The following is a 144179-nucleotide window of genomic DNA, read 5'->3' as shown; positions in this document are numbered from 1 at the left end:
CTCCAGGCAGTGGAATTTTCCTGGAGCCAAAACAAAGAAGTCAGATATCAATGCAGTCTTCTAAAATGTATGAGGTATGAGAAACTGGAGAAAAGGCTCCAAGTTGAGGACCCCTGAGCAGGACATCCTTAATTGGCAGGTGGTTTTTGTTAACTTGTAAGAACAGCCAAGACAGAAGGAAGCTGGCTGGGCTGCAGAGAATCAGCTGCATGATTCAGAGGAGGACTTTAGTGGAGGAAGGAACATCCTGAACCCTTTAATGGATGCCTAAAGCCAAAAAGGAAGAATGGTGAAGCAACCAAGCAGAACAGTGTTTGATTTGGCCTGAAGCTGTGTTTTCCTTGTATGAGCTAAAGTGTTGGAGTAGTGGTTCATGGCTCCCAGAAAGCAGGTGTATCTCTTTGCCCTCAGTTATCTCAGGTTCTAAACAGTGCAAAGTGCTGAGAAGCCAGGGTGGCCAGCATTGCTCCAGGGCTCCAGGCTGACTGGATTGTATCTCCTATTCTTATGGAGAGGTGGCATATGGAGAGCTTCAGCATTGTGCCACAGGGGCTAGAGGAGGATGTTGAAGAATTTCATGAGACCAAATTCTGTGAGCCCCAGGCAAGCAGCTTAATAAGGTATCCAGCCCTGGAGAGTCCAACAGGGCTGTGTAGGCTTCTTTCCTTTTTATTTTTTTCTATTTTTTTTTTTATTCTTTAATATCTAAATCAACTCTCCCATGTCTATTCAATGAAATACTTTCTCTGAATCAGTACTGATTAACATCAAAATGAACTGAGGTTCACAAAATATCTTCCTTTCCGTGTTCCTTCAGATGTATCCAAAAGTTATTAAGGTTAACAGGCTTCTCATTACTTTGGTGTATTATGGCCCTATTTCTTTCAGTGGATTGGATTTCTGGTACTAGTAGTGTTTGGAAACAGGACCAAAGTAGGAAATAATCTACTTTAAGTATATGTGGAAACTTCTTTGCAGGGGTAGAAACAATGTGGAGGGAAATGTTTTGTTCACCCCATCAATGTGTTCCAAGAAAAAAAAAAATCACTGAGGTAACTATAACTTTTAAAAATTCTCTAGAAAAAAACGAGCTTAAAGGAAAAACCTTGAGTTGATGGAGAAGGAACTTTTGGCTGGGGGTGAGAAAAAACAGTAGTATGAGGTTTTGTTTGTTTGTTTTTGTTTAATGCTTTTCCTTTCCTTAATTCCAGGAAGACAGAAATTCTCTTTTGGAATTGCTCATAGTTTAGACTCAGTAATTCCCTTCAAGGCAACCCCTCTTAGCATTTAATGTTGCAAAAAATAGATGTGTGAACACATCCAGAAGAAAAAGTACTTCTCACCTCCTGGCTGCCCTTCAGCTAACAGAATTTTGTTTGTTAACCTCTGAAGCACATATTTTCATCTCAGGTTTGGAGTCAGCTCCAAAAAAGAATTTGCACACATGGAGAAACTGTATTCAAGTAGGTAACTTGCATTTACTACTAATGAACTCAGATCTCTCAGTAGCTAGCAGTGAAGCACATATCTACAGAATGTGTAATACTGCATGTTACACTGACAGCAGCTATTCTCCTGGATACTGCTGACTGGAGATGTTTCTTAGATTATGGCAAAGACTACTATAGCAAATAGGACTCAAGTTCTGACAGAGACTCTCCCCTCATTGTCTCGGTTCAAGGTGTTGTCCTCCATCTTTCATGTAGGTTTAATTGTTTGATGTGTCTGACTGTGGACACCAGACATTAATTTTCTTAGATTCTTCCTAATGTGAGAGGTAAAAGAAAAAAACAACTGATAATTTAAATAATTCCAGTTACACTGACAGTTCATTACAAGAGCTCTTGCTGTGGACAGCCCAATTCACATAGAAGTCTATCCAGATTCTCTTGCTCTGAGAATGGAGGGTGACCCAGAGATATTTAATTACACTTAAAAAAACACATATTGGTAAAGTATGATGTAAGTAATACCTTTTGTACATGTATAGGAGGCTCAGTTGATATCTGGGTGTATAGGGAAGCCCTCTATTCTTTCCTTCAATATAGTTCTTAAAGTACTGATGACCCAACTGAAAAGTCCATACGTAAAACAAGAATGTATTTAGAGATCAAGAGAAGGCCGTATAGTGGTCTTCCAGTAATAAAAAGGGGCCTACAAGTAAGATGAAAAAGATCCTTCTTTATCAGAGAGTGTAATAATAGGACAAAGTAATGGTTTTTAAAAAGATGGCTAGAAAAGAGGGTAGATTTGGATTGGCCATAAGGAAGAAATTCTTTACTCTGAGGGTGGTGAGGCACTGGCACAGGTTGCTCAGACAAGTTGTGGAAGCCCCAACCCTGGAGGTGCTCAAGGCCAGGCTGGATGGAGCTCTGAGCAACCTGGTCTGGTGGGAGGTATCCCTCCTGATGTCAGGAGGTTGGAACTGGGTGATCTTTAGAGTCCCTTTCAATCCAAACAGTTCTGTGATTCTATGATCATCTGCCATCATCTTGCTTTTCTCAGTGAATTCACAGTATGTTAATGAGATCACAGCTTCACTTCCTTGTACCTTATTTTCCCTCCCATCTGTTTATTTTTGGTCCATTGCTGCAAAATATTTGTGTGCAGGCAGGTATAGTTCCTCCTCAGTGCCCAGCAAAGAGACTCTCTGTTCTTAACTGGTGTTTCTAGGCTCCTCTCCTATGCAAATAATGCTGAGTAGATTTCATAACAGACATGTTTTGCATATAATTTTCTTCCAGAACTCTTCCATGAGTTACTTTGTTCAGGCTCATTTTTGTACCGTCTTTGGAAGAGAGTGCTAAAGAAGGACATTATTACAGTTTTCAGCCCTTCAGAGGGTGCGTAGAGAGGATAGAGGAATCTCTTCTTTGAGTTAGACAGCAATAAGGTGAAAGGCAATGGGTGCAAACTCCAAGTGATGTTCTGAAATCTTACGGGTAATCAAGCACTGCAACAGAGACACAGAATTGGTGTGCCTCTACACTTGATATTAAAAATTCAGCTGGTCAAGAGAAGAGATTTAGATTGGATGTTAGGAGGAAATTCTTTACTATGAGGGTGGTGAAGCACTGCAACAGGTTGCCCAGAGAAGTTGTGGATGTCAAGAAGCTGTTCAAGGCCAGGAAGGATGGGGCTTTGAGAAACCTGGTCTGGTGAGAGGTGTCCTTCCTCTCGTCAGGGTGTTGGAACTGGATGATCTTTAAGGTCCCTTCCAATCCAAGCTATTCCATGATTCTGTGAAGTTCTGGAGCAAATTGACCTATTTAGCCATGGTTTGAGCAGGGTATTGAATCACCAGATGACCTCTTCCAACACAAATTATTCTATCATTCCATGTCTAATTATTAACTAACATATTTAGGCTGTTAAAATATTATAGAATGTAATGATATATATATAAAAAAATGAAAACAGACTGTACAAATGAATAAATAAACAGCCTTTTTTTGCTATATTGACATTAATGAAGTTTCTTCTAAGGCTGAATTATTCCAACCTGATTTTCTAAAAAATGCAGTCTGATAAGACTAAGTATAATTTTTCTACCAGCATATCTAGGATAGCTCTTCCACAATCTCATTTTTTTCCAATTAGAAATGTAGAGGTATTCGTTCTTTTTAACTTGATTAGCATCAAGTTTCATAATAGAACACTATGAAGCCAGTCCAACCATTAAACCAAAGAGAGCCCTTTTTCTTGACATCTGTGGTTTGAAAATTAAATCTTCTTGGTTGCTGTTCCTCAGTGGCTGTTGAACATCTTTGAATTTTATTTTATTTTATTTTATTTTATTTGCCTCACTTTCTTAAAATGTATTCAGAATAGAAATGTCCACAGTAAATTAGAATTTTTGCCATAATTTTTCATGTGCCTGTCTTTCACTTGGAAAAGATAGTGTAAATGGAAGATTGTCCCTGAAATGATGGGGAAGTGCAGGGTTTTAAAGACACAGAACACGTCTGCTATCTTCTCTTTTATGTCTTTGCTGATTTTGCTCTCTCTGGTTAATTTTCATATAACCTGTACTTCAAAGATATGAAATATGCTAATTAATTAACTTTATGCTTTAATTCTTGAAATAGAAACTGAGCCATCATTGTCTTTGAAAATGATTCTCCCTGTATTTAGAATGACAAAATACTAAATGATGTTTTTGGATCTTCATGGTGAAATTGAATTTTCACAGGATGACATTGCTAGATAATTTTCCAAAACATTTTTTTTCTTTTTCTTTTTTTTTTTTTTTTTCCCAAATTGTGGCATAACAAGCCCTCAACTTGTATACACTGTGAAATTGTTTTGGATGTTGCAAACTTTCTAGTCATGACTTTTTTGTCTTTAATGGGAAAGAACTGGGATATTATAGTTATTGGAGATCTTGTTAAAGCTTGTGGAAATCAGAGGAAGGACACTGACTGACCTGAGGGCTTCTTGAGAAAGAACAACAACGCTAGTTTTGAATTTCTTATCTTTGTGTTTAATTTCCTTTTAATCCAGAATTTCCTGAAAGTCAATATGAATAAACTATTCAAATGTTGCTTCAGTCTTAAAGATTTGTTTTTACACCTCTCTTTGAGCAGAAGAACAGACAACTTCATCAATCAGAAAGAAAAGAGAAAAAAAAAGTAAGAAATGCATGGCATTCCATCAGAGGAACAGGGAGGTTAACATTCATAAACTGCATGAAGCTGACCACCTGGTTTCCTGAGATATCTTCTTTTATCATTTGATAGGAACTGTGCAAAATGAAACTAGATTCCTCCCAACAATTCCACGGAAAGACAGTAGTATAGCTGTAGAGAGTTCATAGAAGAAGAATAAGCAGGCTATAGCCCCAGACAGACCAAATTGCTGAACAGATCCCTGGAGAACAGCTTTTTCATTCAAGCAAGCTAGAGGAAGGAATTTTTATACAAAAACCAATTTACTTTGCTGGTATCTGTTTTGTTTATTAATACCACCAAAGACACAAGTGCTTCATTTCTCCCAGCCCAGGTTTCTTTTCAGCCTGACCTTCTGTCACATGACTTGAATAGTGTAGTATATGCAATGTGTTACCATGGAAATGATAGTGATGATGGCATGTGTTCAGCATAGTCAAATTTGAACCTAATGAGAGCAGATGTGACTTTGAGCTTTCATCCCTAAAGAACAGACCTGGTTATATCATCATGTCTTTTCTGAGGAATTGTGGAGAAAGCCCTTAAACACAACTCTCTGATTGTATTAGCTGTGAACACCAATACGAATGCATGCAAATAATAATTTCTGCTTGCTGCGAACATCTTTTTATGAAGTCAAACACACCCACAGCAGAAAAGCTGTGAAAGAGGACAAGCCATGAGGAAAACAAGAACTCTTAACCATCTGCAGTTCCCATTGCTGATGTGCATTATCTTCCCCAAACATAAGCAGATTCCTGTGCGTCACTATGCGTTATCAGTTTCGGTCTCTACACTTTCCTAGGAAAATAAGTACTTCCAGTTGCTGCAGACCAGTGTGACATGCTATGCAAAGCTGCATAGCACCATGAATAAATTATGGCTGTCACCAACTCCTCTTTCTGAAAAAGACTTACAAAAATAAATTAACACTACCCTTGAGCACTGCTGAGTGAACATCTCATATGTGACTTTGCTAACTAAAAGAATCAGACCTTCATTTCATCATGGTGAAGCCTACACAAGCAATGCATTCTCCGTGTGAGAGAAAAGCCATTGTGCTAAACAACCACAGAAAGAGAAAAGGTCATAACTCAAGAAAGGAGTATTCAAACCAAATTTTTTAAGCCAGCTCTAGCCCTGGTAACTTGGAGCAGGAGCAAGAACTCAGACCAAGATCAGCAGAGAAGTCTAAGGCTCCTCTATAATTAGTTTACATAGTGCCTTCTCTGTAGCCTGCTAGGAAGAGACCAAACCTCTGTGACTCTTCCCCACCCTCAGGGTGTTGTCAGATGGGGATGCCTGAAATTAAATAGCTGTGAATTCCATCCATCACTGTGTGTGAATTGTGTTATATTGCAAGTATTATGGCTTTATCTCTAGGTTTATAAAAATGAAGGCCAACTTTGGCTTCAGCAGCAGTACTTAAAACAAAAACAACAACAACAACAAAAACCCACTACATACAGACAGTGGCATATGTAGCTGCAAATTGAGGTGGAATAAATCATCCTACCCTTTTGCATGGAGTCCTGCTGTCTGCACCTCTATTTTTCTTCCTTGTTGAGGTTTCTAAAAGTCTTGATTCTAACCCAGAAGGTCAGGTGAAAATATTTGCTGCTGTTTCTCTAAGAACTTGCTACAGAAACTCCCCAATGGACCTCCAAGCTGTGGACAGCCACCACCCCGAGGTTATGTAAGAAACCAGATTAATTCTCTTGGTATCACAATACTGGATCAACACTAATTAGGGCAAACCTGGAACTTGCTCATCAAAAGCTAAGTCAAAAACCTTCCATCCATGTTTATAGACAGAGGAAAGAGACAAGGAAAATAGGGAGGAGGAAGAGATCATTGTCTACTCCCTGTTATCCCTATGTGGCTGAATATGTACCCTATTCAAATGTTATGGATGACTCAAAAGGCAGTTGAAGCCCACCTTGTCCTTCAAAGAATCTGCTGCTGCTTCTCCTAGTCTCCCTGCAGCTCCTTTCCCCTCTTTCTTTCTTGAGAAATTCCTTATAAGCTTAAATCAAATTATAAGTTTAAATCAACTCCAATTTCCAGACTTCAGACTTAAACTTCAAAACAGGGCTCAGCAGTGAGGGAGGGCAGAGAAGCCTCAGTTTCCCTTTGAAACCTTGTCCCTAGTACTTGCAGTTCCCACTGCTCTACACCATCTGGGGAAAGCTCTTGTGACACTGCTGTAAGCCCTTGAAGACCCCTCCCAGCATCTCCCTGAGCATCCAGAAGGGAAGAACTGCACCATCTCCAGCCAACAGCCAGGCCATGAAGCTCTCACTGTACTCAGGTGGGACTGACAGGGCATGATCCTGCAGGACAAATGAGTCAGACAACTGGAGTGCTAAGGACAGAAGGCAAGACCTTTGGGAAAGGTTGTATGTCAGCATGCTGGGGAGCTCACCATCACCCTTCTGTAGCGCTGGCTAACACCAACATGACGACATCTTCCCTGCGCTCTTAGTATTACACCAGTCAGGTGGGTTGTCCTATACAGTACAGGTCAACCATGCTCTTTGCCTGGTTTTCACATCCCAACGTCTTGGTGGGAGCTGAAGTGTGATAGATGATGAATGCAGCTTGCAGCCATAAGACTGCAACAGGCTGAGCATATCACCAGCTACAGCTGAAATGTTAGCTGGAAGCTGGGTGAAAGGAATCTGTTTAACAGGTGTGCTAGGAGTCTGGCACGGAGACTTGGGCTGGGGCCAGTACCACTGAATGTCTGCTGTGTTGATTCACTGGCAGGCTAGAGTTACAGCAGGGTGGAGGGAACCGAACGCAAATGTCCCTTCATCTGCAGAAGCTTCTCACTTGCTAGAAAATTCCATCAGTGTTCCTGAATCGTCTACTGTCCAGGAGCTGTGACTCTCTTTTTCTCTTGGTTTTATTTTTTATTTTTTCCAAGAACTCATGCAGGTGTCCTTTGCCAGGGGTTGTTCTTCTGCAGTCCCTGTTTAAAACCAGAAAACACAGATCAGCAGGGATAAACTGTCCTGACTATTGGCTAATTCAGTGCAGCCATCAAAATCTTTTACATATGACTACAACAAGTAATGGACAGATCAGTGTCTGTTTGTTCCTCAGAGTAGGTATTTATGCAGCAGATCTGGCTCTGTTCACTAGTCACTCTCAGGATTTCCAGAACTACCTTAATTGTAGCTAGGAAATTACTCCAATTTCTATATTGTCATTCCAAAGCTGCCAGCTCAGCCTTCTCACCACACTACAAAAAGATAATGACTGGAAGAGATGTGATATGTTTGATGGCCATCCCTAATGTGTGAATGCCTGACTGAAAGCCAGAAGGCTTCCTTGAGTCCCATTGACTTCACTGGAAATTATGGGTGCACAGGACCAGGTGACAAAAAAGCCTGGAGATGTTTCCTTTGGTCTATTGTTTTCAAATATGATTTTACCAATTATTAAACAAGAGCTTGACTTTATACCTCAAATCAGGAGGAGCTTTGCTTCTAATCTCAGTGGGCTTTTTGAAAGAGCATTTAAAATTTCTGTACTCCATCCACCAATTACAACTGCAGCAGAAACTTTTAACAAAGTTCTAACACTACCAAAGAGAAATAGAGAAGATAGAAAAGCATGAGTTTGCTGTATAATGGTCCAGTTGCCTCCAGAAAGAAGCAGCACAGGAAGTTCCCCTTGTCTGCACAAATTCAGCTGAAGATGACATTGCATGAAATCTGCTGGACCAGAGACATAATCTGTTCAATGTTATGTGATCTGACTCTCTCTCATCATTAATATCCTACTTCTTGATTGATCTCATAGAGTCACTAAGAGTAGCAGAATCTGTCCAAGAGTTGTTAAAATTAAATAGAAATTTTCAGCACCTGTACACAAGAACAAACAGAATTAGAAACATAGGTTATACAGGTAAATGATCCTAAACGAGCCTCATTTCTTAATTCTTTGAAACAGCAAGCATGCAATCAGGTCAGGGAAAATTGCTAACCTGAAACAATAATTATGATTTGCCTTTTGTGATTTAGCAATTAATTAGCATATGACTAGTGAACATTAGGCTTATGCAAGATTGCAAATCTGTAGTCCCAACCCCAGCTGGAGGCTCTGTTAGACTATACTACTGACATAAGTCTTAATAAGTAGATTGGTAATCTCTGTTATGAGCTTCTCTCCTGTTCAGAGGGTAGGAAACATCCCATTTCTCTAGGTCTGAAGCAGGATTAATTGATTGGTCTCATATGAACCTGAAAACCATTAAGAGCACGAAGGATGAAAAGCAATTCAAACTGCTTTATTACCATTTTCTAGTAAAGTACCAGTTTAGACTCTGGACCTACTGTGAAGCAGCAGGTTTCCAGATATTGACTGTGCTGGCATGTGCTTCTGGAAAAGAGGAAACGACTGATTCCTAAAAGCAGAAACATCTGCTCAAGTCATGAACACACTTTCTGGCTGAGGCCAAACAGTGGGATTGCTAAAGAAGTCCATGTGCTGCCAGCCACTCTGGCTGGAATCACAGCAAAATGGGTGGTGAACAATGAGCCACACTAGCTCCTCCCTCACACTCAACACAGCATTAGATAAAAAAAAAAAATGGTGTTATGGGGCTTACCTTAGTCCTTTCCGGGATGGCTTTTATGAGTAAGGCAAGCAGTGTCATGTTTTCCCCTGGTGTGGATGGAGAAGCAGAAATGTTTCTGCAGGAGACTCATGAATTTCAGAGAAGCAAAACTGTCCTCCTGGGTGCCAGTCTGGTATCCACATATAAACATCAAGATACTTTTAGTAGTCTAGCACCACCAACAAGAAAATACAAATGAGAGATATGAATACTATTGCAATTTCATTCTGGAGGTCTTAACAGGAAACCTCTCCCTTTTTCACCTATGTAAGAAGGAAAACTTCAGTCAAATCAAATGAATGACAGCAAATTCTTAAAGAAAGTTGGTGGTAAAATTCAACTCTGTATCAATGACTAGTGTGTAAATTTATATTCTGCAAAAGCAGACTATGGGTTCAATTTTGATCTGTGATTAACTTTCCCAGGGAAGTCATCAGTTACTGACTGCAAGCATTTGCTGAAATCTTTGCAGAATGAGGACCATAGGGTTGAATGTAGCCCACACAGAAAAAAAAAAAAAGGTGCATTGTCAATCTGTGGGACATGTTTTGCAGTTCCTAGTGCACCTTCCATTACAAATTATTTACTCTTGTTCTCTGCTTCACAGTATTATATGGACATTTCCTGCTTCATAACTGCAGCCTTTGGTCCTGAAATGAGCCCTGTAAGTGAGACCTACAGTAAGGGGCTCTTTCTTCTTCCGGTCTCCAGCATTCATGAAACCGCTTCTCCATCCGCACTTCAGCAATGCACTCAAGCGTGTGCTTAACATTAAGGTCATGCAGGACTTATGTATGTGATTAAAATTAAGCATGCATTTAAATGCTGCATGGAACTGAGACCTCAGTGAGGATGGCTGTTGGATCAACCTGCTATGACCTTTGCTGAGCTGATTATAACTCAGCCTTTGTAGCACTCTGTTTTTCCCCAAAAGTCATAGTTTATTCAACGTGTTTTGCATCAGAAATTTAAATGGTCCTTTTTTTTTTTTTTTTCTTTTTCCTTTTTTTTTCTAAAACACTATGCAAATTAATATTTATTTTTCTAGCTCTGTAAATATTTGAGATGATGGGATAGATTTCCTACATTGCCCCACCACCAAACAAATTCTGTAACACCTTTTGTACACCAAGTATAAAAATACTTTGCATACTTCTAAAGTTCAAGCAAAGATAAATTTTTATTTATTTATTTATTTATTTTAAATTCAAGTTTCCACAAACCAAGATTAAGAGGAGAAAGAAGAAGTTGGATTTGTGTCTGCATCTGAACAAAGAAGAACGGCTAATCACCCACACCACAAAGACTCTTGCATTGTCTGCTTTTTGGCCATTGTAAAATTCAGAGGCAGATCTGCCTCACTTTCTCTTTGGAAGAGCATTCCTTTCTTGCTAAGAGCTCAGAGATGACTCTGAATAAACCTGTAGAATTGAGAAGCAGAAGGAGATTTTTAATTTTTGTTCTGCAGATTCAGATCTATGGATTATGCCAGTATATTACCCTAAAGAAAAATAAAACAAAACAACAACAATAACAACAACAAAAAACATGAGATCATCTGCATCGCTGCTGTAAACAGATTAGCCCATGTCATGTGAAAACTCCTTGTCACACAGCTGGGGTTTAACATACAAGGACTACCCCTCTGCCATGTGGCCCTGCATGTCCATTCACCCTAATGTTATAACTGGAAAATATTTTAATAGTGCTTTTCCAATTTACCTATCACCCATATTATGAACAGAGACAGTTGATCTTGCTTCTGATTTTTAATCCTTCCCCCTTTCTGTCCAGAAGGACTGCTTAACCTAAAACCTTAATCCTTAAGCTTGGAAAGTCTGTAGTCACTTGCCTTCATAACCATGTTAGCTTTATCACTGCATCATCAGAAGTACTATTTTTTTTAACAAAAAAGTCGATGTGCTAAGCCTCTCCTCCAGCATTGCAGCCTTCTGATATTTTAGCCCGAGATGACAGTGTCTTTGACCAGCTTCATGGCTGGGGCACTATTTAATTTTAGATTATATTAATTCATCCCCAGATAGCTGGGAAATCTTGGCTAATCAAGAACAAAAAGGCTACTAAACATTTCATATATTACCTTTATGGAAAAGAGACAGAGCTTTTTCCTTTAAAAGACAACCAAAAACTGGGATGAAAGCCCAGTATTGTAAAGTCAATGAAATCTTCGTCACTGAGATCAGTATACCATAATTTTAACTCAGATATTTTTTTCATTTCTGGGGTGTTTGTAGCTTTGGCTCTACTCTGCTTCTACAGGCTTTACAATAAGTTCAACCCATTTTCTAACAAGAAGACATTTATATAGTTGAGTGTCTGTATGATGTTTCCCTCCTCTATCCCTGAGAACGGATAATAACCTCACCCTTTATTAGATATGGGAAAAGCACAGAAAAGAGATGCTAAAGAACAAAATTCAGTATTTCTGCCACTAATGGAGGACTTTTTTTCTTCATTAATGCAAGTATCTTGAAGACTCACGAGAGCTTTAACATCCTTTTCCTCTGGCTCAGACTTCGGCTCTTATATCCTTTTACCATTCCATCCAACTATGTCTCCACTTACAAATTTACAAATCATTTACAAATCATTTTTTGGTCTTTCCATTCTACCTCTCACCAACTTAAACCTCTCCAGGAATGATTCTTTTAAAGATATACAGAACTTCTACAATACGTGAGATGCCTCTATTTATACGTGATTTACAAAATACATTGCTCACATTTTTATACTTGACTATAAAACTAGGTAATAGGAGATTAAATCAAGCAGGAAGCACAGGGATATACTTCTTTAGTTCAATAGCATTCATGTCAATGAAAAGACAAAATCTCTCTTATTCTAAACGTTTATGTTCCAAAAGTTAAACATGCCTATAATATAACTGTTCATAATTTTCTTTTTTACTCATGAAAAATAAAATCATACACAATATATTGTACTTGCTTTGTAAAATGTTAACTTTACCTTAAAAAAAAAGAGAGCTAACAAAGACTGACAAGTTTAGACTGAAGTGATTACTTCACATGAAGAATTTCTTCCTGTACAATTTCCATTTTTTTTTTTTTTTTAATTAAAAAGGTATAGGAGAAAATGATGGTCTAGTAAATTAATATCTGACAATATATTTATCAAAAATGAATGAATAAGGACCTAATCGCCCTATCTTGGGGTTTCTGAGAGAGATGCAAAGTAGCTAGATCCTTGATCCTCAACATCTAGAGCTTACTGCCCAACCAGTAGAGAAGGTATGCAAATATAGCGTTTGTTACACAATATTTCTGGAAATGCAAATTATCATATATGCTGACATAAATGTCTAGATACCTGCAGTGGACAATGCACTCCATCAACCACTGCAATTAACACAGTTCTGCTGAAGAAAATGTTGCCACATGATGCGTGCTGACCAAGGATGTGGGAACATAAAATCTGTGCACCCCTATTAACAGCAGTACTGTTCATGTGCCCACAACAAACATAAGTCGATCATTTTTCCATCATAAGAATACCTCAAATTCCTCCTCTGAAAGGATGCCTGCTTTATTAGCTGCCTGGTAAAATAAAAACATGAGGTTCTTCCTGATGAACAGTATCTTGGCCTTAACCAGAAGTACAAAATGACATCTTCTTCAATTTTAAGAGCTTACAAAAGAGAAATTTCATCTAAAACTTGACATGCTCCCTGACAAATAAATAGCAAGACATCAGAAAATCTGTTTAACTTCTGTGGAAAACCTGAGGCCTACTTTGGCTTAGCTTAATGTACTGATGAGTTTTGAATGTAAGTTTTATTCCTAACAGAGAAAATCATTTTGTGGAGATGCTGCAGTGACGAGATTCTGGAATTTAATCCATTTCCTTTTTATTTTCTTTATTAATATTATTTATTTTAGCAGCATCAGGCATGAATAAGACCCCATCTTGTTTGACCATTCACCACAACACTCAAGAAAAAAATAAATACACAATTACCTAGGGTAAGGTATGTAAGATTTGTCACATTAGGTCAGAGTAATCCTGTCTCTTCCAGTAGCCAATAGTAGATTCTTGAGGAATGAATATGATGCCAGAACAGCTCCAGTGACATCTTTCTCTGGTACAGTTAAGCAGACTCTGAATAATAATAATAATAATAATAATAATAATAATAATAATAATAATAATAATAATAATAATAATAATAATAATAATAATAATGGATAAGCCTCTACAAAACTGTATATACTACTACATACTGAGAGAATTAAGTTGTATAGTTGTCTGTGTCCATATACATAATGTCATGCATGATTGTCTAGAAGGGGCTTCCAGTCAACTTATTCCAGCCTCACACTTTGAACAACAGCTGGCTTACAGGACAGTAAATCCAACAAAACATATCTGACCTGCTGTACCCCAGAACAGAGCTTTCAAGCCAAAGTCTTTGAATATGGTGTCAGAGAATAACACCTAGTCAAGACGTTCACTTTTACTTGAACACAGCTCAGATTTGCAGCCTTGCCCAGACTGATTTTATTGATCTCAGAAAGACTGAACAACACCCCACCACTCCACCCCTCCCAAATAAACTTGGTTGGGAATGAGATAAAACATACATGCTAGCAACAGAAGCAAAAACCACACAGGATCAGGCTACTCACTGTGCTGTGGAAGATTTAAACACAGAGGAATCTGAGGGCCTCTGGGGGAGTTAACACTGTGAGGATGATAGTCACTCTTAAACCCGAGTGTTACTAATACTCAACCCTGTAAACTATTTGGCCAAAATAGAACAGGCAATCCCTTCATTTCTGTAGAACAATCCACACTATATTGAGCTTGGATTGAGGAGCCTGGAGCCTGCCAAAACTTTGACTTTATCAAATGTTCTTTAGTAGCCCAGCCAAAATCAACTTACTTTAACTAGCTGAAGAGCTTTCTGTTCTTTTCTGTTTGGGGTTCATATAGCATACTCATCACTTGGGCCTCTGCGTGTTTCCAGTAGGTCTATTGCATGTCTGTTCTCATATCCTCTTTCAATGGGTTATTTGGGATAGCAGGTACACTGCTTGCACCGTTGTACGTGTTTGCATGCATATAGCTTTCACATACACGTATGCTTGTGGCTATCTATTTGCATGAGACAAAGAAATTTCAAAGAAATACAGTTTCCTTTTTAAACAGCATTGTCGTTTGCAATTGTCCTAATAAGGCCATTTCTTAGCATGGGTGCAAGCCCAGAAGAGGTGCTGTGTTCTTTTCAGCAAGTGTTGTGGTGTGAAGATCCATTTTGCAGACGGAATGAGGGACATTTGTAACCTTGGAAAGCATTGAAAAAGCAGATTGGCACCCCACAGGACATTGTTCTCCAGACAAACAAAGAGGGAACCTTTCTAAACTGAAGAATTGATGGATTCTTCTATAAAAGAGTGAAGTACAAGTGCTTCTAGTAAGAAATGCAGGTCTTTCTCAAATGGTTTAGAAGGATGGCAAGAAGGAGCTAATCTTCTGGAAAGAACCATCTGAAAATACAAACAGAACTCCAACAAGTGAATGTGACAGGCAGCCCATAAGCTTTCTTTATCCTGCTGCCTTCTGTTCTGAAGTGTTTGATGGCATGTCTCAGCAGATGAGACAAGAAACAGCATCATGGAGGAGGGAGGGGAAGCAGCCTGCCTCTGCTTGTGGCAGCCCTTGTAGCTGAAAGAGCAAGCCAGTGGCTGTACTGTGGAGGAGGAGGCAGATGCTGCTAAGGATGATGGGGCTGTGGGGCTACATCCAAAGTAAAACATCACTCAGTGTGAGAAAGAGTAGATGCATCAGCCCTCAAGGTTTGAGTCAAACCCCATTGAGGTTGATGGAAAGCTTTCCATTCATGTGAGTGGAATAAATGAATGATTCATGACATACATTGTTTAGGTGATAGTGAGTGAGCAGTTCCCTAAGACAGGAATGAATTAGAAAGGTGAAGGCTCATAATGTATATGAAGTCTTTTTTAGATACAGTTCACACAACAGGAAGCCTTTGATCTTCAAGATAAATATTACCCTGCCTTCAGCAATGTTGAGTACACGCACAATCCAGCAGATATGTACCCTGCAAACTCTAGTCTCTGTTATTATTTTGGTTTCACTTGAGCAACAAAAGGAGACCAACAAAATAGCGGGGCTGAAAAATGCTGGGTGGAAGAAGGACAGAAGCACAGGTCAGGACACTATTTCATTTATGAAACATTGCTCCCCTGGCTTCTGGAATAATCAGATTGGCCTAGGATTCATTTTTCCATTTTTCCCCTCTATATTGGGCAATTCAATACCCAGAAAGCATCCTGTAACCAATCCAACAAACAGCTAAAAGACAGACTTGTAGGTACTTGCACGTGTGGGATTCATCAGGACCTCTTGTATGTCAGATGTAGCAACAAATACTGATTCTTTGCAGACCTGAGCAGAAAACAATGCAACTGCATTAGCAGAGCAAGGATGGTTTGTGCCTCTCATTGCTACACGTAGTAAAAGTAAAGTGCTTACAGCTGTCAGAGGTAGCATAATTAGTGATTATTCCTTTCCTTCTTCATTCATTTACACAGCCAAGTCCACCTATGCCTTAAATTGGGTACAGACACTGTTTTCCTGCTAACTGCATGTTTCCTCAGGCAACATTGGCATTGAAAGGTTCAGTTCAGCTTTTGTGTTGTTGCACCCTTATTACAAGTCTACTTAACTGTGGTCATTCAAACTTTGATTTGCTCACCTTCTTGTTTTACTCCTCTAATTATTTTGAATATACTGGTAAGCAACCTAGGTTTGAAAACACTTGAGAAACGTTAGCTCAGTAAGTATTAGTCTTCGGTATCTGCTATGCCTACACACATTTTAAAGATGCTCACTTCAATTTTATACTGAAGTTGTTTACATATTTGCAATACAAATACTCCTATCAAATTTACCATGATAAATGAAATACAAATTTCACTTGAATTATTCTGTAAAGCTTAATTACGGAGGTTGTAGTTTTCCCAAATTCATACACTAGTGAATGAATATTTGATAAACCCAAATGTTAATAACTTTTAAAATACTATGGCAAAAGTGGTGTGAAAATATCCATTCGATATTTTACACTCTTTAAATCCCCATCTCTGTATTCACTGAATTTCTATTAAAAACGACGATGTTTCAGTGCAGCAGTTCTTCTAATTAAACCTTTGTTGGAGGAAATAATTAATAAAAATATATTAAATATATATATATATATTTAAATATATATATATTTAAATTTATATATATATAAAACATATATATATATTTAAATATATATATATATATTTAAATTGGATCACCTGGAATTATTTTATCACCTACTGCTAGATACACACATAGACGCATACAATAATTAGTTAGATGACTTTTGAGTTAACAGTTTCTGTTGGAAAACACAGTTTTACCAAAATGCCATAATATGATTTTGGTTATTTTTAATCAGAAAATGAATCATTGAAATTAAACGTGTTGAACTATTCAGAAGAATTTTTGACTGCCTGTTCTGAATCAATCAAAATCTAGTTTCAAAATATCCAAACTTTCATGAAGTCAAAAGTGTATTTCCCAGCCAACTTTATTTAACATTTATTAAACACACCCATTTATGAAAGGAAATCTAAAATAAGAAGTGCCCAAATTCACTGGTGGCCTTTCGTGGTGTGCTTTTTAAGCCTTTAGAATAGGCTTAATTGGGTTTCATTGCATGGCTGAAGTGACCCAATATACTTATTGTTCTCAGGAAGATCAATTGAAAGCCATTGCGTCTTGTTCTTTCTGAGGAAAGGAGAAAATACAGAATGATTTATGTTCCCAAGACCACAAAGAACAGAACCATTCTGCCAGTAGTAGGGAATGGGACTAATTGGACTTCTATCCTCACCTGCAAGAATACTACTTAATAAGCCAAAGAAAGTAATTAACAGTATTCAAGTTTAAGCCTTTTCTACCTTTCATATACACTTTTGAGATATGAAAAGGTTAGATTGACCTCTAGACATACCGTTCCTCATCTTTATAGCATTTGGTTTCAACCCTTTGTTCCAGGTCAGTTCTTTCGTTTGCAAGGCCTTTCCCACCCTGATCTCAACCTTGAATACTCACTGGAGAAAAATGAGCTGCCAAAGAAGGTTGGTAATGAAGGATGAAAGAGACAGTCGGAAGTAGGGATATATTCCTTCCTTGAATTCAAAGGAGAGTAAGTGGGTCCCTGATAGGTTATGGGCTAGTCAGACCTGTATAAAACAGATCCTTATGAAGGACAAGTGAAGGCTGCTGGTTTGTGTGGTCCCCAAAGGACAGATACAAATGAGAGGGAAAAGACGTAGGTGGCAAGCTTGAGCCTGATGGCAGTCAGTGGTGGATTTTAGGAGGCCTTGGATATGAAGCATATACCCTAACAATAACATAGCTTTGCATTAGTTCATAGAAATAAGCCTGAAATTATGAGGAAAATAGCCTGGATTGTGATCTTTGTGAGGTGTTGATTTTTATTTTTTTCTCTCAGTGATGGGGCAAGCTTGCAGGCTATGAGTTACTGCACAGTAACTCATGAGTTCATATGAGTTATTACCTGAGACCATTTGAGCAGTGGTTTTCTTTTGTGCTGATGAATTTTACATAGCAAGAGGAAGAACAACTGTTATGCAGTAGAACTCGTATGTCTATTGCAGTCTTCTTTTTATAACACATGACTACAATGCAAAAAAATTCTCCATTATGCTTACTAATGTTATTCTGGCTGGGACTCCAAGAAAACAAAGAAAGAAACAAACAAACAAAGGGAACAAAAGGAATATGGTGTGAGGCTAACTAATACTGAGAATTACACTAAGCCAATAAAAAGGGGTATCCACCTACCTTGTGATGTGTACTTGCATTTAGGTGGTCTTCATAGGACACATTGGTCTGTATTACAGCAAATCCATTAGTATTTTGGCATTTTCTTCATATAATTTAATAACTTGATGTGGAAAATAACTAAAAGCAAAAACAGTAAGAGGCAGAAAGCCATGAAATAAAGTGTTCAGAAGGAAGAATGGCATATTTGCCTGTCTTTTTTAAAGAGGTAAGTTGATGAAATCAGTGTCTGGCGCTTACACTATGAAAAGGATTGAAGACGAATGATGGAATTTATTGATTTCATTAGGAAACATTAGAGACACTGGAGTGTATTGGTGCTTTTGTATCTCAGGAGCAGGGACTGCTGCATCCATCTATGTGAAAGCTAACAAGGATGAAAAATAATAGACCCATTCGACTACAGGCGTGCATTCTGGCCTCAAGCTGCCCATTGCTTGGTTTGTTCACATTTGAACAAGGTTAGATATCCATGGACAGAAGAACAGAGGAGGATTTTGAGCTTGGCAAAAACAGAAGCATCCTGGTGGTAGGATGTGTGTGGCTTGGCTGGAGAGTCTTGGCTGATTGGCAAAAGATCTGGAATCAGATGGGTTCCAGGGCTGAAATGGCAGAAAGCCTTGAATGAAATGAAAACGTTTGGCATGCTTCATAATCTAGGAGTGGAATAAGACTCAGAAATGTGTTCCAAGGTTTCTGCAACAGGGGCCATGGGTCAGACAAGAAGATTAGACTAAGGTCTTGTCTACACAGGAAATGGACTGGTTATATTGAAATAATGATACTGCTATAGCTTGGCTGGTTAGTTTCCCAGTGTAAACAAGTCCTTAGTAAGGCAAAGAAATCATTATGAGACAGGAAGACACAAGTTTGTCTGGTCTTATCAATCAGAATAGAGTATGGCTGACTTTGAGCTGGTTATTCCAAATATGGCTTTCAGTCCTGCTTGTTAGGGTAGACCAAGGTAAACAACATCTGACAGATAGACATGTTAGCTAGGAAACTAGAGCCCTTCTGGCCAGTGAACACTGAGGCAAGAGCTGCACATTTCACAGGAATGGCAGTGGCCATCTCCTACAACTCATACTTGCCTTGACTGCATTCTTAAATCCTCACATACAAGAGACAAAGAACAAATGAAGAGTTTAACATAAGGGAAGAGGAAGATGTTTGAATGAACTTGTAGAATACTAAAGCATTGTGAATTGGCATTTGGTCAGGGCAATTATGTAATGTTTGATGGAAGAAAAACCTGATTCACACCAGCCCTCTAATCTAGGAAGTGTAAGACCAGGTGTGAGAAAGACATTTAGAACTCCATGACTCCTCACCAGCAAACCACACCTGAGTTGGTACACCAAAGGACCCTTGTTGCCATGAAATTACATGGCAGCTTGATTTTCACATTAAAGTTTCTGAAATCTGTGATTAGCTAGCTATGAAGGCAATTAATTATTCAGTACATTAATCTTAGGGACAACTAAGTAGGTAGGCAAACCAATTAATTTATTGGAGTCCCTTTTTTTTTTTTTTCTTTTTTTTCTTTTTTTCTTTTTCTAGTATGCCATGGGTTCTTGCACTGGCAATTCCCATCTGAAGCTTGGAAGTTGTCAAGAGGGAAAATAGATATCATCACAGCTCTAGACTTTCTCACCTGGAGGGCACAAGAAACACTTTGAAATTAGGGAATAAAAACTTCAGATTGTTTCTACTGAAATGATCAAAAGAGAAACAGTTCAAAATGTGGGGACAGCTCTAAAGCTGATGATTAAGTTAGAAGGTGAAGAATGACAATTTAAGAACATATTGAGATGAATGAGAAGGTTCAAGTCTCTTGGAGCTATTGCTCCAGGCTCTTTGCAGGCTCAGAAGAAGTACCTGAATCAGCTGGTGTTTGAGTTACATTTATCAGAATTTCCTTTGCAGCCACAAAAATTAGGAACAAGTTACGCAACACGCAGACTTTGGCCTTGGAGCACAACTGGGCATCAGGCCTTCCACAGGCAACAGCACCTGCAGCACAAATAACAATCTGAGAACAGTACAGACAAGCAGCCACAATAATGATAAGCCAGTCTAAAGTCAGGGAGCAATTTTCAATGCAAATTTGACTGAATTATACCTAACTAACTGCAGCACAGGCTGTTTATGATCCCTATATGCATAATCCACCTACTTGTCTCTCTGAACAGCTACAAAGTTGCTGTTGCCCTCAACTTTTTGTATACAACACATGAATTCTGACTGTTTTCCCTGAAGATGTTAATTTGCTTATGGCTTCATTTTTATTTTTTATTTTGTCACACCTTTCGTGTGATTACTTTTGCTACAGTCACTGCATTGCTTTCCCTTGATACCCTCCATGTCCACTTCTACTTGTCCCAAATACTTCAGCTTGTCATTCCATCTACACCTCAGAGCTCTTCTAAATCTCCTTCACTGGTTGTTACTTACAATCATGTCAAAACTTCTATTTTCTTTTTAAGGAACATCTATTTAACATCTTTGTCAGTGACATGGACAGTGGGATTGAGTGCAGCAAGTTTACCAATGACACTGAAATCTGTGGTGTGGTCAACAATCTGGAAAAAAGGATGCCTTCCAGAGGAACCTGGACAGGCTTGAGAGGTGGGCCTGTGTGAACCTCATGAGGTTCAACAAGGCCAGTGGCAAGATTCTACATCTGGGCTGGGGCAATCCCTATGCAAAAATACTGTTGAATTAGGCACTATACATATGTCATAACAACCTCTTGTATTTGGCCATTTAAAATCAGAGCCTTCTTGCTTCACTGGTGATATTTCTTTTGTTTTCTCTTCCAAGGCTTTCATTAAATTACACTGTCCACAAGATTTTTTCTCTTGTTACGTATTTTTGTGTGTGTGTTTGTATGTGAAGATTTCAAAAATGACATCAAAAATCATGCTAACATAATATAACTAACATATCTGTTAAATCTCTGCTCAATCATATTGCTTCTCATTACATTCCATGTCAAGTTTTGATGCTCGGCATGTTTTACTATTAAAATAGTAAGTACCAGCTTGATTGCAGTAATATCTTTTGTAAGACTATACGGGAAAGAGTACCACCCACTTGCAGTTGTCAGATTTTCAGATAAATTAGTTCATTACTGAGGAAATGATGGCTTTTTTTTTTTTTTTTTTTTTTTTTTCCTGCCATCTTCTTTTGAAATTAATTCAAATATTAATATATTGATTGGACAGGTGACATTTACATAGAGACTGATATGTATAAATAATTGTTACCTTTCTGAAGATAGAATAGGTTGCCGAAATGTTTTTGTAATTATAGGTGGGGATTTTTTTCCAAGTGTACTGATACTATTTATGGACTTCCTTTTGTGTTTTTTCTTTTTCTTTTCACTTTTTTTTTTTTTTTTTTTTTTTTTTTAAATCTGTGTGTGTGTCGTGTGTGTGTCCTACATTCTCCCTATTCAAAGGATCCACCCAGTCACCTTCAAGTCTGAAATGTAGACTGGGTTTCCATAAAGAAGTTTGAAAATTCTGATACTGAAATGGTGCTGCCAAAAAGGAAGCAAAACATACCCAGCCATTTCCACACATTAATGTAGAAACTTTAATATTGGAAGATTCAAGACAAATTAAAATGGCTATGGGTTGTGAAATCTATTTTGAAGTCTACAGTATAGCACATTTTCCTACATATGCAGTTAACTTTCATAATGACTGCCCACCTCTGACCAGACCAGTATTTAATTTAGTGAGTGGCATCCCTGCCCATGGCAGAATTAGATGATCTTTAAGGTCCCTTCCAACCCAAACCATTCTGTGATTCTATGATTAGTGTGCAACATTGTAAACATGAATTCATATTACAAATGGTGTCTCTTCAGTTCTAGAGAACACAACACCTAGCTGGAAAGAAGAAAACTGGAAACAATTTCTACTTTATAAATGAAGCATACTAGTACAGGTGCAACATTACTGGAAAAGAACTGCTGCTTTGAAATACAGCATGTTGAAATAAATGAATGCAGAGAGAAACTCAGCAAAAGACTATACTTTAAAATGTAGGAAGTCAAGATGGGCATTAGGAAACTGGGTAACTCTAGGAAGATCAAAGGACACAAGAAATATGAATTTAAAGAACAGAATATTGCCCTATGAGACATCATAGTATCAGAAGTATCATAGTGAAAGTATCAATGGAAAAGAACGTCTGATTTCAAGAAATGGCACCTACAAAGTATTGAAAGTAATTGGTAAAGATTAACCCAATTAGATGTAAGAATGAGCCAGGCAAAAGGTTTGAATTAGCAGTATATCCACTGGAGTCAATGAAGCCAGCCAAATTACATCAGTTGAGGATTTGGCTGACCAAGTGGAGACATGGAATGGGGAAAAAAAAAAAAAAGTGCCGTAAATACACGGGGGTAGAACAAATTAAATCTTATAACAGAGAGAAATGGACAGCAGATGGATAAGGAAGACTTTCATATTCTGTTAGTTCCTAACTTTAGGTCGTGAAAGAAGTCTTTTTTTTTTCTTTTTTTTTTTCTTTTCTAAAACATCTCCAGTTTTACAGTAGCAGTGACAAGATCTCAGATAGGAATGGTGTGCCCAAAACAAATGATGTGATTAGTAGAATAAGGTAGAATTTTGGCATGCGCTTCAGCAGTGTGCAATTTTCTGCAATGTGCATCCCAATGCTCATAGGGAAAATGAATTGGAATTGACCCATATGTACAATTGGGACTTCAGCAAAAGCAGAGGAAGAAACAACTTCGTTAACAAATAAACTGTAAGCTGAAGCAATTCAAAAGTAGGAGATAAAATGCATTGTTTCCTTTTTATATCTTCAAAGACATGCAAGATGGGAAATCATCTATGCCTGTAATGCTTCCATGGGAAATGAAAATACCTACTGGACTTGCTTCAAAAAATGAAACTTGGGCTAAATTTGTAATGTATCAATAAAAATGTCATCAAACTGCATATACCAGACAGATTATTCAGCAGTACCAGGCACTTCCCCACAAAGACAGAGATGGCCTTGCTCAATTTTATGGTGGGTCTAGAAAAATTAGATATCAGAAATACTGTCTTGGAAGTGGAACTCAAATCTATTGAAGGTTATATATTATACAGGTTGAATAGGACATATGGAATAAAAATTGACTGGCATTTGAGAGCTTAAGTTTTAAAAATAGTGGAGTGCTAGAAAGAGAGATCAAGAGATGGAAGTGTTGCATTTAGATCTTAAAAAAAGAGAAAGGAAAAACAGGCATTTTTCCAGCATATGCAAGTAAGAATAGCTTTGTATTGAATTGCAAACACCTAGTAAAATATACAGGGTGAGGTGGATTGAAAAATGACCAGTAAACATAGCCAGAGACCATTTATATCTGACCAATAAACTCAAACTATTTCACAGATCTCTCAGTATCTATCTCTTCTGAAGACAAAATCAAGCTGTTTCTCTCTTGAAGACTTCTTACCAGCAAGTGTAATATCATGTTGGGATATGATATTGCTATACTAATCACCAAGTGGTCATCACAATCCGGAAGGTCTGATGTTGTAAAGTGACTGTGGTTTCAATCTCATTGATTCCATCTAAAACTATGCAGAAGTTAAGTGAAATCCAGCTGTGTGATTGGAATAACTGAATTCTTAAAAGTTAATTTGCATTTATAGCGAAGAATATTTTGCATCTAAACATTTCAAATGTGCCAAGTGAAATGAACTAAACTTTATGGTCATTGTTTAGAGAGTAAGAAATGAAGTCAGGATGTGTCTTTAGTTACTCAGAAAACCCTTGTCACAGTAATTATGGATTTCCCCCCAAATCAGTTTGTTGCCTGTATTCTGGTGACAGCTAAAACACCCTTTTGATTGACTGTATTTTATCCATCTATTAAATCACGTTTATCATTTAAAGGAGAATACACACTGACGTAGTACTTAGTAGAGGTCTGGGGCCATTTGTAGTTCATGTTTCAGTTACTAAGGATGTGCTCTGTTTGGTTCCAACCCAGTTAATTTTAACGCTTATGGAATTTTTTCATTAAATCTGCTGGGAATTTGACTGGTCTCTAAACACAAGGTTTTCTGCTGCCTGCGCTTTTCAAACATGTTCTGAGGTTGGGGAATCGATGATATGTAGTACTTACCAAATCCACTCTGAAGTTTACTTTAGCCTTCCAGCACTGCATGCCCATTACTCTTGACCCATGCCTAAATTAAAAGGTTCTGAAGCAGGATTTGTTCTCTTCATGAACTGACTTATTGGCACCTGGTCTTGGTGTAGAGTTTCTGAGGAAATTTGAGGGTACAAAAAATAACCATGAGTTTATCCAAAACATCTGACAACTGAAGATTCAGTTTCCTCGAGGGAGCAAAAATTTTATTTCTAGCAATTTCAAGCTATACATCTATCAAATAATAAAGTGACTTCCAATACCCAGCTGATACAAGACCTCATGAGCATTCTTCCCTTAAGCTTCCCACCAACATAAAGGTCTACCTTTCTATGGGTCTGCAATGTGTACTATATTCTGATTTGGCCCTGCAGATAATAGTGATCTTATAATGGAGAGCTTGCTTCTGGAGATTTCAGTCTGAGCACTGCCAGAAATAAAATGCTTCAAATTTTATTAGCAGGCTGAAAGTTTAGGTTTTAATAGAAGACTCTTCTGAAGGGTTCTTGAGAGCTTGGATTTGGATTATTTGCATGTAAACCCTCTTGAATGCACTGTCCTCACAAAGATTGTTTGCTAAAAGAAAATTTGATGAGTAGATATCTCTTGTCTTTCATAGATCAGAGTAGGATTTCTCTGCTTCCAACCAACCAGTTTCTCCTCAAAGTCCTTCACAATAACGAAACCCTTGGAGGCTAAAGAAATAAGTAAGTTGCCAGGGTAAAGGTCAGAACAGCACATTTCTAATCTTCTTAGATAGGAGAGTGAAATTCTCTCAATAGCTGCAGAACATAATATTCTAGAGAGAGTGATATTCAGTTCTCTAGTGAGCTGATACAATGCTTACCTCTTGCATAAAGACTGAGAAACCTTGCCCTGGTAGGATAAAATAGCCATGAAGAAGTGAAGAATAAATAGGAAGTTCACTCAAGCTTGTTGCAGGAAAAGGAAGAAAATCTTCCAAATCTAGGAAGAAAAAAAAAAGGTCACTTTCAGTTCTGTGAGTGGACATGAACAACAGTGCTTCACTGTTGATTATGTATAGAGAAGTGTCCTTTCAGAGTCTTATTTTCCACATTGCTTTCCTAGTGTCTCCAGCTCACTAAGGCCATGCTCACTGTCCATGCTAAATGTATTAGAGTTTTTCCGTCCTGAGGACTTAATTTAAGCCTATGGGGAAATGTTAAAAAAAACTAATAATAAAAATAAAAAATGAAAAGATAAATAAAAATGGGAAGGCAGAACAGCACCATCTTGAGCTTCTTGTGGTCTGCTCACCCCTCTGCTTGTGGCCTTCCATCTGCGGGGCTCACTCTGCAGCCTCCACGGACTTCCAGTGGCTGCAGAAGTGGGACATGGATTTCTGGCAGAGCAATGGGGCAATGCAACTCTGAATTGCACACCAGTGAAGACCTGGCCTGGGGATAAAGATCTGGGCCCAGGCTGGTCAGCTTTTCTGGGTCAGAAAAGGTGTACACAGTCCAAGAGGCTGGAAACGGTTTTCTCCTTTCTTTCCCCTGGCCTCATGGTGGAGCATCATCTGCCAACCTCAGGTCGGGGGAGGACAGGGGGACCTACTTGTTTTATTTCTATTAATTAATTTATTTATTTTTTAGCCCAGAGCACCTCTTCCTGTGACCTCTGCCAAGGCGGCGGTGGGACACAAGCTCTGTGAATCCGGAGGCAGGCTGACATTCCTGCTCAGCCCCCCCGCCCGGGGTCGGTGCCGGCTTTTCCCCCGTCCCCTCCCCGCTGCCGCGCTGCCCGGCACGGGAGGCACCGGCGCCTTTGTCTGCACCCTCATCTCCTCCGGCGTCCCCAGATGCCAGCACCGGCGGAGGTGCAAACTATCTGCATTCCCCTTAATGGGACTGTTAACTCGCCGGGGTAATTAGGGACAGGGGGGTGTCAGCGCGGTTAACCTCTTTATCGCTGGGCACGGCACCGGGACGAGTCGGGGGGGCTGCCCCGCTGCTCGAGCCTCCCCTGCACGCCCCCTCCTCTCCCCGCGGGGGTCCTGCGCCCCCCTGGACTTGCCCTCCCCACCTCCACGGGAGCCGGCAGCCCGTCCCCGTTTGAAACCAGTCGTGCGTGGACACGGGGGGGCTCCCCCCTCTCTTTTCTCCGGCGGCCGCCTTTTGGTGGGCTCCCGCAGCCCAGCGTGTCCACCTCGCCGCCCGCTTCCCCCGCCAGCGCTCGCAGCCCGGAGGGGAAGGCAGAAAGTCTGCGGGACGAAGTTATGGACCACCAGACCCCTGGAGAGAAGTCCCCCGCCCCGGGCACCCCGGCACTGCCCTCCAGCGCCGGGATTTTTCCAGCAGCCCTGACCTTCATCCCCCCGAGATCCCCACCCGCGCAGGTGGCCCCTCGTGGGTGCCCAGAACCATGCTGCGGGGGAGAGTGCAGGGTAGTGCTCCATGTCTACATCCGTGAAGACACTATTTTATTTTATTTTATTTTATTTTATTTTATTTTATTTTATTTTATTTTATTTTATTTTATTTTATTTTATTTTTTAATTTTATTTTATTTTTATTTTTAATTTATTATTTTATTTTATTTTTATTCTCCCAGGTGTGATGCCCACTGTTCCCAAGAACCTTCATTTTGAAACGGAATTGTTGCTTCCCTGGAGGGTGGCTGGTCAGAAGTCAGGTGTTTTGGGGTTTGTGGTTGTAGGGTTGTTCTGTTTTCCTTTTTTTTTTTTTCTTTTTTTCTTTTTTAATTTAAAATACAATGCTGAGAGACAAAGAGGTAAATTATCTGCCTCGGCGTTGATGGTACGTCAAAGATTGCAAAGCCCAGGCGCTCTCTTCCTGCGAAGAGGATGATTTATAGAAAATTGCAGGCAGAACACATGCACATTCTGGCAGCCTTAAAGACAGTCCCTCCCTTTTCCTTAATGTTCTTTTATCAGCTTCTTAGGAGGTGTCCGCTTCATTTGTCTGCATGAAACCAGTAGTCTTAGTAGGAATCCCCAGTTCTGATGTTTTTTCCCCTTTTCCTTAAGAAGGATTCTCTAAATCCAACAGTGCTCCTTCTGCCCAGATATTATCCTTCCTCCTATTTCTCACAGCACTTGTTTGGGGCGAGGGGGAGAGCGGGGGGGAGCGGAAAGAGGAGAGAGGAGGAGGGAGAAGATCTTTCTCCTGTTTAGTGATTAACTTGCACGGCTCAAAGAGAAGATTTAATAGGAGAGATCCTGCCTGTGTGCTTTGTACTTACGGCACTCTTGCGGATGGGAAGACCGGAGAGTGCATGGGTTTAATGTTTGACTAGTACCTGGGCGACCGATTTTTGTTATTTTATTTTATTGCTATCGTTAGAGTTTCTGCATTTGGTCTTCAGCTAAGCTGGGAGAGTTCAGACAATGAAGTCCTAGCATGCCTGACCTCTCCCAGAGCCAGTAAAATCTGGACTCCTTTAAGAAGATCATCTCAGATTCAGCACTCACACAAAACTTCCTCGGAGACGGGGAGAGATCTCCCCCTTCACCCGAACCGGAGCTCTGTGGTTCTAGTCTCTCTTCCACCCATGCAAACTGTAGCGCTTGAGGGCTCGAGAAATCCCAGTGATGTTCCAATACCAGCCATGCCCTTGTGCTCAAATTGATTTTCCCTCACTCCCGTGCATTGATTTTATGAGTCTGCACATAACCCCTAATCCCCCCACTCCCCCCACCCCCAGTGTTAGGCATAACCCTAGAAAGAATCTGACCTGTTGTTGTAGAAAGAGTGGAGGGCTGGGGGGGAGGGGGGTCGAGCAAAAGAAGTAGCTAAGCACAATGCTTAATAGAACGAGGCTAAATATAAATGCAGACTACAGCAGCTTTGTCTTTCCTTGCTTGCCTTCATCACCAAGATACCTTTCTTTGTGAGCCTTGATCGTTTCTTTCCTCGGTTTAAATAATCAGTCACAAAAGAACAGACAACTAGGTATTGGAAGGCATAAAAGTTATTTTAAGTAGGATTATTTATTTTATTTTGCAGCCAAAAACGTTTCACCAATGTAGGAAGTGATTTTGGTGCTCGGTAGTACAAGCTCTCTTTTCTCCTAAATGCTTGTGAGAAATAAAAAACCTGGAGATGACTGTCTTTATTTCCGGGAGTAGACTTCAAAATACGTGCCAGAAATGGACAATTTGAGTCTCCTTTCTCCACATCAAATGCGAGCTGGAAGGGGGATTAAAAACCAACCACGTGGTAGATCTGGTTTTATACTTTGCAACCTCCAGCTCCATTTATGTTCTTTACCCTGCTCAGGGAAGATTAGCCTCTAGATGGATGTGTCTGAGGGATCACCTCAGGGGCAGATCTGCATGCAGAAACCGGTTTTTGCCATGGCTGGAAGACAGCTATGACCTAGCAGAGTGCTCCATCTGAGCGGCTCCCCCAGCATCGCAGGAGCTGCTGAGAGCTCCTGTGCAGGAAGCTTTGTGAAGGCAACAGCTTGGAAGGGGAAGCTCTTCAGATCTTTCCCCCTTCTTCTCCTCCTCCCTGGCCCGTGAGTGATTCAGTGTCCCAAACCTTAACTTTTTGTTACCACCTTCCTCCTCTTAATCTCCTTCATCTTCAACACCTCCTCCTCTATCACTACCATCTTCTCCTCCATCTGTCTGCCTCCTGGATCTCTCTCTTGTTTGCTTGCTTTCCCCCCTCCTCTTCCACCTCCCTCCTTCTCTTTCTTCTTGCCTTTTCCTCCTCTCTTTTCTTCTCTTTTCTTTCTCTTTTTCCTCCTCTTCCCCTACACGTTGTTGTTGTTGTTAGAAAGGATTCTTGCACCCCCTGGTGCTCTTGCGTTTTGTGTGGTAGGAGAGGAGATTGTCTTCTTTCTCTCTCTCCCTCTGGTTGCTCATTATTCAGAGAGAGACACAGAGGGTGAGTGAGAGAGAGAGAGAGAGACGGATATCTCAGGTCATCTGCAGCTGCAGCAAACCAGTGAAGGAGAGAGAGAGAGGGAGAGAGAGAGAGGGGGGGAAAAGCAGGGAAAGATGGCGATCCTCCATTGCTGAGACCTGGCAAGGAGCACATGAGACTCACAAAACAACTTCCACAACAATAACAAGAAGAAGAGCTAGGCAGAGAGGAAGAGGAGAGGAGACAGCAGCAAGAGCAGCAGTGCCGGGACGCTCCTGTAAGTTCTTGCAATTAAAACCCATCTCCGGTTTGGCATTGGAGAGATCATCTCTCATGTGTATATATATATCTTTTTGTTTGGTCTTCTCTGTCTTTCTTTCTTTCCACCACCTTCCTCTGAAATCCATTCATTCGGCCAACGGAGGAAGGAGGAAGAAAGAAAGGAAGAAAAAAAAAAAAAAGAGAAGAGAGGGAGCGAGAGCGGGGTGTTTTGTTTGAGAGAAGTCTCTTGCATGGAGGAGGAGAAGAGGAGGAGGTGCTGGTGGTGGTGGTGGTGGTGGTGGTGGGAGGAGGAGGAAGGCGGTTAATTAATTTTTTGTTGTTGTATTAAAGGGGGGGGGGGGGTATGGGGAGATAAGTGAGATATCAGTCGAGCTTTCGGGGTGGGGGTGCCCGTGTGGATATGTGTGTGTGTGCGAGGTCTGGATGGTGCTGTGCGTGTGGACTTGGATCAGAGACGGGAGAGACACGGAGGAGAGAAAAGCTCCGTGCTGGCACGACCCAGGCAATCGGGTGACCTCTTTCTTCCTTTCTTTCTTTCTCTCTCTCTCTCTTTCTTCCTTCCTTTCTTTCTTTCTCTCTCTCCCTCTCTCTCTCCCCCTCTTCCTCTCTTGCTCTTTCTCCTCGTCCCCTCTCGCTGCCCTCTCTCTCGCCGCCGGCGAGGCTGGTCCCTCACCCCGCCGCTGGTGCCCCCGCCGCCGCGCTCCTCCACTTGGGATGCGGGGGTCCCCGGCGGCGCCGGGGCTGGGGGGCTGGTGGTGCCCGCAGGAGGTTGCTTGGAGGAGGACAGCGTTCAGCTGGAGAGCAGGAGCCATTACACACGCTTCTGCTCTCCTTTGAGAGAAAGAGAGCGAGAAGGGAAGAAAGGAAAGGGAAGGAGCCCACTTCTTCTTGCTCACTTCTCCAATGTCCCTACCTTTAAACCAGGCAAGGGAGAAGGAGCTTTCTCCCCTGCCCCTTTCTCCACCACCCGGAGCAGCTTTCTCCCTATCTCTCCCCCTCTTTCCCTTTCTTTATCTCCCTGTCCTCCATTTGCAAGCTGTCTGCTTTGGTTCCAGTCCAGGCTCCACAACACAAAGCTTCTCCTCGCTCTCGCACACATGCACACACAGTCTACAGGCTCTTTATGTCTTCTGGAGTAACCTTCTTCTCTCCCCCCCCCCCCCCCCCCGCGTCCTCTTAGCATTGTGGTTTCTATTCTCCACACAGAGAGATCCTCCTGGAGCTTCATGTAGTTGTGATCTGATAGGATTTCTCCCCGCCTCACATCCCTCTTTTGGGGGAGAAAAGGGAAAAGTTTCATTCGTTTTTCTGGTGTTTGGAAGGAGAAAGACCTTCAAGTTTGAGTGCTTTCTGCTGCTGCTTTTGTGTGTGTCTGTGGGGGTCTGTTTGTCTCATGAAGCTGCTTGCATGTCTAAGAGGAAGTGACTAGTTTGGCAGAGAGCTGTGATCTGAGTCAGGTAAGCCATGTCATGTTCTCTAGCTCCACCAGAAAATGGAGGAGAGAGAGAGTAGACAAAGCTGAGATGGGAAGTGCTCCTAACATCGTGGATGTGTCTCCATGTTTTGAAGCTTTGCTGGCAGAAGCTGGCTTAATCATGATTTTTTCCCCTAGGGTTTCTTCAGTTTTTCAATGTACAACATTGTGATGGGTCTTCTCTCTGACTTCATGCTATCAGGAAATGAGGATTGGAGGAAATTGCTCAGATTCTCCTTCACACAGAGAAACACATCCTCAGGCTTTTTTGCTCTTATGCTTTCATGTGGAGGTCACCTTTCTAGACATTTTTCTTTGGTTAAAGACCACAGAATTTAGGAGGTTGATCAGTTGACCAAAGAATAGTGTATATATGCTTATATTTATAGATTTTTGAAAGCATTTGGAGGTAAGTGCGCAGAGATTGAGGCTGCTCAGGTTCTTCCAGAGAATGTCATGAAATGTCATTTTTTTTTCTAGGTGATGCTGTTGATGCCTGATTTATGGGATTTTTAACTTCTGATTTTCAAGAGCGTTCCTTCTTTTGGATTTATTTTATATTAAGATGGAATATTTCTCCCCACTCACTAGGTTGCATTAAAACGATACTGGCAAGCTTTTAGTAGGTTCCTCAGAGCATCATAAAATACACAATTTCTCTTGGAAAAGAAGCAGTTTTCACAGCTGTCTTTTTTGGTGTCTTTAAACTTTTTTTTTTTTTTTTTTTTTTTCCCTGAAAACTAATGGCAACATTGTTATGATTTTAATGTAATTATGGAAACCTAAGATCTTTAAAGAGAGATAGCAGTTGAAAAGGAATTTGTGTGATTTTTTTTAGCCCACCTTTTAATATGAAATCAGTTTTAGTAGTCTCAAACCAGGCCTCACTCTTTTCCCACCAATCTTGATTTGCACATCAGATGCGTAGTAGATGCAGTTCCTCAAAAAATTCAAACTACATGCTGAAATGCATGAGGTGGATACCAGGATGCAGTACTACTGAGTTTGAACGCACAGCTCCATAGAAAGGTAGCATTCATATGTAGATTATTTTGAAGCATTTAAGAAGGAATGTGTTATATATGGGAGGTATATGCTATAGAATAGGAGACCAGTGAATCTGAATCAAAACACACTCCCACGTGGGCACCAAGAATAGAAAGATTTGATGACTGTAATCACTAAAGATGAACTTGGGATCCAGCTACTGCAAGGTTAAAATCAATGTCCTTGTTTCATTATTCCACAGGAAAAAATTGTGTAGTATATACTCTAATATTATTGGAAAGTATACTGCATTATCAGCTGTGCATTTTGTTAGTTCAGGTTGCTGATAATGTCACACAAAGTACTGAGATACCGTGGTTATCTCCACCCTTCTGAAATGAAGCACTTTCAGAGGTGGACTATGCAACATACCATTTCATGTATGCTTCACCTTACATTTTGACAAAATAAGAAGGGAGGTTAACTGTCTTTTTTTTCTCTTTTTTTCTTTTTTCCTTGATGTGATGTTCATTGATGCACTTTACAATTTCTGTACAGGTCTAAATCAGCAGCCACTGAAGATAATAGCAAAGTCCTCACTGACCTCTGCTGGTTGGGTCAGATCCTATGTATCCATTCTCTCTATTCAGAATATTGTCTCCATAGGTATCTGATCGTGTTTCATAGTTCAAAATCATGAATTTCCTCTTACTTCTTGAGAAGTCAACTCTGTTTACACTACAATGTGACCTGCAGATACATTGTTCATAAATGTGGCACATGCAATACAAGAACAAGGTTGAGATTTAAGCTGTGGATCTTGATGGGAGGGCATCTTGCCCCTCTCCTGTGGTGACAGACACCCTAGGAAAAAGAACATTTTTGCATTGGTTTGTATTGGAGAGTGGTGTTATTTATGTGTGTTTTCTTTACTATGAGACTGAAATTATCTTTAGAGAAGAATATTCTCATTAATGATGTTCCTTATTTTAGTCTGCCCAGACTGATTTTAACCTTACTGTTAGAAGACTAGCTGAGTGACTTTTATTTTTCAAAACAAAAAAGCAAAAAATGAAACAAAAGGCTTTCAGGGGATCTAGAATAATAATTCTAATTCAAGAGATAGTGGTGACCAGTATGTTTCTTGTCATCAGACACAAATTTCTTCATTCAGATATTGGGCTTCAATTGCTTTTGACTTATGAGCACACACAGTTTGTCCATGGTGCAAGATCTATCAGAAACTGCATTCATAGCTTATTGTTCAGTATATAAACTAGCTTTTCTTAATCACTTTTCTCAACCCCACCAAACAAAACCTAAGGACCACTGCTTTAAAAATATTTCAACAAATAGTTGATTTCCTTATGCATTTTTATTAGGTTAAAAATGAACTACATTCTGGAGAAACTTAAAACATCATGTTTAGAATTTCTTTCCATTGGTTTTAAAAATAATTTTGATACAGGAGGAAAACTAAAAATGTGTTGTATATGCCCAGGCAGTGAGGAATATGAGTACACAGTTGGATGCTGGAAATGGAAAGTAGTATAACTGCAAACACAAGTGGAAAAAAGATGGTCATTTTAATTTAGTAAAATTTATAATAAATTTTATAGTGTTGTGAACTTTGATTTAAAGGAGAATTGTCTCTTTTGAAGACATGAGTAATTAAAGAGTTGATAAGTATTGGAGAAGAACTGCTTTCAACATAGATGTCTGGACAGCTGGCAGGTGTTACACTGGGCCCCAAAGAATGGACAAGTTTAATTTTAGTCTTAGAAAGGAAATGTGAAGAACTAAAATCTTATAATAGTACAGGTTACCATTTGAGGAAGGTTACTTCAGAAAAGCCCAAAGATGCCTCCTGAAATTTGGAATTCCAAGAAACAAGTGTAAATGAGTTTTTTTTCTGTGAGTTTTCCTATGATTCCAAACAACATGTGGAGTTACAGTATAAATTGAGATTGCTCTATTTTTGCTATAACACTTTCTCTGCATGTTGTTGTGGATAATTACTTAAACTGAGCAGAAGAACACTACTTTGAGCTTCATAATAGGGCAATGTGAGTAAATGAAGTAGGAAACTGCAGAAAAAGGACTTATATCTGCGAAATTATTGAAAAGCTATGTAGTATTCATTTACTCACATTACCCTATTATGAAGCTAACACTAACCAAACGTAGCAACAAAACCTGTAGAGCAATAATTATCAAAAAAGAAAAAATCCTCACCAAAAAACACCACAACAAAAAATGAACTGAAATACTGAAAAGAATGTTTGGAAGAAGCACAATGGTAGAGGAAGAGAGATACTCTTCTGACAGATCAGGAAAGGTCCATGAAGACCCATGTCATCTTTGAATCATTTCAGGTACTATGTTTCCCTATATTTTGTACTTTGGTATATTTTCAATGTACTGTAGCAGAAAATAATATAAATGCTCTTTTTTTTCCTTAATCTTTGTTTTGAACTGAAATCATGTCTTTCATGAACTTGTTCCAGAGGAAAAAGGTCTGCTGTTACTATCAGCTGTATGATTTGCTTAACACTTGAAGGATGTGATCAAGTATGAAGTTCTAATTGCTGGCTTTAGTAAAATGTTTAACTTCATCAAGCTAAATGCTTGCTATCTTTTCAAAGAGTTGCTTCCATCTAGAGTGCTAACTAATCGAGCAGTCTTGAAAGGGCTTGTTTAATGGAAATCTTTCAGGTAGCATTAAGATATAATATGGGCCCACAGCACATGAGCAGCTGTCAATGAAGTATTAATTGAGGAGGGGATGAGGAGAACTGCCACCTTGCTCTTCAGGGAGTGAAAGCGAGGGCAATTTAGAAGAGAAGAAAGGAGAATGATAAGAATTAAAGTTGCATAAAGATCTGCTAAACTGCAGAAACTTAAGTTCCTCAGAGACAGGAACTCAAAATTTTTAATGAAAGAGGTCCTGGAGAAGGTGGTGTGGTGTAAGTCTTCAGCTGCTGGCAGAGACACAGTTAACATGTAAACGGTTGAACTTCAGCATGGCACTTCTCCAAATGAGTTGACTGTTGAAAATAAAATGTTCCAGAAGAACTGGGAGAACAGGAAAGAAGTTAAAATAGCATGGCTTGTATGCCAGTGCTGAAAGAAGAAAAGGGGGGAGGAAGGGAGATAGCTCAACTTATGATAATTATCTTGTTGGTTGTAGTGAAAAGGCTCTAGCAGAAGTTTCCAAATGAGGGGACTAGATTTAATGCAATCTTAATTTATGTCCTGAGTTCTGGAAGTATTAGTCTACTTTCAGCATGTGTTTGGGAAGTTGAACACATGCGTAAATAAAAAGTCATATGAGATTGTTTTGGGGTTTGTTCCATTTTGTTCTTTTAACTTTGGAAACAATACCAAAGATCTAAAGTCTGACACTTATCTCTTGAGTTTTATGAAGCTGTGCCAGATGTTGCAGTACAAACACAAGTCTGGAGAGTTTTGAAAGAGGGGATGAGATGGGGAAAGGGAAATCTTTATTTAGGGAAATCTTTAATTTCTGGTGTCTGATATTTGAAATATGCAGGCTTATGTACAACTTTGTGTTTTATTTTTATTTATTTTATTTTATTTATTTATTTTTTCTCTGTGTTCTCTTCATCTCTTACTGGTTCAATGTCATGGTACAGTTGCTTTGTTCAGCTTGAGTCAGTATCTGTTACAGCAGTCATCTCAAAATATCCTTGCTTAATAAAACTGATTAAAGGAGCTTTACTTTAAGCAGTGTTTGGAAAAAAACCTTTCCTCCACTATTGGTTGTGATTGGTTTGTAGTCATTTTTTGATACATAATGATTATCAGAACATCAGTCCCAGATTTAGCCGTACTACTATACCTTTCATTTCCTCTTGATCTTCACCTCATTGTTTTTGGCTAGGTGTTGTTGTTGTTGTTGTTATTATTATTATTATTATTATTTTGTATATAATGATAGACCTCCATAGCTGCTGTCCGTAGGGAATACAGTGGGTTTTTGGCTGGGGCTAGAAACCGTTTTGTGGGTAGAAGATCGTAGGATCTCTCAAGAAAAACAATCAGTTTGGTAATTTAAAGAAGATGGAAACGAGACATCTGAGGATGTGCAGTCATTGTTCTTGAGTGGAGTCAAACACAGTCGCTTTAAGAATACATTTAATAATGTCAGCATAAGGAGCTGTAGGCACAGCGTCAATGTCATGAGTGATTAGGAAGGACTTACTGAGAGCTTATCAGGGCAGCAATCATTGCAAGGCCACTGTGTTGAGGACAAATAATTCTGAGAGAACACTGGACTATGGTTAGTTTTTCACTAGTTAAATTAAGAATTTAGTTGAAGTGTGTAGCTTGTTTTTTTTTTTGTGTGGTGGAAGATAAGAAAAAAATCTAATTGGGAATGTGCAGAAAATTGAAGTTATTCTACACCTGTGGGAGAGAAGAAGCTAGATGCTTGTACTGTATGCCAGGAAGATGCAATTAATAACTTGCTGTTCATTCACATAATGGGTGGTTAGCAGCACTGGACAGTGTATTTGAAGCACTTTTTTTTACAGGTATAGCCTCTGTGATGACCTGAAGATTAAGAAGGGGGATGTTCAGCACTGGCATTACTGTTGCTATTAAAAAGCTCTGGAAAGGGGCCTGAGAACCCCAGCTGCTGTTGTGGTGGAGGAAGTCAGGCCTTCAAAGGATACAAGGATTAGAGTGTCAGGAAAAGTAAATGGTAGCATCAGCACAAGTAGAAAATAGGCATAGCTATTCAGCAAACAGAAAAGTAGGCTAAGGCATGCCATAATTATGTGTAGTGGAAACTTGCTGCTAATAGAGCAATTGCGTGGGGTAGAGAGGCAGGAGAATGATTTTTCAAGACAAAACAAAGCAGACATTGCAGAGAATGATATAGGAAGACTGAGGATTCAGTGTGCTTGTGATAATGTGAAAGAGAAGACTTTGTTTTGAAAGATGCTAAAAATGGAATCTTCTGATGTACATGTGGTCACTGTTTCCGTGGCCTTGTAGGACAATAGGGGCTTCTTTGCACTGCCCGAATGAGCAAACTCTTCCTTCCCGCTTGCAGCTCTTAAGGTTCAAATAGTGCTGCTTCAGGGTGGTAGCAGTAGTTGTGGAAAGAAGGCATCACAGGATATTCTTTTTGGGAAGAAGATGGGTCATACTGTATTGGTCTGTTGTCATGCAAATATTTCAAAATCTGATAGCTACTTATCACAAGAGCCAGGCAAATTCATCCCTCTCAAACATTATCCCTAAATATTTCATTGCTGTCAAAGAAAAGAGCAGAATGGGTGAATGTGACACCCACGACCTGTTTTCCAGCAGCCTATACTTTGAGTTTCTCCTGATTTATCAAATAAACAGAGTAGCCAAGGTAAGACTACATGTGCTGGAAAATATGCGTACAGCATGAGTTTGATATTCTGGGAGGTGCATTCTTCACCAACTTGGTTGACTTGGTGAAGATTTAAATAAATGTCTAACTGAGAAAGGGATCATTAATAAAGGGTCTGAATGCCAGAATGTGGTCTAAAGGCCAGAATTCAGCTGTGTGATGATAATATTTTTTTTTCCTGTCTTCTTCCCTCTTAATGATGTTAAATTGACAGCTCACATTGTTCCATATTTCCTATGTCAGGTTTTGCAGAAATTTTAGATGGATTCGTGAAGGTGTTTTTTGACATAGGCCCTTCCCTTCCCTTCCCTTCCCTTCCCTTCCCTTCCCTTCCCTTCCCTTCCCTTCCCTTCCCTTCCCTTCCCTTCCCTTCCCTTCCCTTCCCTTCCCTTCCCTTCCCTTCCCTTCCCTTCCCTTCCCTTCCCTTCCCTTCCCTTCCCTTCCCTTCCCTTCCCTTCCCTTCCCTTCCCTTCCCTTCCCTTCCCTTCCCTTCCCTTCCCTTCCCTTCCCTTCCCTTCCCTTCCCTTCCCTTCCCTTCCCTTCCCTTCCCTTCCCTTCCCTTCCCTTCCCTTCCCTTCCCTTCCCTTCCCTTCCCTTCCCTTCCCTTCCCTTCCCTTCCCTTCCCTTCCCTTCCCTTCCCTTCCCTTCCCTTCCCTTCCCTTCCCTTCCCTTCCCTTCCCTTCCCTTAGTGGCCAACTCTCTAAATCTTGGTCTTAATTATTTGAATTCCTTAAACCATCCATTCCTCTTTTCAGTGAAATAGCCATAAATAGAATATAATGGAGATATTGGAAATTAAGACCTTGGTACTAGATTTTTTGCACTCAGTCAAAACAAAACCGTGTGTATGTAGGAAAATAAAAAGTTCCTTTTGGGAGTGGTTCTGTTGTGTGAGATTGGACCAGATCTCTTCTGTTTGCAAACACTTGGAGATGGCAACTGGAGATATCTGAGACTTTTCTTTTTTTTCTCAGGTATGTTACTACTTGTGGTGAGTATGGAAGAGGCTAACTATGTATACAGCATCTACTTAGCTTTAGTTATTAATGCATTAAAATCTGGGAAGGAATGGCCATGAGGACTCATCATGTTTCCTATGTTGTGTGACAAATGGTACTGTCAGAAACATAAATAAATGTCAATAAATCATTTCAAATTTGTTCATATCTCTTTATTTGATTGGAAGCTCTGATCATACATTTCAGTTTTTATCTTCCTTGGCTGCATCTAGGTGGCTTTGGCTGCAAGATATAGGACCTCCAGCACTGATAGGCCCTGAAACTGTGCTTCTAGCATGCCCAGCTGAATAACTTGTCGAGTGTAAAAATGTTAACAAATGGATGATGGAAAACTGAGCATAGCCAGGCAGCTCTCAACCTTGTTAATTAACTTCCTTACTGCTGAATTTTGTCTGCCTTCTCGCATGGCTGTAGCTTGCAGCCTTGCAAGAAAGGGTTTGGATTCCTGGCCAGGAGCGCATCCTGAAAGTTGAATTCATGTAACTTGAAGTCAGTCTGGACTGGTTCTTTTTGGTCTAAATGACCTTTTATCTTTGGTGGGGGAGGGCAGTGGGGAGAAAGCATATCAGCTTTCAACTATGTCAGGTCATATAGAGGTCAAGTTCTCTTGTCTGTGATCAAGCATATGGTGTAAAACAGCCCTGAGCATGATAGCACCAGGGCCTGGGGAGAGGAGGACCTTATCGGGCCTTCAGGAGGTAAATATGACCGAAGGCCATTGTGTGAATCAGCATGTATGGTGGATCTTCACTCAGGAGTTGCAGGAGTCATGTTTTTAACCCTTTGGTGGTTCCGGCTCCTGGCGTGTTTCCATTCTGCTAGGTTGAGAAGAAGCTGTTGCTTCTCAAGAGCATGCAGATTTCTCTTGCCAAGGTGATATGTGCACATAACAGACTTCTTAAACCCCTGATTCCAAGGGCATAACTGTATTATTCACTGAAGCTGCTGAAAAAAATGAGTCAATATATTCTGGGTCTCCCAGCTGCATGAATAAATGAGTAAATCTGAATTATTTTAAAATGATCAGATTACAGAGCTGATAAACTACAAAGATTTTTCCATTCAACTCCCTCTTCACAAATGCACTGCTCTCCTTCTACGGTGGAGCAGGAGGGAATACAAGATTTTCAGTGTGTTGTGCTCCCAAGGAACCACACAAAACTGCTAAGGTCCCTCTCAGAAAATGTCTTTGAGACCAAAAGCCTTGAGTCAGAAGTTGCTTGGCAGGATAACAGGCAGGTTGACCAAAGGTTGCATGTGGTGTTCTCTTGCAAAACTAACATGAAATCCTCATTGCCCTCCATGTTGCTTCACTGCTTCCACAGGTTCACCCATGCTACTTCAGTGGTGTATAGGAATATAATTTGCTTGCTGGTGTTATGGTCTTATCTCTGAAGATATTTATTTTAAGAATTCATGTCTACATAGGTTTGTTAATACTGTACTGTAATATCAGATGGGCTGCTGAGACCTCAAGAGGGTGAGCAATCTATTTTTAGTGTGTTTGAAGGGTAGATGATGTTTCAGGTTGTGGAATGACTTTCTGGGGGGCCTGTTACCATACACTGAAGTTTTGTATGACATGGCAGTGGAGGGCAGTCATATGATGATGAGGTAGTAACTTAAATGGGACATAAAAAAAAATCCTGCTCATTGGGGAAATTTTAAAGATATATGGAGCTAAAATGCTATACAGTCTATTCTTATGCTTGTTTTCTTGATATGCTGAAGATATCTAATCCTCTTTACAGGTGAAATAAGCAGCCTGCTTATGAGCTGAAGGCAATACCTGCTGATCTGTTGACATCCATATTGGAGGGTTATTCGTGTCTAAGTACGAATTTTAATAATGAATGACCAAAAGACTGTTTAGTTGCCCGAGTGGTGCAAAGAAGATGTCTGATGATCTCCTTCCACATCAGAAGTTAGTCACATGTGGGAAGCTGGACACTAGTAGTGCTGTCCTATTTACACATATTTGAGATCCCAGCCTTACAGAGACTGGAACTCTAGGTTGAGAAATCTGCCTCTTAAAAATGTCTGCTTGCAGCAATCTGAATAGTGACTCCAGCCTTGCTTTGGAAGCACTGCACTGTAGTGGTAGCCATGGAGAACTTATTTTAATGATTTATTATTGTTAGATTTTAAGTGAATTGGCTTCCTATTTGAAGGCACTAAAACTGCAACTTCTACAAGATTCTTCTTACATTCCTGGGATTTTGTTTTGTGTGCAGACATGTATGTGTTACTTATTTAATAAATCCTCACTACCACTGTTATGAACATTAACAAAAGTTTTTTTTTTTTAATAGGTCAGACCTCATCTCCCATTGTATTTTGTTGTTACTGCAGTGCATTTGTCAGATAATACAAGATGAGGGCTGAAGCCCTTATCCTGTAAAAGCTTATTCATTTGAATAGTCCCTGTGATCTGATTTTGAGTTTGATTGCAGCTACTCCTGTTGAGTACGCATTTGAAGATCAAATCCTTAACTACATGGACTAATTCTTTAGGAGTTTTCAGGGAGGTGTTTGGAAATTGCATCTTAAAAAGAAGATGCCCTCAGCTTTCAACAGCTACCACCTACATACATGAGATGTTCATTTGTGGTTGCATGTGATGGCATGGTTGTAGCTGGTTTGCAACAGCCAATGGGAACTAATGCTGTAGATAATTCTTTCGCTTTCATTCATGTGCTCCTTTTCTTTCATTCTCACTCTTTGTATTTTGACAGGGGGAGCATGTGTGTTACAAATACTCAAGTTTGACTTCAACTAATGCTGGCATGTCCCTTAAGTATGATTTTATATGAGTTTGGGGATGTTCAACTGGGAACATTCATGTTTCTCTGTTGCCTCTAGATGATCTTCAAGCATTTTGGAGCCACATCACAAACTGGTGTTTTTGGAAGCCATGTCTTTTCACACTTTTTTGCCATTAAGAGAATGGTTTGAATAGACACTAGCATGGTAACTGCCTTCTCAAGACAGAGGTGCTTTGGATCAGGGAAATGTAACATAGACCCTTTTACAATGATAGGAGTGTGTAAATTTGCATATTTGTATATAATAGAAGTTGCTATCCATGTGTTCATGCTACTATGGTACTTCATCTGGCAGATCATTTAAATATTTACTCCAAAAGATCTTGTTCTCTGTTGGTGTGAAGCAGCACTTCCAGTTATTTTTAGGTCATTTTCATCTTAGCAACCCTGTTGGAGATAAACCAGACACAAGTGCTATAAACTGTCCCCGCGTTTTGGTAGAAATTAATAAAATAAAGTTTAATGGTTTGGTCCCAAGGGGAGAACAGACCATCTGGTTAACAGAAGGTTCAGCCAAGTAATACAGTACTGAGAGTACCACAAACCAACCCAGAATATCTGGTAACGTGTCCAGTTGCTGCATGTATTAAGCACTGAAATGGTGCTTTCAGATCTGCAGAGCCAGCAGTTCTGTTACCACTGCTGTGACGCAGGAGATAATTCTGTTGGGCAAGCATCAGCATGGGGGTGGATCTACAGTACAGGATGTGTAATGTCAACATGAAGCATGGGAGCTGGCAGTAAGAAGGAAAGCAGCCATTTCATGCCAGCGCAGGAAGCCTAAGTAGTTTTTTTCCCTCTGCATCTTGTCCTTTTATGCTGCTTTCATACTTGATATTAAACAATTACCTTTTGCTTTGTCATCTGAAAACTTCAGCCCAGCAGGATTGCATTTCTTTTTGAAATTCTTTTTTTTTTCTTCTTTTCTTTTTTATTTTTTTTTCTATTATTATTATTACTTTTTTTTTTTTTTTTTTTTTTTCTTTACAAGTGAAGTGCCCTCCAAAAACATGTCTGATGGATTTTAAAAGGGGTTGGGGGGAGGCTGAAGGGCTAAGCAGATCTGGAGAAAGAGAAGAGTTCAGTCATGTGAAAGTTCTGAGCTTCAGCTGAAGTTTCATTGTAGATCCTTTTGGCTTTAGTGCAGAGACAATTTGTTCAAAAGCTGTAACCATTTAAGAACATTGTACTACAGCTGTGAAATGCAGAAAGGTACAAAATACTGCAAGTGATACTGTATAGTCTTTGAAACTGTAATTACTAAGAAACTATAGAAAGCTATTGTAATTGTTTCTGCTTTTTTTTTTTTTTAAGCAGGAATGTCCTGTTAGATTTTTTTTTTTTTCCCTATGTGGTTAAAGCTAGTGCCAAATTACTTTGACACCATTTTTTTTTTAAAGTACCAAATACCGTTACATGAATATAAATCTCTGGGGAAAAACAAAACAAAACAAACAACAACAAAAACAAATAAACAGCAACAAAAATATTCTAAATAAGCTTATCAGACATTCTGTGAACTTTTGAAACTTAAAAAATTTAGTGATTTGTCTTCTGTGAGCTCAGTCATGGATAGGTCTCCTGTTTTTGTTTGTTCTTGTTTGCTTTTGTTGTTGTCATTTTAATGTCCCCAGTGTTTGGAGACATCTTCTCGTAACTGCAGCCTGGGAAGCTCTAGAATAGCAGAACTTGCTTCCTGATGGGCATGGCAGAGCTCTACTTCATAATCAGAGCTCTTATGATTTCTCTTGCTTGTTCAGCAGGATTTTCAAAGAATGATTTTACAGCTTCTCTTGAATGAATCCTTGTCTTAGATGCTGCTCTGTGGTAGCCCTGCAAAGGTATGACTTTCTTCATATGTTCCTAAGAACTGGAGTGGGAGTGTGGTAGTAGTCAACCCACAGGTATGTTTTCCCAGTTGTAATTTGGTGATGGGAGGAGGGGATGCATATAAAACATGTCTGTATGTGAAGACTGTTTGTTCTGTTCTGCAATAACTTCATCCTTACACAGTCTTCCTTGCTCCATTGGCCCTATTCAGCAGAATTTTGGGTTAAAACTATGGAGGAGTAGCACTTCTCCATAGTATACTTGGAAATAAATATCACTGAAAAATGACGTGAAACTTGAACACCGTCTCAGGCAGAACTGTTTCTTGGTTACATAGATAACTCCATGTGTGGTAGCTGTTTGAGCATCAGAAGTATCAAGGATACAGTCTAATCAATAGGCTTCTTCTAAGGTATAGTTGCTGTGTACATATAATTCCTCTTGCAGGTTTTATTTTCTAGAAGTGGAAATGTTATGGCTTTTTCAGTGTGTTGAACAGTTTCTAGTGTACACTGGAGAGAATGTTCATCAGAAGTGTTTCTTCATATGCAAATGAATAATGCTTCTAAATTTTGTCTGCACCTTTTCTCGTTCAAACTAGAACATCTCTATACTGCAAAGAAAATACAGGGTCCTTCACTTTTTCATACCCAAAAAGGTGCTACTTGCTGAAGATAGTTTATTATAAATAACTACTAAGATGATAATCTCACCACAGCATGCTTGGCAGTCTTCCATTGAGTTAGCCTGTTTCAGCAAGGAGCTGTCGCTTAAGATACAAAGCAATCTGCAGGGACATATGATCACACACACTGACTGTTTTCTCTGTCATCATGGATGCCTCATCATTTCCTGTGTCTGATAACTAGGAACTGGAATTGTTATCTGGTTCTACCAAGCTCTAGTACCAGAAAGATGAACTTGAGTTCCCATCTCCAATGTCAGGTGACAGAGAAGTTCTCAGTTCTGAAAACACTGGTATGAGAACATTTGTAGGACATGGCTTTGTTGTTGTTGTTGTTGCCACAAGTGTAGACATCAAACTCTTGTTTTGTAGAAGTTCACAGCACATTTTCCTATTAGAAGTGGTGGTGAAACATGCCTACAACTAGCAATGAAAATGTAGAGAGAGTTGTTTTTTTTTGTTGTTGTTTTGATTTATTGGGGGTAAGTAATGACTTTGAGATCTTAGAATTTTTGTTTGTTTGTAAATATTCAAATGAAGGACTACAGTAAGAAGACATAAGAGACTATCTATTATTTTCCGAGAGTATAATAATAATAATAATAATAATATCTTTATAGGTTCAGTGTCAAGATTTGATTGTAGTCACACAGCTTGATGGTGGCTTATTTTTATTTTAAAAATTGATACTTTGTGGTACGTCGCTGTTGACTTAAGTTGTTGCAACAGTTATTTGATGGATATCATTGACTGTTCTATGCAAAACAAGTAGAGTGATGGCAAATTTTGTGTTTTTATTTGTTTAGAAACAATTTGATTGGGCCACCTCTACTGCTCTGTTAACAGTACAGCATGAATCAGAACTTTGTCTAATCTCTGCATTATTTATGGATTTTATTCCTTGACACCCGATGCTTTTCAGAGGCCTAAAAACTTACATTTCAAGCCTATGTGTCTTTGATAGTTTAAAAATATAGAAAGTGATCTTCAGTTGAAGCAATTGGTAAGGTTGAGATGGAACAAATGAAGGTACTAACCATGATAATTTTTTTTTTCTCTGATTTGACAGACCATGTTAAATACTGTTTGTTTCTCTAAAAGAACAAGGGAAAACCAGAACATGAAATATTTAGTGAGACACTGAGTTGCAAGCCTTAATAACAGTCCTTTTTTGCAAGCCAGACAAGTGACTCTCATCTGGGAAGTAATTTGCCCTCCTCTGGTAGGAAAGCATGGAAGAAGGCAGAGAGATGTAAGGTTCTTTATCTACTCATGGTATCCCACCCCACAAGCTCTACAAAGGCAAATTCATCTGTTCTTTCCTGAAATTGTGGGAGTAGATTAATGATGGGATGGGTTCTGCTCACTGATAAGATGAAGAAAGCATTGGAACTGGTTCCTGATGTCCAGTGACCCATGTATGCTTAAAGAGTGTTCTTCATCTCAACATCTGACCTAGATAGATGCCTTTGTACTTACTGATGGCTGTTCTGAATGTGTCATGTCTAGGAGCTGCCTAACTTGGATGACCTTGTGGCTTTAAAGAAAATCCTGTGGAACAGTTAGTTGCAACCTTACTGAAGGACACATTCTGAAGAGCTAGCTCATTAAGCAAGCTCTGAAGGGTGTGCTCTGCAGAGCAGCTTCCTGTTATTTGGTTAATGGTTGACCTAGTTCTATTGCCATATGCTTCCTGGAACGCATTCTAATATAAAATATGTGTTAAAGCAAGACTGGGATAATAAAAGGAAAGTCAAAGCCTTTATGAAACAGAAATCATACAATGCTGTTGGATTTTGGAGGATATTGTACTTACTAAAAATGGCAATATCTTCATGGAACTGTATTGATTCTGATTGCAAACTCAGCAGTGTTAATCAGACCCATTTATGTATTTTTTTTTGAGTCTGGCCTTGTACAGAAGGCTTGTATCAGTAATTCTCTGTGCTCTGTGTGTGAAGCTGAAGATCAGGAGTGAAGCACTCAGTGATGTTATAGCTGTGAGGAAAGATTAGATTAGATTTGGTTAAAGGCAGGATGACTTTTTCCCCTGTGGTAGGGTTTTGTTTTATTTTGTTCATTGCAAACCATGGATTAGCATTTTTTCTCCCCCCATGTTTAAATCCTGGCTAGAAGCTAGAAAGGGGTATTCAAGCTTTTACCTGGCCTCAGACACCACACAGCATACATATTTGCATGTAGGCAAAAAATACAAGAGATTTGCAGGTACTAGATAAAGTTAAACCTCCAACTTGAATGAGTGCTTTCTGACAGACTGAAGTTCTGAAGAACCTACAGGCTGTGTTTTCTGGTTAATATGATTTTCTGACCTAGGGAAAAAAAGCCTGTGTGATAGCAACAGTTTCATAAGTAGCATGCATTATGGTAAAATAGGGGGAAGGGAAAATTAAAGCCATGCTTTGTAACCTTTTGAGAGCTCATGACTATATCAATAGATGCGGTGATTTATTATTCTTTGTCAGTGTGGGAAACCGAACTGCTTACCAGACATACTGCTTTGAATATTCATCTAACTTGGCAGTAGCTAACACGTGTCTCTTCAGTTAAAGATAGCTTGCAAGTGGTCCAGGTGTGAATTCTAGGTGAAGGTATGTCATGACAGTGGTGAGGTTGCTGGGACCAGCCCAATATGTCTGTGTGGGAAGAAATAAGGTGTCAGAACCTGTAAAAGCAGCTGTTGTTTATCAGCATGGGGAGTATGTAATCTGCAGAGAAGTAGTGGGATGTCTTGGGTTTTGTAATCAACTTTTACCCCTATAAATCCTTCAACTTGCTGAGGCCCTTCATGTGAGCCTTATGACTCTTTACTTATTTGGTATATGCATATGAATATTTTGGCTTATTTGTATCCTTATTTGTTTAGGATACATGTAGTGACAGTGTTGCACAGATTCTCCTTCTTTCTTTGTGCATAACACTCAGTGGTATTTTTGTAGATCTCCTGGATCTTGGGGAAAACAAACCACAACATTTTTAGGTGGACACAATGTGGTGTGTGAGATGTAATCATATTGGTCATGAAAAAAATATCTGCTCTGGGGACTGACACAAGCACAGCTATTTGTGCAACCTGATCAGAACAAAGGATAATGCTTCTGCTGCAAGATCAGACAGATCTGATGCTTCAGCAGGCTGAGCAAATGAATGGAGGAAGGGCTCCTCTTATCCATTGTCTCAAAGATGCAAGCTTACAGGGAAGAAAGGGAGGTTGAATAGAGCTTCTGAAGGAATATGCTGCTTTGTGTTCTGTGGGAAGAGAGCAAGCAGGATTTCTGGAAGTTCTCTGTGTTGGCAGGCTGACAAGCTTGTAATAGGAAAGTGTGGCAATGGGCTACTGGTATTGAACAAGTACTTTCTCTTCTGTAGCTTGCTTAGAAAGTCCTAACTGTTATTAGAAGGCAGAAGAAATATACCATGCTTGCAATATGGGACCAAACCTACCTTGAAGGGAGCTCAGTGCATGCAGAAGACCAATTTACCTGCCAGTAAAGAATGATTTAAGACTTTCTTTGCATGAACAAAATTTCAGAGTTTTTTCTTCCCTTCCTCCCTTCCTCCCTCCTTCCCTTCCTCCCTCCCCTTTCTCATTCTCTTTTTTCCTTCTTCCCTTTTCCTTTGTCTCTTCTGAATAATCTGTCCATGTGTTCTGGGATACCTCTCAGTTGTGTTCCTGGTGGGATTTTTATATAGGAAGAGCTGGGCTGATCAAATTAATGGGACAGTCAGAATCATCATTTGCTTGGAAGAATCCCTCTGTTTCTCTTGCTACAGCTGTCAAGCTGTCATAGGCAAATTAGCCCAAGTGGGATTTTAGCAGCAAGCTTCCTTTTTAAAGCCATAATGAGGCCAAGGAAATGTGAGAAGAGAGGGAGCAGAACAGGAATTTTTGATAAGCTGAGTAGAACTGAGGGTTACATCATGTTCCAGAGCTGTAAGATTTGACTTCCACCCTCAAGGGGGATTACAGCTGAGAAGTGAATCCTTTATAGGGAGGGGTGTAGGACTTACGTCAGTATAATAGTTGGTTAGATCTCTGTGTGTTACCTTTTTGTGTGGTCACTGGGACTAGCAGTTGCTATCAGTTAAATTTCTGGTTATCAGAAGACTATAATATATAATTCCTTCTCTTTAAAACCAGGCTTTCCTTGGTTCAGGGACCCATAGCCTCATTTCTTTAGTAAGCATGCTGTTTTTTTTCTTTAAGTTAATTGATTTGGGATTTGTATGTGTAATAACAAGAGAATGAATCTTGGTTATCCATGAGATCTCTTCCATTCTTTGTTCTCCAACAAACTATCTAGAAGGTAATATGAATTCTACAGAGATGTAATTAGTTCCACAAGATACGGACACAGTCCATCGCTACCTTGCAGTGGGGATGAAGATGCTTCTTTAGGAGCCTGCTTAGAAAAGCACGTCAGAAAGTCATCAGACCCCTTGAGAGGAACCTTATGTTGAAACTTTTAAATATGTGGTTTCTGGGCCATCATAATCACCTTGTTTAGTATCCAAAAGCAATTGTGAAAGTTCCATCTTCTTTTGCCTAGGAAGGAGTTAAATGCAGCCCCAGAGGATGTGCCATGCTGGATTTGACCCAAAATATCCTTCAGTATGGGTTTCCAGCTGTCTTGACCTAGAGGAAATACTGCTGGGAGAGGAAATGATGATACAGGTTGCTCCATGGCTGAGCTTTTGTGGCTTCTTTGCCTCCATTATTCAATTGTGGTTGCACCATGTCTAAACTAAATCAGCTTTGGGCAGGGTAACCAAAGCTACATATATAGTCTGTTGGAAAAGAGTTAAGTTTCAAATAATACCTGGGTGTGAGGACTGGATGAAAAATCTCCTGGGTGGACATAAATCTCACACACAAATCATGAAGCATTCTTCCAAGTGGTTCTGAGAAGGAGCACTTTCTGAAAAGAACATGATCAGCTTGATGCTAAGCAGAGACAAAAAGTCAATTGTCTATCAACGAAGGCTGCAATAACATTTCTTATTGTGTTCTGCTTGCCTATTCAGGAAACAGGAGGCACAGCAGAGGATGTTGGCTAGTTTGGGAGATCCATTGAAGCTGTTACATATGCCAACCTTATATTAAGCAGATCTCATCTTTGCTTTGTGGGATTTTATTTTAGTGTGTTCCTAACAATAGAACTCCTTAAGATACAAGACAGTTGGACCCATCACTGTTTTCTAGAAAGTCAGAACACTACCAATTATAATTATGGTAATGTTTTCACAAAATACAGAGTATGTTATGGCTTAGATAACAGAGGAACCAAGAAGGGTTGGCTTGTATGAAACTTTGAAATGTGCAATAAGCAAGAACACTGTGTTTCTCAGTCATTCATCTATCCAGGCTAAGGAAGGTAGATATTTGAAGTTCTTGTGGGTAAACGCTGATTTTTGGAATGTATCCAGTATCCTTACACGGCAATTGTCATTTGGGGGAAAAGGGTGAGAGGGCTGTCCTCAAATATTCACAAAGGAGCCAAGCTGATGAGGAGTTATCAAAACATGTATTTGTACAATCTTTAAAACTCAGTCTAACATTTATTTATCTATTTATTTTTCTTCCATTAAAAGGGATGGAAAATTGAGTCATTTCCTTGGGGTTATACAGATGGAGGTACCTGCTTTTGCATCTCTAGAAGAGGAGGATTCTGGGATAAGAAAACCTCATGCAGAGAGCACAGAAGAATCACAGGTCTTATTGGATACTCGCTTTCTAGTATATCAGAAAATACTTTGGGGGCTTTCCATGACCAAAGTAAATACTGACCTTGCTTTAATAGATCAAACAGATAAAACCAGCACTGTGCCTTTGAGAGCCCTTGATCCCAAAGAGAAGAGCAAGGGTCTTCCTTTTCCTTTTGGACTTGTTCCACTGCAAACAAAAGCATCCCACAGGTCAGAAAAGAGGGGTATCTGATAGGATTTAAAGAGACTTTTCCTTTTTCCTTCTGTTCTCCACACCAGTAATTTATATTTAGAAATAAAACAGACCTAAAATCTCATTCAGTTTTTACCTGTAATGAACAGAAAATATAGAATAGAAAATGCTCTGTGAATCACTTGAGTAATGTAATGCCTTGGCTTGATGGCCAATGTTGACTTCAAGAGTCCCATCTTTCTCTTGAATTAGAAAACAGAAATACTGTAAAGGAGTAGATATCATTCAAAATGGTTAGAACAGCTAAACGGACTACTACAGCACTCAGATATATAAATACAGAGGATACTGTCATTCCTCTGCTGATCTGTGCAAGTACTACTCTTGGAATATTAAATCCATTCCTGAAGTTGGCATGTCTTTAAAAATAAGGGTAGATATGCTGAGGATAGCAATGATTTGAACTCTGGAAAATTGTGCTTCACAGCGAGAACTTACAGATAGTCCATTCTCCCCTTTCAGAGGATTTCAGAAGTGACATTTAGGAGGCTAAAAGCAGTTAATTTGCCAGGCTATGCCCGATATTATAGGAATCTGGAATCTGTACCAAACTGTAACAAGATGCAGTGTCTGGAATCTAAGACTAGAAAATGTTTGCTATATAAATAGTTATTTATTTCTAATTTAATAGTGGAAAAAGATTAGGAGCTATCGGAATAACTAATGGACTGAGTAGAAAGTCCTAAGGCATGAAGCCTGTAGGCTCTCCCTAGAAGCCATGCTGAGAGACAGGCTGTAGAGTACTATCAATGAGTTGGATGAGGACAACTGCCTAGTTGTAGATGGTGAACTTTGAGCAAGGTGACTGTACTTATCTCATGCCAGGTCAGGGGTAAGTTGTCTTAAAGAATAGCTGATGAGAATGCTGGAGCTTTGAAATGTAGGAAATCTAAAGAGGTACTCGAGTTTTACTGGAACATGCGCTGAGAATCTTTTCTCCCAGGCATATCAGAGTGAAGCAAATAACCAGTTAAATGAAATAATAAGGCAGACTGCAGGTTTGTAGTATCAGTTGATGTTTGATTATCTCTCTCCCGGGTTTTCCTCCACTTCCCCATCTTAGGCTTAGAACTAAGGATAAACAATTTGCACTTAATTCTCAACGTGGAATCTACGTACAAGGTTGGTGGAAGCTGCCTGCCTCTTACAAACTAGGTGCGTTTTCCTGTTGTCTTAGAGGAACAGAAGAAATAGAACAGAGTTTTTATACAGTCTTGACAGAGCTGAGCTGCTACAGACTTGCATATTGTGGTTTCTAAAGGACAGTAAATCCCCCAAACAGAAGACCTCTGGTTTCCTCTGGACTCTACAGACCAGCACTTTAGTCACCCAGAACTTAAGTCCTGGTTTTACAGACAGGAACTACAGACTTTGGTCCTTCAGTTACCACAGAGGTGGTTGTTGCATAAAAAAATCAGTTTGTAAACATGTTGATTTCCTAGAGCAACCTAACTTTCTATTAAAAATACCCCACCAATTATATTGTGATTTCATAATAACCAGTTTTCATAATAGTCATAATTTCACAATAACCAATTCATAATACCTTTCAATAGTAATCTATCAGTTTTTTGTTAGGCACCTTTCAAAACCATATTTATTCTGATAAGGATGATACATCTAGAAAATTTAGAGATTAACTCTCTTGTCTTCTGTGCTTATCAAAGCACTTTAAAAATTAGCACTGTCATTAGATCTTCTGGGTTTCTTGATAACTGATACACAAATGAGTCAATATCTGGGAAAAATAGTATATTAGCTTCTTTTGAAGGTCATGCTGCAGAAAAGTCCTCACTATAAATGCTTTTCTTTATTATTATTATTATTATTGTAAAATTCTTATTACAACAGGATGAAGGAGAGTTTTGACTCCTTAGTTGTCAAAATATTTGCAGTTTTTAATTTGTAGTTTTAGTTTTGGAAGGCTTTTAAGATTCAGAACACTATTGCAGTAGTCTAATTGGAGGAGTTAGAAGACAATGGCAGAACAAAGCATTTCTCGAAGAAGGGGGAGCTGTTTTTTCTGTATTTCCTTGGGAATGTGTGATTATTTTAACTCATAACAGCTGTCTTCCATCATGAAATGCAAGTGAAGTTAAGATAGAAGGTGACTTCCTCTCTTCCAACTGTTCCCAATCCATTTATCTTCTATATTCAGTTTCAAATCTTTTCTTCCTTTTGCATGGTTGCAAAGGAACCTTCTTGTCTTTAACTTGAACATTTCCTTTCTTCTTCTAATCAAGCCTACAGATATAGCCCCTGTATGCTCAGCTGAAAAGGAAACCACTTTTTTTTTTTTTTTTTTGACAGTGAAACTTCACTGCCAAAATGATCTTGGACTGCAGGTGGCTAGAGGTATATGATACAAGTTAGTTTGTCAACTTTGGAACACGTCTGAAGGGCAAACTCTTCAGGAAGGGTGAAGGAAGGGTAAGCTGTAGCACCAATCCTATGATTAGCCAAGTCTGGTTCTGTCTCCTTTAGCTTCCAAGACCTTGAAGATCCATTGCAAGTTCTGCTTTCAGGTAAGGAGAAACAGATTCCCATTTTGACCCTCTATTTTGTAATAAAAGCCAATCAGTAAGTACTGATCCACATATGGGTCTGTTCCTCAGCTGGGGAAAATTGGCAGAATTCCAGCAAGAAATAAAAATAAATAAATAAATAAAAATGGAGAAATCTCAAAAAGCACCATAGGTACTGGAATTTTTACAATATTCTGCAGCTCATAAGAATACAGGAGCAGGAAGTTGGAATGACACTGATGGCTTAATCTTTCTGTGGTCTCTTGTTTTTTCACGAGGGAAAGAAAATCTTTAGGAGAGAACTTCGCTCCTGTTCTCTTGGTAGTATTGGCTTGCATGGCTTTGTTTTTCTTTGAAAACTGATATCAGAAGAGTATCCAACCTTCAGGAGTGAAGCCATTATATGTGGGGCTGTGCAACAGGAGCCAAAGTTTAAAAATAAAATACCAGGCTGCCTTCCTGAGGATCCAGACATAGCATACACGCACACACACACATATGCAATATCTTGACTGACCACAGTTGTATCAGTTACTGAGTTCAGAGCAATAGACAATAAGAACCAAAAAGGGAGTCTTGTTCCTCAAAAAGAAAGAGGAAGAAATATAAGACTGTTGCAGGCTCAGATACCAGATTGTGGAGTACATGGGAGGCCCTTCCTCACCAGCAGGGCTGAGAGACAGTCAAACCAGATGACTTTTGGTCATTCCTGGTGGTGTCTGCTGTAGTGCATTCCCAACCCTCCCTTTTCTCTCCCTTATTTTTTCTGCCCTACTATGTTCCTTTCTTAGGAAATGAAAGCAGTAGCTTTTATTTCATCCTGTGTACTTCGGGACTAGCACACCAAACATACACAGAAGAAATGAAAGACCAGTTCCTTTGACTTCAGAGCTACACTGAAGTTGTATGTCACCAGCATCATTCTTTGCTAGGCTGTGGAAATAACAATAGCAGATGACCAGTTTGCATCTTTCCTAAAGACCTGGAGAAGGAGTGGCCCACAGAACAAGGAGTAGGTAGACCAGGAAAAATATGGCAGAAAAGCCATATTTTTATGGCAGGAATACAGCTTGGAAGGTGAGATAGTTTATGTTAGAAAGGAATGTTCTTAAAAAAGAAAAGAACTCTTTACCTACTTCCTCAAAAGGCTGATGTCATATCTACTTCCAGACTTCTCCAGAAAATTATGAGCTGGATTGGCAGAGTTGGGAAGTAAAGATTCCTCCAGTGGCTTGCTGTGAGGTAGCAGGGGGGTTTGTTTCTTTCAGGTGACACAACAAGAAAGCTGTCTGTAGATATAAGATGTGCACAGTCCATCTGCCTGTATGCTGCCTTAAGCTAGAGTGCTAAAATATTGAAGACTACTTTTTTTTTTTGACTGCAGAGATTTGGCAGATGCTGTTTCTAGAAAAATCCCTGATTCCAAGATGTCCCTCATAGAAAACTCAAAATCGATTTTTAGGTAGGCTTTTTCCAGCTGCAGCAAGCATGTTTGTATATGTGGGTTGACAGCTATAGGGGAACAAAAAAAAACAAAAACAAAGAAGAGGTGTTACCACTTCATATCTTTGCCCAGGCCAAGTAAGTTAGAGCTGCCCATGACACACTTGGCTTTTGGCAGAGCTTAGGCTGGTTGTGCTCTGCAGAAGTAGGATGAAGCACGATCAGTATGCTTCCTTCAGCTGGAATGCCAGCAGTATCTTGGATTACTACAGAGAATGTTTTGTGTCTGTAAGCTCCTGCAGAATTTGGGTTCACATTAAACAGGATCAGGAGTCATTGGCAGGTTGTATATGGCTCTCAGCAGAGGCTAATTGCCATTTTTGGAAAAACGTGTTTGACATCCAGACTGTCAAGATAGGATATTTATTTTACTGAAGTTTTTCAGGAAAAATGTACTAGCTGAACATACAGTGAAGGTGGTGCTGTAGACTAGAGGTTTTCTAAGACTTGATTCACTTGCAATCTGAACTTTGTTTTTTTTTTTTTAAAAATCCATAAAATATCTAAATATCTTTTTTTTTTTTTTTTTTTTTTGTTCTTTTTATGGTGTTGTCCTAACAATGAAGGGTAAGTGCAATTGTCAACATGTGAAAACTTAATTGCCTGGGTTGTTCTCATAAATTATGTTAGCCAGGGTGCAGTGGAAGTGTGCACAAGCTTTGTGGCTCCAGCTAGCATGTGTAAGAGAGGTCTGATTAAATCAGACTTCCTCTTCTTTGGTCATGAATATCTCCTGCTTACAGAAGACATTGAGGAAGATCTAGAGTGTTCCTCTTACAGATATTTTTATAAAGGTGCTATAAAGAAAATAATATAATCTTTTATTATTATTATTGTTATTATTTCTTTTTCCCTCTCCTGGACATTTACCAGAACAAAGAAATTATGAATACACTGTCCAATATTTAGAAGAGTTTGATAAGAGCATAAGGATTCAGCAGTTTCGGTAAAGTTGTCTCAAGAGAACTGCCCCTCAGACCTCACAGTAACTTGAATTTTACCCAGTGTCAGTCCTTGGAAACAAATTTCCTTTCCCACTCCACTATAAAGGTCCTTTTTTGAACTGCCTCCCTTTTTTCCATCTCCTTTCTCCCTCTTGAACTCCTGTGATCTCAAGTAATATAAGGGTTAGACCATGATCACCATCCCTAACCTCTGCCTCCCCTGGTATTCTTTTCTTCAGCTCTGCAGGCATTTTGCTGAGTTGACCTAAATTCTTCAGCAAAAGACTTGGATTCTGTGCAGAAAGCTAGAAACGGCAACTCCAGTTAAAAAGTAAACACAAAGGTGATTAATAGAGAACATTGGTTATATACTTGTGGGTGGTGTATGATTTACCCCTGCTACCAAAATTTTTACTTCCATTGTGCTGGAGAACTTTGCATTTATAATTGTTGTGGGAAGTTAGCACTGGGATTTTACAGCCAATGGCATAGAAAGATGGCATGGCATAATGAGGAAGGGATGGAATTTGGAAGCCCACTTTCTTTTAGGCTACTTGTGCAACCTGTAGCCAGGCCACTTTACCTCCTTGTGCTTCCCTATCACCAGGTAAAGGAAGAAGGCTCTTCATGGTGAAGACTTGCTCCTCTTGCTTTTCACACAGTGAGACCTACCACAGTGTGGCCTGAAGTTATATGATTCCAACAAATAGGTAGCAACTGTATGGAACAATGTATCAGTATTGCTGCTTGATATATTTAATTCTACATTTTTTTTTTTCTTTATGTATTATTTACAAGTTGCAAGTCCACAGCTAATGTTCAATAATCTGTATCTGTCTGAAAACCACAGGACTACTTCTGGCTTACTGTCTCCGAGAGCAAGTCACTTCTGCTGGTTTAAATGACTTGTTTATGACAAATGAATGGAAACCAGAGACATATGATACTGTCTTGTGTCACTTTGGTGTTCCATGAACAGCAGAAGGAAAAATGAAATTTCTGCAGGACTGATTGTATACTTTTGGCATAGACTCTTTTGTCAATGAAGTCCTAAATGAATGTGAAACTCTGCATACATTCTTGCTAACAAGAGCCCACGCTTGAATGAATGCTTGTTGCAAGAAACAAATAAAAGACTACAAGTGGCTTTTAATCAAATGAGTTTTAAAGAAAAAAATGTCCAGAATAGACTACAAAACTTTTTTTTTTTTTTTTTTTTTTTTCTTAAAGGATACTGGCTAACATAAAGGAAGTTTTAAAAATTCATTATATTTTACTGTCATATGGTTTATATATGTCTCTTTTGGGATGAAAAAGCAGCTAGAAGATTCACCTGATTGGCAAGTAGTGTCGTTGAATGAAGCACCTGAAGGACTGTTCACTTAGCTGGACTTTTACTGGAAAGAGACATATTTATCTTTGTGATTGTCCATGTCTCCTTTCCATGTGTAATTGAAAAGATGCATCTGTCCCTTTTGACCAGCATAGATCCGAGGACATGTAATTTTGTAACTGTTCAATCTAAAGTCTTTCTTGTTGAGTATTTTTTCTTTTTCTTTTTATTTTTCTTAATTACTTTTTTCTTTTTTTTCTTTTTTTTCTTTTTTTTTTTTTTTAATTATTGCTTGCTTGTTTCTACCTTAGTTACTTTAGTGAGAAGTGACAAGTACAAAAGAGAATTTTTATATATGGTTCTGCTTTAAAGTAAACCTAGTTCATTTTATATCCTTCTCTTGAGCTGGAGATTTTAATGACCTTTGGTCTACCTAAACTATTTATGTATACCTCTTGGGAAATCAGTAAGTTGGGAATTTTGTAAGTTTCTTCCCCTTAAGTCAGACTTTAGCTCCTTCCTTTAGGTGGCTGCATAACCATCAATAAAAGCTTTGTCAATGATGTGCCTCTTTGCTTTGGAACTGCAGTGCACTGCATCATGTTTTTGTCAGTACCATATGTGAATATTCTTTCTCTTTGTTGAAAACATTATGAGCCAGATTACCCTTTCCTTACTTTCAGAACATTAGTGAACTGGTTTCAGATTAATTAAATTTCTTGGCAGTTTATCTAATGTTTCTCTTCAGACTGCTTTTTCTTGCTTAGTATTTTTGTGCAAACCCAAAATCATGGTGAAATCTAGGTTTTTCCTGCTGTTGCGATCTCTGCCTTTTCTTGAAATTGTCCAAGTATCTTGGTTGTGATTATTTTTATTTTAAAATTTTATTTATTTATTTTGTACTGGTATTTTTTCCTCATTCACTAGGCACAATTATGAGAGCTTTCCCCCCTCCCCCTCCCAAAAAAAAAAAAAAATCCTGCCTTAAAGTTGCCCAAGAAGTCTCTTTTCTTAAGCCAGGGAAACAAGATTTTTTCTGTGCTTCACCTTAACTTAGACGGTGCTCTCTAGGGACCTAAGCTGAGTTTTCTACATCCTGCCTCTTAATAAATAAATAAATAAATAAATAAATAAATAAATCACGCATTTGGATTCAGATTACAAGTTATACAGATTTCCAAAGGTTATGGAATCTAAATTATCTGGAGCCTTTCTCTGAAGTGGATTGTCCTATGCTTTTCTTTTTGCATAATGAAGATACACTATCCTCTTTTAGAGTGTTTGAATAAAACATGACAGCCACGTTTCAAATTCTTGATGGCCTGAGGTAGCTAAAATCATTAATGATCTATTTGTAAATTACATGAAGTTGTTAGTTTAATTCAGTACATTAAATGGGAAGAGTAGGTGTCTGGAAAATATACCATCATGGTCTCCCTTTAATTTCTTCTCAAAGGGACACTTTTTATATTGATAAACTAGTCTTGACCTGAACTCATGACAATAAAGATAATTTTATTTTTATGTAGTTTGCCGTTGGTGTGCATATTCTGGAATAAAGTTTTGGATAGTAGTTTCTCTTTTGTCAGCTTTCACTCTGTATCTTTAGGATAAAGGCAGAATGGTCCCACTTTCTTCAAAATGAAGGTAATCTGATGTTAATAGGAACTGATTTTTTTAGTCTAAGATTAGATTTTGTAACCTTAGTACTTAAAATTCTAGAAAAATTTGCAGCTTTGTATTGTTAAATGTGAATCATTTACCATAGTAGGGGAAGAAAAAAAAAAGTGTGCAAAGAGAAAACAAGCCACAGTAGTTCTTTAATGTCTACATGCTTTCAAGGAGTGTAGCTTTTGAAGGATGAAGTTGGTTATTATCTCAGCCCTCCTTAGCTGTGGGCCATATTACAAATAAAGTCTTAGTTATTTTTCTTTGTAGTTCATTTCCTGTTTGGGTATTCCTTAGGAGGAAGCAAAAGAAATTGGATTTTAGTGGTTGACCCTCAAATAGGTTATTTCAGGGGAAAAAGGAATAGGCTGGGACAAACCTTCATTAGAAGCTTCAACTTTTGATATAATTCAGCTTTAATAATACTCTTTAATTTGAATATGTCCAGAACAGTTAGAGGAAAGGGCTGCTTATTATTGGAAGGATGAGGTGGTTTTCTTTGTTTGTTTTGGCTCTGTTTTGTTTTGTGAGGTAGATTATTCTTAATTATTATCTGAGTAACAAAGTATACTTCTTTAACAGACAGGGAATAGCAACTTTTCCCTATTTTTGATGCAGTTTTTTCTAACATCTCTTTGATCTAGACACCTTCTAGCTGGAGACCTTACATTAACCTTGGTTAACTCATAGATGCTGTGAAGCAAAATGCTGGGAGCACTCCAAATTCTCTACTTTTTTTTTTTTTTTCTTCTTGTCCTTGAAGTGCATTGTAGATGTTCCATGTAGTTCCTTTTAGATACTGATACCTGCAGATCACAAAAATGATGATCTAGTCAGCAGTCTTCCCTTATTTAAAATGGTTTGTACTCGGGCCTTATATATTACAGCAACTGCAAAAACTTTTTTCCTGGAAGAACCAAGTGGGTGGAGATGGAGGTTGAAGGGGGGAGTAAAAGAAACAAGGTTCTCATTTGGATGCAGGATATTGCATTTCAGTGTTTATATATTGCATCCCAATGTGTAATCCAGTGAAGTATATATACAGTTTTGGGACAACATATTTTGAATAACATGTAAATGTTAGCTGTAGTTCCTTTTTTTTTTTATAGTGGTATCACTTTTCAGCAAAGTCAATGATGGTACCAGCATCTTGCTGCTGCCGTCCCAAACAGAGGATCTTCACTTGCACAGGTGGAAAAGATCTTCTTGGAGGGGTGGCAGGGTGAATGAAGGGTGGCAGACTAGTGGTAATCACTAGTCTGAGATCTGTCAAATACTGGAAAAATATATATTCTTTTACCTGGGGCAAAGATGCTGGCTGCCATACTGTGAGTGAGTCAGTGGGCAAATAAAACCATGAATTCTGTCTGGCATTAAAAATGGGTCAGTGATGGATTTGTATTACCTGAGGAAATGAACTGGCTGACAAAAAGGCTTCTGCTGGCTGCCCAGCAAATGTCAGATATAGCAAGAAGCTTAGGGGAAGAGGATGGATAGCTGGAGATGCAGGGAGTGGTAAAGCAGCCAGGTTGTCAATGGAGCTAGCTCCTCAAACAAATAAGATTTTCTGAGGAGTGTACTGGGAACACAGAGCAATATTTAGACTTTGCTAATCAGTGTGTTCTTGTTCTCCGGTAGGATTTCAGCCACAGATCCTGCTTTATAGGATCATATTCATGCATGAGATGGGTTTGGGTTTGCATGAGATGATGGTGCTATTCTACTCAACTTTGTTTGTTGGTACAGAACGTGACTTCTGATGTTTGGTTTTACAGGGTTAAAACTGTTATTCTGAATGCCCTTTTTCATCCTGTCCATATGCTGTCTGCATGTACCCTTTGAAAGAGGACTGATGAGACGCATTACATCTGGAGCATGTAGGATCTCAGGACAGACTGAGGGAGAGGACTGCGCCGTCCCCAGGGTCCTTACTAAGCTGAACCCATGTTGGTGATGAAAGCAGGCAGTGGCCTTTCACTTTCTTGGATCAGTTCCCAACTGTCCTGTGAATTTCTCTTATTTAGGGAGTCCCGTATTTCTACCAAAGTGGACACTGTATTTTGGAAACGATGTGTGGTGTTTGAAACTGTGGCTGAAAGGTTAGTCTTCCCAGCAGCCCAATTTAGTTTCTGTCAGCCCTGCTGTGACATAGGACCAGTCTCTGTACTTCAAGGAGGAACATGTGTCCAGAAAAGCAGTTTTTCAAATTTGCCTTACAAGATGATCTCTCTTAATTTTGCCTTCTTGACAACTTCTGTATCAGTTTCAACATTGCTTTACTCTTGTAGTTGGTACTTTATGAGTGCTAGTGACTTGTTGTCTACCTCTGTGACTTCACTGAGAGTACCTGCTCATGTTTTAAACCAACTGTGTTGGCCAGTCTAATCTCAGATCTCCAGGATTAAAATTCTGTGGCCTCTAAATAATCCAGCAGTTCATGTGTTCCCATAGTTTATCTCTGTCACCAGTTTTTAAGCTGTATTTAGCCTTTGTAAAAACACCATGCTCTTTGCAAACTAAGATCAGTTCTCTTTATAGCATGCTTGCAACTCATCAGCCACAGCACTGTAAGTGATCAGACCGTGCAGTGGAGTATGTACTTTTGGGTGAATGGCAAGATTGCTTTTAAAGGCAGTACAGACTATGCAAGGCTGTTTAAGGGTTCATTTAAGGGCAGATGGCCATCAGGAGATAATCTTTTTTGTCTTCAGCCACAGCTCTGCTCTTTCCCTCTTCAGTTCATGGTGTAGCAGGGTATGTGGTTGAATTTGTCATATCTGATTTGCTACTGTCAGGACACCATTTATAACAGGTCTGACTTTCCTTGGCAAGAAAGAGATCTTTGCTGGGGTTATGCCAGGCTGAGGAGTCTGCTCCTCCCCCTGCTCCTATGAGGGTGAGGCTGGTAATGCACCCTTTGTGTAAAGAGCTGCTGGAAGATGTTATTTGCAATGCATGAGAAGGAATTGGGTTGTCTCTGGAGTACCCAGGCAAAGCACTGCCGTGTTCTTCAGCACCACCTACTGACATCTTTCTCTCCCAAGTCCATGTACACAGGAGAGTCCACTTCTCACATCACAGGAACTGGATTTCTTGCAGTAATTAACAATATACTCTTGGCTCAAAATAAGAAACTCCAGACTCACTGCTTTCAACTTCTACTATGCCTTGTGTGAGCAATGAGGAGCAGGGTACAAATGCAAAATTGATTTACTCTGCTACCTGTTCTCTTGGGGGGTAGAGGGGGGCAGCCCATTTGCCTTTTCACCATGTCTGTGCAGAACAGTGTGTTGAGAGTTTGGGTAGTGTCACTGAGGTGAGTTTTTCTGAGGTGGGTGGCAGCTCATTTCCTGTGATCATTTAGTATAGGAACCAAGTAGCACACCTCATTTGTGCTCTACAGTTTTGCTCTGTGCTCTTCCATATTCCTTTATTTATTTATTTATTTATTTATTTTAAATTTGTATTAGATTAACTTCAGGTTTGAAATACATATTTTCTTTGAAGGTTTTGACTGAGAAAATGGTTTACTGCATTTTGTATGTGTGTTTTGTTTTCTTCTTCTTTTCCTGGTCAGAAAGGAAACTAAATTCATTCTGTGGAAAAGGAGCATATATGATCAGAATGACCTCCTTCCTTAGCATAGTTGTTGCATCTTCAGGAAACATGTAGCCAGGGCAGTATACTGTTTATTGAATCTGTGAACCAAAGGAAAAGCTGACAAAACTGTGTCTATCCTTGAACCTCCACAACTACTTTTGTACAGTAAATGGAGTAACTGACATATGTAATAAAGTTCTACTCTGACCATTAGTTGTTAAGCCTGGAACATACATTTAGAGCCATGATTTCTGTACAGACTAATAACTTTCCAAGAAGGTAATTTAGTAAATGAGAAAAGTATATCCTAGTCTTGTTTGGAGCAAAATAATTTAATATTTGAGAGCATTCTCATAGTCCTGAAGTTTTTCATCCTACATCTCAGTTGACCATGCTCTGTATCACGTAATGCTTGACAGCTAACTGTCAGGAAGGGAAGAGGTACATTTGGAAGATGCTTTCTTAATTTTAATTAAGTAGTGCCGTCATATTTACAATCTGCTTTTCAGGCACTTTTTTTTTTTTTTTTCTCATAAAGAACAAATATATATTTATACCAAATAGGATACCAAAGAAAAAGTTAAAGAAGTTATTTGTGAGAATTTCAAATTGATTGATCAGCATTTAGGTAACTTGAATGAACCTCATGGCTCAAAAAAAAAAAAAAAAAAGTAAAGCCCCCACCTCATGGCTCTTTTAAGTTACGTATATCTAAATTGTCTTCATTGATTTGATTTTGTTGTAAGGAACACCTGGGTTTAGGATGAAGTGTTCCATCCACCAAGTTGCAGGGAAGAGTCAATTTGTCAGAGGGCTGGAAGGCCCTGCAGAGGGACCTGGACAGGATGGGTGGATGGGCAGAGGCCAGTGGGATGAGGTTCAACGTGGCTAACTGCCAGGTACTGCACTTCGGACACAACAACCCCATGCAGCGCTACAGGCTTGGGGCAGAGTGGCTGGAAAGCTGTACAGAGGAAAAGGACCTGGGGATGCTGATCAATGCTCACCTGAACATGAGCCAGCATTGTGCCCAGGTGGCCAAGAAGGCCAACAGCATCCTGGCTTGTATCAGGAATAGTGTAGCCAGCAGGACCAGGGAGGTGACTGCCCCCCTGTTTTCAGCTCTGGTGAGGCCACACCTCGAGTACTGTGTGCAGTCTGGGGCCCCTCACTACAAGGACATCGAGGCCCTGGACCATGTCCAGAGAAGGGCTATGGAGCTGGTGAAGGGCCTGGAACACAAGTCCTATGAGGAGAGGCTGAGGGAACTGAGGTTGTTTAGTCTGGAGAAAAGGAGGCTCAGGGAAGACTTTATTGCTCTCCACAGCTACCTGAAAGGAAGGTGTGGGGAGCTGGGGGTCTGCCTCTTCTCGCAGGTAACTAATGATAGGACTAGAGTTGTGCCAGGAGAAGTTCAGGTTAGAAATTGGGAGACATTTCTTCTCAGAAAGAGTAGTCAGGCATTGGAATTGGTTGTTCAGGGAAGTGGTGGAGTCACCGTCATTGGGGGTGTTTAAGTAACGATTGGACTTGGTGCTTAGAGACATAGTTTAGTGGGTGACATTGTTCGTAGGGTGATGGTTGGACCAGATGATCTTGGAGGTCTTTTCCCACCTTAATTATTCTATGATTCTATGATCCTTGATTTTTGTCTTCCCTGGTGGGGAAGTTTGAGGTTTTTTTTTCTGCAGTGAGATAATTTTCAGTTGCTGTGTCTGCTTGAGGCTGGGGACTGCAGTCTTTTTTATTGATGATACATTGCTAAAACTGACATCATGTTCCTTTTTTTTTTTTTTTTTTTTTTGAAAAGTCATAGTCTTGGGGAACTGGTTGAACTGATACTGATGGACCTGCTTCAGGTCGTTTATATGTTTACCTATTGAGTTCTCCGGGAAAAATAACCAGAAGTTCTGTGAATCATTGTTCTCTAACTAAAAAAGCCATCCATGTTGCTGGGCAGCTACCAGCATAGCTGCTCCTGTGTTGCTCCAAGTTTTAAGAGTAATGTGGTTTATATTTCCTCTAGTGTTGAAGATTTTGCAAGCTATGCTGTAGCTTTACAGTGACCCATAGTATGGTATCTTGTATGTTAAATGAATGCTTGCATTGAAGTACAGAGATGCAACTGAAGCAAACGGTGACTTCATAGGGATGAACAAGTTGGTCATCCTGTTTTCTGTGACAGGGAGATTTTTGACAAGTTTGATGTATATTGTGCAAAGAAGGAATCTAACCTGGAACTCACCTGAAGTTCAAGCGGTCTTCCAAGTGGACATTTTAGAGGAGGGGAAAAAAAAAAAAAAAAAAAAAAAAAAAGGTGGGTGGGTCTGTCTCTTCTCAGTTTAGATCATTTTTATTGTTGAGTTGTAATGCATCTCTAATAGAAGTTTCTTTCCAAAAACTTTGACAACATCTTATATTGTAATATGCTATAAATTTCCTTGTTGGTCAATAAACCAGAATAAAATGGTAAAATATTTACTGGAAGAAATGGGCAACAGAAATGAGGATCACATATCTCAGACAACATATTACTCTCAAAGGTATAACTGTTGAGTTTCAAAATGTCATAAATGGTCCCAAACTGGATATCAGAATGGAAATTTTGACAGTAAAACCTATATCTGGTGATAATATTTTACCATAAATGCTTTACATGAAAATAGGAACCATGAATTAACCTTATGTGAGTGGACAGTTGCAACTCAACCCATAGGCTCCTATCAATGTCCAGTTCTATCAAGTCTCCTATCTCCCCTCATCCCCTCAAGGAAAAAAAAAAAAAAAGTGGAAAAGAACCAGTGTTTCAATTCAGTTTATTTTTATATGAGCTTGGATGAGTGGCTCCAAAGTCAACCCTTGGAGGACCAAGAACTGCTATAGTTTGAATGGAATATAGTCATTAAAAAAGACACATGAGTTGAATAGGCTTGTCTGACTTTAGTTGAGAGTTGAATTTACTCATGGAGTTCCTCACTAATTATGTTCTCTCATAAATGAAAAATGAGGATGTCTTCATTCACTTACAACAGTCTTCAGGTTTCCAGTTCCTCAGATTTTTCACCCTTCCTGTAATTTTACTTGTTTTGCCCATTTTCCCTATTGCAATCTTGTTTTATAAAAAGAGGTTGTGTTTTTGTTGGTTTTGTTTGTTGCTTTTAAAGAAGGAAAAAGCCCTAAACCTGAGGTCATCAGACCATCTGAAGCAAGTACTGTCAGGAGCCCAAGCAGTGCCTCTGAGAACCCACCAAGCCTGTAGGCACTAGCTTCTCATGAAATCCCAGCTTGTGCAGCAGGGAAAATTGCCTGGCTTGTGGTGTTATCCATGGGATTCTTGAAAAATGTGTCTATGGTTAGTTACATGCTAATCACATTGTTTTAGTGTCTGATAGTTCATTTCTGGTGGACTAATCTCCAATAGGAAACAAACAAACAAAAAAATGGTGGCGAGGGAACAGTAGACCAATGCTGAAGCTTCCTGCATGTTTTAAAGGAAAAATATCACCCTGATGCATGACTCCAGCCTCTGTGAGAATGTTTTGTTTACGCTGATACGCTTTAATATGGGCAGGTGCCATGGAGACACCCCCCCCCCGGAACCTCAGTGCAGGGCCTGGCAGCCAGGCCTGTCCCAGCGCCCGGGCATCAGGCACCTTCCTGGGGAAAGAGCTGATCTCAGGGCAGATCTGGGGGCAGCCGGGGACCCGCCTTGCTCTCGCTGGGCAGGCATGAGGGCCATGGGGGGATCCTAGGCCATGGGCAAGGTGGTGAAGACCTGAATGGGGCTGAGATGGGGTCTTAGGCTGTGGGCAGTTAGGGGGAGGCCCAGGGGACCAGGCAGGGACATCAAAGCTTGTGGGTGCCCTCAGTGCCCTGACAGAGTCTGTGCCTCCAGGGGAGCTTTGTAATGTGGAAACAGGCTTGGACGGTGTTGTTGCCTCTGGCGCCATGAGCGTAACGCCAGGATTGCTGTGTTTCAGCTTCGCCTTTGGCAATGAGTAAAGTGAAAACCGCTGAGTGCAACCTGCATGTGTGAGGTAGGGATGAAGACATGTCTGATCATCAGAGTGTGGCAAGGATTGGAAAACTGGAGATTTCTTTATTTTAACTGCGATGTTAAAAATATTGAGGTGGAAGTTCAGATATAGTGTGTGTGGTCTGAGTGACCTTTTCAGCTGTGGTTGTGCATGTGCATATTCTTAACTTCTAGAAGCAGCGTTGACTCCATCTCAAAATATAACGGATGGGTAGTCAACCACAGAAGCTCAATTTTGAGGTCAGTGCCTTGGGCTTCACAATTAATTTTGTATTTTGAAGCTTTAAAACCAAACTTAAACATAATGATTTGTACTACTTTGGCTGCTGCCAAATTCTGTAATGACTGTTGTTCAACAAGCACAATTATCTTTTGTTTTGGATTTTTAAAAACTTAGAAATCTAATGCAACTCTCTCTGATGTTCTCCTCGTATGTTCAGGAGCGTAGAGGAGTATGTCAAAGACAATTTGAAAACTTAGCTTGGGTCTTTAAAACTATGAAAACTTTGAGAATCTCTTGAGCTCAATGTTTTGGAAGCTTTTCACTCATAAAGGAAATAAGAATACCTCTTCTCCGTATTCAGCATTAAAACCATGTATTTTAAGAAAAGGTTGTAAATGAAAATTAGTCAGACAATGGCATTTTAATAATCTGGTGAAGTTAGCATCACATTAGTAAGGGTATTTTAGAAGTCACATTATCTGTGGGCAATGTGGTCTCAAGAGACTGGTTGTGAATATGTTAGAGGGCTTGTGGGATTTATGGATTCATTTCATGGTGGTTGTTTGCTTATTTTTGTTTGTTTTGTTGGTCGGTTTGTTTGTTTGTTTTCTTTCCAGGCTTCCTGTTCTGCTTTTGAGTTAACGGATTTGCTAATTCCCTTCATTCCCTTCACAATCCACCTCTGTTCCCCCTTACAGTTTTTTATCGTGCTGTTCAAAAATTTAAGGGATTATGGACTGTAGTTTTTTTTTTATTATTATTATTATTTTTTATTTTTTAAGAAAGTTAAATGTAGAAAGTAGTATTGTTTGTATGTATGGAAAGTGTTACAGTTAAAATGCGCTTCACTGGTGGCTAGGTGGATCTCTCTCTCTTCTGTATTCCATGCAGACAATAAAGAAGACAGAAAGACACATATTGTGTTTCAGTTTCTTTTGATATATGATCTCAAACTAGCACTGTTTTTCTTGCCTTTGTGAAATGCCTAAATTTTAAGGAAAAATGTGGAAATAGTAGGGCAGAATTCCTTATAAAATGCTTCATCCTGCTTTCAGCCTCATGCTTGGTGAAAACGTAAAATTGAAGTCCATGCAGCTGTACCTGATGTTTGTTCCTCTCAGCTGCAATAACATTAACCTCTTCTATCACTTGGTACTACCTTTGTGATAGAGATCCTGCAGACATTAAAGCTAGAACCCATGAGAAAGACCCCATCAGGTTTTGTAATCAGCAGTTGGTCATGATCTTCCAACTCATCCTTCTGATTTATAGCAGAAAGATGCTGTTGTTGATCTAAGATCGTCTAGACAACAGCAAGCATCCTTGAGGATACCTTCTCTGGTTGTCAGCTCATGAAAGAACTGTGACTGCTGGAGGTGGGGATGGTGGTGTTTTTAACCTCTTGAAGCTGCCAGAATTACAATTTTTTCAGAACTTCAGGTTTGCCCTCCCTGTTTTTTTCTGCTTTGTAAGCTGTCCCGAAGTTTCTGAAAGAGACAGCTGAAAGCGTTTCGTGGTGGTGTTTTCTAAAGGGTCCGAAGATTTCGGGGGCTGGGGGGCAGAGGGGGTGGATTTGTGCATGTGTGTGTGTGGTGTGTGTGTTGTTTTTCCTCTCTTCTACACAATGGAGCTTTCAGAGAACCTCTCTTAAAAGGCATAGCTACAGCCTTTGTGTTGAAGGGTGTGTCTGCTGGCAGGGTTTGCTGATGCAGACAGGCTGGCTGGTGATTAACAAAGGTCATTAGACTTTGGAATCTGGCAGGGGAGTGGGGTGGTGTGTCTTCTGCGCTGAGCAGGAGGGCTCCCCAGGGACAGGGCAGGCTGGAGGCCCCCCGCCTGCCTCCCCCCAACCCCGCCTCCTCCTGGGAGGCTCGGCTCTGTGTTGCCTCTGTCTGTAGGACAGCTTGGACCAGTGTCTTGATGCTGTAATGCTGTGTTTCTGGATTGAATCATCACATTTGTCATCCATGGGACAGGGGAACCAACCCTAGGAGATGCTTGCCGGCGATCTGCTCAGGGAGAGAAGGTGCTGCTTGGGCAGTGCAGGTGGACACCAGTGACATGGTTTGGGGTGCAAGTCACGCAGGAGAAGGGGAGGTGTGTTCTGGGGATGCTGATTTTTCAAGCGTGACCCAAGAAGGAGGAGGAAAGAAAAAAGAAAGGAAAAAAAAAAAAAAGGAAAAACCCTGGTGTGCTGGAGATGAAGCTGAGATAAGTGAGGCCATGTTGTGCACGGGCGAGAAGCTCTGAGACTCTCAGTGCAGGAGTTGTCTGAGTTAAAATGGCTGCTCCCAAAGCTCAGAGGACTAGGGCAGCTTAGTGAGTCTTAAAGCTTCAGTGACGCAGGGGCTCATATCTCTTGAAAGTGTGATAAACACATTCAGCAGAGCTGTGGCTTGTTTGGCTGAGATGAAAGGACTAAGCTTGGGGGATGGGTAGTGAAAACTGGATGATCTGCTTTTCTGTGAAGTGCTCTAAATGCAGGAGTCGTCTGCTCCATGGAAAAATTTGTTTTCAGGTCTAATGGACTGTGCTAAAGGAGACGTGGGGTGGGGCTTCACTCACTGCTGTAATTTGATCCAGAGCAGATAGCAACCTCTTCCACACAATTTGGTCTGGTGCTTGCACATAAAAGCTTGAGTATCTCGATTATTGTAACTTTGTTAGCCGAAAAGAAGCTGGTACAGCGTTCATTTTCTTTATTGGTGGTGGGAGGGAGAGAGGGGGGTTGGAAGAGAAAGGACACAGTGCAGCCTGCAAAATAATGTAGGTAAATATGTGGAGAGCCTGTGTGCTCAGACTGTCCAGAATTTGACTTGCTAGAAGTTAATTTTAGCAGGCTATCAGAAGAAGCATTCTTTCATGTAAAATCCTGATGTAGTGTCCTCTCTAATATCATTGCACTAATGTTTTGGAGCATTCTCCTCACTGCAGAAGTAGCTTTGTACTTTATGTGCAAAAAACATGGAATTTTCAGCTTTTGAGGCAGCCCTTGTATACTGGACCTCTGGACTGCCCAGATTATCCCTGTACCAGCACAGCATGTGGAAACTTAAAGAAGTAATTCTTTCATTGATATAGAAAAGTTGCTCTTGTGTCTAAATACTGCATGAAGTAGGACAGTCTAAGACTTTTGTCTTGCTTGTGTTTTGTGTCTCCTCTCTTTCATGGCAATGCATAAATCTACAACTCTCTGAAGCAGGGTTAGTTGGTCACAAACCAAACTTCCATAATTCACATTGCCATATCTTGTGTTATTTGGTACTTCAAGATACGTAGAGCATTTGAATAAATCAAAGAAGACATGATGTTTCTGAGGAAAGTCTTTGTTACTCATACTTCTGTTGTACTTTTGCAAAATTCCTATTTCCTTTGCTGTCTTTCCCATCCTCCAGTTCTTGCCTTCCCAAAAGACTGCTATCTTGCAAAGGCTGTGTCCCCAGAACAGACTCAAATTAAGCAGTAAACATTTTAACAAAGAATGGAGATGCCCTTGCAAGGCACGGTGGAAGTAAGGTAGAACAAACCATACTACTTTGAGTGCATGTGGCTGCATCTCAAATTGCAGTGTTGTCTAGGTTTTTCATCAACCTCAGAACTGAGAGGATATTGAGAAGAAAGGCAGATTTTTTTTTTTTTTTTTCCTGTAGAGGCTTTTAATCTGTGGCGGATAAAGCAGGCAATACTTTTCAACTTCCAAGAAGTGTTAGTGAGATTCACAGAGGCAGAAGCCATTGTCTTCTAATTGTAAAATTGAGTACACAGCTGTTTGGGAGTAATGTGTTATTTCTCTGGAATACTGTTTGTGGTCTTTGAACAAGACAAACTTCTGAACAACAGCCTTGTCCTATATAATGGAAAAGTCAAGAGGACAAAGTCCACAGAGTCAGTAGTCATTTGTCAGAACGTTGACTGTAGTGTTGAGTCAGCAACTTGTGAGCTACCTAGGTAGGACTTCATGTGAATCCGAACTGAGGCATCTTCATATAGCAAGCACAGGTTGAGTTTTACACTGCAGTAAATGGAATATCTGGAAACGACTGTCTTTACAAGCATGATATTACCTGTTTCAGAATTTTTTAAAATGGCATTGCTCTAAAACCTCTCTCTTCTTCTCCCTCTCTTTTTCTTGCAGAATTTTCTCATGTGAAAGATCGTTCTTGAACCATGGAGGTGTTGCAGTGTGATGGCTGCGATTTTCGAGCTCCATCGTATGAAGACCTTAAAGCTCATATTCAGGATGTTCACACTGCTTTCCTGCAGCCAACCGATGTCTCGGAGGAAAGCCCTAGCCAGCCAAGGTCTGGTTCCATGAATGCTAGCAACCAGACTGAGGTTGAGTTTTCTTCTGTAAAGGATGAATTTACGATTGCAGATGAAATAGCAGGTAAATCTCAGCTCTAACCATCAATTTCACATGTGGCTTATTTTAGTACATATTAGTTAATACTTTTAATGTGATTGTAAAAACTCAATTATTCTTACTGCTGTGACAGCAAAGCAGATATCTAGCTTCAGCCATATTGATTCTGACCACAGCTCTTCCTGTAAATAGAAATGTGGAGGGTGGTTTTATTAGCCGCTTTTAGTGTATTTCTTCATAATGCTTTTTGTTTGTCAGATTTTCATGGTTCTTCACCACTGTGAACCACCTTAAAATTTTCAACCTTATTAGTGTACTAGCTTTCTTTTTTCCCAAAGAAGATTATTTTGGAAATGGTCCATCCCAAAGTTTACACCACAGCATGTATATGTCTATGTTATGGACAATGGCCATTTTTCTGAAAGTCGCCAGATATATAGATAAGTGTAGAGAGTGTACTCTCTACGGAGAGTGTACTTAAGTCATAAGTAAGTAAGAGAACCCTGGTGTGATGGATAGTTGTTCAAGATGCAGTTGTGTTCTTATGCATATAGGGTGGGTGGAGAAAAAGCCTCAATATTTGTTTTTATTTATTTATATATTCACCTTAATTCTCATTTTAGGGCAAAATGCAACAAGTCAGATGGGGACTGGAAGTTACTATAGCCAGAGCCAGACTTTCTATGGTCAGCATATGGCTCCAAATCCTAAACCAACCAACAAATTTTTCCAGTGCAAGTTCTGTGTGCGCTACTTCCGTTCCAAAAACCTCCTCATAGAGCACACACGCAAGGTTCATGGAACACAGGCTGGGGGGAGCTCAGTGGGGCCACCAACCGCTAGTTCCTTAAATTACAACATCATGATGCATGAAGGGTTTGGCAAAGTTTTCAGTTGCCAGTTCTGCACCTACAAGTCACCCAGGCGTGCGAGGATTATTAAGCACCAGAAAATGTATCACAAAAACAACCTGAAAGAGAGTTCAACTCCCCCTACAGCTGCCACTGCTATATCTGAATCAACATCTGCTTCTGTGCCAGTGCAGGAACCCTGCAAGGAGCTGCCTGCAGAGGTGGTGGAGCGGAGCATTTTGGAGTCCATGGTCAAGCCCCTGACAAAGTCGAGGGGCAACTTTTGCTGTGAATGGTGCAGCTACCAGACACCTCGAAGGGAGCGCTGGTGTGACCACATGATGAAAAAGCACCGCAGTATGGTAAAAATACTGTCAAGCCTGAGGCAGCAACAAGAAGGAACCAGTGCAACTGATGTACAGAACAAGAGTGCCCAGAATGCCTCCCCAAACTCTAACTATATGTCCGTGAATACGACAGGACGTGAGATGTCGAACGCTAATGTCTCAAACTTTAGAAGCTCTATGGGCAATTCCCTTATCAGGCCCAACTCTTCTACATCTTCCAAGTTTTCTTCCGTGTCTTATCCTCAAATGAAGCCTAAGTCACCTCACAACTCGGGCATGGTTAATTTGTCTGACAGATCCCGCTATGGAATTGCTGATATGACAAATTCTTCTGCTGACCTGGAAACAAACAGTATGCTAAATGACTCCAGCTCAGATGAAGAGCTAAATGAAATGGACAGCGAGAATGGCTTGAACTCCATGGATCACCAGACCACAGGAATGTCGGCAGAGCAGCTGATGGGATCTGATGGCAACAAGCTCCTGGAAACAAAGGGGATCCCCTTTAGAAGGTATATGAACAGGTTCCAGTGTCCTTTTTGTCCTTTCCTGACTATGCACCGCCGAAGCATTTCCCGTCACATTGAGAACATCCACCTGTCTGGAAAGACGGCTGTGTACAAGTGTGACGAATGCCCTTTCACTTGCAAGAGTTCATTAAAGCTTGGTGCCCACAAGCAATGTCATACAGGTACAACATCAGACTGGGACACTGTGAACTCTCAGACTGAAAGCATCGCCTCTTCTTTGAACGACAGTGCTGTGTCTTATGAGAGTGGAAATATAAATGGCAGGAAGTCAACTGGGATGATGGAGCCAGTGCAGCAGCAGCAGCAGCAACAACAACAACAGCAGCAATCACCCCAGCCCCATTCACAGCATCCATATAAGTGCACAATGTGCAACTATTCCACCACAACTTTGAAAGGCCTCAGAGTTCATCAGCAGCACAAGCACTCATTCTGTGACAACCTGCCGAAATATGATGGACCACCATCCAACACACCACAAGAGAGCGAGGCAGATGCTCACACCTCTGCCAGCACAGTGAAGAAGAGCCAGACCTCGATCCTTGGGCTGTCATCTAAAAATAACTTTGTTGCAAAGGCCCCTCGGAAGGTGTCAAATGATTTCCCTTTAGATCTCTCACCAGTGAAAAAGAGAACTAGGATTGACGAAATAGCGAGCAACCTGCAGAGCAAAATCAACCAAAACAAACAGCAAGAAGATGCTGTGATTAATGTAGAGGATGATGAGGAAGAGGAGGAAGACAATGAGGTGGAGATAGAAGTTGAGTTAGACAGAGAAGAAGAGCAAACAGAACCAATGATAGATGTTTCCAGTTCTTATGCACCACAGCAAATGTGGGGAAGAGAGGCTAATGATTCCCAGAAGGAGGCAAACTTCAGAAGCTTGCAGCATGATTACAATTCTGCCAATGGAGCAGAGATTGAGCTCACTTTATCAGAAGATGAGGAAGACTATTATTCTTCTGTCAGCATGAAAGAACATCAGAGCCCTAATGCCTCTGTTCTGGGGGGCCAGTCAAACATGTATGGTACTGATCAGAACAATGAGAATGCAGAGTTTAATGACTCTGGCAGGCTTTACTATTGTAAACACTGTGATTTCAGCAACAAATCTGCCCGGAGCGTTAGCACCCACTACCAGCGAATGCACCCCTATATTAAATTCAGCTTTAGATATATCCTGGATCCCAATGATCACAGTGCAGTATACCGGTGTCTTGAGTGCTATATTGACTATACAAACTTTGAAGACCTGCAGCAGCATTATGGAGAGCATCACCCTGAAGCTATGAATGTACTGAACTTTGATCATTCTGATCTGATCTACCGCTGTCGCTTCTGCTCTTACACAAGCCCGAATGTTAGAAGTCTAATGCCACATTACCAAAGAATGCATCCCACCGTGAAAATTAACAATGCAATGATATTTTCAAGCTACGTTGTTGAGCAGCAAGAAGGGCTGAACACAGAGTCTCAGACACTGAGAGAGATCTTGAATTCTGCTCCAAAAACTATGGCAACCTCCACCCCCGTGGCTCGCGGGGCTGGTGTGCCAGCTGGCTTTAACAAAAGTGCCGCCAAGAGTTTTAGTCCTGAATGTGAAAATCAGAAGGAACCTTCCGTCAATACTGTGGTTGTTTATGACTGTGACGTGTGTTCATTTGCAAGCCCTAACATGCATTCAGTTTTGGTTCATTACCAGAAAAAGCACCCCGAAGAAAAAGCATCATATTTCAGAATTCAGAAGACCATGCGTGTTGTCTCTGTTGATAGGGGCTCTGCCCTGGCTCAGATGTCTTTTGAGATGGGGACACCTGTCTCCCCAAAACTGTCCAACTTGGCTTCTCAGCCTCCACCTCCCCCACCACCGCCCCCAGACCTTGCTACTGAACTCTACTACTGCAAACACTGTTCATACAGCAACCGCTCAGTTGTTGGAGTGCTTGTCCACTATCAGAAGAGGCACCCAGAGATAAAGGTCACTGCCAAATATATCAGACAGGCACCTCCCACTGCAGCAATGATGAGGGCTGGTGAGCTGCCACCTGGTATTCAGAGGCCACCAGTGTCAATGCAGCAGTTGAGCCGAGGTGGTTCCGAGACCTCTGTGAATCCTCCTGAGAATGAAATGTTTTTCTGCCAGCACTGTGATTATGGAAACAGGACCGTGAAAGGTGTGCTCATTCATTATCAAAAGAAGCATCGCGACTTCAAAGCTAATGCAGATGTGATTAGACAGCATACAGCCACCATTAGAAGCCTTTGTGATCGCAGCCAGAAGAAGTCAACTGGCAACGTGCCTGCTCACACCTCTAGCACCGAACGGGACAAGTCAAAGCTGAGAGCCCTCAAGTGCAGGCAGTGTAGCTATACTTCACCTTACTTCTATGCATTGAGGAAGCATATCAAGAAAGATCACCCGACACTGAAAGCTACAGTCACATCCATTCTCAGATGGGCATTTTTGGATGGCTTGATAGAAGCTGGTTATCACTGTGAATGGTGCATTTATTCACACACAGAGCCAAGTGGTTTGCTTGTGCATTACCAAAGGAGACATCCTGAGCATTACGTTGATTATACTTACATGGCAACTAAACTCTGGGCAGGTCCTGATCCTTCCCCTCCTGCCCTAGTGATGCCAACAGAGGCAAAGTCCTATAAATGCAGAGATTGCATTTTTGAAGCATCTTCCATTTGGGATATTACTAATCACTACCAAGCTTTTCACCCTTGGGCCATGAATGGGGATGAATCTGTGCTGTTAGATATCATTAAGGAGAAAGATGCTGCTGAGAAGTCTGGCACACAGCCTGATGAAGCTGGAATCAGGATGGATTCTGAAGACCAGATAACAACGTCACAGATGGACCAGGATACAGAGTGTGCAGAGGATCCCAGTCTTTCCCAGGAGAAAACGGTGCAGCTGTCTTCTGCAAACCCTGCCATCTCCTCTACTCCATATCAGTGTACAGTTTGCCAGTCTGAATACAACAACTTGCATGGCCTTCTGACACATTATGGCAAAAAGCATCCTGGCATGAAAGTGAAAGCTGCAGATTTTGCTCAGGATATAGACATTAACCCAGGGGCTGTATATAAGTGTAGACATTGCCCATACATTAACACACGCATTCATGGCGTTCTCACACACTACCAGAAACGGCACCCATCAATAAAGGTCACTGCTGAAGACTTTGTGCATGATGTGGAGCAGTCAAATGATATTGCTCAGAATGATGTGGAAGAGACGAGCAGGATTTTCAAGCAAGGCTATGGTGCTTACAGGTGCAAGCTGTGCCCTTATACCCATGGTACACTGGAGAAGCTCAAAATTCACTATGAGAAATACCACAATCAACCTGAATTTGATGTTTTTGCCCAGTCACCACCAAAGGTGTCTGCCTCACTGGAGCCAGACATGGTGACTGAAATCAAGGCCTCCCCAGAAATTGCTGCTGAGGATGTTGGAGAAATCTCTGTTGCAGCACCTCATTTCTCCAGTTCTCATTTAGTGTCTCACACAGTTTTCCGGTGTCAGCTCTGCAAATATTTCTGCTCTACCCGGAAGGGGATAGCGAGGCACTACCGCATCAAACATAACAATGTACGGGCACAGCCAGAGGGCAAGAACAACCTCTTCAAATGTGCTTTATGTTCCTACACCAACCCTATCCGCAAAGGGCTTGCGGCACACTACCAGAAAAGACATGACATTGATGCTTACTACACTCACTGCTTAGCAGCCTCCAGGACAGTAAGCGACAAACCCAATAAAGTGATCATTCCATCTCCTCCCAAAGATGACACTCCTCAGTTGAGTGAGGAGCTGAGAAGGGCTGTAGAGAAGAAGAAATGCTCGCTTTGTTCCTTCCAGTCCTTCAGCAAAAAGGGTATTGTGTCTCACTACATGAAGCGTCACCCTGGTGTTTTCCCGAAGAAGCAGCATGCAAGCAAACTGGGGGGTTACTTCACTGCCGTATATGCCGATGAGCATGAAAAGCCAACTCCAACTGAGGAGAGGAATGAATTTGAGAAGCCTGAGGTGGAGAGTGAGGCTCAGGAAATTGAGTGGCTTCCATTCAGGTGCATAAAATGTTTCAAGCTGTCCTTCAGCACAGCAGAGCTGCTGTGCATGCATTACACTGACCACCACAGCAAGGATTTGAAGAGAGACTTTACCATACTGGGAAGTGGCACCCGCTCTCAGAATGCTGTCTACCAGTGCAAGCACTGTGATATGAAATTGCATAGCACGGCAGAGCTGACTGCACACTTGAATGGTCACAACGAGGAATTCCAGAAGCGTGCCAAACGTCAGGAGAGGAGGAAGCAGCTTCTGAGCAAGCAAAAATATGCAGATGGTGCTTTTGCAGATTTCAAACAAGAGAGGGTAAGGATCTGTGTGTCTGGTCTCTTTCCCTCTTCTCCCTGCCCTGCCAGGGGAAAGAAACAAAAACACTACCCTTCTGCACCCCAAGAGGCTGCCTATTACTAATGCCCACTTGCATGTTCTCTTTGACAGCCAAATGACCACAGGCTAATGAATGACTCAGTGTGTCAGTGAGCTCCATAAGTCAATTATACATTCTGCTTTAATTTCCTCATCCTTTCCTTCATCCTCCACCCCTCCCTAGGTTCCATGGGAAGCCGTATCCTTTCCTACTGCTATTTTCTGTATCTCCTTCCCTTCCTCCCACCCTTCTGGAAGGCCATCTGTATCTGACAGTTCCTAGTTCTTGTGTTGCAAGGCTGCCATTTACTTTGTTGCATACTCTTCACAAAATGTCCAATTTCCTTTTTAAGAGTACCTCTGAGTAACGCGTCAGTTTACTTCTCAAGCTCGTCTCTTCCAGTGTGTTCACTGATAAAGCGCTCAATATTAACATGACACGAATCTATCTGATGACTGAAGCTTTGGACTAGTGCACCATCACTGGAAGACCAAATTGTGTTCTTTTTCCTGCTCGCTCACTCCCTTCATTCTGCTTTGATTTGGAATATAGTTGCTGCAGAAAAGCCCCTCACAGCTGTTGGGGATGTGGTGGGGTCGTGAAAGAGCAGTTTAAGGCCAGATTGAATAGTCTTCTGGAGAACCACTGTTATGCAAGACCTGAAGGTCTCTCCTGCACAGATGCCTTGCCCACTTGTTCTAGAGGCAGTGATAGACATCAACAAAAATTGGTCTTACAGTCCTGCAAAACAGGACATGTGCATATCAAACATAATTTCCCTTCAGCTGCAAAATCTGGCCTGCATTTCTAAAAATGAGATATCAAAGCCCAATTTAGCATACGAATTGATTTATGCTTGTGTACTCATAGGCTTTTGGGCACTTGGAAGATGTTTCAAAACTTAAAGAGCGGAAAGTGGTTGGCTACAAATGTAAATTTTGTGTGGAAGTCCATCCAACACTTCGAGCCATCTGTAATCACCTCCGCAAGCATGTCCAGTATGGAAATGTCTCTTCTGTGTCAGCTACAGTAAAGGTGAGAATTTTAAAACTGTAATTAAACCTTTTAACATTGTTTAAAATGAAGGACTCGTTGAAAACCTGCTCTTGTGAAGTTGAATGGATTTTGAGCTGGGTGTTTTAGTTCAGTGTAATGTTTCAGTCATTTAAACATTAAGTTTCTTCAGTGTATTTGGTTTATTTTAAGATGTTTTAACTTTTTTCCACTCTTGATCTAGGGGCACGAAGACTATTTAATTCTCATTTCTTCTCAGCCACAAAGGAATTGATGTCGTTGATGACCGAAAGACTTGGTTTATGAGCAGGAGGCTTTCTCTCAGCTATTCTGGGCTACATTTCTGCTTAGTTAAAACATAAAAGACCTGCTTTCCTTTTTTGTTTGTTTTTGTTTTTGTTTCTTCTTTTAAGAAGAGTAAGTGTGCGTTCAAATGGGTGAATTGTGAACTTGCTTATGGTATACCTTTGCACATGAAATTTTGGGTCCAGAGGAGGGCCACGAAGATGATCAGAGGGCTGGAGCACCTCTCCTATGAAGACAGGCTGAGAGACCTGGGGATGTTCAGCCTGAAGAAGAGAAGGCTCTGGGGAGACCTCATTGCAGCTTTTCAATAGCTGAAGGGGGCTTATAAAAAAGATGGAGAGCAACTCTTTGCTTGGGCAGACAATGACAAGATGAGGGAGAATGCCTTTAAATTAAAAGATGGTAGATTTAGATTAGATGTTAGGAGGAAATTCTTCATTCTGTAAGTGGTGAGGCAGTGGACCCGGTTGCTTAGAGAAACTGTGGTTGCCCCATCCCTCAAAGTGTTCAAGACCAGGTTGGATGAGGCCCTGGGCAACCTGTTCTAGTGGGAGGTGTCCCTGCTCATGGGAGGGGGGTTGGAACTAGATGACCTTTAAGGTCCCTTCCAACCCAAGCTGTTCTACGGTTCTCTGATTTCCTTACTGGCTCCAGACAAAACATTGAAACGGCCAGCTGAGATGGTGGTACCATTCAGGTGATTAGTTGTAAAAGTTGTTCCTTTCTCCCTGTGAAAGAGAACATCTTCTAGGACATCTCCAAGGATAGACCATGCTCCACAGACTGATTTCCACGGTATTGTAAGGGGCAGTGCAGGTGCAATAAAGCTGCAGGAGCTAGGTCTGTATTCCTTTTCCTTGTGCTCCTGCTGCAGGTTTCAGTGCCTGACTTAGGGTGCCTCTTTTGTGACACTAGCTGTGTGCTTTGAGGAAACTCATGCAACCTCAGAGAGATTTAATTGCCCTCCCATGTGCCTTTTTTTTTTTTAATCTTACCTTACTGCTAATAGACAGTGATGTTTCCCTCCTATCAGACCATTTCCTCTCCTCCCAGCTTCTCACATGAAGTTATGAAGTTAATGTGGGGTCAATGCCATCTTTTGAATAAATAGATGTTATGCAGCAGGGAACAAAAGTTGAAATCCAAGGCTGAAAGAACATGATGCAGATATTCTTACGGGTTTTTAAAGTTGCTGCAAATACACATGCTTTAGTTAGAAGAGAGAAAGGACAGATCAGTTAAGAAAAGGAATAAGAAAAGACCTTTTCTGTTTGCTTTTTGTTTTTAAGAAGGATTCTGGGATCTTAGAGCACCTGCTTCTTTCTTATGAATTTGACACTGATGGGCAAAGTCTATGTGGTAAGACGGACTACTCTATCAGTCTGTAAAGTAGCTACACTATAAGCTAGAGCAATATAAACTAAAATGAACTTGCTCTATACCATACTAAGGTTTCACTGATAAAGTCTAGAAGATTCATATAAATACTATTGAGAGAGAGTTGATTTAGTTTCTGATCTCTTTGCATTCATTATTTTATTGTGCAGAGAGATTTTTTTTTAACATGTATGTATACATACAATTACCTCTTCCACTCCCGAGAATAGGCTCTTTTTTCAGAAAGCCATTAATATGGAGCTTGTGTAGGGATATATTTAGAAAAACAGCGTAGTGGGAAACCTAGGAATTAAGATGAACACGTGGGAAAGCCTGAAGGGCAGAAGGGTGAGAGAATTGATGGCTTTGGGGGGGTATGTGTTTTTTAGCAGGAAGCTGAAGATTCTTCAAACACAACTTTGGAGGGTTGTGAGGGAGCCAAAGACCCTGGCATTGTGGAATTTACAGAAGCTGAATCTGGAGCATCCTTGGAAGATGAAACCAGGCCTGGGGGCTACCACTGCAGCCAGTGTGACCGGGTTTTGATGTCTATGCAGGGTCTGCGATCTCACGAGAGGAGTCACTTGGCTCTGGCCATGTTTACCCGGGAAGACAAGTACAGCTGCCAGTATTGCTCCTTTGTCTCTGCTTTCAGGCACAAGTAAGTTCTGGCTTTTATTTTTGTTTTCAAAAGAAGCACAGATTAGCACTACTGTTCTATAGGTTGACAGTGAAGAGGAGTGCACTCAACTTGATTTTTAGCAACCATTTTCTCAGCATTTAGGTATCTTATGTGCTGCAAACCCTTTAGCCATCATTACTTGTAACTGCTTCTAAAATGTCACATCTTTATATCTTCTTGAATTTATTTAAGCCCCTTTTTGTTGCATGTAGGGGAAAAAGCATGCAATCCAAATAATACAACTCTTTTCAGTAGGTACACATTGAAGCTTACCACTTATGAAGCCATGTCAAATGTATGAGACCTAACAGGTCAAGAAGAGAAGTATGTTTCTTTTTAATCGTTAATACGCAATGAACTTCTGCTGCACACAATTACGCGTTTGTAACTACTACAACTCCTTGATCATTGAGTTTTCATATCTAATGTTAAATAGCTATCATAAGATTCCTTAAAAATAGATTTTTTTCCTTAATCATGGTGTGCAATTTCACTCTAAAATATTTCAATTTCACACCAGCATGGTATACTTATGATTCCATCAGTTGTTTCCTTGTCTCATGCAGCATGTGAAAAATTTGTAGTCATCAAAAATAGTTGGAATTCTTATGATTTTGTTCCTACAGGTTGAGTTCGCCATCAGATGGGTAGTTATTAAAATTCTTACCATCACACACACACGTACATATATATATACACACACACACACAAATATATATATATTTGTATATATATATATATATATATATATATATATATATATATATATATATATATATATATAAACCTTCCCCCCAAAAATGGAGCATGTTGGACTGACACACAGAGTTTTCTGTGTGACATGTATCATATGTGACACACATTTTTCTAGTTTCTTGGTAAAGAGCTGCTCCTTTACCATTTTAACAAAAGAAGAGATGATTAACATGCTCATTCAATATAGACATTTTGTAGCACTATCAACAGCACTCTCAAATTTGTTCAATGTGTTGCTGTTTTGCCTTTAAATGTATGTGGGAGACAAGCACAATACAAAGTGTTTTTATACTCCTTACACTGGAAACCGAGTTTTCTACTAGTGTCATGACAAACTGATGCCACAGTTTGGTGTGCCATGTTAGAAAGATCCATAGGGTGGGGGAAGCATGGATACTACTGTGCATATGCCACCCATCTTTGTTGAGGCCAACAATGGGGATGTCCTGACCTCTCTTGTCTCACAAAGCCAAGCCTGCTGTTTGCCTAGTAAATTGGTTTGCTTCCAAAATCAGACTTGTGTTGAGTTTTGTCTCTGGTTACTCTGTTTTCTACCTAGGAAATGAATAAAGTATTATCCTACAAGTAGAAGGATTGGAAGTCAGAAAGTAGTGAATAGCAGCAAAGAACACTACAGTTACCACCTAGTTTGATAATAGGTGCTGTTGCTATTGTTGAGGTGGTCTGCTTTATCTTTTATTTTTGATCCCGATGCAACTGTTGTCTTGAGAGATTAAGTTCATGAAAGAAACCAAACCAGTGTTTAATTGACACACTGTTTTCCTGAATCTTACCAAAACTTAAAAATGTGCCCTTGGAAGAATTGTGCTGGCAACATATGTGGTCATGAATACAGTTTTAAATATTATAATGTTGAACATCTTAAGGTATGTATTTTAGAATAGCTTAGACGTGTTATACACATCTTTGACAGTGTGCTTTAATTGTTCAGCAAGCTCATTGCCTATCAGCTGTTTAAAACATGTTTTAATATTTGCTACAAGTATTTGCTGCAAGCATTCAGTATCTTACTATTTGAGAGATTTTATGGAATCATTTAGGTTGGAAAAGACCTCTAAGATCAAGTCCAACCTTTAACCTAGCACTGTCAAGTCTGCAATTAAACTATGTCCCTAAGCACCACATCTGCGTGACTTTTAAATGCCTCGAGGGATGGTGACTCAACCACTTCCCTGGCAGCCTGTTTGAATGCTTCACAACCCTTTCAGTGAAGAAACTTTTCCTAATATCCAACCCAAATCTTCCCTGACAACTCTGAGGCCATTTCTTCTTGTCCTACTGTTTGTTGCTTGGGAGAAGAGACCAACCCCCACCTCGCTACAGCCTCCTTTCAGGTAGTTGTAGAGAGTGATAAGGTCTCCCCTGAGCCTTCTTTTCTTTAGGTTGAGTAACCCTAGTTCTCTCAGCCAGTCCTCATAAGGCATGTTCTCTAGACCCTTCATCAGCTTTGTTGCCCTTCGTTGGACATGCTCCAGCACCTCAATGTCTTTCTTGTAGTGAGGGACCCAAAACTGAATGCACTATTCAAGCTGCGGCCTCAACAAAGCCAAGTACAGAGGAACAATCACTTACCTAGTCCTTCTGGCCATGCTACTTCTGACACAAGCCAGGATGCTGCTGGCCTTGGCCACCAGAGCTGGCTTGTATTCAGCTGGCGATCAACCGATAGCTCCAGACCCTTTTCCACTGGCCAGCTTTCCAGCCACTCTTCACCCAGCCTGTAGTGTTGGATGGGGTTGTTGTGCCCCAAATACATGACCTGGCACTTGGCCTTGTTGAACTTTATACAGTTGGCCTTGGCCCATTGATCCAGCCTATCCAGATCCCTCTGTAGAGCCTTCCTACCCTCAAGCTGTTTAACACTCCCTCCTAACTTGGTGTCATCTGTGAAATTACAAAGGGTGCACTTGATCTCTTTGTCTAGATCATTGATAAACATATTAAAAAGAACTGGTCCCAGTACTGAGCCTTGGCGGACACCACTTGTGACCAGCTGCCAACTGGATTTAACTCCACTTACAACTCTTTGGACCCAGCCAGTTTTTCACTCAGCAGAGCATATGCCTATCCAGGCCATGAGCAGCCAGTTTTTCCGGGAGAATGCTGTGGGAAACAGGGTCAAAAGCTTTCCTGAGGTCTACGTAGACAACATCCACAGCATTTCTCTCATCTACTAAGCAGGTCACCTTGTGGCAGAACGAGATCAGGTTAGCCACAGTTTCATAAACCACTGCTGACTGGGCCTGATCACCTGGTTATCCTGTATGTGCTATATGATGGCAGTCAGGATGATCTACTCCATAATCTTTGCTGGCACTGAGGTCAGACTGACAGGCCAGTACATTCACTGGATTCTCCTTCGAGCCTTTCCTGGAGTTTTGCATCACACTTGCTTCCTCCATCCAACTGGCATCTCCCAGGCTAGCCCCAGGACTGCTGATAAATGATGGAAAGTGGCTGGGTGAACACTTTTTCCAGCTCCCTCATTACCCTTGGGTGATCCCATTCGGCCCCATAGACTTGTATGTGTCTAAGATGTGTAGCAGGTCACTAACCATTTTGTCTTGGATTATGGGGGCTTCATTCTGCTTCCTATCCCTATGTTCCAGCTCAGGGGTATGGGAACCCCTTTTGCATTTAAGACTTACATTTTCAAGAGTGTCCAGCCTTCCTGGACACCTTTGCCCTTCAGGACTGCCTCCCAAGGGACTTCACCAACCACTCTTCTAAGCAGGCTGTCTGTACTCTGGAAGTCCAGGGTGGCAGTTCCACTAACCTCCTTCTTTACTTTTCCAAGAATTGAAAACTATCATTTTGTGATCACTATGCCCAAGACAGCCTCCAGCCTTCACATCACCCTCAAGTCCTTCTTTGTGCACAAGCAAATTGTACAGTAGGGCGCCGTCCCTTGTTGACTCACTCATCAGCTCAGTCAGGAAGTTATCTTCCATGGACTCCAGGAACTTTGTCAGCCTGGTTGGATGGTCTTTAACAGAAATCCACCATGACATCTGCCTTGTTGGCCTTCCCCCTGATTTTTACCCATAAGCACTCAACTCTGTTTTCACCATCATGAAACTCAAGACAGTCAAACCACTCCCTAACATACAGGGCTCACCACTGACTCTCTAGCATCAGAAGAATTTATAGCCATTCTTTGCAGTACTCCAGTCATCCCACCATATTTCTGTGATGGCAACTATATTCGTTTTCCTGCTGCACAATGGCTTCCAGTTCTTCCTGTTTGTTGCTCATGTTGTGTTCATTGGTGTAGATGCACTTCAATTGGGCTACTGATTCTGTCACCTTTTGGGGGGAAGAAGTTTTAATTACTATGTGACCATTCTCAGGCACTTCAGTGATGTCACCCATCAACAATATCTCTTGTGCCTTTTCTGTCACATGGCTCTCCATCCCCTAACGTTGCTGGGATGGCAGACCATAGGACCTTGCTAGCACGCTGTCCCACAACCACTGGTATGTTGACCTCAGACTTGTCTCTAGTGAGCCTGGTTTTATCCATTTCCCCCTTCAAATCTACTTTAAATCTCCCTCAGTGAGCTTTGGTAACTCCTGTGCAAAAATTCTTTTCCCCCTTTGAGATGGGTATACCCCATCTGTTGCCAGCAGACCTGGTATCCTGTACAACAACCCATGATCCAAAGTCCTGCCAGTGATACGAGGCTCAGAGCCAGGTATTGACCTGCTGATTCTTCCTGTTTCTCCCCTCATCATTCCCTGCAACTGGAGGGATAGGGGAGAATGCTACTTGTGCTCCTGATCCCTTAACCAGTTGGCACAAGGCTCTGAAGTCTCTCTTGATTGCCCTCAGACTTTGAAACTTCAGTGTTACTAGCCTGAAAAATCAATAATGGATAATAACCTGAGGGCTGCATCAGACAGAGTAGGAAGCTTTGTCTTCACAACTTTAATTGGGGTCCCAATGAAGCAGCAGATGTCCCTAAGAAGTGGGTCCAGTCTGCATATTGAGACATCTTTTCCTATTTCTCTGGAAAAGCTGAACAGTTTGTCATGCTGCAAACTTCATCCTGGATTTGTTTTAAGTTGTATTTATTTGAAGCGGCCCTGAGAGGGACATAAGTTTATTTCTAATTTTTTTTTTTTTTTTTTTTTTTTTTTTTTGCAACCATCAGATTTTTGAAGACACAGACTTTAGTGTTAGGTCTTGTAAACAGGGATGTTCTGGTTTAAGCTCTGTCAGTGTGGGACTAAAGATCCCATGACAATCTGTGTAGTGAGAGAGGGCTGGAACAGCCTGCGCTTGATTCCATGTTGATATTCAGTAAAGAAGAACGTGATGATTTAGGTAAAACAAGGAAATAAGCCTAAAATATGTCTAGAATAAGGTGGCAAGTGGGGGACAGTTCTGTCAAATTACTACTCCTACAGCCCTCTCTAACTACCTTTTTGTTCTATCGCCATGTGTAAGGAGACTCAAGCGAAAACTAGATCACAAAGCATTAATGTTTCCAGGGAAGAGGCTGTACTGGAAATGTTTACAACACAAGCTGAAGCTACTTACTTACCACCTGGAGACTGTGAACTCTTGACTGTGAGACACAGCATAGAAACTGCAGAGCTCTGCAGGACTTTAGAATGAATTTGATCTTTTGGTAAAAACTGTGGCAATGTCCTTTTTTTTTCTTTCCTTTTTTTTTTTTTTTTTTTTTTTTTCCCCCATCTAAATTTTACTGAACTGTTAAAAGAAGCTGTGGAGAGAGAGCAGGTTCTGATCACACCCTGGTTATCAAGCTGTCAGTAGCTTCCAGTTTCCCTGAAGAAAGTAGAGGCTGGTCTTAGCCACCCCTTCTTCTCTTGTTGAGCTTTGTGCAGCATATCCCACTCTGTTCTGCCTGAAACTCTGTTGCCTTTTAATCCTGGAACTCATCAACTGCAGCCTGCTGGCACCCTCCCCAGAGCAGGATCTCTAATCTGCTTTTGCTGCTGTAACCAAAAGGCTTCCTCATTAAAGCTGGTCAAAAATATATTTTTTTTTATTTTTCCTTTTTCTCTCTCTCTTTTTTTTTTTTTTTTTCTTTCAAGAGGACAAAGGGGGGCATACTTCCACAAAAATGTTTCCAAGGAAAAATATTCTGTAATGATAATTTTACTGTTTTCATCTGCTACTTGTTTCTTTCAACTGTTCCTTTAAGTCTAAATCAGGTATAATTTAATTTATACTAATTTTGCACTAGAAGTTATTTAAGAGGCTTGCTTTCTGCATAACAGAATTGGTGTCAGCTCTGCTCCTTTTCCTCAAATTAGATTCTACTTTATCTGTAGGTAGACCTGTTGAATTTAAAGAGATTGTATGAGAAATTGTAATTGAGCCTGGTTTGGCTCTTATTTAATTAATGCTGTAACTCTTTTGCCTTGCATCTGAAGGAATAGTTGAAATTATTTACCTTTTTGTGTTTCCCTTTTTTGTCTTTCCCTTTTCAAGTCTGGATCGTCACATGCAGACCCACCATGGACATCATAAGCCGTTCCGTTGCAAGTTGTGCCCATTCAAGTCCTCTTATAATAGCCGCCTGAAAACCCATATACTCAAGGCTCATGCTGGTAAGTTTTCTCTCCCAGTTTTGCAGTGCAGCAGCAGAAATGGCCCATGTATTCTTGTTGCTGATGAGAGATGCTGGTTCGAGTCACGTGTTTTGTCACCAGATTTGGGTAAGATTTCAATGGCAAGTCAGGATTGGCCAACCTGTGCACCTATTGGAATCAGTAGAAATTTGGATAACATTTTCAGAAAGAAAAAAATTATAAAACTGTGATGAGTACTTCTAGAAATTTTTCCTTTTCTTCTGATTTCATTTTTGTAAATGATTTGTTCTTATTATGCTTGCATGTTTCCAGGTAAATCTAGTCAGCTTATACCACTGTCTGAACTTTGCTCTATTATGTTTGTATTTATGTTTGTGCTTTAAGTGGGAAAACAGTTGTGGACTGAATCTTGGTTTTGGTGGATTCCTATGCTGGCTTTCATGGTAAAGCCAAACACTGGAAGTTTTGGGATTCAAGTCTGTGTTCAGCAGACTGAGAACATCATCATTCCATTATTGCACATGGAAATTTATCTTGGAGTTCTCTGTATTGCAGTACAGAATCCATACAAGTGAGCATGCAAACATGCTTCTATTAAACAAGAACTGGGAAGGTGATATATCATACAAGATAGATCACCACAGAGTATTGCACATGTGATTGTTAAAAAACTTGATGCTCAAAATATCCTGGTAGGTGTCTTGTCTTCACTCCATGGCCCTAGATTCTTGGCAGTGTCATGCATCATGCATTGAAAAGTTATCAGAAAACTGGAGGCAAGAACCGCTGTTTCTGTCTGCAATTGTTGCATCTTCCTGGATAACAGACAAAAAAACGAACCCCAAACCACTGTCCAGACATCCACTCTGATACACATGACATACTATTGGCTGATCTAAAAGACTGCAAAGTAGATCAGTTGTTTCCAACTCACATGCAGAAACTACTGGCACAGATAACAAAGGTCTAGAAGTACATTCCTTTATTATTTGTTCACATCTTGTTATATTCAAGATGGTATGGAGGAGGAAGATGTGAAAATGAGGAGAAAAGATAGGAGGAATTCATAACTGTCTGATAATTTTTAATAAAGGTAATTATCACCCTTGATCCAAGACACTTTTTGTCTACAAAATGTAGGAGGGATTGTTGGTCTTTCTTGTACTCCATTTCCTATGCTGGTTTCAGATTTCACAGAGCTTCTGCTAGGACCCTTCTCTGTACTTGGATGGGTGTTGTGGATTAGCTTGTCTATTGCCAACCTCATCTGTATATGACTATGGCATTCTCTACTTCCAAAGCAGTCCAACTACATGCAGCAGTTTCAGTTTATAGAATCCCACATCCTGTACAGAGATGACATGTTTCTTCATCTTCACCAACCATAAAATGTTTTCTCTACGCTATTGTAAAGCCGGGCTTCTTTGTGTTACTGTGTTCAAACCTGCCAGATTTTTAGATCTGAAGTTTGCATGCAACTGATATTTACTTCACACTCCTCTTCATGTAGGTTATTGATTTACTTAGTATGAAGTCATGCTATTGAACTTGATTAGTGGACACTCCTCGAAGGGCCATGTTTTGCATCATACAAGAACACAATTTCATGGTTGCCTAGATAGCGTTTTGCACAATGACTTGTGTAATAGGGTTTTCAGAGGCTTATGATCTGTTTCTGCCTCAGTCCATTTCTACCAAATTTTCACATCACAGAAAATTGCTCAGATGTTTTTCAGTCAGAGATTTGCTTTGTTGTGTATTGAGTCAGTCCTTCAGAAATATATGATAGTGAATAAACATTCAATGAAAACTTCTCCTCAGACTCCCCAGTTTTTCAGTGACACAGTGGTTCTCTGAACCTCTTTTGTTAACATTTTTTCTCTGTTGTCAATCTTCTCATTATCAGTTTGTTTAGAAGTAGAAATTTCTGTGCCCCTTTATTCATTTATCTAGTCTCCTGGAGATCTTTTAAAATGCACTAAAATCCCAGATCCTGAAGTGGAAGAGTATTGGCCCTGTTTGCATTCTACATAATCTGAAATGTAATGCTCCAAGTATATATCAAGTGCTGAGAGTACTCTCCCCTACTGCCCCCTGAAAATTTTAGATGTATTTATTTGTATGTATATTTATACAATATTTTTTATGAAATGAAAAACTGGCAGTTGAAAACATGCAAAGTCTTATATTGAGTCAAACTGTAGTCTTGTCTCTAGAAGCTACTACATCCTTTCATGTTGAAGTCTACCTGAACTGTTATTGATGGATAGCACGTATATTTTTTAGTCGTGTCCAGCCTTCTTAATATGTAATCATCGTCTTTCCTTGAATGTCTTGTGATGCTTATAAGTTCATGGTTGTTGCCTACCATTGTCCGGCAATTTCTTAAACTGTGAAGGTTTATATCTGAATCTCGCTGGTATCTTATACTTTGGGAGTTTATTGTGGCATTACATTCTTGTGTTCCATTAAGCAGCTTGTTGTACATGCTATCCAAAAAGTGCTTTATTTCTGTTTGTATAAAGGTAATACATAACTGATGTAATATGCAGGTGAGAAATACCATTTGAAGAAATGGGACAATTTCTTGTTTTACTTCTTCAGAGTCTGTGATCTATTCTCTTTCAGATGTACCAAAAGAGTCTTTTTAAGTTTATGTTTTGTCCCCATGATTAGCATAGTTTTTCAGAAAGAGAGGGTTGGGAGTTATTTTTTTTTTTTTGTAAGATGGTTGCTGATTTTTTCAGGTGTGCTTATTCTGACTTGTAATATGCATGTTTACACATGCTGTTTTGGTTCATATATTTGTGGTGTTGGAAATGATGCTATTTGAGAATCCTGCTTGCTAAATTTGAGAGATGGAAAACATTTTCTGCCTTGTTCATTACCAGAGCCCTTGGTCTGCTGTACTGTTCATGAATATTTTACTCCAATATGAGTTGTGGCTCTTTATATACAGCTCATATGTGGCCAGTGTACATGGAAGTGGTACTTCCAAAACAACAACTTGGCACCTGTTACTATCACATTGTTTGTGTTGGGAGAGTTTCACTTTGTGTTCCAATTGCCTCCATGCTTAATGCAAAACAAATCTTATCTCAAGATTTGTTTCCCCTGGTTTGCTGTCTCTGTAGCTTGGAATGTATTCAAAATTAAGTTCACTACTGTTCATTACTTCTTTTCTTTCACTTCTTTTAGTGCTTTCTCATAACACACATAGCCCTACAGATATGCGCTGTTCTTGGTATTGCCATGTTCACTTCTTGTTGTAAAACAACTTTGACTTTGTTACCAGTTCTGTGGAGATTATTCCTGCCTAATGGGAAATTTTTGATAAGGAGAAAATGTGACGTTCCCCAAATGTAATTTTTTTTTGTTTTGCTTTGTTCATTTGTTTGTTTGTCTTTGGTTTTCTGAGGAACCTTTGATATAATTTTGTAGTATCCTTCTTTGTTCTTTAATAATGATGCTGAACGTGCTGCATGCAGAAACAAGTGATTTCACTCTCTATAGCTGCTGTGCTCCCAAAAAAGTTTGGAAAGCTATAGTTAAGTGATTCCATTTTCATCTCAGAGTTTCTTTTCTTCTCATACCATGCAACACAGGCATGCTAATAGTCTGGTCTCTGTTTTTTTGACATCAGTCACTTCACAAGGATCTGCAGTTGTCCAAAAGCAATACTTTGTTCCAAAGCAGGTGTCTGTACCCACAGACTTCAGGCTGCTCCAACAAGGAGGTGCACGTACCTTGTTCTCTTTGGGATCAATCTAGTGCTGAAGGAATCCATGTGAACTTTACTTCCAAGTTCAATAGGAGAAGTATGGGGACCCCATTTTGTTTCTTTTGTGAGCTGATGACTTGCCTGTATTTCGCTCACCCAGGTGAACATGCCTACAAATGTTCCTCCTGCTCATTTTCCACCATGACAATCAGCCAGCTGAAAGAGCACTCCTTGAAAGTGCATGGGAAAGCACTGACACTACCAAGACCCCGCATTGTCAACCTTGCAGCCTCACACGCCCACCACACCTCCAAGAACCACACTCCTGCTGAAGAAGTGGAGGACTCTAATGGTAAGAGGTGCCTCAGAGCAAGAATTTAATTTTCTAAGGTGCCACTTAATATATTGATTACAAAAAAAAAAAAAAAAAAAAAAAGAAAACCAGCAGGCAGCTTGTCCAAAAAGCAACTTCATTTGATTATTAATAAAAATCTGAAGTTGCATCAAAACCAAGAATAAACGTGGTGTTTTGGGTCATGACCTTCACCAGTGCATACCTCATTAACTTGTCCTGTCACCAGTTGACTTTGGAATATATCAGTGCTGGCTTTACTTCTTAGGAAAGATTTAAGTTGCAGAAAATTTTCAAATGTAGAACTCCTATTGATAACCAGTGGGAAAGGAATCATATAATTCCATCCATGCACCTGAAAAACAGTTCTTTGTCCTGTTGGAGAACTTCAATGAAACCATATGATTAAGCTTAAAATGCAGACCTGTAGTGATAATAAAAGCTTAAATAAAATAAATAAAAAATAATAAAATTCTTGCTCTTGCTACAGAGGACACAAACAGTACCTCCAGATACTAGGCTGCATCTGCAAGAGTGAGAAACTGTTTCTTTCCTACACTTTTCTTCAAACCTGTTGATCACCTAGTGCTAGGGAAGTACATAGAAGATATTTAAAAAGCAGGAGAGGAAGGGTGCTGTGAACAGAGAAAAGAGACTTCTAGAAAAAAAAAATGTTGTGTGGTATCATAGAAAGTGTTAAGACTTTTTAATGGGTAGCTTAAGAGGCAAGTTTTGGGTGTCACTTCCTTGCAATCAAGAGAATTGGTCTTTGGGCAAAAAAAATGTTGATTCCTAGATGAGTTGCGTTAAATGGGTAGAGAATGTAGGTGAATATAAAGAAAAGTTTGAGATCTGCAGATGTTCAGGGAACTGGCATGAGAGGTATTAGAAAAGGAGGGAAAAATCCAGAAGTTTGCCAGGTTCTTGATGGATTTGTTTGTTTTTGTTTTGTTTCTTGGTAAAAACCTTTTTTTTTTTTTTTTTTCCTTTTTTCCTTCATTACTGGCAAAATGAGGGGGGATGTTCTGAATACTATCAGTAGTCATTTTGTAGCATATCTGATCTCCCATCTTCCTTTCTTTCATTTCTCTCCTAAAAAAAAAAGTGTGAAATGATAAAGTGAAAGATAAGAAGGAAGTTCAGAAAACGGCAGAAAGGAATTTAAAGAAAAAAAAAATTGGCATAGAAACACTTAGTTGAAGAAAAAGAGAGAAGTGAATAATATTTTTGTGGTTAAGCAAGTCACTTCTGGGGTCAGAATCAGAATCTTTATCAAACGATTTTGACCAGCTGCTCTCAGACTGCCTTTTGTAAAAGGGTTGTCTGGAACAGTATGATGGAGACTTACTAACTGAGCTTTTATTTTTGCTAATGCTAGCTTAAGCTAATCCAACAAGCAGAGTACATCTTGTGATTGTATTCTGCTTTTTAATTGCTAAAAAAAAAATCAGCTGCTGACTTTCAAGAAGTAGAGAATAATTTTTAGTGGCTGTCCTACTCTTCACTGTGTATTAGCAATCTTTTAGTGGTGTTGAGACATACAGAAGGACAGTATTTGAATTTGGAAAAAATGGTACACTTACACCTTTTTTGCTTATCCCATAGCTCAAAGTCATGATTAGTGAAGTAAAAATTTCAAGTGCAGAAGTCAAAAATTCAAGTAAAGAATATGATTTTATAATCTTTAATATAAATTCTTCCTAAAGTAAATAAAAGGAGATGAATCTGTTAACAAAAACACCTTATGAGGTTGACTCTGTTACCTAGATTTGTATTGCAGCCAGAGACCAAGGCAGAATTTGTCCCAATTAGCTTGATCATCTTTAAACAGGGTTAGTGGTTAAGTCACTTTGACAATAATAGAAGCCACCCACTGGGGAGCTAGTCATATGAGTACAGGTGTTATAATAATAGTGTTAACATTTTCAGCATTGTTTGAGGAAGGAATAACCTGATTTAATTAATTTTTTTTTTTCATTAGGAAGTTGGCTGTAGATCAAGGTAATGGCAGAGGCTCTTATGACATCATTTATTTTTGGTTTTTAAAAGGGAATAAAATAAGCTGTATGTGACCTAGGCCTGCAAATTGCAGGTGATACATAAAGCTACATAAAAGACTGGTCCCAATAATCGGAAATGCATGTCTATGTTAGAGGTTCTGTTATGTCCTGTTGGAGCCAATAAGAGGGGCTCATACAAGGTGTAGTTGGATTTTGATTGTTTTTCTGTGTATAAATAATCTACACATGGGCTCTGATCAAGTTAATTCACTTGGGATACAAAATTGAATTAGGGAGGGGGTGAGTGACTGTCAAAATGCTGCCTCACATTGTTATGGACTTGTTTTGTAGGCTGGAAGGCATACAGCATACAGTATAATTGAAATGGCTGCAGAAAAAGTTTTGTTTTTGTCTTTGGATTAATATCATAGTTGGAAGAAGATAGGGAGCTGGATGGCTTGTGGAGATTTGAGGGTATAATAGAATTCCTCTTGTCCATTGCTGAGCATTATAAAAATGGAGAAAAGGAAAAAGGGTACCTAAATTGTAATAGCAGAGTGCATGTCTGAATAGAACTGTTCTGGGACAAGAGTGCAGTGGATCTTCTGCTGATACTTTTTTTTTTTTTTTTTTTTTTTCCGTGCAGAAATTGTTCCCTGAGGGGCCTTTCTTAGAACATTTCTTTTGTTCTCCTAAATTGATCCATTCATTAAAAGTTGCAAATATATTTGAATTTGTGTGACTCAGTTCTATGTGGGTAGCAGCAAGCATATCTGAAGTGTTCAACTGTATATCCTGGATGTGTTTTGGGTGCTTGATGTATTTTCTGCGGAAGTGAAGTTTAAGGAAGGTAGATACTGAGAGGTTGAGGCAGGCCATCCCCAGCAACTACATTGTCCTTAGAAAGCATAACAGCCACTTTAATGCTTGTATGCTTCTCTCAGGGCAGTAGTGTAAGAAGGTGTTTGCATCCATCTCAGCAAAGAGTCAGCAGTGCAGGCTTTCTTATAGTCATTGGTGGTTTTGTTTTGTTTTTAATGCTGTTCTTTGTAACCTACTTGCATGTTGTGTGATTTTTAGATATGTAAGGAACCTATTTTTATTGTATCCTAATCTAACTAGATGTAAAACATTTTTTTTTCAAATAAAAAGAGAGACACAAAAGATCAACAAGTGTTGATCACCTCTGCAACTTCTCTCTATTTTGCATAACATAAGGGCATTGAGTAATTTGTGGTGTCCAACTCTTCTTAAAACGGTAAGATTGCTGTTGTGGTAAATTGTTCTTTTGCACTCCTGATAATTTACAAGTATTTGTCTTCTTGCAAAAATAGAGATAGTGGTGTTGTGACTATTTGCTGTTGTGTGGTTATTCTTTTTTCTTACTTATTTACTCTTTACACTGATTTAGCAGTTACAGTGTGGCTTAACAGATTTGCTGTCTTACACAGTAAAAATTAAAAGTGCATATTGAAAGACTTCAAACTGTTAGTAGGAGTAGTGGATGAATTACCTAACAAGATTTGTGTGTTCTTTCAGTCCTTTTGAGAAGCAGAACTTAAATTCGTATTACTCTCTGTCCAGAAAGATTGTATGGCTTTATTGATGGTACTATCATGTTGTAGCAATATGTATCAAAGATAAGGGTTTCCAGTACTACAGGGTGAAGAGTTAGCTCTGTTGACTTGGGTGTGGGGCAATGGATTCCCAGGGTCTGTATGTTCAAGTCCACTAAAAAGACCACTGTCACTTTCAGTAAGAAAGAGTTGAAAGCAAGTCAAACACAAAAATCGTGTGACTGAACACAAGAAAACAGAGGAACAAGTATTACCTGCAATGTGATCATCAACTAAGGAGAAAGCATACGTGGAGAGGCACTGCTTGTATAAGCACCGAGGTTATGCATGTTTGCTTGTATTCGAGAGCTGTGGAGGTGGTGGACTGCCTTCCTTCCTTTTTGTATAAACTGGAGAAATCCATGAATGTAGCCAATTGTCTTAAAGCCATAAAGCAAAATGACTCAAAAGATGGATAAATGGTTTCATATTATTACTTCACCCTTAAGCAAAAGCTTGTTGGGAATTTATAAAATACTTGCTCTAAATTGCCCTGGCTAATACTGTTGCTTTTTTGAGTAGCTCTTTAAAAAACAACAAAACAAAACCCTCTGGCCTAACTGTGTTGTAGAGCAGAATACCACTCTATATTCATATGGCTAGCAGACTTGGAGCCTCATAAATTTGTTTGTATCACAACTGTGTGCAGTAATTCAAAATAATAGTTCTTTAATTTTACTGATTAACATAATGAGTTGCAGGAATAACACAGTACTAAGTGCAAGTGATAAACTAAACAGATCTGGATGTGGCTTCCAATGTCTTCTCAGTCATGCTGCCATTGCACAAGATCATTCCTTTTTAGTGGTAAGCAGCTCTTGAAATGTAGAAAGCAGCACCGTTCATGTCTGCCCTTGAAGCTCAATAGTCACACTTTTCACTATTATGCAAACCAAACAGTATCTATCATTAATAACAGCACACATCACAAAACACATGCAGAGTCAGAGTTAGAAGATTTTTTAAAATTTCCCAGTGCGTGCTATGTCAACATCTAAATTACATTTAATTAAATGGAGCACTGGCTGCATGAACTGCTAAGTGAAACACCAATTACCCTGTTCCAGCTTTTTCTGAACTTTAGCCTTTGCCAGTGGAAAAGAACTTTGTCTCATCTAGAAACTGGAATTTAAATACACCTGCATGCTTTGCCGGAGCTAAGTAGGGTACAAAAAGGGTTGACTAAGTAGTGTCTCTGGGACTGTTGTTTAAGAACTGTAAATCCCTTCCTATTCCTGTACATTTTTTCAAAATATGTAACACAAAATCAGGGTGTGTTTCTCCTATGCTGCTTGTCAGAGGAAATCTTGAAGGGTGCAGAGGATCTTTAGCAGGTTTGCTGAAGCAATTTCACATACTGCCAGAATAAGAGGAGACCTGTGTGGAAGCAAGGAGGCTTTTCAGTAAAATTCTCTCAGCTGGTGCCAGTGACACAGGATTGTTACTGTGATCCAGTAAGCCCTAGAACCACTCGGCTCCCTCTTCTACTTTAGGGAAGAGGCATGCTTTACATATGCTTAGACATGCTACCCCTGATTTTTTTTTTTTTTTTTAATCAATTTCTTAGTTTGTAACAAAGTAAAAAGTATGAATAGCAAAAAAGCAATTAATAAAGTATGTTTTTCCAGCCTTCCAACCAGGGCAGAAGCACAATCCCTAAGAGCATCAATCTTCACCTTTGTTGCTGTTTCTGTCTCGTTGCTATTGCATCTTAGTGTTTTATGGCTACCATTTTTAGGGAAAACCAGGGAATGTCAGAATCCTGGAAGCCTCATCTTTGAGCAGAATAGCCTTTCTGTTGTATTTTAAGTTGGGATTTGTGTTGTTTGTTCATTTGTTTGTGTTGTTTGTTTGTTTGTTGAGGTGAGGGAGTTTGGACCCCACTCTTTTGGAGTATGATACCCTTTTCTTTGACTGTTGTTTGACTGGGCAGCCAGCCAGCCAGCAGTGACTACAGGGCAAATTTAGGTGATGTTTTAATGCATAAACTCTTCAATTGCAAGGTGAATTGGAAGAGTAGTGTCCATGTTAAGGATGCAAGATTGTGGTCTGCATACTGCTGAACAGAAGATGCCTCTGCTTTTGTAGTTATAGTCAGGGTTCACAGGGATGTCTCCCTGTTCTGCCTGTTTCCCTGGCTTTGTACCCTGTAGGAGTAATACTGCATGCCCACCTCCTAAATCTCAAGTACCAGATTAATGCTTCTTCCTTGTAGCCCTTCCCGAGCCACATTCCTTACCCAGCCGTGTTCTTTGTTTCCCAAACGTAGAGCTAGTTGTTGCTTTCCCAAGAGTTTGGCTTCCCAGAAGTGCTGTCAGTGGCCACACTGCTTGCCAATACTTGTTAAAACTCTCAGGTACTTGTTGGTGTGTCTTATTTCTTGTGGTCAGCATTTAGCTAATTATCAGATGTGGGATCAGATGGGAACTTTTCTCCTGCATCAGATTGGCAAGGACTGGCAGAACAAGTGCAGGGCTTGTTCACCTCAAAGTTTACTGAACAAACTTCCCACTGTTTCAAGGCCCTAGGGCACTAATGATGCCCTTGTTCTCTGCAGCTCTCTTCCACTGGTGTATGGATTTTTGGCTTTTGGCCTTTTCCTGCAGCATTTTAAGAAAAGTTTTGTGGCCAGTGGAACAGAGGAAGATGTTTATTCCATCACTGGTTGTGCTCTGTGGGGGTGTCAACTTGCTGTTCATTGTGCTCCTTTCTGGTCCTGAGTTTTTTTGTGCTTGAACTGAATGTGCAGAGGCAAAATTGAGATTGAACAGGATGGAGACAGGAACTTGGGCAGCTGGGAGAAGGATGTTGCTGCCACTCTTTGTATGGATTTGGCCAGCCTGCTGTGATAGGGTTGAAGTGATACTGAAAGACTTGCCCAGAGTGGCTAGAAGATAGAACAAGTTGTGAGGATGGATTGAGTAATAAAGGAAGAAACATCTGCTGGATTCCTTCCTGTTAGCCAGAAACAGACCTCATTGCACCTACAAGAAAAAGAAAGAAGCATATGGAGATCCCTTTATTTATTTCTTGAGGGTTTTGCTCATTCTTGGTACTGGTTGTTATACCTAGGGTAGGAGACAAAATGGTAGTGACACTTCTACTGTCGTCCCTGGAATTTGTGAAAACTCTCTACAAAGTAAATAGGATGCTGTTGCTCAGAAGAAGTATGTGATATGACTTGACCAACGCTGTGCAAGGTAGTGTTTCTGCAGGCATGTTAGTAGTCTTCATGTGTAAGCTAACTGATATTCTCCCTGTTTCCTGAGACACCAGTTGCTTTTCATTGATCTAAAACTTGCTAGAGGGATTTGATGTTTGACAGAGAGGTAAAATGCCTTTGCTCATTTTAGCTGTTTTGAAATGGGCATACGTTTTAGCATCAACATAGTTGGCGGCTGGAGGTTTGACATTTAAATAGCTGGGTTTATTTTTTCTTTAAGAAATGTTACTATGTTTCAGCTCCAATGTTTGAAAATGCTGCCTGCAGTGATCTGAGATGACTCAGATCTAGGGATAGAGATGAAGTCTTTCCATTGGCAGCAATAATAATGCCAAGGCGTATGCTTCAGGTCTCCTGAACAAATTACAAGTTGCTGAGCTCTATGATTATAATATTATTTTCTGTAGAATATTATTAGAATTACTGTTGGACTCACAGATCCTTATAGGTCCCTTCCAGCTATAACTGTTCTATTCTAACTACATGGTGTTAATTAAGATGTTTGCTTTATGTAGAATTGAAGCATGAACGTGGCGGTACTTTGTCATAGGACTAAAACATTAAAACGTAGAATGGATCCTCAGCACCCATGTATTTTCACTGCATTAATAGGGCCAGTTTTAAAGTAGAATGCAAAAATGTAGCACTTCATAGAGCTGAATTTCTTTTCCCTCTACATCTCAAGTTTAGAGACAAGTGAAGCATTTAGATGACAGCAGCATGTGTGTTTCTGTGTATTTGTATTAATATTTATACTAAACCCAACATGTGTTGTTGAAGGGAAAGTCATGCCATACAAACCTAATATTCTTTTATGACAAGGTTGCCTGCCTAGTGGAAAAGGGAATGCAGTGGAAGGTTTTTTTTGTTTGTTTGTTTGTTTTGTTTTTGTTTTTTAATTTTAGTAAAGCTTTTGATACTGTCTTGCACAGTATCCTTCTGGACAAAATGTCCAGCATATAGCAAGACATCAACAAATACAACGGGTGAACAATTGGCTGAAGGGTCTGACTCAAAGAGCTAGGGTAAATGGGATAACAGCCAGTAACCGGGGCTGTTCCCTAGAGCTCAATTTTAAGGGCCTATTTTCTTCAAGTTTTTTTTTTTTTTTTTTTTTTTTTTTTTTTTTTTTTTTTTTTTTAAATCAATCACCTGGACACAGAAGTTGAGTGCACAATAAGTAAGTTTGCAGATGATACTAAGTTAGGAGGAGCTGTTGACTCTCTTGAGGTAGAAACGCCTTGCAGAGAGATCCTGATAGATTGCAGTGCTAGGCCATCACCAACCATATCAAATTTAACAAAAGTAAGTGCCATATTCTGCACCTGGGATGGGGCAATCCTGGCTTATGTATAGGTTGGAGGACAAGTGTTGGAATGCAACCCTGCTGAGAGGGATCTGGGGTGGGTTGTTGGTGGCAAGCTCAGTATAAGTCAACAATGTGCTGTGACGGCCAAAAGGACCAACGGTATCTTGGGGTGCATTGAGCACATCTAGTGTGCTCAGTTGGGGTGCACTGAGCACATCTAGTGTTACTAGAGATATCTAGTCAAAAGAAGTGATTGTCCTGCTTTACTCTGCTCTGGTGCAGACTAACTTGATGTACTGTGAACAGTTTTGGGTGCCACAGTGTAAGAAGGACATAAAACTATTGGAGAGTGTCCCAAGGAGGTTGTAAAGATAGCAATGGGTCTAGAGGGCAAGACATATGAGGAGCAGCTGAGGTCCCTGGGTTTGTCAGCCCAGAGAAGAAACTGAGGGGAGGAAGGCCTCATGACAGCCTGCAGCTCCCTCACAAGGGGAGCAGAGGGGCAGGCGCTGAGCTCTGCTCTCTGGGGACAGCGACAGGACCTGAGGGAATGGCATGGAGCTGGGACAGGGGAGGGTCAGGCTGGGGGCTAGGGAAAGGTTCTGCACCCAGAGGGTGGTTGGGCACTGGGACACGCTCCCCAGGGCAGTGGTCATGGCCCAAATCTGTCAGTGTTTCAGAATCTTTTCAACAATGTCCTTAGATGCTGTTTAACTTAGGTTGCACTGTGAGGAGTCGGGAGTTGGACTTGGTGATCCTCATGATTCCCATCCAGTTGACGATACTTTCTGGTTCTGTGATTAAAGGGGCAGGAAAATAGAGAGGGAAACCTGAAATGATCCTGAAAAAAATACCTGATGAGTTGCCCTTAAAAATGAGAAGGAAATCACAAGGCTTGTTTGGTTACCAGTGCCCAAACAAAAATGAAACAAAACAAAACAACAATAAAACTTGATAGATTATTGCCTGAGTAAAGGGTCATTTCAGAAAAGAACTGTTTACCTGTGGACAGATTGGGTAAATAAGCATCTTGCTAAAGCTACTTGTGTTCCTATATTCTGTAAGTGTGGTTTCATTAGGAGATTGAATTTAATTCAACAGAGTAAGAAACAGCTAGACAACTTTTAGTTTATGCATGGTATGGAAATTGATAAGCACATGAGTCTCAATGTTTGACATGTAGACAGAAGGCTTGTTTTTATCTGACGCATTATATTCAGAAATGTATTTTTATTTTATCAATAACAAATTATAAGAACACACGGTTGAAACATGACCGACAGGTTGAACTATTCACTCAATATAGGTGGGTAGCAGTAGATTCTCAGCCTGCAATGTTCTTACTTTAAAAGAAGGCAGTGGGTAAACAGACATGGAAGAACATAAATGCAGCAGGGAAACACAATGCAAACTGCACGGAGCATCTCTCTATTGTAGGGGAAATGGCAATAGACAAAGCAACTGGTGGGGTTAAAATGGTATACTGACTTTGCCACTGATGTTGCAACAATTGCAAGCAGTAGAGTAGCTACCTAAAAAGCCCAGATTTTAAAGGGAGGATTGTATACAGTGTAAAAACTAATAAGTGACCAAATCACCTGAAGAACTGAAGGAAAATTAAACTGAGTTGAAGCCAAGTAAGAAACTCTGCTGTGGGAGAGGGATAACTAGAAATTAAGTGGCTATATGATGGAGTGTTTCATGGACACCCTAAACAGATCCTTCCAAATCACAGCATTGGTAGAGTATGGTAAGGAATTGGGCAGTGTTCGTGATCATGTTATGCTTTGCCTAAGGATGGATGGAAGTCTTTAAAGATAATGTTAATAGGACCTGGTAGTTTTAGAAACTCAAAAATGGGAGGACATATGAAGATCTTGAACTGGTCCTTCTCTTCTGAGGGAAGGAACATGGTCCAATGTATTTCATTGATTGTATTAATCCTCACCAGGCCTTTTATAATTTCTACTGCTTTTCTTTGCATCTTATCTTATAATCACTTTATCCTTGATCTCCATTATGAAACTCCAAGATGCTTTACTAGACAGCAGTGTGGGCCTGGCAGTGTAGAGGAATTCATAAGATAAAATTATTTATTTTCTTCAGATTCAATTTATATCCCTTCTGTGCGATTTTGATATTAGCACAAGAATCTGCATAGAATATATCCTGTCTCAGTTCCATTCTCAGACAGGTATGCACATAAAAGAGAATTCGAAGTTATAAGGAATCATAGAATGGGTTGGGTTGGAAGGGACCTTAAAGATCATCTAATTGCAACCCCACTGCCATGGGCAGGACACCTCCCACCAGATCAGGTTGCTCAAAGCCCCATCCAGCCTGGCCTTGAACACTTCCAGGGATGGGGCATCCACAGCTTCTCTGGCAACTTGTGCCAGTGCCTCACCACCCTCAGAGTATAAGAATTTCTTCCTATTGTCTAATCTAAACCTAACTTCTTTTAGTTCAAAGCCTTTTGCTCCTTGTCCTGTCACTGCACTCCCTGACAAAGAGTCCATTCTCAGCTTTCCCATAGGCCCCTTTTAGGTACTGGAAGGCCACTGTAAAGTCTGCCCGGGGCCTTCTCTTCTCCAGATTGAACAACCCCAACTCCCTCAGCCTGCCTTCGTAGGAGAGCTGCTCCAGACTTTTCATCATCTTTGTGGCCTCCTCTGGACTCATTGTAACAGGTCCATGTCCTTCTTGTGCTGGGGGACCCAGAGCTGAATGCACTTGATTTCGTTGCCCACATCACTTACAAAGATGTTACAAAGTGCTGTTCCCAATACTGACCCCTGAGGAACACCATTTGTTACTGATCCCTGGACATCACCTCTTCTGAGTAAGACTGCACAGCCCATGTACCCTTCTGGTTTCCTTCTTCTGAACCTTGGACAGATATGTAATATCTTTCTCTTAAACATACAAGCTAGTCCAAAGTTATCCAAAAGTGGATTTACAGATAGTGCTGAAATAAATTCCTCTAAGAAGGCTCTTTGTTTTATTTATCTATTCATTTATTTGAAATCCTTTAAATAGTTATTTAATTAAAAGGGTTTATTTTCTTTCCCATGTGATTACTCTTTGGAGTGTGTGAACAAGGATACAAAGTTTATTTCCTTTCCAATTCATTCATAACATCCTAGCAATGTAAACGTTCTTCGGTAAAAAACAGAATTAAGTAAAGGAGTAGGTTCATAATCTGTTTTTAAACTCGCAATGAATAAAACATATATAGTGTGGTTTCTTAAGCATTTTCATGTATGTTTTGTTGCATCCCTCTGAATTTTATACTGTTCTATCATCCTCTTCCCTCAGTTAATTTACTGCCAGAACATTTCACCCTCCCACATATTCTTCCTTCCAGGTCAGTGCTGCATGGCATAAAGTGAACAAATGTGTGTAGTCTTGACAGTCTTTGTATGACACTCTGCTTTGCCACCTTCCCACTTTTCAAGCTGTTGCCATTCATGACTGTATGCTTTCCTGCCATTTGTTGAGCTAGTAATTTTGATTTCCATTGAATTTCAGAAGGGATTTCGTACTTAAATCTCATAAGCTCCACTCTTAGCCTTCATAGTACCATAGGATGGTTTAGGTTGGATGGGACCTTAAAGATTACTTCCTACTAAGCTCAGGTTGCCCATAGCCCCATCCGGTCTGGCCTCTGAACAGTTCAGAGATCGGGCATCCACAGCTTCTCTGGGCAACCTGTTCCAGTGCCTCACCACCCTCAGAGTAAAAAATTTCTTCCTAACCTAAATCTACCCTCTTTTAGTTTAAAACTGTTACCCCTTATCCTATCACTACACTCCCTGGTAAAGAGATTGCCTGTAGGCTCTGTTTAGGTATTGGAAAGACACTGTAAGGTTCCTCTGGAGTCTTCTCATCTCTACTCTGAACTTAGTAGCCATAACTTACTCATTTAAAAATAATTGTTACTAGTAGTTCAATACTCTTTGCTTTTAAACATGCATTTTTTTTTTTTTTTTTTTTTTTAAACCTAGTATTGCATCTTGATTTGGTTTCATAAATGTGTTTCCATTTGTCTAGTGCTTTTCTTAATTCCTTGGAATTTCTATGGCCTTCTTCATAGAAATCTCTTTGTATGAATGAACTCAGAATAAATTAAATAGCATTCCAAGTTTTTCCTTTTGGTCTCTTTGGGACTTTTTCTTATGTCTTAGACTTGTATTGGTATTATGTAATATTTTTCCCCATAGAGTTATTTTAGTTATTTATACATTCTGTCTTGAGTGTTCTTATCTCAGGAGCCAAACATTGCCTTCTGCAGTTTCATTTGTCTCACAGTTGCTACTCTTTTTTGACTTTGGTTGATGCTGCCATATGGATTTACCAGGAAAGAATGATGTCCTCATTTTTATCTGTCTTCTTCTGGTCATTCAGCTATTTGATTATTTGTAGATGTGCATGCAATAAAGATGCTTTCCAGTGTAGTTGAACAGTTTCTCTCTTGAAAAATATTTCTCCCTCCATCCATTTGCAAATCTCTGATTATGCAAATGTAAATAGCCACATTAGATGTATCAAGTTCTACTTACCACAAAAAGATGAAGCAATGGTTTGATTTCTTTCCTTTAATAGATAATTTTCCTTCTATCTCTCACCTGATGCTCAGTGTTCATTACTTAGACATTTCCAGGTGTTGCTCTGATCTTGTTTCTTTTAGGTGCCGTGTTCTTGTCTGTTTTGTTTTTGTGTCCATGGTTATTGATAGTTTTGAAAACACCTAAAAATGGCTAAAACATCATTTAACTTCCAAGCAAATTTATGTAACTGGATCAGAATCTTTATTTACATTTTTCTTCTGAAAATACCTAAGTTTTCCTTCTTTAGGTATCTGAAACACTTGCTATATGCATGTAATATGCTGCACAGGATCCCTGAAAATTGAATTTTCATTTTGCTTTTGTGGTTTGTTTTTGCTTTATATTCTTTACTTGTGTATAGTCTCAAAGTACGCAGGTGTATATCAAGTTGCATTTTCACCATTGCATTGAAGGGGAGACTGTGAATGCCTTTTTGGACAAGGTAGTGACTTTCAGTAGATAGGACAGGCACTTCATGCCACTTTGTGTTTGCACTCTGGGTAAAGTTTTCAGAATGGCAAAATCACTTATCTGGCACTGAAGTGTTTTAGGCACTTCTGGAAATGCTGTTTTTCCTCCCCCCTTGCGGAGCCACTATGAGACTTTCTAATGCATTGTTACCAGCACATGGCAGTAATTCAGATATGGCTGTGTTAATGGGACACCATGCAGGCAGTCTTTTCTTCTGCTTTCCTTTCAGCTAGTCATTTTCTCATTTGGATATGAGAGTGTTGTTGTATAGCAAGGGTGAATGCTGTGGTCTTTTAGATCCACATGTGCTGGCATGGATTAAACTGCCTGCTAACATTGTTATTCTTCCTGTGCAGGTAATCTGTAGGTAGAGATGTTAGTTCAAAATTCTAGTCATAAGATTTGCAACATTGCCACTGTTCTTCTGTGTTCGACTGCATCAATTACCTTTAATTTTTGCCTCTTGGCATGACTATAGGTGTCCTTCTTTTACCTCAGAACATCCCATGCCATTAGCTTTCTTTTGGAGTTGCACAGTTAGGTCCTTATTTCACTTTGGATAAAATAATTTTTAAAAATGGATTCTGTGTGTGTGTTTTATTAAGTTACCAGGGCTAAGTATTCTGTCATTTATTTTCTTGTGGTACTTTGAGGCTGTTTTATGAAAAAGAAAACATCATTTTTTTTGTTAACATGTAATCAGTACTTCCTAGTGTTTAATTTTTCTTCATTTTCTCCCTCTGTATGTTTTCTTTTTTACTTCTTGTTCTACATTGCTTCATATAATTTCATTAACTCTTCCCTTTGCTTATTTTAATGACTTTCTTCTGTTTTCTGACTTTGATATAGTCTTCTATGGCCACTTTATTTTTTTCACACATGAGTGGCTGGACCATCTTTCTGCTTCTGACCAAGATTGTTAATGATCTCCTTGTGTAATCCCAACCCTTTTAGCCATGGATACAAGCAGGAAGACTGAAGTGGAACTTACGTTGCGTGTAGCCATTACTCAGTTGTTGGGCAGTTTTGAGGATAAAATTCTTCTCTCTTCTTACTTCCTTCTTCAGTCTTAACATCCGGGCATTTTGTTGTTGCAGCAACACCAGCAAAAGGTGTCCATCATTTTGATGCACACCAGCTCAAGGCCTGAGTAAATGCAAAGGCACTTATGGTACTTTGTTATCATCTAAGTCAGTTTGGCATACGCAGAGTAGTTTGGAACATCAGCCTGCTCTTCCAGCAGGTGTAGAGTAGGTGCACACATGGAAGTGCTTTGCCAGTTTGAGGCAGTGCTGTTCCTTAAAAGTCACTGTACCATTGCTCATTGTCCGTGACTTTTTGATTTTTTAATTTTTGATTTGTCTCACTAGTCCTTTCCTCAGTTGCTGTGTTGTTTGTTTGTTTGATTGTTGTTGTTTTTAAATCTCAACTTCCAGCCCCCATCACCTGTTTCTTACTTTCTCACATTCCCATCTGTGCTGTGTGCTAAATGGCATGGTTGGAAGCAACTCAAGGCAGTTTCCATCCTTCCACTACCTTCACTCATTTCAGAGTGGGCATGAGCACTGTGTGGTTTGGTGCTCACTGAAAGTTCATGGAAAACCTCACATGCCTTTATTTGGCTTTGAACTTTATCCAAAGTGTTCCTGGTGGAGCTGGGTTGCACCTGCATGCTAGAATAGCTGTCTGGCAAGCTGATCCTCAGAAACTGACAGAAGCCAAATACACGTGTTAATGATGGGTATTTTTCTTAAGGAAGTACTAAATCTTGTACTTCAGAAGGGTAGTAAAATAATGATAGCTTTTGGCAAGGCAAAAATGGAAGAATATTCAGGCAGAGCTAGGAACAGGCATGTTACCATTGTTTAAGACTCTTCATATAAGCTCTTCAGATTTTTTTTTCCCCTGTATCATAACTGTGTTAGTTGTAACAGAATGATCCACTAAAAATTATAAGGTGACCAGTGTAAATATTTAAAGGTAGGATTTGGTTTTGGCTGTTACTGATGACAAGGAAAGCTACCTTGTACACTTTTCTTCCTGTGGGAATAATCATGTAGCCATCTACTTCTGCAATTTTCATGTGCCAGATTCCACAAAAGTATATAAATACCCAATTGAAAGTTCCAAAACTGGAATAATAGACACCAGACATCTTTATTAAACCCACAGATTTCTAACTGGTGGACATCACTGAGGCCTTGGCTGGGAATCTTCATGATGTGTTGTAAAATTTTGATGCCTTCTTTCGGAGGAAGAGAACAGTAAATTACTAACTAAACTTTAATCTAGTGGGAGCCTGCTTCAAACAAAAGGGAAAAGAAAGACTTGACATTTGAATTGGTAGAGCTCACTGTGAGTCCTCCGTGGTGAGGGAACCTGCTGTAGAATTGGTGAAAACAAGACTTGATAAATGCTGTATTGTAATCCAGCCTCTGTTCATGAGACTTGGATAGGAAAAACAAAAAGTATTTAATTTAACCAGAATCTTTCATGTCTTTGCTTTTGTCTTTGTTGTACACCTGGAGATGAAGCCAGGGGAGCCTGGAGACATTTATCTCCAGCTTGTTTTTTTTTTTTTTTTTTTTTTGTCATGTTTTTTTTTTTTTTTTTTTTTTTTTTTTGTTTCTCAGGCATGTATAACCCTCTTTTGTAGTAATGAGAAATGAGGGGTGAACATTTTACTCTTTTGAAGACAGGTGGAGAAGTCCCCATGCTGAGTGCTGTATAGGCCTGTTTGCCTTTTGTTTCTCCTTACTAATTGGTTAGAATGGATGGTATTAAGTTCCCGCAAGTATGTCTGTTAGAGAATTCCTGCATATCTAGCCTCAGGGAATTAAGCTTTGGAAAATGAAGTACCCATCAAAGCAGGAGCTGGCTGGTACAGTTTGTATCCCAACTTCTTTTCTTTTCTTTTTCTCTCTTCTTTTTTTCCTTCTTCCAAAAAGCTTAAGAAAAGAGTCTTTTGTCTTCTTTTCATGAAAGTTACACTGAAATTCATCTGTGCTTTATTCATTTGCTTTCACTTGTGCCATTCATGGGCAGCTGTGGGTTACACAGGACAAAGAGATGAATTCCTAACCTCCACATATAAGCAGTGTGCCGGAAAACTTTCAACACCCACACCTCCCTTTTTTGCAGGGTCCAAGTAGAAGTATTACAGCTTTTAGTGTCAGTACTGAGATACCTCTGGACTGTGTTTTTCCACATGCCATTAAAATGGTGTGACAGAGTTTTGCTGGCTTGTAGAATGGAGGTGGCTATACAGATTTATCTTTTTCTCAGTATATCAAAGCTTAGTAACTTCTAAGGAAATGTGGTTTAGAAGGTTGCTTTACTGAAATTTATAAGAAAATATCTTTTTTCCTTGATGACTTGATTTCAAACATCCTCAACTCAGAGTACTTGAATATGTTTTGTGAAGACCTCTTCAAATATGACAAAGTAAAATTTCATCTTTTCTCTAGTTAACTTTCTGTGTGGGTTTCTCAAATAACTCCATGAATGATTAGGGAAGAGTTCTTTACCATTTTTTCCCCTATTACACAGGCAACTCACATGTATCCTATGCCAGATTTTTATCTGGCATGAATTGGCATAAAAAATTTGAAAGAACCTGTTCTGACTGATGTGCCAAATGCATAAGTGCTCAGCAGTATGATTAATATGGTTTACCTTCATAAATTAAAAATGTCTTAAGACTTCTTTTTAAACTACTTTTAACTTAAACCTGTCACTTCTTTTTTTCCTCCCCAAATCAGATTTTAAAAAGCATAATTTATACTGATCAACTTTTATATTGTAGATTGCATGTTAGGTATAGAATTGATATACCTCTTCTTCTTAAGCCCTTCAGAATGCTGTCAGCGGATTTCATAACTGACGTCTTTCCCCTGGTCAACACCCTCTAAAGGCCAATAGGTGCTGGAGCATGTCTTGAACCTTTTTAGGTTTGCTGATCCACATGGAATAATAGCTGCTCTCTGTTTCTCTACAGACTCTTCATACTCAGAGCCTCCTGATGTTCAACAGCAGTTGAACCACTACCAGTCTGCAGCTTTAGCCAGGAACAACAACAATGTCAGTCCAATCCCACTTTCAGGGAGTGCTTCAGGAATGGAAAAAACGGAAGCCATCCTTAACTGTGAATTTTGTGAATTCTCCTCGGGTTACATACAGAGCATTCGGCGTCATTACCGTGACAAGCATGGAGGGAAAAAACTCTTCAAGTGCAAAGATTGTTCCTTTTATACAGGCTTTAAGTAAGTACTGTGGAAAACAGATAAACTGAACTCACAAGGATTTTTTAGCACTTGAAAAGACTTCTGAGATCTTTGAGAGCTGGCTGTAGCTAACAGAAACATGGCCACTGCTGACCAGAGAGAGGAATATAGGAAATGCCATGCCAGATCACAGCAGCATCCATGTAATCCATTTTCCTCTCTCTTACAACAGCCGGTACCATCTGCTGCAGACGAAAGCACAGTGAGTCCTTGCAGTAGCTTTTACTTGCTGAAGGAGATGGTACAGGTAGTGCTTTTTCCTTAACATACACAAGCAGAGGGTTTTCCTTATCCTCAGGTGTGAAAATGTTCTCTTAAAAAAAAAGGTCATTTCCCGGTGCAACTGGCATGAAGCACGAGAAAAAAAAACAACACACAAGTGTTTTAAGGAGATATGAAAAGTTATATCCCTTTCTGAAGAAACCTCTCTCATGTAATTTTATTTCTCCCATTGTTTATCTAGCTGGAGTGTGTTCTCCAGAGTAACTGATAGCACACAGAGACATTTCAGCAAATCCAATTAGATGTTGCAGAATGTAAAATCTCAGCTGTCATTGTGTGTGTATTTTAGCTGTTGTTCCCTAAGGATAAAAGGCTTATGCACCTGTGCATCATTTCACTCTGATATGCTGGACCCTCAAGCCTAAGTTCCCTAGCTGCCATTTGAGTTCTGAAATGTGTTAAGTACTTAGGAGACTGGTGACAGTAAATAGTATGATTGGGTACAGGAAAGATGTTGTGTTAAAGGAAATGTTGAGCACAAACCTTATAAATCTCCACAAGAACAACCTTTTTAAATTTATTATTTATTTATACCTTCAGACCCCCCCTGCCTTTATGGTACAATTATGCTTTATACCATTATTGCTATCTGTCTTAAAGATTACCAGTTATCATTAGATACATTAAATCTGCTCACATCTTCCTAGTGCCTTTTACTGAGATTAATTGAAATCATCTTAAATCAAATGGCAATTAAAGATACACATACTTGCATAAAGGAGTTGTATTTCTTCATGTGGTGTCTCAAACTTTCAAGAACTAAGTTTTCTTGTGGAAGTACACTATGTTTTCTCCCTTTAAAGAAAAGGGGTAAAAAAGCCCATACAAACCCCCTCTTAAAATCACTGTAGAAACTTAAATGCATGAAAGCACTCACTGAAGTTGATAGAAATACACCTGTAAAATTCGATGATCACTTGGTTTTGCCCAGAGCCACTTGTGTTAGTAAGTTGTTCAAGCTAGCAGTCTTGCAGAATTTAAGTGAGGACTTTTAACTCAAGTTCAGTGTGGCAATCTCACTAGTTTTTGCAGACTTTATCACTACCTTAGGAAAAAACAAAAAACAAAAAACAACAACAAAACAACGAAATCCTCCCAATTTAACAGAGAACTCTCATTTCAGTAGTTGAGTTAGGTAGATATATAGTTACTTTCCTCTGTATGGAGGAAGAGTTGCACGTCTCTTACAACTTCTAAGTATGCCTGTAATGTAATATCACAATGGTCTTGTCTTACAAAGACAGAGGTGGTTAAGAATATTATTTGCCTCCAAAAATACGTCTGTATTCACCCCTGCAGTCCAGAACAGTTAGTTGCTAACAAATATTTTTTGTTAGAAAAAATACACAGAATATTTCAGCCTGAGGACAAATAATGAACATAGAAGACGGCAATTCTCTTGCTATCTTAACTATAGCAATGTGACTATAGAGCAATCCATGCAGAATATATTGTCAGAATGTGTGCCAGTTACTTGAGGATACAAGCCTGCAAATACTTTTGCTCATGTGTTACTCATGTGAGTCGCCCTACAGCAATGCCATGTGGCACTGTGAAGACAAGACTGAGTGGTATCTGTACCATTTTACAAGACACATTCCTTATAGAGCTGTGACACTTCATCGTTCACTGCACACCTCTTTTGACTGCTTCCATCTCTCCCTCCTGTTTCACAGATCTGCTTTTACTATGCACGTGGAAGCTGGGCATTCGGCAGTTCCTGAGGAAGGACCCAAAGACCTTCGCTGTCCTCTTTGCCTATATCACACCAAATACAAACGCAACATGATTGACCACATAGTTCTGCACAGAGGTAATAATATCCCTTTATGTGTCTGTCTGATGAGGGAAATGTTGAACAACATCCATGTGTTCCAGACTGGCTTCATTAAATTTTCACCTCTCTGTGCTTGAGCACAAGTATGTTGAATAGGCCATTAGGATACCAATAGGACATCAGGCCTTCAGTATTTTTTGTTATTTTCTAAATGATACATCTTTAAAGTTTCCTGTAAAATTCAAATCTGTTGAAACAGGACAAATTCAACCTCTCTAAAGTAAAGCTTAAAAACAGTTTTAATAGTCTTCAAGCACCTATTTACCAAGAGTAGCACTAATTTACAGCTTTGATCTAGGCCAAAGTTGTATCCTGCTTTTGTCCTTTGTTATTGTAAAGTCCTTGCTATCAAAAACTCTGGGGCACAGTATACCAACTTACTGTAGCGGACCCAGAATATCTCTTGATTACTTGCTTGAAATCTTTCTCTTCATTATGTGTCACTGTTCTTAGGATCAAAACAAGAATGATCATATTTTATTTTTCTTTAAGACTTCATTTCTTTCTGCTCTTCTCCCTTCTTTTTTTAACCCAGCTAAAAATGGGATTAGGGATTTCTATATTGTATTAACTGCAGGCTTGCTAGCTCAGAAGAGACAGCTGTTTGGGCTCTCTGGGCTGGGATTCTTGCCCATAGCTATCACATTTGATGCTTGTAGATGGTCTGTTGGCTGCCGAAATCCAAACCCATGTGTTGGGATGGCACTCTGCCTGCTTGCAGGTTGGGCAGAGTTTCACAGTAGGATACTTGTGGTGTGCAAACACAAGTTTTGCATGCCATCTTTTTCCTGGAGAAGATCCTGGTGTGACAAGCGCTATCATAATTCCTTATAACATAGCACTTACCACTGTTGGTTAAAGTCCTTCTTGTACCAAAGGAGTGAGGTTGGCAGACTTGATACATATTTCTATCTCCTAGCACAGCTATTCTGATGAAACATCTGGGAAAAAATGACCTGTCAGTGATTCAAAAAGCACATCACAAAGCTGCCTTATTTGGTTGTAAAAGTTTGGCAGATGCTTTTACTTCCTGTCTTTGAAGGTGTTGCAGTGTCAGATTTTGCCCAGCTTCAGGGCATATTTCACAATTATCTCTCTTCAGAAGAGAGGAAGGTTTAGTTAACCCCTGTACAGTAGACTGTGTGATTCCAAGTGATGCCAAGGTGTGCTCTTGTTTGTGGCTGTGCCAGCGCACCAGTGAATGCTACCAAACATTTAAAATACAGATAGACAGATGGAGGAAAGAACATGATGGGTTCAGTTAGGAAAGTTTCCATCAAACATAGACTTTACACTGGGAGTATCTAGTTGCAGTAGCGAAAGAGCACTTCATGCAGCTGTGCTGCCTTTACAGAGGTGTTTCTGACCCATTGCAAGGAGGTGGTTACCTCCTGAGTAGGGGACACTCTGGACCTGTTCTTTTGTTTTCCTGTTGTTTCAAATGCACAAACTAGCCTTGAGCCATAGTGCTGCTGGAAAAACAAAACAAAACAAAACAAAACAAAAAAACAACCTGCTAGAGCACTGGAAGAGGTAAAACAGTAAAAGTTTTAATAAACAAAACAGAACAACAATAAAAAATAAAAAAGAAAAAAAGGCACCCCTACAATTTTGTTTATTATTTGGCGGGAAAAGCAGATGATTTTGACAAGAAGTAACATGCACCGAGAGAGAATGAGAGATGGTGAATACAGTCTGGAATAGCCTTCTTCTTTTATAGTCATTGCACTGATAAAATAAGAGTACAGTTGTGATCTGTGGTCAAAGAAGATCAGTTTTTAGGTAGATAGCGTGGTGCAGCGTGTAAAATCAAGAGTGAAGGATTTGATCCATTTCATGTTCCGCCTGTGTAAAAAGGCACATTTACAGATGCATAACTGTTACATTACTTCCAAATTGTTGCACCTGTAGTCCTTCATGAAACAGCATGCACTTGAAATAGAGAGTATATTTGCCTCTTAATTAGGGTCTGCGAAAGTTGACTTTTACAGGCCTAAAGCATTATAAGCTCTAAGGCTGAATGGCTTGTGAGAAATAATTAGAAAACAAATTTGCTTCACCTTGAGGACACGGGCAAACAGGATGCCTTCAAGAGCCTTCTTGCACGTGTAACCTATTCTGTTCAATCAATTCCTTATCAGTTTAAAAGCTGTTCACCATCCCTTTTGCAGGCACAGGTGGAGCACAGATTTGTTGCCTTTTGGTGGGCCATATCTGGGGACTGACACATCTAGAGGATTTGATCCTCAGCTGTGTGGGCAGGTGAAGAGACAGAGTGTGGTTCTTGAGTTCTTTCTAGCTTTTCTGGCAGGCAAGCATGGGAACCTTCTACAGAGGAAACAGAAATCTCACTCCATGGCCAGCAGAACTACTGGCCTTTAACTTAGTCTGGACAGTGTGATTAGGTTACATTATCCTGTCCAGTAGCATTTTGGAACACATTGATATTTTTCCAGGGCTGAATGCAACTTACCAAGATCAGTGTTAGGTCTACTTTAAAGTCCTTGGGGAATTATATTTTCTTCTTTTAGTGATCATTTTACTCTCTTGCTGGTTGAAATGATGATTTTGTTCTTCCATTTAATAGAAACTGCACTGATTTCTCTCAAATAGTAAGTTCAAGATAAAAAATTCAAATTTCCAACTTAATCTACCCCCCAGAAGACTTCATTGCTGCCATGTTCCTTACACGTGGTTGTTTCTGCTGTCATCCCTTGTACACACAACTTCATTCATACATGCAGAACCCTTGTAGTCTACTTGCTTTTGGCTAATGAAACACAAAATGCTGTGTGTTCTGTGACTGTAGTTTGTATTTACATTCATTACAGGCAAAAAATGCGTATGTGCAAACACCCAACAGTACCGAATAACTTTTCTGTAGGCTCAGCAGATAGTAGAACTATTTTATTTGCACTTGCATTACATTTAAGGGAAGGAAATGAGTTGTGTGTGCTATGGTCTGTTGGTGAGTAAATAATTTTCCTTGTTAACTAAGGACTGATAGAGTCATGGTCTTTTTTATGACTCTAGACAAAAAATGTATGTCTGCTTTAAGTAGCAAATAACTAGCGCGTCAATGGCCTTTCAGTGTGTTCTCTGATCTGCACTGGATTAAGCTGAATGTTTGAGTCTAATTTATGATTGAATTTCTTAAACCAAGTTGATGCTGCTTAGGTGTTTATTTTGTTGTTCTTGTTTTTTCTTAGACCTCTTGTTACTACTCCACAATTCATGACATCTTTTCCATGAAACATATATAGAAGTCTTTGTTTCATAGAATCATTAAGTTGGACCTTCAAGATCATCTGGTCCAACTATCACCCTTCTACCAATGTCACCCACTAAACCATGTCCCTAAGAGCCAGGTCCAACCTTTCCTTGAACACACCCAGGAATGGTGACGCCACCACCAAATTAGATTAATTTAGACACAGCTAAAGCCTGAAGAAGTCTACACTTTTACCACCTTCCAGAAGCCATAAGGGACTTTGTATTTCTTTGGTTGTCTTGTGTTGTGATATTACCCTCCTCACTAAAGAGAAGGGCCCATTTGCTCAGATTTGTATGTGGATTACCACATCTCATTCCTGTACCCTCCTTGTCAACCCCCTGAGATATTCAGGCTTTTTTTTTTTTTTTTTTAATAATTTGTTTTAATATGTTAAGGATGACCTGCATGAGGAGGATCAAACTCCTCCTTTAATCTGCAGTCCATAAGGGAAAACAGTACTAAATTTCAGTGTTCTAATTAAAAAAGGCCAGTTGAGTAACAAAATCCCATAATGAGGACCTTCTGGTGACCCTCAGCTGAAGGGTCAAATTTGGGATTTCCCTTGTGCACACAGTTTGGGGAACACAGTGGATGAGTGTTACGTCAGATTCTGGTTCTGTCGAAAGGCTGAAACTAATTGCTGCTCTGTTAAACATCTGTATTTTGTTTGAGAAGCTGAGAGTTTAAAAACTCAGCAAGAGCATTTGCAGTACATGCTTGTATCCTTGATCTGAACTGTGGGAGGTGTGACATGATGTGTGTGTAGATTTTGAATCTGAGCTTTCTAGCAGTTATGGATGTGTTGGGAGTTTCTGGTGCTGGCTGAACTGCACAGTCTCTTCCAGAAAAAGGTGCTGCGTTACTTGCCCTCACAGTCACCAGTGAGTAGCTTTGAATATCATTTGCTCCAAAAGCTCCATTCCCATCCTCTTTATCCAATGAGTGGTTACATTTGTGTGCATCTGTAGCCTTAGGGGATTAACCCTGTTGTTGCAGAGAATTTTTTTTTTTTTTTTGGTGTGTTACTCCAGTTTGGGTCCCACTCCTATGTAGGTGGATTTGCATAGCCTTATACAAGATTCTGTTGTTTGTGTGGGAGGTAGTTCCCAAGCTGTTGACACGTGGCCTTTCATAAAATTTGTTAAGTGAATGTTGTCCTGTTTCTACAGAAGAGCGGGTCGTCCCCATTGAAGTCTGCCGTTCCAAACTGTCAAAGTACTTGCAGGGAGTTGTTTTCCGCTGTGATAAGTGTACCTTTACCTGCTCCAGTGATGAGAGCTTGCAGCAGCACATAGAGAAGCACAATGAACTGAAACCTTACAAATGCCAACTCTGCTACTATGAGACCAAACACACAGAAGAGCTAGATGCTCACCTTCGAGATGAGCACAAGGTAATTACAAAATAGTTTTAATTTGTAACAGTCTACTCTTGAAAAGGAAGTATTTAGTTTACTTGCATGTTAACTCTGATTAAGCCAACCTGCCTTCTCTTCCTCCCACCCCATGACAATCTGGAAACTAACGCCATGTTGTATTTCACTTCCTGTTGTTGTTGTTGTTGTTTTTTCTTTAGAAAGTCAGAACTGAGAGTTTCTAAAACTGTTAGATTGATCAGAATTGGCAAACTATTTTCTGCAGAATGTGATCATCTGGAAAAGGCACTTATGAATGCTATTTTTTTAAAGGAAAAAAAAAGAAAAAAGCATTAGAAAACAATATGAAGGCTGTATGATTCAGCTTTCTAAAAGGCAGGAGATTCCGAACATAAGATTGGTCTGGCAACTTCAGCAGCATGAAGTGCCATGCATATTTTAATAACAAAGTGGGCAATACCTTCCGTTTACATTTAACACAGGAAAGATAAACAGTAACTGTAATTAGGTCCTAGTTTAAAACTGCTTTGGAGTTTTTGTGGAGTCCATGAGTACTGACCTAATCCAGTCTTTAAGAAGCTGTTACAAGACTTCCCACAGACTCCTGTTAACTTTGAATTTCTGTAGCTGTGAACTGTGTATCTGGGAAACACTGAAGTTCTAGGATTTAGTTGTATTTTGGAGTATTTATCAAAGTATTTTCTTGTTACGTTTCCAGGGGAGGCAGCTATTTGCTTCCATCTATTGGAGCTGAGCTGCCCAAGTCCTCATTAAAACTCACTCTCACTTCGTTAACTGAACAACACTGCCCATGTCAACATGTTTATGTTGACAGTATTAGCAGATCAGAAGTCCCAGCAAAACTCTTTGCACAAGAAAAAAAAACAAACATAAAACAACAAAAACAAAACAAAACAAAAAAAAAAAACAACACAAAGGCAAACACATAAACGTTTGGCTGTCTTGTAAAAACAAACTCTGTAAACCTAATGTTGGCCTGATGTGCTTATTTTTGTTTGTCTTCTTCTTTATAACTCCACCAGAGTCTTCTGCAATTCATGTGGTACATGAGATGCTCCTCCTTTTCCAATCACCACAACAAAAGCTCTGGCATATCCAGGAGATGTTAATCCTCATTCTTTTCACAGTGGATCAGAATGGGAATATTATTCCTCACCTAACTTTTTTTTCCAGTTTGGTCCTGCAATAATGATCCCAATAGTTTACAGTATCTTTTCTATGTCTCTCTTCACTAATTCATATCTTACTAATTTGTGTCCAAGTTCTGGGCTCAGTTACCCAAATGATATGTTGCACCTTAAAGAGTTCCTGTGCATGAACTGGGTTGAATTAAATGCCTTCCACATCATCTTGTCTGTTTAAGTCTCCGTGGGTAACATGTCAAGTCAGAGAAGCTCATCCCAGGTGTCTGTAGGTAGTAGTTCTAAGGACCTGATTACTTGTACACCACTGCGTTTAGGATAGATTGCTATTTGGACATATACTAGAGTCTAATTCATATGACCCTTAGGTTCATTCAGATTCCCTTTTCTGCAGAGGCATAAAAGATAGTCAGTGGGGGTTGGTATTTCATTCAGCATCTTGCAGGAGGTGTTTTACTGCACTCATTCCTGTCTTCATCCTCTCTGCCTCTGTAGCTCAGTGCCTGTGCTGCTGGAGGGCTATCTTTTTGTGTGAAAGATGAATCCAAAATGCTTACCAGCAGTGATCAATGAGCTCAGAGGGCTCTCGTCATCAAACAAGTATTAGCCATAGTTTCCTGGTCATGCTTCCACTGTCTGCCTCTACTGTAAATCTGGACTGTTCCTCTGCTGTTTCTAGTGAATGTGGTAGAGTTCCTGATTTCTGTGCCCTAAGCTGCTGCTTACATATTGCTGCCTTGAGCTATTAAGTGCTGGTGCATTTTACCCTAGGGTTTGCTGAGTTTAACTGCTGGGTGAAGTGTTCACATTATAGTCTATATATCAGTTTGCAAAGCACTTTGGAGCTGTTCGTGAGAATTAATCTGTTATTAATGAGTGAAAGTGTACATGGTGTGCAGCAGCCACGTGCTTAGTAAAGGACTCATCCTTTCATGCGTGAGGCTGAATGAACCAGCCACAAACAATTTTCCTTCAATATAATTGTGTAATGGCAATGTTTGATCATCATAGTTGAATGATCCTGTAAAAGTAGGATACAACTTAGTGCTTTACAGTTCTTGGACTTCTTTAGTTTTAATGCCTCAAAACCAGGAAGAAATTAGGATAATTTATTGAATGGTATTACTTTTTGAAAACCACAAAATGAGAAACACAGATGAAACAGTGAAAAATGAATTGTTGTTAGTGAAAATAAATGTGTTAATTTGACTAGATCTGCATGTCACCTGTGGCTGAGTAGGCTTTGGGGTGTACTGGATTTCATTTTGCATATGTGGTGTTTTTTTCTGAGTAGCTGATGGTTGTGCTGATTGCTGACAAAAGTGTTTTTGTCAAAGGTGAGTCGTAACTTTGAGCTGGTTGGACGGGTTAACTTGGACCAGTTGGAACAAATGAAGGGAAAAACAGAGAGCTCCAGCAGTGATGAGGAAGAAAAAGAAGAAGAGTTAAGCCCCAAAACTGAAGAGAGAGGTCAGTACAGTGCTTTTTTTTCTTTTTCTTTTAAGACACGGCAATGTGCCCCACCAGTCCCAACAAGGAAGGTCAGCTGTTGACTCTACAGCACATTCCAGTAAAGTCATGTAGGCATGCCAGGAGGAACAGAATGGAGCTTTTGTGAAGACACCATTCCTGGGGGAATCTCATGTTTCTAATCCTTATTGCAAGTTTTCAGTCTGTTAAGAAAATACGTACTATGAGAAAATGCAGATAGGATCTTTGACTTTATCTGCACATACAGATAACATCTATAAGGTCTTGGAAAACTATGCAAGCGGGGAGTACTTTAGTGGTCTGACAGATTTTCTGTGTTGGTAACCAGTTTTTAGCTTCTCAGTTGGCAGTGATCAAGCAAGGGACGAAGGAGTCATGGCCAAACTTTTTTTTTTTTATGGGCTGTTCCTAACTCTGTGCCCAGCATTCCTTCCTTGTTAGAGAGCTAGTCCTGTTGTAGTTGTTGCAGTTGGCAACTCTAGAGCTAGGGTAGGTCCATGTCCAATATATACCATTGTGTATTTATGTGCATAAGTGCATTTCTATGAATAATCCCACTTATTTCAGCAAGGGTAGGGCATGTACTCTCTAATGCATTTGTTTTGGTCAAAGTTATATCAATAGGGAAAAAGTAATACCCTTATAAATCAAACTGTATGTTGTCCTTGCCCTCTCCCAGTCTGAAAACCAACCTATTGCAAGTTTCTGGTCTAAATTGTGTGTTGTTTAGTTTGCTCTGGTGTTTGGTTCATTGGTCAAATACAGTATGTTCATGACTCTTTAATAAGCCCTGTGATGCCTTGATGTTGGGGTCTTGGGGGTCATTCACCCTCCAGGTGCCAATGACTGCAGTTAGCTAAGTTTGTATGTACTTAAGTAAAGATATGCTATGATGTTTATCTTCTTCCTCCTGAATTTTCAACTTTCAGTGGAAGACTGATTTCCAACTCATACAGGAGTTGTTCACAAAAGAAGTGTCTCCCCGAATCATTATAGACCTTGAAAAATTAAAATTTCTGGATTCACAAATTGTTTTCAGCACAAGAGAGGTGTAGCTCATTTCTCTCACGTCTTAATAGCCAGGCCTCAGTGTCTTGGCTTTTGTTTAGTGTTCCTGCAGCATAAATTCAGTCTGTGCTTATCAGTAGCACTTCACTTCAAGTGTAGTTAATGATAGTTTTTATTTAAATGAGAAAGGAAGCTAGTTGGATAGGAAGCCATTTACATTTTAATGAAAAGTATCCTTCACAAGATCTTAGGTAGTAGCAGTAGAAAAATCAGAGGACCCGCTAAAGGGATATTAGCTCCATATGCATTTCAAAGTTCAGGGTTATTAAGTTGTGTTGAAAGCCTGCTCAGGTGTCAGTTCAGGCAGAGCTTCAACCCTCAGAGGCTCATGGCTGGAACACGTTGCCTACAGAACCACCCCTCCCCCCCAGTTGCAGATACAGCACAGTGATTAATGTTTTGTATAGACCCACAGCTAGTAAAGGATGAAGAGTCATGCTGACCTTGTGAGGATTACCTTAGCATTACATAGAAGCAATGGTACTGAAGTGACCATGGAAACTGTGACACCCAGTCGAAGGGGAAGAAGATGCAGTCTGCCAGGCCTTACAAATCCCTGTAAATGTGCTGTAGGGAGGGGGACAGCCCAAGGTGAAGTTCATTGGTTAAATTAGCTTTAGGATGCTTCATTTTGTTACATTTATTGTGCAAATGTAAAAATGTCGCCTTCTATGCTGGAGATTTAAACTTACAGGGAAAATAGATAAGTGTTATCTCTGTGCTTTATGTGATCTATAGTTAAGCAAGGGATAGTGTGTGAACACTTCTAAGTTTTATTCTGTACTTGCCACCTGTGTATTTCTCATCAGAGGCTGGCTAAAGAGGGACTTGTGCATGATTGTTTAGATGACCAATTTTAAAAAAGCACATGTATTTTCTGGCTTGTTTTGCAGGCATTCTTTCCTGACTGGACCATATGGGTGATTTTTCGCCATTACTAATTTTTCTCCTTTTAATCTATTACAACTTGTAATATTTTATACTATAATAGGTTGAACAGGGTTGAATAGGAAAACATTTATGCCTACTGCAGAAGTCATATTTACTGTATTTTTCTTGCCAAGTTGTAGTTTACTACTTTAAGGTGCAAGATCCAAAGTACACTTTAGAAAAATGTCCCAGTGAGACAGGAGCTAAAAGTGTGATTGGATGCAGAGTTGCATGTTGACATCGTCTCCCAATGGATTTTTAGAAGATACTTCTAACGTAGAAATGGTTTGCTGTGTTAGCAGAAAACCAGACCCATGCTTTTAAATATTGACTGTCACAGTGGCTAATGGTGTCACAGCTTTCAAACCACATGAAACTATATTCCTCTTGGGGGGTGCTTTTGATGATTCTAGCCTTTGTGGTGTTAGCAGGAAGTGGGATTTGCTGAGAGTGTCTCTTTGTGCTCTGAGTATCTGGAAGCAAATGCTGCCTGAACCCTCTGTGACTTTGGCAGAACCAAGGTTTCTTTCTGTGAGTCAAACAAGCGGCCTAGATTCACCGCTTTGACTTGAGACTGGAATGCACAGTACTGAAGGTTCAGAGAGGAGCATGTTGCTTCTCCAGATGGACTACTGGGGCAGTGTACCAAAGAAGAACTAGTGCCCAAGCGAGCAGACAGAGATGGGTATGTCCCCTCAGCAGAGCTGAACAGCTGTCTTTGATGGGAAAGGAAAACAATGTTTTGCTTCTGGTGAAGGACAGCAGAAAACATAATGACCTGGGATGAAGAAGATGGCAGGGGCTGGAGAGGAAAAAGAGGGTGTTTGTCGTACAACACAAAAGGAAACACTGCCCCTGCTAGAGACTGCGTCCCAGATGACCTCTGTCTCACCAGAATCTACTTCCATGGTAGAAGCATGGGGGGGTGGGACGGGGAAGGATCCAGAAGTTCTTGTACATAATATTATGCAAAAACAAAAACAAACAAACAAAACACAAACAAGCAAACTAAACCAAACCAAGCAACCAAAAACAACAACAAAACAAAAACAAACCAACCAACCTAACAAAACACCACCAAAAATGAAAACATGTCAGGTGTCTGTGTGGTTTGTTACCTCTCATCCCTCTCATTCTCAGGCCCCAGAGAAGAGCAGCTTCTGATACTCCTCCAGGGAAGCAGTCCAAATTCACAGCCCTAGAAGCGAAAATGATCAGGAAGTAGGGTGAACAATAGAGTGTATTCTGAAGAGCTGGTGGATTTACTAGAGTAGCACTTGCAAATCTTAATGGGAATTGCAAATACAAATCCTCCCTATTTGTTTCAGCAAAATATCCTCTGTAGTACATATCTCTTATTTGTAGAGGCCCAGAATGAAGTTCCTATTGTGTACTATATGGCAGGCGTATTTCTTGTACAGTAGAGCAACTTCTGCTTCCAGAACATCTGCCCTCTACAAATATTTGTCCCTGTACCATGTCTGTGTGTTGCAGTGTACTTACAAATTTGTACCACACACATGGTATTAAGATCCAGATGGATTTCCCCATCCCTGGAAGAGCTCAGAGACAAATTGGATGGGGTTTTAGGCAACCTGGTCTGGTGGGAGGTGTCCCAGCCTATGGCAGGGGGGTTGGAACCATTCTGTGATTCTGTGTAAACTGAATTAATGGTATTGATTTAATTTCTGGTGTTCCTATTGACACAGCACCTTGCTTTGTGATGTTTATCTGCAAAATAAATCACCAACAGTAAAAAATAGGAAGTGAGGGTGTTTCTTTGAGGGGGAAGAAGCAACAAATGGTGTTAAGAATAATTTCATATAGAACTTTAGTAAAGTGGGATATGTGTCACAAAAATACCTTTACAGAACTTTACATATGGATACTAGTGCTTGCATGGACAGTTTTAGGATCATAGGCTGATCTTGAACAGAGTAAATCTGTGAGTGAAGAAATCAAGTGAGCAGAGATCAGAACTAGAAAGAAGCAAAATCCCTTTTATTATGTAGTTTGGGAGGAGTCAGAAAGACATTCTGTTGATTTCTTGCTTAAGATAATCCCTGCTAAGGAATTAATGCTCTGAGCAGATGGTGCTGTCTCATATCCAGCAAAAGAATCAAGTGAGATAGTCCATGCAATTATTTTTAATGGCTTGTGTGGTGATCTTCTTAATTTGTGAGAAAATGTTTCATCTTTTGTTAAAGCTGGCTGTGTTCACGTGGGTTTTGGCTTTCAGAAATACTGCTCCCTCAGCTGCCACTGAGTTCACTTGTATTACTAGGTGCTAGACACTTCTGCAAATGAGGCCCCAAGGCCTTCATATAAAAAGGCTAGGATGGGATGAAACACCTATGCAGTTATGATGCAAGACTTTTAGAGATACTCTAGCTTGTAAGACTTCATAATGAACCATCTATTTCTTCTGAGGATCACATGTTAGTCACAGAATCATAGAATGGTTTGGGTTGGTGCTCCAGACCCTTCATCACCTCTGTGGCCTCCTCTTGGCTCACCCTTAACAGGTCCATGTTAAGAGGTCTTGTGAAGGGCGCCCCAGAGCAGAATGCAGTGCTCCAGGTGGGGTGTCACGAGAGCAGAGCAGAGGGGGACAATCAGCTCCCCAGCCCTGCTGGCCACGCTGCTTTTTGGTGCAGCCAAGATACAGCTGGCTTTTCTCGGCTGTAAGCGCACAGTGCTGGCTTGTGTTGAGCTTCTTATCAGCCAACACCCCTAAGTCCTCCTCAGGGCTGCTCTCAGAGTTTGTGTACAACCAATTCAAAAAATTCAAATGTAGATGGCCTTTTTTTCATTTTTCTTTCAAGTTATTTTAACCATAAGCTCATCTCAGTGTTAGTTTTGAATTAAAACTCCACAGTCCCTTCATTTATTGAAATACAAGGACAGGGTGTAATAAGTAACTCTGTTACGTTTCTTTGCAGGGATGTTCTAAGATTTAGGATGGAATATGTTACTTGGCAGTGTCATTTTGCTTTGGGGGAATTGCATTTTCACAAACACAATAGTTGATGGGTATGTCCTTTTGCTTCTTAGAGATACTTTTTCTCTCTTGGAGCAGCAGAAGGGATCAGAGTAGGATCGCAGTGGTCCCTTTTTGCCCTGAGACATAAAAATTCACAGGCTGTGCTGACCTTTTCCAGATCCCATGATGTTTTCTGACACTGGTCCTCCGGAGAAACGCTTCCCTTGTGAGTTCTGTGGCCGATCGTTTACAGAAGGCTCTGAGTGGGAGCGACATGTGCTGAGACATGGCATGTAAGTTGGTCTATACTCCTTCACCAAAGAGCCAGAGGTAACAGTAGTAGTGTATTCCCCCACTGTATTCTCACCTGCCAGCAAGTCCCATGAGGAAGGCAAACATGTTTACATGAAGGAAGAATTCTATCGTAAGTGTTGCTGCAATTATTGGATATCTCTGTATGAGAATTTCCAGTTCAGCCTTTTTTAACAGCTCGGAGTGGCTGTAGACTATAGGGCTGTCCCTAAGTGAATACCACGTAGTTGCCCCAGGATTGACTTCATCAGAGTGTGCTGTTGACTTTGACTGCCAGTAGAGCAACTTAAAAATGGCAAAAAAATTACGAGGAATGTTCTAGGAAGCACCATTTTTTTTTTCTCCTATCTTTCTTATTATGTTTCTTTTGCATGCTTGCAGCTAAACATGTAGAACAGTGTGAAGGATTAGGTGCAGAGAAATTATGGTAAGACCTTAAAGGGAGGTTAAAATTGTAATGAACTCCTCTTAAAATGAGCATAGTGAAGTGCATAGCAAAGATCTTTGTCTTTCTACTGTAGTTTGTACACTGTGGGATGATACGCGTCACAGATAAGATAGCTGTCTCTGGAACGCTTAATTTTCCTTCTCTTGATGAAGATCAGTTCTGTAGTAGAGATGTCTTTGCTGACAAGAGTTTCTTCAAAGAACAGATCTTGTTCAAGGTTGCTGTCCTGCAGAAGACATTTAAATACAATATTGTAACTTAAATGTGGCAGGATGAAAAATACTTTAATCTTAATACCTTTAATCTTGTCCACCTAGATAAGAGTATTTGAAATGTTGAAAGCTAGAAAAAGTTTTATCAGATCTTTAACTCTTTCGGAAAAATACTCTTTTCCTGTGCCTTTTTTTGAGCTGTAATGTCATGGATCCCACTGGCAGCTTCATTCCACTACCTCTCCTCTTAAGCATGAGGTAGCAAAGGTGTGGCTGCTTGTGTCAACTTTTTTAGGAAGAGGTCTGTTTTTCCCCCTTCTGTGATATGCATGGATTGGCTTTGCTGTTCTCTGTGTTGACTGCAAATGTTTCTGTATTCTGCTGCTTGGCTTTCAGGGCACTGAATGAAAGTAAGCATGGGACCAGCGAGGACAGCCAGACGAAGGAGGACGTGGAGGAGACCGTTAGCACACTGCCAGAAGAAAAAGAAAGCATTGAGAAAATGGTGCTGGACTATTCCCACAACAGTGAAACAGTAGTCAGTGTGGTAGCTGCTGACAAACCTCTCCAAGAAAACCCGGAGGCCAAAAACGAATAAGCATTTGGTGTGATTTTAACCAACGTACTTGAACAGTAATGAGTGGCATGGGGAGGGCGGGTGGGGCGGGCAGACGGAAGAAATAAAGCTGCTTTTAGGACTGAATGATCTATTTTCAAAGCACTGGTACCTGTGTGAGTGTGTGTGTATTAAAGTTATTTAAGTGGTGGAATAAGTGGCTCCATTACATCACTGCATCTTTTCTTCTGGATCTTGACAATGGGAAGTTACATTCATCTTGGACTAATGAAGAAACTCCCCATATTCCTACATTACACAACGTGCTTTGCAGTGGAGACTTGGATTGGTTGTGAATGGAAGCATCGTGAGCGTGGAAGAAGTAAGGGGGATAACTTTTCAACGCACAAATTTTGGTGCGTTTTTCTAGTTTTAATACATAATGCTTTTCCAGACTGAATGCAACTGCTTTAGAAATGAAAAGAAAAAAAAAAAAAAAAAAAAAGAAAACAAAAACAAAACAGAAACTGCTTTGCTTAAAACAGTCACCTGTTTCCTAGTACCTCAAAATTAACCAAGGGAGATCTCTGCATTTGTCAGTACTACCTGTTGTCATTGTGGTTAAATGTAGAGAGACTGCTGGGCAAGGTGGTGAATGGAAGAAGAAAAAAGTTTTAAAGAAAGAAACAAATTGTGCTTAAAATCCCAGTGTGGGTTTTATTTCTTAAAATACTGTGATTTTTTTAATTATTTTAGTAAAAAAAAAACAAAAAAAAAGAGAGAGACTTTAATTCCTAGATAACTGTTTGTGAATTGTCATCCTTTATTCCAGGTAAGCTGTTTGTTAGTATTCAGTTATAATTTTAGGATTTGATAGATTTCATGTGACTGATTGTGCGGTTTTGTTTGCCACATTTATTTTCTATCAGCCTGAGGTGTTACAAATACAGCACAATTAAGTTTGTCATGTAAAATGAATTATTTCTTTTCAAGGGGGGACAGGGAAAGGAGACTAGATCTTGTGAATAGAACTTTTTGTTGCTGTTGTTGTTGTTGCTGTTAATTTTAAACATACGTAAATAACAAAGATGTTTTAACTTTTTTTTTTTTTAAGACTAAAGAACCAAACTTACAGCACAGCTATGCAGCTTGCGGGCCAAACACATAGGTCCTCATAACCGTTCTGTTGCTTGTCATATTAACATCTATCAGTCTCACACCAGTAACTTTTTGTTAAGACTGGCTGCCTTGTTTTCTTCTGTCCGTGGTGTGCGTGCTTTCTTTTTTGTTTTGGTGTGGTGGGAGGGGAGGGGTGTTTGTTAACACATCTTTTTGCAAGTGGAGATGTAATAGTTACATATGACATTGAGCCTGGAGAACTACTTTACTCGATTCAAGGTGGAGTTGCTGAGTTTTTCCCCTCCTCCTTAGCTTTTAGCATGAGGGGAGCAGCGTAGAATGAATAGGAACCTGCATACCTAAGTGGCTGATCCTGCACTTTTCCTGGAATGGAAAGCCTACCAAACTTAAGGGGATTTTGAACAGGGAATACAGGATCTGGTGCCCATGGTATGTTCTGATTGTGAACAAAAAAGAGTTTCTTTCCAAAAAGTAGAAAGTACTTGACTGAAACCTAGTTTTAGAAATGCATGTGTCTTTGTTTTTTTTTTTTTTTTTTAATTTTCGTTTGTTTTGGGGGGGATCTATGGGAGGGGGAGGGGGGAAAAGAGGAAGCTGCTGGGAAAATGGTGTCCCAGAGAGCTTCACATAAAATTGATGGCAAAAATATTGCATTTGTAGAATAAGTGCTACTTGAGAAGCATGGTGTTTTGCGTTTGAGGATTCATCAGTTGTGGGGTAGGGGGATTCCTTTGATTTTTTTTTTCCAACTTTTTTGCCTTTTTTTGAAGTAGGGAGGGAACGTCATGTGAAAAACACATTGGAGGGACAAATATAAATACACATTTTGTGTCTGTATTTGTTTTTAATTGGCCTCATTTCAAATGTATTTCAACAGTTCCATACCTGGATTGGGTGTTTGTAATGGTTACCAAAAAAGAAAAAAAAAGAAAAAAAAAAAGAAATAAATGATTGTGACATGCTTTTATCACTACTTTATTTTTCAAATAACATGTAAATATTGTAATCCATTGGATTTTGTTTTGCTAACCTGTTAATAAAACATACGGGACCATTATCCTTTTAACAATCTTAGAATGTCATATTGTTTTCCTTTTCTTTCTTTTCCCAAAAATGTATACCTGATATATTGTGGACACACATTTTAGATGCATTATTATGATTCTGTTGACTGTAATGACATAGAATTGAAAATAACATTTTTTTCATTGTTTAATTTATACAGAGGACTTTTTCAGAGTTTGACAGAAGGAATTAAATAGCAAAATGCTAACCCATTGGCTTCAGCACTCGGTATTTCCTGATTTTAAAATTACTGCTTACTGATGGGGGATAGGAAGGGGATACTGAACTGTTGCACTGACGGGTTTGTTTTTTTTTAAAAAAAACAAAACAATGAAAATTAATAAAAACTTTTTAAGAGTGTGTGCCTGTGTGTGTGTTGTTCTGTATTGGCTACTCTCGTGGTGGGACTATGGAAATATCTATGTGACTGGTTCTGCATTTAACATCTCTGGGAGGGATCAAAGCATCTCTTTCCTCTCTTCATCCTTTCTCCCCCTATTTCACAGACGCAGAACTTCGGATTTACAGGTGGGGTGGGGTGACTCTTACCTAGCTCACACAGGGTGAGGGGTCTGCCACATCCCCGAGGAATGCCTTGGATATCCACCAGCCTGATATCCATTAGAGGACAAGGGCATGTTGCCAAAGTCTGATGACTCTGCCTGAACCCAAACATGGAAATGAAGAAATTTTGCAGTCTGTCTTGAAGGATCAAAATAGATAGAGACAGGCCACTATTTGGATTATCAACTCAGTCTCTTCATGATTTGAGATACTGTTTGCTCCAGTATCTGATGACCTGAGACTGTGCTTAATCAGACTTGAATATACGCCCAGTTAGCTGGAGCAATGGGGGTTACGTTTTTGCTCTTTCCTCTGTTGAAAACTTTAAATGATGCTTGTGGTGTTGTCTTGGAATCTTTCTTTCCAAAGTATAGATTTTTAAAAGCACGTTGAAAAGATGTCAGAAGTGTCCCCCTCCCCCACTCAATCACCTCCTTATTTTCCATGTGTCTTAAAATAACTAATTCTTTAGCCTATCTATACAAAAAACAAAAAACAAAAAACAAACAAACAAAAAAAAAAAAACAAAAACATTTTAGGCTTTTAGACATTGTCTTTTATTGACAATGTTTTCTGGAAACCTTTGTCCATGAGGGAGGCCTACAAATAATTTGCACACTATGTTCTACCCCAGAACTAACCTGCACTTTGAAAAGAGAAAGGGTTGCTCAGTGATCAGCCACTAACAAGAATTACATCACTGACATAATGAAAGACCTTGCAATGACTTCTAGAGCATTACAGTTCTGTTATCCCATTCACCTCAGGGACAGGTGTAAGTGAAATTGAAATAAAGCGCTGTCTTCCCAGTTACAGGTTTCTGGCTTTACAGGACTGGCTCACCTGTCTTGAAATTCCTGTTCTGAATTAAAATACAACTTGGGGGAAGAAGAGGCAAAGGAAGTAGTTGCTATTATGAGTCTTTACTTGAAATTCCCCAATTCCTTTTTTTTTTTTTTTTTTTTTTTTTTTTCGTAACTGGAAGCCGTGGACTTCACAACAAGCATTCATGCTGTTAGACAACTGGTGCTCTGCACACAGTGTTCCCAGGCTCATTGTCCTTCCTTTTCTTAAGAAGTCTGGGTAAATGTTTACTACCTTATTGCTAGCTGACTCCTGGCATTTTCTTTTGGCCTTGAGGTTCTCACACTGGTGCAAAGGCTTTGCTGGAGTTGCTATGGGAAGGGTGGTCTCCCTCTTGCAAACGCACAGCCTCCCTAGAGTTGGGTTGAGCAGCCTAGGCCACAGGTTACCCGGTGACTTAGGGACCAAAACTGAGAATTGGCAATGTCACAATAAAGATTATAAGTTCAGTACTGCAGGGCTTTCAGCGGAAAGTCTACCATTTGCAAAATGAGTGGGACCTATGTGATACTTAGGATCATAGAATATCCCGAGTTGGAAGCGACCCATAAGGATCATCCAGTCCAACTCCTGGCACCACACAGGTCTACCCAAAAGTTTAGACCACATGACTAAGTGCACAGTCCAAACGCTTTTTAAATTCAGACAGGCTTGGTGCAGTGACTACTTCCCTGCGGAGCCTGTTCCAGTGTGCAACCACCCTCTCTGTGAAGAACCTCTTCCTGATGTCCAGCCTAAACTTCCCCTGCCTCAGCTTAAACACCATTCCCGCAGGTCCTATCACTGGTGTTTACAGAGAATAGGTCACCTGCCTCTCCACTCCCTCTCATGAGGAAGTTGTAGACCGTGATGAGGTCACCCCTCAGCCTCCTCTTCTCCAGGCTGAACAGGGCCAGTGACCTACCTGTACCTGTACCTACGTTATCTTGGAAACTGGTGCCTTATGGAAGACTTCATGTGAACTTAAACAGTGAAAGTCAGTCTCCTGGCTTCAAGAAAATATCTCAATTACAGATGTTTGGTACATTTCAATGAAAACTGCCCCAAGCTTGTCCTCTCCTCCCTACCCTGAAATGTGTTTTGTTCAATACTTCTTCTGATAACACAGCACTTTTCCACCATGTGAGCCAACAGTCTGGCTCCAAAGCAACCAGATTACTGAATAGGAAATGATTCTGGGTAAGAAGATTTTGGAAAAAGGGAATGTGTAATCCAAGATAGGCTTAAGATGTTACAGAAACCTCTCTTTGTTTTCAGAGTGGTTAATTGCACTGCCCCCACACCAACTGCCACTGGAAAAAGGGATTTCAGTTTGAGCAGTCTAGAGTGCAACCTTCAGCATGAAGGCTACAGTCCTCCCGGGACGCAACAAATAGACCTTTTGATGTTGTCTTGTCTGTCACTTATCAGACTGCCCTCAGATAAATGGGTGGTGTCAAATAACCCTATGAGTCAAAGGCAGGGCTGGGGGGCATAAGTAAAAGAGCAAGCATCCTGATTAAATTTTTGGTAAAGAAGGATGATGCCTGTTTTGATCAACAGAGGTTTGGAGAACCTAGCTGAAGGCATCATTCCTCTTGCTCTGTCTGCAGTTACTTACCTGTATGTGAAAATGCAGTACACCTTTTGCAAGGGTGCAGGAAGAGAAGGAAGTCTGATTCATCAGTCTTGCAGGTTGTGTGAGTGTGGATAGAAAGGGAGAAGGAATTTGGATAGAGTAACAGAACAACTTCCTGAACAGCAGAGTGGGACAGCAATGGAGCAGGTCACCCAGGGAGGATATGGGATCTTCACCTTTGTTTTATCAAACACATGAAAGCCATGACTGATCTAGTCTAGCATTGTCAATAATTCTGCTCTTAGCAAGAGATTAGACCAGAGACCTCCAAAAATCCCTCTCAGACCCATTTCCTATTTCAAGATAAATTTCCCCTGACTTTTTGCAAGTCCATGTTTTTGGTATGAAATACTTTAAGGATGTGCTCATTGACTTATGAGTTCTTCTCTGAACTCAGCATTTCTGTCTATCCTATGTCCACTCATTCTTAACCAATACAAATATATGCTCAGTGATGTAATGCTCCTACGGCAAAGATCTCATGGCAGGATCAAAGAAAATTTTTAGCAGACTTTCTGTGTGGGTTAATTTTCATCATTAGCTAGGGACAGCACTGAACAGTGCTTAGATGTAGAAAACGGCTATCAAATAGTAGAAGATATCTCTCTGTGCTTCTGGGTTTCTTCTTGGCTCAAACTGTTTAATTAGTTCAGCCTTGAATCTCACAATTCCTTTTCTCCAGCACTCCCGCAATATGCTACAAATCAAGTGAAATAAAATAATAATTAAAAAAACAAAAACAAACAAACAAAAAAACAAAACTAGTGTCAGTGTGGTGGGGTTTTGTTTTTGCTTTGCTTTTGCGATTGAGCCAGCATTCTCACTTGTTACAACTGGAAGAATCCCATCCAAAGTTCTGTCAACTTAAAAAACAACAACAACAACAAAAAAACATCAAGAATGATGTTTTAGAATAGAATGAATGAAAACATCAAGAAAAAAAAAACATGAACAAATAACTTCTCATGCAATGTACTCCATTGTGTAGCAACAGATAGACTGCACAGCTAAGAGTCAGGTAGCACTATTGGCTATTCTTCTTCTACATTTGAGAACTATTTTCTGCTAGCAGAATCATAGAATCACTGAATGGTTTGGGTTGGAAGGGACCTTCAAGATCACCCAGTTCCAACACTCTGCCATGGGCAGGAACACCTCTCACCACACCAGGTTGCTCAAACCCCATCCATCCTGGCCTTGAATAATTCCAGGTTCAAGTCATCCACAGCTTCTCTGGGCAACCTGTGCCAGTGCCTCACCACCCCCAGAGTGAAGAATTTCTTCCTTATATCTAAATCTACCTTCTTTTAATTTAAAATCATTGCTCCTTGTCCTATCTCTACACCTCCTGACAAAAAGTCCCTCCTCAGCTTTCCCGTAGGCCCCCTTTAGGCACTGGAAGGCCACTGTGAGGTCTGATGAAAGCAGGACCAGCTGAGGTTGGTCCCAGTACCAACCTCTGAGGAACACCACTTGTTTCTGGTCTCCACCTGGACATTGAGCCGTTGGCCAAAACTCTTTGTGATCATCCAGCCAATTCCTTACCCACCGAATGATCCATCCATCAAATCCACATCTCTCCAATTTAGAGACAAGGACATCATGGGGGATAATGACAAATGCTTTGCACAAGTCCAAGTAGATGATGTCAGTTGCTCTTCCCCTATCCACCAATGCTGTAACCCCATAGTAAAAAGGCCCTTAGTGAAGCCATGTTGGCTGTCAACAGTAACCTTATTTTCTGTGTGCCTTAGCCTAGTTTCTAGGAGGATCTGCTCCATGATCTTGCCAGGCGCACAGGTGAGACTGACTGGCCTGTACTTCCTCCTTCCTTCTCTTGTTAAAAATGGGGATTATGTTTCTTCTTCTCCAGTCAGTAGGAACTTTACTGCTCTGCAATGGTTTCTTAACTGTGATGGACTCCAGCTTAACCACTACATCCACCAGTTTCCTTAGAACTTGGGAATGCATTTCATCAAGTCCCATGGAGGAATGGGAGAGTTGATCAGATCATGTGTCTGACTACGTCAGGGTCTTGACTCCTGAAGGAAAAAGCAGAATATTGACTGCTGAACAGGAAGAGAATAGCGTGTCCCTAATGAAAATGTCATCCTAATCCATTCTGAAGACAGTTTCATGTTCAGAAACATAAGGAGCCCTACCTCTTTCACATTCATTTTCCATAATATGTTGTAGTTTCACTACAAATTCCATTGTAAATTTTACTGAACTCTTGGTTTCTGTGATGAGAATTGACAAGTAAAATATTTTTGTGTGTTGAAATTAATTTAGTAATTTTAGTTATCCTGAAAGTTAGTTGTGTGAACTCTTGTTATTCTTATGTTGTCCATAGAAAGCATTTTTTTTATGTCTATAAAATAATCTGTCAAGAATTCCAGTTGATTCATTTCAGCTAGGATGCTTAGGAAAAAATGAAGTCATCCGCTGGAATGAGAAGAGATGTGCTTCTGTTCTTCTCAAATAATTTGCCTCTTTGAATAGTTTAGTGTAAAAGCAAATATGGCTCAGCTTGATTCTTGAATTCTCTATTGAGTTTACTCTTCTATTAATGAAGAGCTTAGCTTAGTCTAGCCAACTGTACATGCATGACTTCCAAATCTAAGCAAAATGTGTCTCTTTGCAGCTGTTCTGTTGTGCTCTCGGTAGTGTTTAAAGAGAGGAATATATTTACCAGCTATGCCGCAAATTAATTTAGCTTGTGTTGAAAATGTTGGACTGAAATTTCAACTTTTCTCTGCAGCGGAAGGAAATCATATTAAGCTCCTGAGCCAAATGATGTTTTGGGTCTGTGGAGTCATTTAGACTGGAGTCACCAAAGAGTTCTATCAGAGATGCTGCAGTAAGAGAAGTGGTAGTTTTGGTCTGTATGTAACAGTGGATAATTAGACAGCAGGCTCTGTAAAGCAATGAGAATTTTATGTGTTATTTCCAGAGACTGTTTTCCTCTGCTTAGGCTCTTCAGAACCTCAGGTATGTGATTGTTGAAACCACACAATTTAGGTAATGATAATAACTCAGAAGTACAAAGGAGTTGGTTTCCCATAGGTAAATAAATATGTGGCATTAAAAAGGACGTCTGCAGGAAAAAAAAAAAAAAAAAAAAAAAGGTCTTTGAGACATCTTGCTGCAGCTACCAGGTATTTCTTGCTATTGTTATAGGAGGTCTCCTACTGGAAAACGGTCAGAAAATGAGGTTTGCCTCCCCCTTGCCCCAGCTGCTCCTGTAATTACCTATTCCACTTTCCTTTGCAGGGTTGCTCCTAGTAATCAGATGACAAACCCTGGCCACACTAGAACTGGTAGGAGTTCAGCTATTATCCTTAGGAGAGTGAGAAAGTCAATGTGGTTCCTGGTGCTACAGGGATTCCATGCTTGTGTATGGGCATGACCGACTGTGCAGGCACTGTCCCTGCCTGGAAGGGTGGAGCATGCAGCAAGGCAAGCAAGCAGAGCTATCTGCTGGGCTATGTCTAGTTGGGACCAGACACAACGCACATGGCAATCAAAAGAGCAGTTGTTCTTGCCTTCAACAGTCCTGATCAGCTCTGGAGCAGAGGTGCAAACAGGATGTCTGCTGTTTCAGCTCACACACAGAAAAAAGATTTGGAGGAGTGAAAGAATGTAAATGTGCCTGATCCATCTCTCAGGAGCAGGCTGGTCATCTGTCCTATCCACCAAAAGCAGGAGGAACAGGCGATCTGCTCTAGATATAGCCGTACATATCCTATGTAATTAATTAACAGGAGCAATAAAAGTGTAATTATACTCTTATAATCAGATTAAATGTATGTTATTTAATCCATTTAACATACATGTTTAACAATTAGGACCTCATTCATCCCCTCAGGCATGCTGTAGCTTAGATTTCTTTCAATGTAATGGAATTGGAAAGTTGAAAAGGAAATGCTGTTTTCCCATTAATTTAAATCAAATGGGTGTTGACCCTGAGTGGGTGGGCTGCTCACAGGAACACTGCGCAAGCTGGGATAGCCTGAGAGTGAGATGGAAAAGAGGAATAAGGGATAAGGCTTTCCAAACAATATGCTAATGACACACATGGTGGCAAAAGTAAGCAAACGCACTACTTCCTTGGCAGCCTACTTGCCTTTCAACAGCTGAAATGTCAGCTTGAGATTTTAAGAAGTTTGAAACTTCTATTTCCAGGGGCCTGTTGGAATCCTTTGGTACCTGAGTGGTTTCAAAAACATCCAAAAATCCTACTTTCCACTGCAGGAGATGTCAGCTCAGGAGTTAATAAGGGAGTTTGTATTATAGGTGTGATGGTGACTGAGAGGGCCTCCTAGTACATCTCTGACTGTAGGCAGGGAAGTGTCTACTTTTCATATGTGTCTCCGTTCAACTGGAGCAGAAGACTTCAGTCACTTACAGCAAACCTTTCAGCCTCGTAAAGAATAGGAGACTTCCGCCTTGGTGTAATACTGATGAGACCAAACTCCATCATTACTTGCTCCACATGCACGTAGGAGCCTGATAAGATACAGCCACCTGTCAGCAGTGGAAAGTGCTGTGTTCACAGGTGGCTAATCTTTTCATGAAAGAGGAGTTCATTTTGATTTTCCTTGAATAGTATGAACCCTCAAGTTTTCTCAATTAAAATGATCATACTCAGAGAGCTGCATGCTGATAAGAACACAAGCAAAGGCTTTAAGGAAGCAGCATGCATGTAATACAAATGAGCTGTTCTCCAGCACTCAGGTGAGTTTCTGCCTTATGCAAGTTTTACTGACAGATTCTGAGTTTTAGTCACACTTTCTTCAAAAAACAAGGACTTCATTTCATGGTTGGATCTTATGCATTTGTAGGTCGCTTGCCTTTTTATGATAGATTAGGTATCTCAAACCTGGCCATTATGCTTATATTTTCCAGATGTCTAGTGTCATCTGAAAGCTAATGATGGAAAAGAGAAAATGTAAACACACGGAGCCATGCCACATGCTTGCTTCTCAATTTTAGTCCATTGCTGTTGTTACCTGTGACTGTCAACCATACTGACACAGTGCTTTTCCTTACAGACCTCAAAGCCACTGATGAAGTGACTCAAGGTGCAAGCACTTCTTTTCAACACTGAGGCACCTGACCTCTAGGAGCTGCAGTTGGGTGCAATCTATCTCTCAGATCCAAATTCTGCATAAACTTTGGAGAAGTCAGGAGCTGAATACCGCCCAGTCCCTATGGCAGGTCAGACTGAAAACTTACAGCATGTCTGAATCCTGATCCAGGATTCAGTCCTATGTCCTGAATCCATCTCTAATCTGAACATCTAAATTGATGGTTCCTAAATAATCTCTCTGTGCAGCTGCTTCATTGTTGGACTTCACGGCTTTCCAGACCTCTTTAGCTGTCTGTGAAGAGTGATAAATCTTGTTTGCTTCTCCAACGGAAGGTTTCCAGTGCAGCTTTAGTTAGTCCATATTGTGTCCAATTTCATACTGGGATTTCAGTCTTTAAAAGGTAGTGAAACTGCCCTCTTGACTAGCTTTCATGTGTTCTGAAGTACATTCATGAAATATATAATATTTAGACTTTGAGTCCTTTCAAAGAATTTGAGCAGGAAGAGTTGTACAAACTTGCATTCAAAACTCCTAAACCTTAATTCCTGTTTATACTCCAGTGACAGACAAGGGCTTAAAACCTATTTATAAATGTCTCCTATCACCATTTCAAGGTCTGCTTTATGAAGGATCCATAGCACTGGGAAGGCTTCTGCTGTTAATGAAGTGTTTCAATTATTTTAATTCTCATGTTTCTTTTCAGCAATGGTAGTCATAATTTCAGCAAAAGCCAGTTAGTATTTCATGCTAGTATCCTCTGTCGCTCGTGCACCCTCAGACGCAGTAATTTATAGTTAGAGGATGGAATAAAAAAAGGAACAAGACACTATTCTTTTTGTACATGACAATAGCATACAGAAGTCATGCCACAGAAGTATTTTTGTAGTGCTTGCTGTAGTATGAACAGAGCACAAACTCTCCATCTAAAAGAAATCTTACAATCAGAGGGACAAATATGCTGTGTGTTGGTGTTGGAGAAGAAAGAGGTTTCAATAGCTCAATTTACTAGATGGAGAACTGGTGCAGGAAGAATAGGAAATAATATTGTCTTGGGGAAGTCTATCATAACTGGGACATAAGCTCTTGTGAGTTGGGCCCTTGTTCATCACTTTATGATGAAGCACTTCCCGTTTTTTCTTCTTCTTCTTTTCTCTTTTTAACCAGAACAAGCATGTAAACCCAGAAGGGAGTGTCTGCATCATGGAGAAGGGTCCAGCCAAACTGAACTAACCATAAAATTGGTTCAGCCCTGAAAAAAAGACTAAACATCTGCTCCTGTGCACATCTGTACACAGAAGGATAATAAGCCCACCCCAGAGCTAGGCAACAAATGCCAGATCAAGAATAAATCCCTTGGGTAAAGAATATAGACCTGAATATGCCATTTCTTAGTGTAAAAAGAACCAGCTTACTCCAAGGACTTGCAAAAAACATTCAGCTACAGGGGAGAGGAGCAATATGTTCCTTTGGCAAGCTACTTGTTGTCTTTGAGCAGTATCATGTTGTCCAAACACTTGATAAGGACACACATTTGTTACTTTGCAGGTTAGATGATATCAGGACTGCTGGTACTTTTGCTGGTGGTTATTGGAGAGTTGGTATGCTAGGGGTTATGAACTATCTGTCTCTTGGTTCCACCACTGCTCACATTTAAATCTGTCCTCTTGGTAAGTGTATGGATGCAGCTATATCAAGAGAAAAAAAAAGCTCTAAGTTAAATATTTGCTTTAAGTTTAAATTTTGTGCATGAAAGACACAATTTTATTTTATTTGTCTAACATATCTTCAAAGCTGCTGTGCTGCCATGGGTTCAGGTTTACTTTAAAGATGAGTTAAAATGCAATACAATATAGTCAAAGAATTTAGGCAAAATTAGCAATTTCCCTCTTTCCTGAGGGAAAACAGATCTTCCCACCTGCATGGGGTCTGTTAATAGAGCTTCTGGGAAAAGGGACACTGTCCTCTGGTGAGAAGCCCCCATGCATCCATATGGCTGGGGCTGAGAGAAGGCCCTTACTTGTTGGACCTTCACCTTGACAAGGCACTTCCACACCAGCCCTGCAGAAGTCAGGGGGACTGACTGGATGTCTGTTCTCTCCCACCACCTTCTGCAAGTGCAGAAACATGACAGCACAGCTCTCCTTGTGGTAAACCCCTCCTTTGCCTTAATCTGGTGCTAGTGGTGCTGACCCTTAGCAATCATAGAATCATAGAATCATAGAATATCCTCAGTTGGAAGGGACCCTTAAGGATCATCAAGTCCAACTCTTGACACCGCACAGGTCTACCCAAAAGTTCAGACCATGTGACTAAGTGCACAGTCCAATCTCTTCTTAAATTCAGACAGGCTCAGTGCAGTGACCACTTCCCTGGGGAGCCTGTTCCAGTGTGCAACCACCCTCTCTGTGAAGAACCCCCTCCTGACGTCAAGCCTAAATTTCCCCTGCCTCAGCTTAACCCCGTTCCCGCGGGTTCTGTCACTGGTGTTAATGGAGAAAAGGTCTCCTGCCTCTCGACACCCCCTTACGAGGAAGTTGTAGACTGTGATGAGGTCTCCCCTCAGCCTCCTCTTCTCCAGGCTGAACAGGCCCAGTGACCTCAGCCGTTCTTCGTACGTCTTCCCCTCCAGGCCTTTCACCATCTTCATAGCCCTCCTCTGGACACTTTCCAACAGTTTCATGTCCTTTTTATACTGTGGTGCCCAGAACTGCACACAGTACTCGAGGTGAGGCTGCACCAGCGCAGAGTAGAGCGGGACAATCACCTCCCTTGACCTACTAGCGATGCCGTGCTTGATGCACCCCAGGACACGGTTGGCCCTCCTGGCTGCCAGGGCACACTGCTGGCTCATATTCAACTTGCTGTCTACCACGACCCCCAGATCCCTCTCTTCTAGGCTGCTCTCCAGCGTCTCATTGCCCAGTCTGTACGTGCAGCCAGGGTTTCCCCGTCCCAGGTGCAGGACCCGGCACTTGCTCTTATTGAACTTCATGTGGTTGGTGATCGCCCAGCTCTCCAACCTATCCAGATTGCTCTGCAAGGCCTTTACACCCTCATTCGAGTCCACAACTCCTCCAAGTTTGGTCCCACAGCCCTCTGCACAGGAGTGATAGACCATGCTGGTTGCTTGCAAACCCCTTTCTCACCAGTGCCTTTCTTGTGAGTTTGCATGCAATAGCTGAGAGCCTCTGTGAAGAAACCAGACTCTTGACTGCACTTGGCAGCTCAGAGCTGTGTTGTTGAGGTGAGGATGTTATCTTGCCCAGAAAATGGAATTTATCCTTTTAAAACTCGTTGTGATGAGGAGGATGGTAACATTAGCTTGGGCAGCAGATGGCTTTTTCAGGAAGACGTTCTGGGAATGTGTTCAGGTTTCTCCTTTCATGTGGTGTATGTGCATACTGGCAGCTGATTTAGACTAAACAAAGGGTAATCCTACATTGTGGTTTCCTTCTGTCAACAGGCTGCGTGGTTGGTTGGAGCTCCCAGTGGCATATATCAGCTATTATTTTCCTTCTCTCCGAGAACCCTAGCAAGCACCCATCTTGATTCCAAGTCAAGTCTAAGGTATCCCCTCTTTTCTACATTTTCAAACACCTGTTGCAGTATCTAGTCACCCCCTCCTGGCGATGCTGGAGGCCTCTCTGGTTTCAGCCCCCTCTGCCCTGGCCTCTGCCATGAGCATGCCTGCCGATTGCACTGTCTGTGCCTTTTACCACTGACCTCTTCCTCTGCTGTGTGATAGGCTCTTCCTCACTGTTGATTGGCTCTGATCTCTCCCTATAGTTTTCCAAGGTTCTCCAGCTTGGGATTTGTCATTAATATATCTTTATTATATAATATATATAATATAATATATGGCCATATTTTTAAGCACAGCTTCAAGGAGACAAGAGCTGAAGATCTTGCTCAGGAGCATCTCTTCCCGCTGTCCTTTCTGGGGACAGTGAAACCAGACAATATATTACTACTACTGACACAGCACGGGACCCTTTGCTGACATAAAATTACTGAGCAGTAGCTGAAAGCACCTAATTGCTAGAACGACCTGAACACTGCTTGTTGGGGGGTTGTTTCATGTGTTTAATGAAGAGCTCAACAGTATTTTAGTGATAATTTGATACTTAACTTTTAGCCTATTATGTAAGTGCTAATTAAATGTTTTAACATGCTGTACATGTTTTATGTATTAATAAGCAATAAGTGTACAAGTTACACTTTTTATGTGATTTGGAATTAATTGCAGGGCGGTGAGATTTTCTCCTTTACATACCTATTAAACCCACATAACTGCTGTTTTTACAGTTGATTGGTGTTCAGTTAACATACCGTAATTGCTCTTTAAAGGCTTTAGTAAGTGCATATTTGAGACAATTTACAGTGTTAGCAATTTCCTGGTGGTATTCCTCAGAGGTATAGGGAAACTAATCACATTCAACACTGGAATTCTCCTGGAGCCTGCCACGCGTTTCCCACAGCGTTCCGTGCAAGCTTCACTCAGCCATAAGGGATTCCACGTTTAGAGCTGATAAACACACGAGGAGAATCACTTTATTGGCTATAAAATGATCCTGCTGCAGTGAGGCAAGCAACTGGGAGGTAGGGATGTGTTGTTAGAAACAGAACTCAGGAGGGGCATAACTCAGTGCTCTCTGTTCTGTTCTGCGAAGCCGCAGAGAAAAGCAACAGGCTGTCCTCTTTTCTCTTGGTAGATCACACACTCCCTCTGTGTCTGATTGTTTGAAGGTACGGAAAGCATAAGCCCAGGACTTTGTATCTCCGTGCAATCATGGCATGGCCTCAGGCAAATCACTGAGTGCCTCTGTGCTGCACTTGCCCCTCCATGGATTTAGCACTGTGCCAGTCTTTACTCCCAGGGAATACTGTTCATTCCAGACCGTAGACTCCTCCAACAAGCGATCAAATGCATATTTAAGATAGATTTATAAACAGACAAACAGCACCACCCTTCTGCCTCATTAATTGGGAAATTCTGAGGGCAACAGAAAACTGATTGCTGCTTCCTCGAAGATTGAGACAGCAAGGTGCACAAAGTGCCTGCCATTTAATTGACACAGCTATCTGAAATCCAATCTACCAGGCAAAGCATAGGAAGATTGTTTGAAATCTGTATGCCAGTGAGAGAGAGTGCATGGAAAAGAAAGCAATTTTTGTTCCATATCATTCCTTTTGCATAATGTTGTATCCTTTTGACAAGGCAGCATAATAAAGCTTAACTCCCTCTCTGCTCCCCACCCTCCAATCACTGACTTAAAAGAAAACAGCAGAGCCCTATCTTTAGTGTCAAATGAACCACGGGCATTCTTCCAGCAAGAAGAAATGAGCTGCTTTTGAAAGAGTTGTGGAGGAAAGTGCAAAATGTTCTGAATTCACATGAAATAAATATTTGAATGATAGTCACTTGGCTTATCCTCTAAGATGTCAGTGTAGGATTTGCACTCCAGGTTTATATGAAATATTGACCAGGGTAGTTAGAGAAGCTTGAAATCTCTTACTGAAGATAAGAAAAGACAGAGATACAATGAGATGGAAGATTTTCATTTTCAAGGCACTTCAGAAACAGTAACTAATTAATATTCCTGCTACAAGATAGTATATATCATCCTATCTTACTGATGAAGCATGGTCAAAACTTCACGGGCAGATTCAAGGATATTGAGACATTGATTTTAACAAGACTTGGGAAACTCAGTCCCCTAGGCAGTACCACATATTTCAGCAGAGGCTTGGGTCTGGGCTGCTGCAGCCTGTGCGAAGCTGTAGGAAGGCACGGGGGCAAGAGAAGTGCTTTATCCTCACAGGGTGATGAAGACCTAATGCAGCGATGTGGGCTGAGACCAGCCATGAATCCAATCCAAATTTTAGCTGAAGCCACAAAGCATTCAGACCTCTGCAGAAATGGGGAGATCCCTGCTCCCCCATTGCTTTACCCATTCTTGTCATGATTGTCATTTCTTTTTTTCTTCAGAACTGTTCAGCATTAAAAATGTTATGTTCACAGTGTCCGGGTTCTTCTTCTCTCTTTGTTTGTGAAAGTTAATAGAAGTTTTTCAAAGTTTAGAAAAACTAAATGTCTGTCTAGCCCAAGTAACTGGATTTCTTTGACTTGGACTTGGACTTCTGCAAAGCGTTTGTCATTGTCCTCCATGACGTCCTTGTCTTTAAATTGGAGAGGTGTGGATTTGATGAATGGACCACTCGGTGGGTAAGGAATTGGCTGGATGATCACACTCAAAGAGTTGTGATCAACAGCCCAATGTACAGGTGGAGATGAGTAATGAGTGGTGTTCCTCAGGGGTCGGTACTGGGACCGGTGCTGTTTAACATCTTTGTAAGTGACATGGGCAGTGTGATCAAGTGCACCCTCAGCAAGTTTGCCGATGACACTGAGCTGTGTGGGAAGGGATGACACACTGGAGGGAAGGCATGCCATTCAGAGGGACCTGGGCAGGTGTGAGAGGTGGGCCTATGTGAACACCATGACATTCCACAAGGACAAGTGCAAGGTCATGCATCTAGGCCGGGGCATTGCCAAGGATAAAGAGAGGTTGGGCAGAACATGGATTGGGAACAGCCCTGAGGAGAAGGACCTGGGGGTGTTGGCTGATGAGAAGCTCAACATGAAGAATTTAAGACCAGGCTGTATGGAGCTTTGAGCAACTTGGCCTAGTGGAAGGTGTCCTTGCCCATGGCAGAGGGTTGGAATTAGATAATCTTTAGGGTTCCTTCCAACCCAAACCATTCTGTGATTCTCTAACTCTAATTTAAAGGAGGTACAGGCAGTCTAAGGAGGTGTGTTACTCCTTACATTGACGTGGTAATTTTAATATTCTTGAAGGAATGCCTTTCTTTAACCCATTTTAGAAACTTTGGAAAGTACTCCACCAGTTTTATTCCCTTTCCAGCTAAATTCATGGGTGAAATGCTTCTTTCAGTATTTTCACCACAAAATGATAAAAATAATAATAAAAAATTCTCAGAAGTCTGTGCTGGTTTGTGTACCCACAAGAACATACACATAAGGATGATAATTTACAAGTATGTGAATAAAGTCAAACCATGAAGTTGCCCTCATCAGCTGCCATGGTTCTGACAGGGGTGCGCTGTCTCAGTTACCCACATAATCTCCCTGTGATTGTCCTGCTCTGGAGCTACGGCATATTTCCCAGTGATGATGATATATGGAGACTTGCGGCATGCAACCAAAAGAGGGAAAATAGTCTTAAAGGTCAGACTTGGGGGTAGAGTTCAGATGAATGGTATTTGCTCTTCTACACCACACAATGATTTGTCTTTAATTCAGTGGAGACTCTGCTGCCTTACACAACTGGAATACAAGCGAAAGTAAATCCCTCAACAGCTCAAGGTAGGCAAAGGGTGACTTTTGAAAAGCAGGCAGTATTCAAGTGGTCTCTGTAAACCTTATCCATGACGTGTCCTGGTATTTTAAGTTGTTTGTTGCTTACTTCTTACTGCCTGCTTTCTGATACAACAGCAACCACGGACTGATGTCTCAAAGAGCAAAGAACGACAAAATATGTGCTCAAAGTTATCTGCTTTTACAAAACTGGGAAGTATCTGAAATACTGGTGTTTTTGCAAAATTTACAGTGTGAGCTTGTTTGTCAGAGTGGAGTTTTTTGCTGAAGTTATAGTGAAATGAAACCATTTATCCTGGTTCCTTTTAGGGCTTCTAAGGCTGTTTCTTGCAAGTAATTAGCATTACCCAGAAGTCCCTAAGGTGGTAAGAGTGAATAGCATGATCATGTTAATTTGGCAGAAAGCAACAACATAAACACTTGCAACAATGCTCGTTGCCCTTTGCAAGAACTGGAAGTGGGAAAACAATTTTGCATCGAGGGCGTGGTAGGACAACTTGCTGTGGAAATCCTCTGGGCTTCTCTCTCCCTCTGAACTGTGATTCAGCGTTGAAGTGGCAGTGTGATTTGCCCTGAGCACCGTCTCTGCAGCGGAGGTGGTTGGAAGCTTTCCAAAGGCAAGGTTTTCTTCTGGGAGGTGCTGATTCAAGGAATCACAAAACCTGCCATGCAGGAGGATTGTTCTGGCTGGAATCTACTTGTGAATCAAAACAATCGGTTTCAGTGGTTTGAAGTCCTGAAAGGGATGGGCTTTATTGTTTTTTGGAGATAACACACTGCTAAAAGTCCATTTTGAAATAGGAGATTTTAATTTTGACTGAAATATGGTTTCCTTCCTTGTCCCTGGGAGGCACCTCTGCACCTTCTGCCTGGTGCTGGATGCCTGCAGCAGCTCAGCACCTCTGACCACATGTCAGCACCTGAGGAGCCAAAGCTTGAGGTGATGGAGAATGGAGAGAGGCCCCAGGTTTTCCTCTGTGGGAGCTGGCACACACCTCCCTCAGCTGTGTACCAGCAGCGTGGTGGCTCAGCTGCAGCTGGCAGGGCCCTGCCTGGGGACTGCTGCTCCTCAGACCCACTGTGGGGCCGGTGCCCTGCTCTTCTGTTTTGTTCCTTGCACAATCCTCGGTTTCACCCAGTCCCACAAATCTGCCTGTCTTGGTGCAGGGGACACCCGATACCCTTTTACAACCAGAGACTTAACTAAAGTGAAATCAATACCCAGTGGTAGGAACCCATCTTCTCCGATTTCTATTAAAACTAGTGCAGAGGGCAGGAGCAGAGTGAACAGGACGGATTAAAGCTGTGTCCTCTCGCCTCTGTGGCCCTGGAGCAGAGGGGCAGGGAGAAGGGGAATTCAAAGCTTGGCAGCACCTCCACCACAGTAGCAGAGGAGGCAGGGAATCGTCACCTTCACACCAACAACTTCCCTGAGCCTTGGTAAAGTGGCAGGCAACTGAGATTACAAGCTTCTGTTACCATCTCTGGATCCAGGTTGGACACCAGAGAAAGGGATGAGGTCAGGATTACAGAAACAGCGCAGGCTGAGGAAAGGCAGAGCATGTCAGGCAGTGTTTCTCTGGTGTTTTTCCATGACCTCATTAGGCTCGGTTTCTCACCTTCTGAAGCCCAGGGGGGATGTGAGGGAATCACACAAACAATGGATCCTGATGAAGTGCATGCACTTCACGATGTCTTGCTGAAAAATACCAACGTGTCAGGGATCTGGAACATGCCCTCAGACATGTAAGCACCCTGCTGCTGATGTTTCCCTTCCCTATGCCACCTACAACCAGCTCCTGCCTGAAAGCTGCAGCATTTCCTCTGTCTGGGTCTTGACAATGTCTGTGCAACACCAGAGAATTTGGTGCAGTGAAGTGGATTTAACCAAAGGCAGTAAACAAAGTTTTTGGCTGTCGGTGGACTCGCTTTTCTGAATACTGCATATTCTTTCTCATTGCACAGAGGTTTTCTTAGTGCAGGAACATCCAAGAATGACAGTGCCAAGGACTGTAATGTCCCCTTGCAATGACACCTCTCTTGCTCAACTCTATGTCTGTGGCCTGTTTCTTTCAGTGAATAAAATGAAAACAAACGGACAAAACCAATACCAACAAAACACACACATAATAAAACATAAGTTTTGTCAGCATTTCATTTCTCACTCACAGCTCTTGCCTCCTCTAGCAATTTAGGTTGATGCAGAAAAAGGTGATGAGTTCTGCCAAATTATGTCTAGGAAGATGCAAAAATACAGTCAGACTCTGAGTATAATTAAAAGTTTATTGCAAAAAGGGAGAAAAACTAATGCAATGGAAGGACATCTCCTGGATGATATTTCATAATCTCAACGCAGTGGCAGCAGAGTTGCTGACCTCTGATTCCTGTGGCCTAAGGCTTTGCCAGGGCAAAGATGTGGCAGGTAGGTGGTGCACAACACAAGATGAAGAAGATGCATTGGGCAAGAGAAAACAGAGAATATGTGGGGTGGCATAAGGTTGTAGAGGGTGTGGTTACTGGGTGAAGGTGATGGCCAGGCAAATGCAGATGTAGCAGGGAACGTGAACATAGACAGAGGGGGGTGATGACAGAGCATGGACCCAAAAGTGGGGTGGGGCAAGACCTTGTGGATGAATAACTGGGATGCACCCCATAAGCAGCCATGGTAATACTATTCCCACCCAGAGGCAGCAAAGAAAAACAGCTTTGCTCCAAAGCCCTGACAAGAGCTCCACACATGCACACACACGCATTTTGCAGTGTCTCTGCAAAAGAAATTTCCTGAAGAACTGGAATGTGTGACTAAAGCACTTGTGAAGTTCCCCCAAGGGACTGGCCCTTCCACTGGCATAAATCAGCATCTCCCTGCTGACACAGATGGATTTACTTCCCTTTGTGCAGGCCTGAGGCACATGCTGCCCTTTGTGGCTCTGTGGGTGCACAAGGGTGTAGATCTGCGTGGCCAGGTACTTTGAAATCCCACCCCTTGGTTCCAGTGACAAAATGATTCATCCCCGAGCTGTTCCAGCAGCTTGGAAGGTGCTCAGATGTCGCTCTATAAATAGCTAGCTAGATGTAGCTCTTAAATGTTTCTG

At 40.3% G+C, this 144179-nt stretch overlaps 1 protein-coding gene across 5 annotated transcripts; it reads left to right on the top strand.

Moving 5' to 3' along the window:
• The first annotated feature begins 29375 nt into the window (after positions 1-29375).
• ZNF462 (zinc finger protein 462) lies at positions 29376-125900 on the top strand. 5 transcript variants are annotated; one of them, XM_082784384.1, is made up of 13 exons: positions 29376-29515; positions 69695-69946; positions 70963-76043; positions 76975-77139; positions 79359-79462; positions 85725-85843; positions 89707-89898; positions 107125-107389; positions 109369-109505; positions 113973-114196; positions 116679-116811; positions 121992-122106; positions 123182-125900. In XM_082784384.1, exons 2-13 carry the CDS (start codon positions 69727-69729, stop codon positions 123381-123383), a joined length of 6957 nt encoding a protein of 2318 aa, XP_082640510.1. In that variant the 5' UTR covers positions 29376-29515; positions 69695-69726; the 3' UTR covers positions 123384-125900. The 5 variants fall into 5 exon arrangements, with proteins under 5 accessions (XP_082640510.1, XP_082640508.1, XP_082640507.1 ...); XM_082784382.1 differs by having other exon boundaries at positions 70546-76043; XM_082784381.1 differs by having other exon boundaries at positions 70546-76043; positions 79191-79462.
• Positions 125901-144179: the final 18279 nt, after the last annotated feature.

This window comes from Aythya marila (assembly GCF_965140915.1).
Source record: "Aythya marila genome assembly, chromosome: Z".
NCBI lineage: Eukaryota > Metazoa > Chordata > Aves > Anseriformes > Anatidae > Aythya > Aythya marila.
The sequence above is the reverse complement of the archived record's forward strand: the minus strand, read 5'-3'. Positions and strand labels throughout refer to the sequence as shown.

What these genes read in the sequence shown, in the direction of transcription:
- ZNF462 (XM_082784381.1), top strand. Translation starts at nt 69,727, where the DNA reads ATGGAGGTGTTGCAGTGTGATGGCTGCGATTTTCGAGCTCCATCGTAT. An exon ending in TATACTCAAGGCTCATGCTG is followed by an intron (nt 85,844 to 89,706) that starts GTAAGTTTTCTC and finishes TCGCTCACCCAG; the next exon opens with GTGAACATGCCTACAAATGT. An exon ending in AGAAGTGGAGGACTCTAATG is followed by an intron (nt 89,899 to 107,124) that starts GTAAGAGGTGCC and finishes GTTTCTCTACAG; the next exon opens with ACTCTTCATACTCAGAGCCT.